The sequence below is a fragment of the Pseudophryne corroboree genome, chromosome 12 (genome assembly GCF_028390025.1).
Source record: "Pseudophryne corroboree isolate aPseCor3 chromosome 12, aPseCor3.hap2, whole genome shotgun sequence".
In the NCBI taxonomy this organism is placed as follows: Eukaryota; Metazoa; Chordata; class Amphibia; order Anura; family Myobatrachidae; genus Pseudophryne; species Pseudophryne corroboree.
In genome coordinates this window covers 80,360,776-80,482,671 of record NC_086455.1, presented here as the reverse complement: position 1 = coordinate 80,482,671, position 121,896 = coordinate 80,360,776, and the positions used below count along the sequence as shown (strand labels likewise).

Below are 121,896 nucleotides of genomic sequence, written 5' to 3'. Positions count from 1 at the left end.
TTACAACCACACTGTTACTTGTTACACAGGATTTGTTGGTGGGGTATTCACATGTAGCTCCATTCGGGCACGATCGGCTGCCGGCATCTACATTTCAGCTCTCACCCACCGGGGGTGGCGAGCTGAAATTTGTGAAAAGTCATCCGTTTGGGCGCCCAAATGGCACTTTTCCCGATTGCGCCTATTAGTGTAGTCATGGGTGGAGTCAGCGTGATAGAGGACATCAATTGTATATCACCCCCTGCGATCTCCCATCACTTTAGACAGGAGATCGGGTGCGATAACAATTGAATTCCCCCCTATATGTCTTGCTTATTACATACACTGTACTTTGTATAATGTACACTAGGGGGTCTATTTATAAAAAAAGAAAAAAGAAAGTTAGCGCTTTTAGTTTTGTAATTATCACCTTGAAATTTTTGCTATATATATATTTATTTTGAAGTTCTGGAATGGCCTTTGTGGTAAAGGGATATCCGTGAAGGAGATTTCAAATATCTTGCACTTCTCTCATCTATATAAATATTGTATTTTTCCTGCATAGTCCTTATTGAATCCAATGGGGACAGCAGGATAAGAGAGTAGAAATGCAAAGGAAGACAAATCTCTGCTTTTCTCTGCACTTTTCAGGTAACCGATTATACGGAACAAAATAGTGTGTGTCTGTCTCTCTTTTCTTTATTTTTTATAAATAGACCCTTATACCGTAAGAGTGCTAATTATTCCCTCTTCGTGGACTGGCCCCACTTGCTCTAAGATCAAGCATTATTTGTAAACCCTTCTAGACATCTTACAGTTGCCACTTCTATGGTACCATGTGAAGACTGAATTAGATATACAGGTTGAGTATCCCATATCCAAATATTCCGAAATACGGAATATTCCGAAATACGGACTTTTTTGAGTGAGAGTGAGATAGTGAAACCTTTGTTTTTTGATGGCTCAATGTACACAAACTTTGTTTAATACACAAAGTCATTAAAAATATTGTATTAAATGACCTTCAGGGTGTGTGTATAAGGTGTATATGAAATATAAATTAATTATGTGAATGTAGATACACTTTGTTCACTGCACAAAGTCACAAAAAATATTGGCTAAAATTACCTTCCGGCTGTGTGTATAAGGTGTATATGTAACATAAATGCATTCTGTGCTTAGATTTAGGTCCCATCACCATGATATCTCATTATGGTATGCAATTATTCCAAAATACGGAAAAATCCGATATCCAAAATACCTCTGGTCCCAAGCATTTTGGATAAGGGATACTCAACCTGTATTTAGTTACTGTGAATTAATCAAATGCCCACTCTCTCATGGGCTGGGAAAACAGACCCCAACTTTGGGAGTCTCCCAGATATTCCACTGGTTAATATGGAACTTGAAATGTCCTTTCCCTTAGAAAGTGCAAAAGTAGGCATGTGACATGTTTATGTGGCATTTGTATTGCAGCTAGGGTTGCCACCTCATCCCTTTAATTCTGGACACATTAATTACACAGGTTCTGTGGCTGGCTGACTTCAAGACTCCATTTTACCTGGTTTAAATCAGCCTCAGAACCTGTGTAATTAATGTGTCCAGAATTAAAGGGATGAGGTGGCAACCCTAATTGCAGCCCCTGTTTTGCATGTTTGTAAATGTCCGCAGAAATGCAGCACAAAGCTCTGTGTAGAACTGTATCTAATGCACAGAGCAATGTAAAGCTGTGCTATAATAACCACCTATGTCACCAAAAATGAACAACCGCTAGATGGCTGAAAGCATAGATGGGATCTAGAAATGAATTTACAATGCATAATCAGACAAAATTGTATACACAAACCAATATCTATATTAAACTAACTAACTGACTATATTGAGTATGTGTATAATTATATACATTGATTTTATATATATATATATATATATATATATTTATATATATATATAATTTAGTTTGAGGACTACAAGTGATTGCACAGTGCTTCTAGGCATGTTTATAAATATAGGCTAATTCTGACACAATGGCTGTGTGACTCACTGAGACACTTTCTGTAGCCAGAGACATTAATGAGCAGCTGTGAGGCTGCACCCAGATAAACTTGGCAAATACTGGGAATATCTTGTGAAAAAAAAAATCTTTCAGGGTGGGAGGGGGAACACCTCCCACGCTTCTCTCCTGATGCCTGCGTGTTATTTCCACTCCCACAACACTGACAGCAGCGTGGCACATGTCCTGCAGTAAGTTAGGATGCTTCAGGGATGCTGCTGCTACTGGCCGCGTCACCGTCACTAGGCAACGCTCCATAACGACGAAGCCTAGCAACCGGGAGTCGCGGCTCCGCCCACTGGACCAATCGGGTGACAGCGAGGAAGCGGTTCGCGGCTGGCTCTCAGGCGGACTCCGGAGCCGCCGAGGTAGACACGTGTGAGTGCTGGGGAGAGAGCGATGAGAAGACGGGTCCTTGAGCTGGATGTAAGGTGAACGCGTTCGACAGGTACTGCGGGAGGAAGCTGGGCTCCGTGTCAGGCTGTTCACCCAGCTGCCCAAGTCTGCTGCAGAACCTCTTGGATGCTCCTTTAGATAGTCTATGCCTGCCAAGAGGATCTGCAGCATCTGAGGGCAGCCCATTCCTACAGGTTATTTTAACCCAATGGAGAAATACTTAATGTGTGTGTGCTATATATAGATAGATAGATAGATAGTAGTATATACTGTGTGTGTGTGTGTGTGTGTGTGTGTGTGTGTGTGTGTGTGTGTGTATATATATATATATATATATATATATATATAAAAAATATATAGTAGTATAATACATAGTATTTATACTGTGTATAAAAAAAGTAGCATATATATTTATATATATATATATATATATATATACACACATACATACATATATATATATATATATATATATATATATATATATATATATATATATATATATGTTAATGTAAGAAAATAAGGATGATAGCAGTGACAGACTTTTATTCCTATGAACTGCAGAGACCTTTCTCCCTACCTGCATTGGCTTGTGTGCACGTCTCTCCATTTCAGCGTGTCCTTTTAATGATACAAGGTCGATCGTGGCACAGAGAAGTTTCTTTGTTTTTGATAATGGTCAGATCATGATAATACGTTTGCCACGTCAGTATCCGTTTTCATAGTGACACCTTGCGCATTGTCAGATTTCCCTTTTATATGAGTTTTTATTGTGTATGACTAGATTAGACTCACAGGTGAAAAAGTGACCGTGGCCGTTTATGTGATGCTAATGTACACTATGCTTTACCTGATATAAACAGCGGGCTCTGCTGTTATTATGGATTATAATCGGTGCGTTCTGATGAAATTACAGCAGCATTTTGCGAAGATACAGTTTTGTGCTGCGGTCAGAGGTGTAAAGTTCCAGCAACGTCCTATCTGCATGTTGCTTGTTGTGTATTTGTGGCTTGCAGAATGTATAGCTCCCAGAAAGAGATGATGATGTTCCTTCACTCAGCTAGAGAGTGTGGTTGGGCCGTACCGGGACCTCATCAGGCTAAATTCTGCAGCCATTCATGTCACTGTAACCAAATGGGGAAAAGGTGAAGAGTTTACTGGGCAGTTATGGACACTTGAATTATAATCTAATCACTTCAGTGGTCATTAGGAAAACCTGTGTATAATATAATACAATGCAGTCCCTACTCTCAGTTATAACAAGTATCAGAGACACCTGGTGATAGATTTACTGTTCTGTGACCGATGGATTTAATTCGGCAACTGTAATAAATGCCAATTCAGGCTGGATTTGCATGTATTGCTGTTGCTGCTCTAAATCCATTGGTGCAAGCCACACTCATCCTCACCTTTGACAAACTGTGGAACAGTAAATCTAGCCCCTGGGATTTCTGTGTCTCGTGCTTTTGTATGGCAACAAAACTCCTCTGAGTCATCTACAGTATGGGGGGTCATTCCGACCTGATCGCACGCTAGCTATTTTTTGCAGCGCTGCGATCAGATCAAAACTACGCATGCGTATGCACCGCAATGCGCAGGCGCGTCGTACGGGTACAAAGCGGATCGGTGCTGGGCGATGAATTTAACGAAAAATCCATTCGCACAGCCGATTGCAAGAAGATTGACAGGGAGAAGCCATTTATGGGTGTCAACTGACCGTTTTCAGGGAGTGGTTAGAAAAACGTAGGCGTGTCCAAGCGTTTGCAGGGCGGGTGTGTGTCGTCAATTCTGGTACCGGACAGGCTGAAGTGATCGCAGCGGCTGAGTAAGTTCAGACCTACTCAGAAACTGCACAAAACTTTTTTGTACCGCTCGGCTGCACAAGCGTTCGCACACTTGCAAAGTGAAAATACACTCCCCCCATAGGCGGCGACTATCTGATCGCAGCGCTGCAAAAAATAGCGAGCGATCAACTCGGAATGGCCCCCTATGTCTGAATCATTTATAGCAGGAGGGCATTCTCCCATATATAAAGCTGATTCTGATTCGGAAGCATGTGATGTCTTCACGCTAGGCTCTCATAGGCGTGCGCAGGGGGGGTTCCTGGTGCGCACAGGCACCCCCTAATGTCTGTCACCAACTCACACACACCTGCTGCTGCTACATTATCGGCGATCGCAGAGTGTGCTCATTTCTGTCCTCCCGCCCATTGCGCCCGCCACCCCCTCCGCTCAGTCTGGCTGTCATTCATTTGTATGGTGCAGCATCACTGACGTAATCTTACTCCCAGTTTCTCTAACCTGTGGGATGTGTTGTGATGATGTCATGCCGCGTGCCCGCTCATGCTCCCACCCACGCGCTCTCTCTCCTCAACATGTGCCAACGCCACAGAATACAGCGTTCCTCTTGGAGGAGGACAATTTCAAATTCAATACCAATATACGGTATATTTCGAGAGATTAGGATATAATCTATGGTAATAAAATATACAAATTTAACATATATTAAACAGATATATATATGTGCATCAATTCTCTATATTATTTAGTTTCATTGAGTGCCAATATGTGGTGGTAGACATGCCTGATAGGTGGTGCTAGACATGCCCATTAGGTGGTGTTAGACATGCCCAATAGGTGGTGCTAAACACGCCCTTCTAATCGTGCACCCCCTAATAAAATGTCCTGCGCACGCCTGTGTAGGCTCTTTTAGCAGAGCGCTCCAGACTGCCCAATTTTTAAAGGACAAAGTGTGCCTTGCCCCTTTAGTGATGCCCTGCTAAAACAGCCTGCGGGCACTGAGTGAATGGGCGCGCACGGCATCTATTCACATTAAACAGAGAGCTTGGGGGTAGCACAGCATCACTGCAGGAGCTGGGCACGCCCCCATTAGTGATGACCCAGAGGGCTGGCTCACCCACAACAGTGATGCCCATCCTGGCTGGCAATGCCTCCTCTTTGGGAGTGCTCGATACATGCCCGGCACCTCGGCGCACTACCATCCACAAATCCAGGGGGGTGCACTACGTGTGGGAATGTGGACAGCCCATGCGGATTTCAGCATACTACGCAAGCGCCAAAGAAAGAGATCTGCGATTGTGCATGTGCAGAATCAGTCTTATGCATGCGAATTGCGTTTGCTGGTGCGGACGGATTTATCTGCCCTTCGACAGACCACACTATCTGTGAAATGATCATTTCTGGACGGTTACTGGGCAATGATCTTGTGAACACATGGATCTGTTCCGTGTAGTAGAAGTGTCATGGAAGTCTAGGCTGACCATTGTGCTCGATCATTGTGTGTGAACAGAGGTGGGTCCCCCGGTGCAGAAGGATCGTTTCCATCCAGCATGGGGTGGGTTCTAGTCCAAATGATAATGACAATGGCTTTGGATGGCGACTGTGGCGTAAGAACAATGGGCAGGATAGGCTTCCACATACAGTCACAAGGATTTTCTGCATACACGGTCGGATGCTCAAATTGGCATAAGCTAGCAAGCAGATTGATGCCGCTGTCCTGGAAAGCATCAGCAGCTGCGTCTTAGTCATCCTCCATTAGTCACTGCACAGAACAAATAGTACATTTTAATTTGTGAAACTTATTTATGTTCTCCGGCATAGAGATGGGTAAGGATGGACATCGGAAGCCAGGCATCAAATGGTTTCTGGGCTTCCGACATCAAATCCAGCAACACAATGACTACTAGCCATCACATCACAACCATTCGATGTTATAAACATTGATGGTTTTACTGTGTGCAGAAACATTCAGAGCTGTGTGCGTGCGGACATTAGCTGAGCTGCGGATACCACTACCTTTGTCAGAGGCTGCGCAGAAGCAGATTCTCATCGGATGGCCATTGGCAATTATCGAACACCTGCAATTCAATGTAAATATACCCTTCCATCCAATCAAGAACATCGATGGTTGCTAACCATCGGCTTCCAATGTCCATCTCTAGAGTTGTATTATTCTATTTAGTTAAAGTTTATAATTATTCTATCATGTATTTGATATACCCTTAAGATTAGGATTATAATACATACAGTTGTTGGGTTGTTTTTTTTTGCTGCATGTTCATGAAGTGTTAAATTGATACTGTACCATTATCCCATTAAATGTGCCTTTGTCACTCCGTTGTATGGGTAGTTTTATCAAGATGCTATCATTTGCACAGCTGTCAGATGATTCCGTTCACACCAGAGTTGCTAATGTGAGTAAATGGATGAACAAAATGGCAGGAAGCCCTTATATGTAATAAACCTTCAGTTAATACAGTTAGTACAGTTATATAAGTACATGCGTGTAATGTGCTGTATGTGGAATGTATGTAAATAAAGGATTGCCTTGTTATTGAATGAAGTCATCCTATATATTTGAATTTATAAAAACTAACATCAATAACAGTTGCTTTATTTTCAGAAACTGGTTTTAGTGTCATTGTAGGACCCTTTCAGGTTTATGGCTTAAAAAAAATATATATATATTTATTGTTTATTTTGTAAATACATAATTCTGCAATTGTTGAAATGTTCCATTGGTACTTGGTTTGTAGGGATCTTCAAAATATTTGTATATTTTACAGATTTGCCAGAGTCTAGATTAATTCCAGTGTAGAATCCGTTGAAAATTTGTTATTTTTTAAATTTATTTTGTAATATGAGACCAGGGAGACGATAATGCCCCGTTCAGGCCGCGTATGGCGGGTCACACCCGGGAGCCTGACACGGGAACTCCCAGGATGCGTCCCACCGTTGGTGACGTCGCCCGTGACACGGCTGGGGCGGCGCTTGGAGATCACATGATCTCCAAGCGCCGTCCGTACACAGAGAGTGAACGGGAAACGGGTCGCATCAACCCAGCTCCCGTTCACACCGCACAGCGAGCTGGGTTGAATACGAGTTCAACCCTGCTCACAACCAGGGTTGAAATACCGTGTCACTCGACCTGGTATTTTAACCCTTGCACCTTTCACACCGCACCTAAACACGGGTTATGCGCGCTCATGTGCCAATAACACGTGTTCATAGATGGCGGTGGGAAAGGGGTATAAGTCTCATATTGTATGAAAATAAGTTTAAGATGTGATGTATCACTACATCTATAATAGCTGTACTGATACATCACGTATAACACTTTGCCCTGAGAAATTAGAATATGCTCTCCTCACTGATTAGGTGGGGAATGGATCATAGGGTCGATGCTCACTAGCTCGTCCCCAAAAGGTCAGTACACAACAGGTCGACATGTGAAAGAGGTCAACATAGTAAAATGATCGACAAGGAAAAGGGCAACACAAGAAAAGCCGACATGAGTTTTTTTTCTTGTTTTGTTTTGGTGTTGTTTACTCTGCAAAGTCACGGGAAACCCTAATTAGTGCACCACGTTTGCACTCTGCACAAGTTAGTATTCCCAATTGTAATCCCCGTGGATGGTAAAGTATGAAAACGTTTAAAATTATTTGTTTTATTAAAACGCACGTCGACCTTTTCCTGCGTCGACCATTGCCATGTTGACCTTTTTACAATGTCGACCTTTTGTCCATGTCGACCAATAGTGGTTGACCTATTGACCTTAGTAGTATCGACCTAGCAACCGAATACCAATTAGGTGCAGGGTGCTAGAATGGACATTAATATTGTTTTCAGAATGGTTATTCACACTGGGTACATGTGAGCGAGCAATCATTAACCAGACTGCTTCACCAGTGGAAATGATGTTCCCAGATCATTACTGCAATTCTCTTGTCACGCGGGGCGGTTGCATCACTATTTTCCTCTCTGCTTTAATAAAGTGTCTACAGTTACCTCATTCTTATTCTCAGCAGGCAAGCTTTTAAAGAAATGCTGACTTGTAGATGCAGATGGCTAAGGAGGAACATTGATGATATGCATGTGCAACGTTGTGCAGACTGAATTGGGACTTCCAGGTGGGTACCATGCTTTACTTACAGTATGTCTATACCGTATTTTACTATTACATTGTAATACGTCAGTCTAGAGCAGGCATGTCAAACTCATGGTCATCCAGCTGTTGTGAAACTACAAGTCCCAGCATGCTTTACCAACTGATCAGTGAAAGGTATGCTGGCAAAGCATGCTGGGACTTGTAGTTTCACAACAGCTGGAGGGCCATGAGTTTGACATGCCTGGTCTAGAGCATATATTTGTATATTGTAGCACTTAAAACTGCAATATATTGAACATCATGCAGTGCAGGATCTGAACTGGTGACTGTTGCAGAGAGCAGTTGGCAGGGTACCGTGGGAGTTGTAGTTCAACGAAAGCTGGAGTGGGAAAATATTGTAACACCAGAAACCTTTATATTTGGTTGGGTTATATTGTTTCTGTGCAGGGTAAATACTGGCTGCCTTATTTTTACACTGCAATTTAGATTTCAGTTTGAACACACCCCACCCAAATCTAACTCTCTCTGCACATGTTACATCTGCCCCACCTGCAGTGCAACATGGTTTGCCCATTTACTAACTTTTTGGTTTGCTTACAACTTTGAATAACCCCCTGTATATTTGTTATAGAAGAATACATCCCAACGCCTGTAAACTTCAACACCATTTTTTTATTTGCATTAACAAGTGTTGCGAATACTAATAGATTGCTAGGTAGACAATCATAAAACACAATATAATATACAGTACACAGCTTCAAACATTTCAATATGCTAGAACACACACTTATATATATTGTGTTAGGGTTATATTTACTAAAATGTGGGTTTATAGATTTGGAGATGTTACCAATAGCAACCAATCCGATACTAGCTATTATCTTCTTGAAGGTGCTAGATAAATGATAAGTAGAATCTGATTGGTTGCTAATGGCAACATATTCACTTCCATAGATCCACACTTTAGTAAATATACCCCTTATACTACTTTCACACCGCCTGAGGCAGGTCGCTCCCTGGAGCCTGACACGGGAGCTCCCGGATGCGACCCGCCTCAGGGGCCCCTTGCACACCCTGACTACAACCCGGCATATTGCCGGGATGGTGATGCGGCGTGGGCGGCGCTGGGAGACCACATGATCTCCAAGCGCCGCCTGTACGTAGAGAGTGAACGGGAGCCGGGTCGCATTGACCCGGCTCCCGTTCACACTGCACTGTGGGCTGGGTTGAACACGAGTTCAACCCTGCTCAAGAGCAGGGTTGAAATACGCAGGGTTGAAATACTGGGTCACTGGACGTGGTATTTCAACCCCGGCACCCTTTCACACCGCACCTGAACACGGGTTATGCGCGTTCATGTGCCAAAAACCCGTGTTCAGAGGTGCTGGTGTGAAAGGGGTATTAGTGTCAATGTAAAAAGTAAGCGGGTATTTTGGCAGCCAACTGAGAGGCTTAAACTGTGCTGAACTCTAACAGTGGTTCCAAAGAGGGACATACAGTACTGCAGGACAATGGAGTTAGCCCAGTTGATAGATATATTATAATTGGTATCCGGATGATAGACAGTGACTAGTTAGACAGTCAGTAGATAGACACCATATGTTAGACAGACATTAGGACGACAGGGTTAAAAGGTCGACATGAAAAAGGTAGACAGCACAAAAGGTCGACAGGGTCAAAATGTCGACATGAAAATGGTCGACACAAAAAAAAAGGTAGGCACAATTTTTTTACATTTTTTTTTACGTTTTTGGACTATTTCATATCTTCTTTAGCCATGTCGGCATAGAGTTGGTTATAAACCTTGTTTTGAGTGCAGCGAGCCACCGAACCCGATGCGTGGTGAGCGTAGCCTTTCTACAATTGGGGATCCCAGATGACAAAGCTATCCACACACACCACAAAAATGCAAAAAAAATATGGTGTCTACCTTTATTGTGTCGATCATTTTCATGTTGACCTTTTGACCCTGTCGACCCTTTGTACGGTCTTCCTTTTTCATGTCGACCTTTTGACCCTGTCGACCTAATGTCTGTGTAACATGTGGTGTCTATCTATTGACTGTCTAACTGGACACTGTCTATCTATCATCCCACACCAGGCTGGTGGCACAGTTTATAATAGTTTGATTTTCCTTAATTCTCTTTAAAAAATATTTTATTATTGCTGAAAACAAAAAAAAGTTTTTAAAAACATGTTTCAAACATGTAAAAAGTAGTTTATGATTAAGTTTGCCCACCCTTTGTTTATTGTTATGGTCTATAAACAATGAATGAAAGTAATGGTATTATAATACACATTTTTTGCAACCCAATCTCTGCTCAGCACTTAAAATTTCACAGATGTAAACAATTTGTCTATCCCTCTCTTTCTGTCCCTTCTTCTGTATCCACTTTTCTTCAATATCTTTGCATGTAAATGTGTGTCTGTCTATCTATCTATCTATATATATATATATATATATATATATATATACACACACACACACGCAGGTTGAGTATCCCTTATCCAAAATGCTTGGGACCAGAAGTATTTTGGATATCGGATATTTCCGTATTTTGGAATAATTGCATACCATAATGAGATATCATGGCGATATGACCCAGGTCTAAGCACAGAATACATTTATGTTTCATAAACACCTTATACACACAGCCTGATGGTAATTTTAGCCAATATTTTTAATAACTGTGCATTAAACAAAGTGTGTGTACATTCACACAATTCATGTATGTTTCATATACACCTTATACACACAGCCGGAAGATCATTTAATACAATATTTTTAATAACTGTGTATTATTCAAAGTGTACATTGAGCCATCAGAAAACAAATGTTTCACTATCTCAGTCTCACTCAAAAAATTCTGTATTTCGGAATATTTGGATATGGGATACTCAACCTGTATATATTTTATACATGCATACACTGTATTTTACTCTGCTATTGTTACCATTTCTCAGCATGACTTCTAAGCTACACCTTTCCCAATTAACCTATTCCCCATACTTCAGCATTGTGCGTTCTGTGTAAATATACTTCTCCAGGGACAGTTACCAAATTCCCTAATTGCCCTGGTTTGCGTTTCCTAGAGGTAGTTATTGTTTGTCTTCTTTTACTCATTTTTCCAATGCACTTTATCTGTGCTGAGTGTCATTCCATATAGATGGTGCAGGACATTAGACTGCCACATTGGGCCAAAATGTGTGTAGCTCCCTCAAATCTTATGGTTTAGTCCTGCATTATACTGATGTCTGAATTGTGCCATTGCCTTCAGTATTATTTGAGCATTAGACAGGTTTCATTGCTGTATCCAAAATGGTACAGATTAAACTCTTCCAGGCTCTAGTTCCATAAATGTCATTAATAACTAGCGTTTGCCAGTGGCTTCGCTCACATGGACGTCTGATATTGCTCATCGGAACTATTGTTACAAAGACAGTAGTGCCATCTAATATTGTGATGTACACTGCTCAAAAAAATAAAGGGAACACTTAAACAACACATCCTAGATCTGAATGAATGAAATATTCTTATTAAATACTTTGTTCTTTACATAGTTGAATGTGCTGACAACAAAATCACACAAAAATTATCAAAGGAAATCAAATTTATTAACCCATGGAGGTCTGAATTTGGAGTCACACTCAAAATTTAAGTGGAAAAACACTACAGGCTGATCCAACTTTAATGCAATGTCCTTAAAACAAGTCAAAATGAGTCTCAGTAGCGTGTGTGGCTTCCACGTGCCTGTATGACCTCCCTACAATGCCTGGGCATGCTCCTGATGAGGTGGCGTATGGTCTCCTGAGGGATCTCCTCCCAGACCTGGACTAAAGCATCCGCCAACTCCTGGACAGTCTGTGGTGCAACGTGGTGTTGGTGGATGGAGCGAGACATGATGTCCCAGATGTGCTCAATTGGATTCAGGTCTGGGGAACGGGCGGGCCAGTCCATAGCATCAATGTCTTCGTCTTGCAGGAACTGCTGACACACTCCAGCCACATGAGGTCTAGCATTGTCTTGCATTAGGAGGAACACAGGGCCAACCGCACCAGCATATGGTCTCACAAGGGGTCTGAGGATCTCATCTCGGTACCTAATGGCAGTCAGGCTACCTCTGGCGAGCACATGGAGGACTGTGCGGCCCCCCCAAAGAAATCCCACCCCACACCATTACTGACCCACTGCCAAACCGGTCATGCTGGAGGATGTTGCAGGCAGCAGAACGTTCTTCTTGGCGTCTCCAGACTCTGTCACGTCTGTCACATGTGCTCAGTGAGAACCTGCTTTCATCTGTGAAGAGCACAGGGCGCCAGTAGTGAATTTGCCAATCTTGGTGTTCTCTGGCAAATGCCAAACGTCCTGCACGGTGTTGGGCTGTAAGCACAACCCCCACCTGTGGACATCGGGCCCTCATACCACCCTCATGGAGTCTGTTTCTGATCGTTTGAGTAGACACATGCACATTTGTGGCTTGCTGGAGGTCATTTTGCAGGGCTCTGGCAGTGCTCCTCCTGTTTCTCCTTGCAAAAAGGCGGAGGTAGCGGTCCTGCTGCTGGGTTGTTGCCCTCCTACGGCCTCCTCCACGTCTCCTGATGTACTGGCCTGTCTCCTGGTAGCGCCTCCATGCTCTGGACACTACGCTGACAGACACAGCAAACCTTCTTGCCACAGCTCGCATTGATGTGCCATCCTGGATGAGCTGCACTACCTGAGCCACTTGTGTGGGTTGTAGACTCCGTCTCATGCTACCACTAGAGTGAAAGCACCGCCAGCTTTCAAAAGTGACCAAAACATCAGCCAGAAAGCATAGGAGCTGAGAAGTGGTCTGTGGTCACCACCTGCAGAACAACTCCTTTATTGGGGGGTGTCTTGCTAATTGCCTATAATTTCCACCTGTTGTCTATTCCATTTGCACAACAGCATGTGAAATTGATTGTCAATCAGTGTTGCTTCCTAAGTGGACAGTTTGATTTCACAGAAGTGTGATTGACTTGGAGTTACATTGTGTTGTTTAAGTGTTCCCTTTATTTTTTTGAGCAGTGTATATTTTATATTGTACACATTGATTACCAGATTTCTTTGTAAACAATATTCACAGTTTTTCCTTCAGGGATTTACACAAAAAGATGCTTGTGACTACTAGCTCGCGAGCAAGCCACGTAACGCTGCCCATGGGAGAAGCAGCTGGTCCTGAGATCTACACCTGCAGCGCTAAGTGTTTGCCCCTGTGACTTGTTGATTGTCATAGCAAAGCAAATGTTTACATGAACTGCAGGCGCTTGAATTGAAAATATAAATTGTTGGGGATAAGGGGGAAGGGAAGGGGGGTGTGTGTGTGTGTGTGTGTGTGTGTGGGGGGGGGGGGGGGCGGGCGGGTGTCACATACCTGCCACAGCTCGATCACATTGCGCTCCTGTCCCCGCCAACCGCACAGACAGCTGAGCGCCGGCTCAGCTCTCCAATCATGTATGAGTGAAGCAGCCTGCCGCTCAGCCATTGGGGCAGACTACTTCAGTCATACATTATTGGACAGCTGAGCCGTCGCTCAGCTGTGCTGTCTGTACGGCTGCAGTGCGGACGAGAGCGCAGCACCACAGATCGGATCGGAAGAGAGATCCGATCTGTGGTGTGACAGGGGGCCCTTTTGGAAAGGGGGGCCCGGGGTACGTATCCCCGGAACCCCCCCTTAATCCGGCTCTGTATACGTGGTATAAACACGTTATCACCTGTGCCACATCCCATTAGAATCTCTGCCTCAATTAGGCTCCTCTACAGAGCAGTTACTTCCCTTATATAACTTGGGTGGAGTCAAGTTCTGCAGAAGCATGATCGGGACACCAGCTTTTAGTGCAATGCTGTGTGCTGGAAGTCCATCTGCACTAAGTGAGTTCAGAAATTCCACATATACAGTCATTTTGGACTTGAGGAGCCTGCACTCTGCACAAGTGTCAATCGTCTGTCTTTTCCTTTATTGCTCCTCTCCCTGATGTCACATAGAGATCATACATACCTCACTTTTTTTTCCAGGTCACTCAGATATACAATAGTGATGCCAGACAGACAGAAATTATTATTATTATTATTTTTTATTATTTTTTTTGTTTGTTGGGGGGGGGGGGGAGACACGGATAGTGTGATGATTAGCATAATTGCCTGACAGCACTGAGGTCATGGGTTCAGTTCCCACCATGGCTCGAACTGTATGGAGTTTGTATATTCTCCCCGTTCTTGCGTGGGTTTCCTCCGGGAACTCTAGTTTCCTCCCACAATCCAGAAATATATTGGTAGGTCAATTGGCTCCCAACAAAATTAACCCAGCGTGAATGTGTGTGTGTGTACATGTGATAGGGAATTAAGGCCCCTATTTATCAAGCCTCCGAGAGTGATAAGTAGCACGGTGATAAAGAACCAACCAATCAGCTCCAAACTGCCATGTTTACATGCTGCGTTTGAAAAATGAAAGGAGCTGATTGGTTGTTACTTTATCACCCTGCAATTTATCACTCACGGCTTGATAAATCTGGGCTATAGATTGTAAGCTGTAGTGGGGCAGGGACTAATGTGAATGGGCAAAGTATTTTCTGTAAAGTGCTGCGGAATATGTGTGCACTATATAAATAACTGGTAATAAATAATAATAATAATAATAGTTCATAAACCGTCCCTATAAGTATATTTCTCCCCAAAAATTGGTATGTACAGATACAACCCTTACAGTTTTATTATATGTATGGATCATTCTTTCAGTGGGATCTCAGGTTGCTGAAGTACGTGGTACTGCCACTGACACCAGCCGGGGGGGGGGATGGTCATGGCATAAGTGGGTGGTGAATTGGTCATGGCGAGCGTTTGCATCATCATTACCGCACCCCCGCCAAATAATGCTACGATTACCACCAATGTAAACAGTGGGTGTGGCTATGGTAATGAGATTGTGAATCACATCTTTAACCACCCGGATCACCCATCCTTCCGGGAGATTTGGCAAGTAATGCTTGTTCTGGATAGCTGGGATGGGGCAGGCCAAGGACACGTAGGTTGAGCACAGTAATTGCACATTAAGGCAGTGGCAGACTCATGTACACTAGTGTATAGATGCATATATTTCTGAAAATAATTATTTGTGGGTTGGCAGGGGTAGTTACAATCAGTGGTGGCGATAATTGCAAGCACTGCTTCCTTCAGTGTTCTGGCGGTGTAGAGTTGGATCTTGATCCGAGGCACCAACAAGCTAAAGCTTTGACTGTTCCCAGGATGCACTGCACCGCCTCCTCTATATCCCTGCCTCCAGGCACTGGAGCTCAGTGTGTAAGTTGGTGCCCGCAGTGCAGGCAGCTAACAGGGAGGGCTGCGCTAGGCAGCCCTAAAAAGAGCTTTTCTGACAAAGAAGACTTCAAGGGCCGCAGCATACTGACACATCGTGCTGCTGCTCTCTCACCTCCCCCAGCGGCGCTGTATACTCCCACACCCTGGTTGCCGGGTACTTACAGCGGAGGCGCACCAGTTTCATCAGGCACATATACCGCCGCTGCTCTCCTGGATCACGTGGCCGCACGATTGGGAGGAGGTAAGAGGGTCCCCCAGGCGGGACCCGCCAAAATCGCGATCCTGTTGCGGTCTCTGGACACGGACCGCGCCGCTGGCGTTGACACTGTGGCCATGCAGGGACCCCACTATATCCACATGGGCAAGGAGCACAGGTCGGATTTACTAAAATCCGTTTAGTACAGGCTCCATAGTACTGGGTGGTGAAGGCCAGCAGAGGGGATAAGGCTCTGACCTGAAGCCCCAGGCGCCATTTACAGCAGATGTTCCCACCCTGGAGCTGCATCTCTCTCTCTCCCTCACTCCCTGTCAGCGTTTGGTCGCCATTACACAGAGCTGCGCTGATTCTGGGACTGCTGGGCACTGTCTGCTCTGTAAAGCCGCCTGCCTCATCAGCGCTGTGCATTTACAGGACACTTAAGTATTCTACATGTCGTTTAGATAGTGTTAGTTAAGAAGAAGTGCATAACTACAGGGATATTTAGTACAAGTATCCTGTAATATACATCCAGTGTTTACTGTGCATTGTTATATCTGTATACATACATAGCTTTACTTAGTATTGCTAGTCCAGTGCAGTTTTATTGTTGTTTGTAATAATTTCTGCATTGTACATGTGACTGTGTGTGCCAATAGCTGCTGTGTGGTTCCTATTCCGTGTATCTCACACGTATTGTTATCCCTATATTTTGTACCCTGATGGGGGCTAAGTGCATCAGGGTCCTATATATATATATATATATATATATAATGTTTCACAGGATATACTGTTTGGTATTTCTCTAACGTCCTAGTGGATGCTGGGGACTCCGTAAGGACCATGGGGAATAGACGGGCTCCGCAGGAGACAGGGCACTTTAAGAAAGAAATTGGATACTGGTGTGCTCTGGCTCCTCCCTCTATGTCCCTCCCCCAGACCTCAGTTTGAATCTGTGCCCGGACGAGCTGGGTGCTACTTAGTGAGCTCTCCTGAGCTTGCTAGAAAGAAAGTATTTTGTTAGGTTTTTTTATTTTCAGAGAGATCTGCTGGCAACAGACTCTGCTACGTGGGACTGAGGGGAGAGAAGCAGCCCTACTCACTGAAGCTAGGTCCTGCTTCTTAGGCTACTGGACACCATTAGCTCCAGAGGGATCGTACACAGGATCGCACCCTTGGTCGTCCGATCCCGGAGCCGCGCCGCCGTCCCCCTCGCAGAGACAGAAGCAAGAAGGAATCGAAATCGGCGGCAGAAGACTCCAGTCTTCATATGAGGTAGCGCACAGCACTGCAGCTGTGCGCCATTGCTCCCACACTAAACCCATACACTCCGGTCACTGTAGGGTGCAGGGCGCAGGGGGGGGCGCCCTGGGCAGCAATTAGAGACCTCTTGGCAAAAGTGGGCATATATACAGTTGGGCACTGTATATATGCATGGGCCCCCGCCATATTTTTTTACACAGAAACGCGGGACAGAAGCCCGCCGCTGAGGGAGCGGGGCTTCTTCCTCAGCACTCACCAGCGCCATTTTCTCTCCACAGCTCCGCTGAGAGGAAGCTCCCCAGGCTCTCCCCTGCAGAATCACGGTAGAAGAGGGTAAAAAGAGAGGGGGGGCACATAAATTTGGCGCAAAAACAATATATACAGCAGCTACTGGTTAAACACTAAGTTACTGTGTGACTCCTGGGACATATAGCGCTGGGGTGTGTGCTGGCATACTCTCTCTCTGTCTCTCCAAAGGGCCTTGTGGGGAACTGTCTTCAAAAAGAGCTTCCCCTGTGTGTGTGGTGTGTCGGTACGTTTGTATCGGCATGTTTGACGAGGAAGGCTATGTGGAAACAGAGTGGGAGCAAATGAATGTGGGGTCGCCGCCGACGGCGTCGACACCCGATTGGATGGATATGTGGAAGGTTTTAAATGATAATGTTACTTCCTTGCATAAAAGGTTGGATAAAGCTGAAGCCTTGGGACAGCCGGGGTCTCAGCCCATGCCTGATCCTATGTCGCAGAGGCCGTCAGGGTCTCAGAAGCGCCCACTATCCCAAATTGTTGACACAGATGTCGACACGGATTCTGACTCCAGTGTCGATGGCAATGAGGCAAAGTTACAGCCTAAAATGGCTAAAGCCATCCGTTACATGATTTTAGAAATGAAGGATGTGTTGCACATCACAGAGGAAACCCCAGTCCCTGACAAGAGGGTTTATATGTATGGGGAAAAAAGGCAAGAGGTGACCTTTCCCCCTTCACATGAGTTAAATGAGTTATGTGAAAAGGCTTGGGATTCTCCAGATAGAAAACTGCAGATTTCCAAACGGATGCTTATGGCGTATCCTTTCCCGCCAACGGACAGGTTACGCTGGGAATCCTCCCCTAGGGTAGACAAAGCTTTAACACGCTTATCCAAGAGGGTAGCCCTGCCGTCACAGGATACGGCCACCCTAAAAGATGCTGCGGTAGTAATGCAGGAGGGTATCCTGAAGTCCATTTATACACATTCAGGTACCTTACTAAGGCCGGCGATTGCGTTGGCCTGGATGTGTAGTGCTGTAGCAGCATGGACAGATACCTTATCTGAGGAAATTGATACCTTGGACAAGGATACTATAGTACTGACCCTGGGGCATATAAAAGACGCTGTCCTATATATGAGAGATGCCCAAAGAGACATTAGCCTACTGGGCTCTAGAATAAATGCAATGTCGATTTCTGCCAGAAGGGTCCTGTGGACTTGGCAACGGACAGGCGATGCCGACTCAAAAAGGCACATGGAGGTTTTACCTTACAAGGGTGAGGACTTGTTTGGGGACGGTCTCTCGGACCTTGTCTCCACAGCTACTGCTGGAAAGTCAAAATGTTTGCCATATATTCCCTCACAGCCTAAGAAAGCCAAATGCAGTCCTTTCGATCACAAAGAGGCAAGAAAGTACGAGGTGCGTCCTTTCTTGCCAGACGCAGGGGTAGAGGAAAAAAGCTGCATAATACAGCTAGTTCCCAGGAACAGAAGTCCTCCCCGGCCTCCACTAAATCCACCGCATGACGCTGGGGCTCCACAGGCGGAGCTAGACCCGGTGGGGGCACGTCTCCGAAATTTCAGCCACAAGTGGGTTCACTTCCAGGTGGATCCCTGGGCTATAGAGATTGTGTCTCAGGGATACAAGCTGGAATTCGAAGAGATGCCCCCTCACCGTTACCTCAAATCGGCCCTGCCAGCTTCCCCCTTAGAGAGGGAAATAGTGTTAGCTGCAATTCACAAATTGTGTCTTCAGCAGGTGGTGGTAAAGGTTCCCCTCCTTCGACCGGTGCTGATTCAGTCAGACAACATCACCGCAGTGGCTCATGTAAACCGCCAAGGCGGCACAAGGAGTAGGGTGGCGATGGCGGAAGCCACCAGAATTCTTCGCTGGGCGGAGAATCACGTAAGCGCACTGTCAGCAGTGTTCATTCCGGGAGTGGACAACTGGGAAGCAGACTTCCTCAGCAGGCACGACCTCCACCCGGGAGAGTGGGGACTTCATCAAGAAGTCTTCACGCAGATTGCAAGTCGGTGGGAGCTGCCACAAGTAGACATGATGGCATCCCGCCTCAAGAAAAGGCTGCAGAGATATTGCGCCAGGTCAAGAGACCCTCAGGCGATAGCTGTAGACGCTCTAGTGACACCGTGGGTGTTCCAGTTGGTCTATGTATTTCCTCCTCTTCCTCTCATACCCAAGGTGCTGAGAATCATAAGAAGAAGAGGAGTGAGAACAATACTCATTGTTCCGGATTGGCCAAGAAGGACTTGGTATCCAGAGTTGCAAGAACTGCTCACAGAGGACCCATGTCCTCTGCCTCTAAGACAGGACTTGTTGCAACAGGGGCCCTGTCTGTTCCAAGACTGACCGCGGATGCGTTTGACGGCATGGCGGTTGAACGCCGGATCCTAGCAGAAAAAGGCATTCCGGATGAGGTCATTCCTACGCTGATAAAGGCTAGGAAGGACGTGACGGCTAAACATTATCACCGTATATGGCGAAAATATGTTGCTTGGTGTGAGGCCAGGAATGCCCCTACGGAGGAATTCCAGCTGGGCCGTTTCCTTCACTTCCTACAGTCGGTAGTGACTTTGGGCCTAAAATTGGGTTCCATTAAGGTCCAGATTTCGGCCCTATCCATTTTCTTTCAAAAAGAACTGGCTTCTCTTCCTGAAGTCCAGACGTTTGTGAAGGGAGTGCTGCATATTCAGCCCCCTTTTATGCCTCCAGTGGCACCTTGGGATCTTAACGTGGTGTTGAGTTTCCTGAAGTCACACTGGTTTGAGCCACTAAAAACCGTGGAGTTAAAATTTCTCACGTGGAAAGTGGTCATGCTATTAGCCTTGGCTTCAGCTAGGCGTGTGTCAGAATTAGCGGCTTTGTCACATAAAAGCCCCTATCTGGTTTTCCATATGGACAGAGCGGAATTACGGACCCATCCGCAATTTCTGCCAAAAGTGGTGTCATCTTTTTATAGGAACCAACCTATCGTGGTGCCTGTGGCTACTCGTGACTTGGAGGATTCCAAGTTACTAGATGTGGTCAGGGCTTTGAAGGTTTATGTAGCCAGAACGGCTAGAGTCAGGAAAACTGAGTCACTGTTTATCCTGTATGCACCCAACAAGCTGGGTGCTCCTGCTTCAAAGCAAACTATTGCTCGCTGGATCTGTAACACGATTCAGCAGGCTCATTCTGCGGCAGGATTGCCGCAGCCAAAATCAGTAAAAGCCCATTCCACAAGGAAGGTGGGCTCTTCTTGGGCGGCTGCCCGAGGGGTCTCGGCATTACAGCTTTGCCGAGCAGCTACTTGGTCGGGTTCAAACACTTTGCAAAGTTCTACAAGTTTGATACCCTGGCTGTGGAGGACCTTGTGTTTGCTCATTCGGTGCTGCAGAGTCATCCGCACTCTCCCGTCCGTTTGGGAGCTTTGGTATAATCCCCATGGTCCTTACGGAGTCCCCAGCATTCACTAGGACGTTAGAGAAAATAGAATTTTACTTACCGGTAAATCTATTTCTCGTAGTCCGTAGTGGATGCTGGGCGCCCGTCCCAAGTGCGGACTTTTTTTCTGCAATGCTTGTATATAGTTATTGCTTACATAAGGGTTATGTTATAGTTGCATCGGGTTGATCTGATGCGCTATTGTTGTTCATACTGTTAACTGGGTAAGTTTAAGTTATCACAAGTTATACGGTGTGATTGGTGTGGCTGGTATGAGTCTTGCCCGGGATTCCAAAATCCTTTCCTTGTACTGTCAGCTCTTCCGGGCACAGTTTCTCTAACTGAGGTCTGGAGGAGGGACATAGAGGGAGGAGCCAGAGCACACCAGTATCCAATTTCTTTCTTAAAGTGCCCTGTCTCCTGCGGAGCCCGTCTATTCCCCATGGTCCTTACGGAGTCCCCAGCATCCACTACGGACTACGAGAAATAGATTTACCGGTAAGTAAAATCCTATTTTTTCTCTGAGTATTTCAGTCACCTTATACCACTTAAATCCTATGTTTGTGATCTGCATTGCAATCACACTCCACAGGGTTTTTTTGTCTGGCTATATTGTACTGTTACGCCCTAGAGCTACATTCTCCAATAATGTCTGCGTCACAGGGCGGGAGATCTGTGGCTGATCCTGCGTCATGCAGTGCTGACACTGCGGATTTATCTGAGGAAAATATTCCAGCTGAGGGTCCAGGTATTGGCGGTTCTGTACCCCACGGTCAGCCTTCAGCACCTGTGGCACACCAAGACCCACCTTGGGCTGCTTTTTCTAATTTACTGACTACACTAGTAACGAGACTTGCACCTCCTGTGGGACCTCCTGTGCCTGTACAATCACATATTGTCCTTGTTGTAAATCCACCATGGGTGGATTCTCTGTTGACTCAGTTACAGCAGTTAAATCAGTCTTTGGTTAAACAAAAGCCTGACCCTCGCCCCCCTAGGACCAAAGGGTCATCTAAGCGGGCCATTTTTTCCTCACAATTCACGCATGTTTCGGATACTTCATCCGATGAAGATGGCGTATATACTGACCCATCAGACACTGATGCAGATGCTTCTGATGGGGAATCTACAACACAATTGGATGTTCCTGACCTCTTGGAGGCTATCAAACTGATTCTTCAGATCGATGATGAAACTGAACCTCCAGATACGTCTAAGAAACCTGATAAATTCAAACGTTAGAATGTTACTAAACTAGTTTTGCCACATTCTGACCATTTAGTTGACATACGTCAGGAATCCTGGGAGTCTCCAGGAAAGAAATTCTCCCTGTCTAAAAAGATGCTAGCTCGTTCTCCCCTCACTGCAGAGTTAAGTAAAAATTGGGAAACACCGTCGCCGGTCGACTCACATGTTGCACGTCTGGTGGTGTCTTCTGCTCTGCCTGTCACTACCATCACCTCTCTGAAGGAACCGACGGCTAAGCGTGTGGAGGGCTGCATGCTATTTACACTCTTGCGAGTGCTGTGCATAGACCTACTATAGTGCCTTCTTGGGCTGCAAAAGCTATTGAAGCCTGGGTTCAAGAAGTTGAAGCGGATCTACCTCCTAATTTTTCTGATAATGCCAGACAGTGTCTTTCATATATTACCACAGCCTCTCATTACATTCAGGAGGCGGCCTCTGATGCCGGTGTGCTGGCAGCCAAAGCGTCTACTATGTTCATTCTGGCTCGCCGGATTCTGTGGTTGCTGTCCTGGTCTGTGGATCACTCTAAAAAGACCTTGGAGGTGATCCCTTTTAAGGGAAGATCTGAACAAGATTGTTGCTGACTTAGCGTCTGCGAAAACTGCATGTCTGCTGAGTACTAATCCTTCGGCTCCTTTCGTACCTTTCGACGTCCAAGTAAAGCAAAGGGTCAGGCGTACCCGAAACAGGCTCGCACTTCCAAAACCTCTAAGCCCAAACCTAAACGATCCTGGCCTGCCCGTCAGCCTGCTTCCAAACCAGACAAGTTTGCTGCATGACGGGGCGGGCCTCCCCCTGGGGGACCCCAGGGTGGGAGGCCGACTTCTGCGGTTCGCCCAGGTATGGTTACAGACCACTTCATACTCACGGATATGCCACTTCTTTCAAGAAACGTCCCCCAACCCAGTTTTGCTCGACAAATATCCCATTGGATCTGTTGAAAACAAAAACTCTATATTTCGTGGTACAATCCCTCCTGGACACAGGAGTGGAAGTGCCGGTGCCTCTGGCTCAGAGAGGCAGGGGGTACTATTCAACGCTGTTCCTAGTTCTGAAACCGAATGGATCCTCACGGCCCGTTCTCAACCTCAAGTCTTTAAACAAATTTGTGAAGATATCCAAATTCCGTATGGAAACTCTTCGCTCTATTTTTCTGGCCTTGGAGCCCAAGGACTGTATGGTATCTTTGAACATACAGGATGCTTACCTACATATACCTATTGCCATGTCGCATCATCAATATCTGTGGTTTGCTATTGGCAACCTACATTATAAATTCCAGGCCTTGCCTTTTGGACTGACCACGGCTCCGCAAATTTTCACCAAGGTCATGGCGGTCATGACGACCCTTCTCCGCCATCAGGGTATCAGGTTCCTGCCGTATCTGGACGACTTGTTGATCCTGGCAAACTCCACAGAGGTTCTCCTCCTTCATCTGGAACCGACGGTCCAATTCCTGCAAGCCCACGGGTGGCTCATCAACTGGAAAAAATCCTCGCTGGTTCCTGCTCAGAGCATGGTACACCTGGGGGCTTTACTGGACACACACAACCAACGGTTGTTCTTGTCTCCGGAGAAGGTCCTGAAACTTCAGGACAGAATACGATGCTTCCTCTCTCGCCCTCGTGTGTTGATACACTCGGCGATGCAAGTACTAGGCCTCATGGTGTCAGCTTTCGACATGGTAGAGTACGCTCAATTTCATTCTCGCCCTCTGCAGCGTTTAATCCTTTCCAAGTGGGACGGCCTGCCTCACCGGATCAGGTCTCACATGATTTCCTTGACTCCGGAAGTTCGTCTGTCTCTGAGCTGGTGGCTCCAGGACCAACGATTGAACAGGGGTCGTCCCTTCTGCATCTCCAACTGGATCCTTCTAACGACAGATGCCAGTCTGCGGGGTTGGGGCGCGGTGTTGGAGCAACACTCTCTTCCGGGTCGGTGAACCAGGGAGGAATCTCTCCTTCCGATAAACATTCTGGAGTTGCGCCCAGTGTTCAATGCTCTGAAACTGGTCCTGCCTCTGGTACAGAACAGGCCTGTTCAAGTACAGTCGGAACAACGCCACCACAGTGGCGTACATAAATCATCAAGGCGGCACTCGAAGCCACATGGCAATGATGGAAGTATCAAAGATTCTTCTATGGGTGGAACGCCATCTGCCAGCCATGTTGGCATTGTTCATTCCGGGGATCCTCAACTGGGAAGTGGACTTCGTCAGTTGTCAGGATGTGCACGCCAGAGAGTGGAGTCTTCATCCAGAAGTCTTTCAACTCCTAGTGGACAAGTGGGGCCTACCAGATGTAGACCTGATGGCGTCTCGACACATGTGTTCTTCGGATCAAGAACAAGGGATCCTCAAGCAGCGTTCGTGGACGCACTGGAAATTCCATGGAACTTTCGGCTGCCCTACGTGTTCCCCCCAGTGTCACTCCTGCCCAGGGTACTACGGAAGTTCAAGCAAGAAGGAGGAATACTACTTCTAGTCGCTCCAGCGTGGCCCAGACGGCATTGGTTCTCAGACCTGCAGGGTCTATCGATAGAGCGTCGTCTTCTACTTCCTCAACGCCCAGACCTCCTTGCTCAGGGCCCTTGTGTCTACCCGGACCTGGCCAGACTGGCTTAGACGACGTGGCTCTTGAAGCTTCACTTCTGAGGGCCAAAGGTTTCTCCGAGGCGGTTATCCAAACTATGTTGAATGACCGCAAACCGGCTTCTGTACGGATTTATTATAGGGTCTGGAATTCTTACTTCACCTGGTGTGCTGCTAAGAATTTATGATGCATACAAGTTTAGTACTTCCAGACTTCTGGCTTTTTTGCATCAAGGCCTGGATTTAGGACTTCATCTGGCCTCCCTCAAAGTTCACATATCTGTCTTGTCGGTGTGGTTTCAGAGAAAAATTGCGTCTATTCTTGACGTTCATACATTAACTCAGGGTGTACTGCGGATTCAGCCTCCCTATGTCCCTCCTGTGGCTCCATGGTATCTGTCTGTTGTCCTGAATGCCCTGCAAGAGTCTCCGTTTGAACCTCTTGAGTCAGTGGATCTTAAATGGCTTACGGCTAAGGTCCTTTTCTTATTGGCTATTGCCTCTGCTAGAAGGGTTTCGGACTTGGGCGCTTTGTCCTGTCGTCCGCCCTTTTTGATATTTAATTGTGAACGCGCAGTTCTCCGAACTCGTCCCGGTTATTTGCCTAAGGTGGTGTCATCTTTTCACCTAAACCAAAAGATTGTGGTTCCGGCCTTCATCTCTTCTGACTTGTCCTCCAAAGAACGGTCTTTGGATGTGGTGAGGGCTCTCCGTGTTTATGTGGAGAGGACTGCCTCTATCAGGAGGTCAGATACACATTTTGTACTTTTTGCTTTCCACAAACGTGGCTGGCCTGTGAATAAGCAAACCTTGGCCAGATGGATTAGAATGATGAGTGCACAAGCTTTTACGCAGGCTGGGCTCCTGGCTCCTGCTGCTATTAAGGCCCATTCTACTCGGTCTGTTGGACCTTCTTGGGCGGCCCGCCGTGGCACGTCCGCAGAACAATTGTGCAAGGCGGCCACGTTTATTAGGTTCTATGCCTTTGATACTTCCGCCGCCCAGGATGCTTCCTTTGGACGCCGGGTTCTCATACCTGCTAAGGTGCTTCTCCTCCCTTGAGGAACTGCTTTAGGACATCCCTGATGTTTTCCCTATGGAACACAGTGTACCCCGCTGCAGAAAAGGAGATTTATGGTAGACTTACCATGATTAAATCTCTTTCTGCGAGGTACACTGAGTTCCACAGGGCGCCCACCGTGACGCACTTAGCTTCTTTGGGTTTGTATGGCATTAGCCGCTAGTCCCTTCTCCTGTCGTGAGAATGTGGTTCTATGTGACTAACATCTGCCTTCTCTTTTACCTGCTTCTGCATTGGACTGGTTGACTAAAACTGAGCTCACAGTGCCTGGAGGCGGGGTTATATAGAGGAGGCCCCGCAATGCATCCTGGGACAGTCTAAAGCTTTAGCCTGTTGGAGCCTCTGGATCAAGATCCATCTCTACACCCCGATGTTTTCCCTGTGGTACCCAGTGTAGCTCACAGAAAGATTTAACCGTGGTAAGTCTACCATAAATCTCCTTTTTGTCCGTATGGTTTAGCTAATCTAATTGGTTTTACCTCCGTACATGAGATGGGCAATTGTTTCTGCGGGATGCAGTTAAATTCCCAACAGTCGGGATCCCGGCAGTGAAGCCTGTGCTGAGGATTGTGCAGGAACACAGTAGCATCCGGCTGTATACTAAAGGGAGTAACCTGATGGCATTTATAGACAACTAGGTGATTCATCGCGACCTACGGGCGCTCTTCACACCTTCTTGAGGGGCTACACCCCCTTAACCCCTGCACGCCCTTGGGGTGTGCAATATTTTTATTATATGGAGTATTACCTCTAATCATAATTGTGTGAGTGGTTGAATATTGCACGGACAAAGGGTGTGCAATGGTTAAGGGGTCGTAGCCCCTTGCAACGGTGTGAACAGCGCACGCAGGGCCTGATGAATCACCTAGTAGGTGCTGTGCTTGGAGAAGTGGCGGGTGCAGGGAGACACGGATGGGGTCAAGGGGTGCCGTGGGTGGGGGAGTGGCAGTTTCGGGGGTGCTATGGGTGGGTGGGGACTGGTTCAGTGGTGCCGTGGGTGGGGGAGGGTGCGTGGGTTCCCCTGGGTGGGGATCTGAAGCCCCTGTGGATGGGGGAGAAGCATTTTTTGGGGGTGCCGCGGGTGGGGGAGGGGCAGGTACGGTGGTGCGGCGGGTGCAGGGATGCTGCGGGTGAAGGAGGGGGTCCGAAGCCACCGCGGGTGGTGGAGGGGGGGTGTGGGGGTGCCACAGAGGTAGTGTGAGTGGGGGAGGGGCGAGTAATGCTTCTCCTCCTGGAAACAGCTAAACTGCTGTCCTCCCTTTGGCAGTGGCTCTCCTGGAGACTCGCACAGCAGCCAAGCAGCCAGTCACTATTGTAAGCGCCGGTGACCTAACGCGCCGCATTACAAGAAAGAAGATGCACTCAATAAACTACAGCTCCCAGCAGCCCTTGGCGCTAAGGGCTGCTGTGAGCTGTAGTTTATTTAGTGTGTCTACTTCCCTATAATGCGGCACATTGAGACACCTGCGCTAACAATAGTGACTGGCTGGCAGAACTGACTGACTCGCTGAATCAATGTAAAAGGTGAGAGTGCTGTGCAGTATCAGTGACACTGCACACCCGCTGCACTGCACAGTCACCTTTTACATTGATTCAGCGTCCAGACATTACCCTCCGCGATATCACCCACTCTATCCGTTACATTAGCCATCTCGGGACTTCCAGGCCGGCAGGCCAGGTGCTGTGTTGTAGAGCCAGGGCCTCTGGGGATCTGTGCGCGGCTGTGGCGGGGAGGCACTTCTGTGACATCATGCACAAAGGAGGCTCCGGGGCTCAGAGAGTATGCGGCGCAGGGAGGGCTATGAAAGCCTTCCGCTCATACTTGCCTACTCTCCCGGAAAGTCCGGGAGGATCCCGAAAATTGGGTGGCACTCCCGACCCCCGGGGAAGTGGGCAAGTGTCCCGCATGGCGCTCACCCCCCGCCACACTCCATCACTTGCCGCATGACGCGGTCACAGCGGCATCCCATCGTAAAGAAGGGAGCGGGGCAATGACGCGATTCGTGTTAAATTGCGATATTGTATCCCCGCCCCCCGCTTTGCAATGGCGGAAATGTGGGCATTGCAAAGCGGAGGGCGGGGCTACAATTACGCAATCATGTCACGACGGCCTGTACAGCCTTCTCCATGCCTCCGTACAGCCTCCTCCACTCCCCCTCCTTGGAGGGAGCAGCCACAACGTAGGCATGCATGCGCTACGGCTAGGGAGTGGGGATTGTTGATGCCGGGGGGGGGGGGGGGGGCAGGTGGACTGGCAGCAGGACATAGGATGCTGCAGTAAAATGATTTCCCCCCCCCTATCTACAGTGCAGAGACTTGCTGCAGATGCAGTGGCATACCCTCCAACTGTACATTTTTGGCAGGTACAGTACCTTTTTTTATATGGCCTGTATCGATTTTTGGCTCCGGTTTTTATGTGTACATTGTTGGAGGGTATGTTGCTGCAGATGCAGTGGGCCTATTTTGGGATGTGGACCTGGAGCTGCAGCTCCATCAGCCCCATTGTTAATCCTGCTCTGGTAACACACAGCATCCAAAGGGCAGAGCCTCCCATTGGATGTAACCTGTGTGGACTGGGTGTGATAGACCTGCTGCTAACCCAATGAGAGCTCCTAGCCCCGCGCAGCGTTATCCACACACAGGCACAGAGTCACAGATCTGGGATTTTATATAGGAGATAGACTTCCAGACATGTGAAAGTGGTCCTTTGCCTGTGGTGTAACACTTTCTGAATTATAGTATCTTTCCCTGATTGGTTTCCGTATACTCCCTGCAGAGGGCAGCATTGTACCACATAAACCTATTACATATCATTATGGAAATCCTGTCTCAATAGGTTTTTTTATGAAAGAGATAGGAAATGATGCTAACCTATTTTAGTTTTGTATTTACTGGACTATCTTTATGACCGGATAATGCCCAGTGTGGGAAATATATCTAGTGTGTTAGTGACCACATGGGTGAAATCACCTGCAGGCTAGTTAATCTCTGTAAAGCACCCCTTGGTTTAATACACATTTTCAACCCTAAACCTCCCTCTAGTGCTTAACCCCCCCCCCCTCCCCGCAGCCTATCTTTAACCGTACCACCTGCAGGTTATTCCTAACCTCCCCCTGCAGCCTAATCCTAACCTCACCCCCCAGCAGTCTAACACCAATCCCCCCCCCCTCCCGCAGCCTAACTCTGACCTTCCCACCTGCAGCCTAACCTCCCCCAGCAGCTTAACCCTTTCCTAACCAGTGGCGCACCCAGGGGGGGTTTCCGAGCACCCAGAAACCCCCCTCCACTAAGAAAAATTTTTTTTTATTTTTTTATTTTTTTTTAGCTGCATTAGTATTATTAATGGCTGTCTAGCGTCCTCTGAAGCCTGCTGTCTTCCTGGTGGCACTTGTAAGTGCAATAAAAGTTTACTTTATTTTAATTATAGTACATATATATCCATGTGCATACATATATACACATGTATATACATACATACATACATATAAACACACACACACATATGATATATATATACATGTGTGTATATATATGTGTACTGTATGTGTGTGTACATATATATATATATATATATATATGCATGTTTAATATGCTATGAATGTGTATGTGTGTGTATATATATATATATATATATATATATGTATATATGTAGATATATATATATATATATATATACATATACAAAATCGGATCGGCACTCACCCTTCCTTGGGTATTAGGGCCCCGGTGCCTTCTGGAAACGATAACACATCCAACGGTTCCTAGCATGCAGCGGCACTCAGGGACTGACTCATGGATAATTTAAAGCAAACAGTGTTTAATCCATGTCAAAAGCAAAACAGTTCCATCCAACGTTTCGGGGCGCGAGCACCCCTTTGTCTCACTTGTTCTCCTTGACAAAGGGGTGCTCGCGCCCCGAAACATTGGATAGAACTGTTTTGCTTTTGACATGGATTAAACACTGTTTGCTTTAAATTATCCATGAGTCAGTCCCTGAGTGCCGCTGCATGCTAGGAACCGTTGTATATATATATATATATATATATGTGTAGCTATAAAATATATATTATATATATATATATATGTGTAGATATATAATATATATACATATACATACATACACACACACACACACACACACACACACAGACACACTAATTTTACGGACCCAGCATATACTGGGTCACCTCAGTCTGCACCCCCGTGATTGGCTCCGCCCAGTTCTGGAAACCCCCCCATGCAAATCCTGCGTTTGCCACTGCTAACCCCCTGCAGCCTAACCTTAACCTCACCCCCTGCAGCCTAACCTTAACCTCACCCCCTGCAACCTAACCCACCCACCTGCAGCCTAACCCTTACCTCCCACCTGCAGCCTAACCCTAATCTCCCACCTGCAGCCTAACCCTAACCTCCAAGCTGCAGCGTAACCCTAACCTCACCTGCGGCCTAACCCTAACCTTCCACCTACAGCCTAACTAACCCTCCTGTCTGCCCTCCCATCTGTAGCCTAACCCTAACCTCCCGCCTGCAGCTTAACTCTCCTGCCTAACCTCCCACCTGCAGCCTAACCCAAACCTCACCCCCCATCCCTGGCAGCCTAACCCTAACCGTCCCCCCTTGCAACCTAACCCTAACCTCACACCTGCAGCCTAACCTCCCACCTGCAGTCTAACTAACCCTCCTCTCTGCCCTCCCGTCTCCACAGCACAGAGGGTGTTTATCAAGGTGATGGCGGAAATGATGATTCTCCTCCGCAAGCAGGGTGTGAACATCATTCCATATCTGGACGATCTGCTGATAAAGGCATTGTCCAAGGAGTGGCTGCTGCAGTCCATTGTTCTCACAACGCGACTGCTCCAGAGTCACGGTTGGTTTCTGAACCTTCCAAAGTCACATTGAAAACCAACCCAGAGGTTGTCATTTCTGGGAATGATCCTGGATACAGAAGTGCAGAAGGTGTTTCTTCCGCAGGAAAAGGCGTTGGTGATACAAACTATGGTCCGGGATGTCCTGAAGCCACCCCGGGTGTCTGTTCATCAATGCATTCGCCTATTGGGAATGATGGTGGCCTCTTACGAGGCTCTCCAGTACGGGAGGTTCCTTGCTCGGACCTTCCAACTGGATCTCCTGGACAAGTGGTCGGGATCTCACCTCCACATGCACCAGGCCAGGTTTTCACTCCTCTGGTGGCTCCAATTGCCTCACCTTCTGGAGGGCCGCAAGTTCGGGATTCAGGACTGGGTCCTTCTAACTACGGATACTAGCCTTCGGGGCTGAGGTGCAGTCACTCAAGGAGTAACCTTCCAAGGACGGTGGTCAAGCCTGGAAGCCGGCCTGCCCATCAACATCCTGGAACTAAGAGCAGTCTACAATGATCTTCTTCAGGCGGCCCCTCTTCTGAGAAATTGGGCCATTCAAGTGCAGTCGGACAACATAACAACAGTGGCTTACATAAACCGACAAGGCGGAACGAAGAGCAGAGCGGCAATGTCAGAGGTGACAAAAATACTCCTCTGGACAGAAAAGCACGCGTTAGCGCTGTCAGCCATCTTCATTCCGGGAGTAGACAACTGGGAAGCAGTCTTTCTCAGCAGACACGATCTCCATCCAGGAGAGTAGGGACTCCATCCGGAGGTTTTATAGTGATGGCCTCTCGTCACAACAAGAAGCTTCGGCGTTATTGTTCCTGGTCGAGGGACCCACAGGCAGTGACAGTGGACGCCCTAGTGTCTCCGTGGGTGTTCCAGTCAGTGTACGTGTTTCCACCACTCCCACTCATTCCAAGAATCCTAAAGCTCATAAGGAGAACAAGGGTTCAAGCAATCATCATTGCCCCAGACTGGCCAAGAAGGGCTTGGTACGCGGACCTTCTGAATCTACTGCAAGAAGAGCCGAGGCCTCTTCCTCTTCGGGAGGACCTGCTGCAGCAGGGGCTGTTCGCCTATCAAGACTTACCACGGCTACGTTTGACGGCATGGAAGTTGAGCGCCTGATTCTTGCTCGGAAGGCCATTCCGAAGAAGGTTATTCCTACCCTCATACAAGCTAGGAAAGGGGTAACATCTAAAAATGACCATCGTATTTGGAAGAAATATGTCTCTTGGTGTGAGTCCAAGAAGTTTCCTACGGTGGAGTTTCAACTGGGACGTTTCCTCCTCTTCCGGCAAGCAGGAGTGGATATGGGTCTGAGGTTGGGATCTGTGAAGGTCCAGATTTCAGCCCTATCCATTTTCTTTCAGAAACAATTGACTGCCCTCCCTGAGGTTCAGACCTTTTTGAAGGGAGTTCTGCATATCCAACCTCCCTTTGTACCGCCTACGGCACCTTGGGACCTTAACGTGGTGTTGCAGTTCCGCCTGTCGGATTGGTTTCTGCCTCTACAGGAGGTAGAGGTCAAATTTCTAACATGGAAGGCGGTCACTTAGCTTCTGCTAGACGTGTGTCAGAGCTGGGGGCTTTGTCCTGTAAAAGCCCTTACTTGATCTTCCATGAAGATCGAGCTGAGCTCCGGACTCGTCAGCAGTTTCTTCCGAAGGTTGTGTCGGCTTTTCATATCAACCAACCTATTGTGGTGCCAGTGGCTACTGACTCCTCAATTACTTAAAAGTCCTTGGATGTCGTAAGGGCTCTGAAGATATATGTGAAGAGAACTTCTCGTGACAGGAAGTCGGACTCTCTGTTCTGTATGATCCCAAGAAAATTGGGTGTCCTGCTTCTAAACAGACTATTTCTTGCTGGATTAGGTTCACTATACAGCATGCTTATTCTACGGCAGGACTGCCGTGTCCAAAAATCTGTTAAGGCCCACTCTACTTGTAAGGTGGGGTCTTCCTGGGCGGCTGCCCGGGGTATCTCGGCAGTGCAACTTTGCCGAGCTGCAACTTGGTCTGGGCCGAACACGTTTGCAAAGTTTTACAAGTTCGATACTTTGGCCTCTGATGATCTGAAGTTCAGTCAATCAGTTCTGCAGGAGCCTCAGCGCTCTCCCTCCCGTTCTGGGAGCTTTGGTACATCCCCATGGTACTAATGTGGACCCCAGCATCCTCTAGGATGTAAGAGAAAATAGGATTTTGGTACCTACCGGTAACTCCTTTTCTTGCAGTCCGTAGAGAATGCTGGGCGCCCGCCCAGCGCTTCGTTTTCCTACAAATGTTATTTGGTTCAGTACCACTTAGTTTAGTTGAGTACTGCATTGTTACTTGGTAAGTAATGTTTCAGCTGTTGCTGAGTAGTTCAGGCTAGTTGGCTTGACGAGCCTTGTATGTGTGATCTGGTATGAATCTCACCACTATCTGTGTATAATCCTTCTCTCGAAGTATGTCGTCTCCTCGGGCACAGTTTCTAGACTGAGTCTGGTAGGAGGAGCATAGAGGGAGGAGCCAGCCCACACTCTCAAACTCTCAAACTAAAGTGCCAATATCTCCTGGTGGACCCATCTATACCCCATGGTACTAATTTGGACCCCAGCATCCTCTACGGACTACGAGAAAAGGATTTACTGGTAGGTACCAAAATCCTATTATTAGGCAGTGATTTTTGCTGACATGTGTAATCCTGTGACAAACTGCAGCCTTGCAGAATATTGGTGAGATCATCTCTTACACACCTTTGACTCCAATTAGCTTTTTTTTCAGTTACTGTGGTTGACAAGTTTGCATATCACTTTAAACTCTTAGGGGGATATCCTATTAGCCCTGATAATTTACCGGGGCTAATTGTCCCGCCGGGGGCAATCTTATTAGCCCCGATAAGCCGGCACGAGACTCAGCGTATCAGGGATTTTGTTACACCTGCGTCAGGCAGGCGTAACCAAATCCCCGGAAACAGTCCTGTTTTCATACGAAAATAGGGCTGTTTCTAGCGAAAACCCTCAGGTTTCACTGAACCTGTGTGTTTTTGAGAGAAAAGGCATTTTTTTTACAGGCGATCAATCTGGATAGCCTGTTAAAAAAAATAATTGGTAAAACATCGGGAAAAATCGCGAAAGATGTATGTTTTTCGGACCCGATGTTTTACCGGGGCTAATAGGATATCCCCCTTAAACGGATCCAAAGGATATTGCCATGGTCATTTTCATGTATATTTTAGCTGTAGCAGCTTTTTAAATGAAACGTTTTTTTGTTTTTGTCTGTAATTTAGTGACCTCTAGTGATGACATTAGAGAACTGTGCCAAGTACAAAATCTCAGCTGGGTGATGTTGCATCACTTGTTTTATAAGCACTCATTTATTATATAGCTCTTACATTGCACAGCACTTTTGCATGGAATATTTGGACATTCACATCTGCTCGATGTCTTTCCTCTGTGCATGGACCCAATGGTCACCACCGATATACACAGATCGGAACTGCACAGAGATCCATGCAGTTCCAACAGGTGATTCTGACGGTGGGGTGGGATTGGTGTTTGGTGTAGGTATGTGAGTCGGGGGCGTGCAGTTTAAAGGACTGCAATGGGATATGCAGTTCCACGGACCCCAACGGACAAATTCTTCATATATTCTGAGCAGCCATAGGGCTGGTCAGAAGCAGTGGTGCAAGTAGAAATATTTTCTTACTGGTACTGAGTGACGAAAAATGGGTGTGGTCAAGGGTTGTGAGGTGGGAGTGCCACAAGTGGGAGTGGCTACATGACACTAATGGCGTGGCCACACTACAAAGACCCTTTTCTTTTAACTCTGGAGGCAAGGTTAGAAATATATACTACTACCTCCAGTATAATAGAAATATATAGTCATACCCTCAATATAATAGAAATATATAGTAATGCCCCCAGTATAATAAATATATATAGTAATGCCCTCAATGTAATAACAATATATAATAATGCCTCTAATATAACAGGAATATATAGTGTAGTAGTGCCCTGGTATAATAGAAATAATAAGATTTTACTTACCGATAAATCTATTTCTCGGAGTCCGTAGTGGATGCTGGGGTTCCTGAAAGGACCATGGGGAATAGCGGCTCCGCAGGAGACAGGGCACAAAAAGTAAAGCTTTTCCAGATCAGGTGGTGTGCACTGGCTCCTCCCCCTATGACCCTCCTCCAGACTCTAGTTAGGTACTGTGCCCGGACGAGCGTACACAATAAGGGAGGATTTTGAATCCCGGGTAAGACTCATACCAGCCACACCAATCACACCGTACAACTTGTGATCTAAACCCAGTTAACAGTATGATAACAGCGGAGCCTCTGAAAGATGGCTTCCTTCAACAATAACCCGAATTAGTTAACAATAACTATGTACAATTATTGCAGATAATCCGCACTTGGGATGGGCGCCCAGCATCCACTACGGACTCCGAGAAATAGATTTATCGGTAAGTAAAATCTTATTTTCTCTATCGTCCTAGTGGATGCTGGGGTTCCTGAAAGGACCATGGGGATTATACCAAAGCTCCCAAACGGGCGGGAGAGTGCGGATGACTCTGCAGCACCGAATGAGAGAACTCCAGGTCCTCCTTAGCCAGAGTATCAAATTTGTAAAATTTTACAAACGTGTTCTCCCCTGACCACGTAGCTGCTCGGCAGAGTTGTAATGCCGAGACCCCTCGGGCAGCCGCCCAAGATGAGCCCACCTTCCTTGTGGAGTGGGCCTTTACAGATTTAGGCTGTGGCAGGCCTGCCACAGAATGTGCAAGTTGGATTGTGCTACAGATCCAACGAGCAATCGTCTGCTTAGACGCAGGAGCACCCATCTTGTTGGGTGCATACAATATAAACAACGAGTCAGATTTTCTGACTCCAGCTGTCCTTGCAATATATATTTTTAATGCTCTGACAACGTCCAGTAACTTGGAGTCCTCCAAGTCACTTGTAGCCGCAGGCACTACAATAGGCTGGTTCAGATGAAATGCTGACACCACCTTAGGGAGAAAATGCGGACGAGTCCGCAGTTCTGCCCTGTCCGAATGGAAAATCAGATATGGGCTTTTGTAAGATAAAGCTGCCAGTTCTGACACTCTCCTGGCCGAAGCCAGGGCTAGAAGCATGGTCACTTTCCATGTGAGATATTTCAAATCCACCTTTTTTAGTGGTTCAAACCAATGAGATTTTAGAAAGTCCAAAACCACATTGAGATCCCACGGTGCCACTGGAGGCACCACAGGAGGCTGTATATGCAGCACTCCCTTAACAAAGGTCTGGACTTCAGGGACTGAAGCCAATTCTTTTTGAAAGAAAATCGACAGGGCCGAAATTTGAACCTTAATAGATCCCAATTTGAGACCCATAGACAATCCTGATTGCAGGAAATGTAGGAATCGACCCAGTTGAAATTCCTCCGTCGGAGCACTCCGATCTTCGCACCACGCAACATATTTTCGCCAAATTCGGTGATAATGTTGCACGGTTACTTCCTTCCTTGCTTTAATCAAAGTAGGAATGACTTCTTCCGGCAGGCCTTTTTCCTTTAGGATCCGGCGTTCAACCGCCATGCCGTCAAACGCAGCCGCGGTAAGTCTTGAAACAGACAGGGACCCTGCTGAAGCAAGTCCCTCCTTAGAGGTAGAGGCCACGGATCTTCCGTGATCATCTCTTGAAGTTCCGGGTACCAAGTCCTTCTTGGCCAATCCGGAACCACTAGTATCGTTCTCACGCCTCTTTGCCGTATAATTCTCAATACTTTTGGTATGAGAGGCAGAGGAGGAAACACATACACCGACTGGTACACCCAAGGCGTTACCAGCGCGTCCACAGCTATTGCCTGCGGATCTCTTGACCTGGCGCAATACCTGTCCAGTTTTTTGTTGAGGCGAGACGCCATCATGTCCACCATTGGTCTTTCCCAACGGGTTACCAGCATGTGGAAAACTTCTGGATGAAGTCCCCACTCTCCCGGGTGAAGATCGTGTCTGCTGAGGAAGTCTGCTTCCCAGTTGTCCACTCCCGGGATGAACACTGCTGACAGTGCTATCACATGATTCTCTGCCCAGCGAAGAATCCTTGCAGCTTCTGCCATTGCACTCCTGCTTCTTGTGCCGCCCTGTCTGTTCACATGGGCGACTGCCGTGATGTTGTCCGACTGGATCAACACCGGTTTTCCTTGAAGCAGAGGTTCTGCCTGGCTTAGAGCATTGTATATTGCTCTTAGTTCCAGAATGTTTATGTGAAGAGACGTTTCCAGGCTCGTCCATACTCCCTGGAAGTTTCTTCCTTGTGTGACTGCTCCCCAGCCTCTCAGGCTGGCGTCCGTGGTCACCAGGATCCAATCCTGTATGCCGAATCTGCGGCCCTCCAATAGATGAGGACTCTGCAACCACCACAGAAGAGACACCCTTGTCCTTGGAGACAGGGTTATCCGTAGGTGCATCTGAAGATGCGACCCTGACCATTTGTCCAACAGATCCCTTTGGAAAATTCTTGCGTGGAATCTGCCGAATGGAATTGCTTCGTAAGAAGCCACCATTTTTCCCAGGACTCTTGTGCATTGATGTACAGACACCTTTCCTGGTTTTAGGAGGTTCCTGACAAGCTCGGATAACTCCTTGGCTTTTTCCTCCGGGAGAAAAACCTTTTTCTGAACCGTGTCCAGAATCATCCCTAGGAACAGCAGACGAGTTGTCGGCATTAACTGGGATTTTGGAATATTCAGAATCCACCCGTGCTGTTTTAGCACTTCTTGAGACAGTGCTAATCCCATCTCTAGCTGTTCTCTGGACCTTGCCCTTATTAGGAGATCGTCCAAGTATGGGATAATTAATACGCCTTTTCTTCGAAGAAGAATCATCATCTCGGCCATTACCTTTGTAAAGACCCGAGGTGCCGTGGACAATCCGAACGGCAGCGTCTGAAACTGATAGTGACAGTTTTGTACAACGAACCTGAGGTACCCCTGGTGTGAGGGGTAAATTGGAACGTGGAGATACGCATCCTTGATGTCCAAGGATACCATAAAGTCCCCCTCTTCCAGGTTCGCTATCACTGCTCTGAGTGACTCCATCTTGAACTTGAACTTCTTTATGTACAGGTTCAAGGACTTCAGATTTAGAATAGGCCTTACCGAGCCATCCGGCTTCGGTACCACAAAAAGAGTGGAATAATACCCCTTCCCTTGTTGCAGAAGAGGTACCTTGACTATCACCTGCTGAGAGTACAGCTTGTGAATGGCTTCCAAAACCGTCTCCCTTTCGGAGGGGGACGTTGGTAAAGCAGACTTCAGGAAACGGCGAGGTGGATCTGTCTCTAATTCCAACCTGTACCCCTGAGATATTATCTGCAGGATCCAGGGATCTACTTGCGAGTGAGCCCACTGCGCGCTGTAATTTTTGAGACGACCCCCCACCGTCCCCGAGTCCGCTTGAGAAGCCCCAGCGTCATGCTGAGGCTTTTGTAGAAGCCGGGGAGGGCTTCTGATCCTGGGAAGGAGCTGCCTGTTGCTGTCTCTTCCCTCGACCTCTGCCTCGTGGCAGATATGAATAGCCCTTTGCTCTCTTATTTTTAAAAGAACGAAAGGGCTGCGGTTGAAAGGTCGGTGCCTTTTTCTGTTGGGGAGTGACTTGAGGTAGAAAGGTGGATTTCTCGGCTGTAGCCGTGGCCACCAAATCTGATAGACCGACTCCAAATAACTCCTCCCCTTTATACTGCAAAACTTCCATATGCCGTTTTGAATCCGCATCGCCTGTCCACTGTCGCGTCCATAAAGCTCTTCTGGCCGAAATGGACATAGCACTTACCCGTGATGCCAGTGTGCAGATATCCCTCTGTGCATCACGCATATAAAGAAATGCATCCTTTATTTGTTCTAACGACAGTAAAATATTGTCCCTGTCCAGGGTATCAATATTTTCAATCAGGGACTCTGACCAAACTACCCCAGCACTGCACATCCAGGCAGTCGCTATAGCTGGTCGTAGTATAACACCTGCATGTGTGTATATACTTTTTTGGATATTTTCCATCCTCCTATCTGATGGATCTTTAAGTGCGGCCGTCTCAGGAGAGGGTAACGCCACTTGTTTAGATAAGCGTGTTAGCGCCTTGTCCACCCTAGGAGGTGTTTCCCAGCGCTCCCTAACCTCTGGCGGGAAAGGGTATAATGCCAGTAATTTCTTTGAAATTATCAGCTTTTTATCAGGGGCAACCCACGCTTCATTACACACGTCATTTAATTCTTCTGATTCAGGAAAAACTATAGGTAGTTTTTTCACACCCCACATAATACCCTGTTTAGTGGTACCTGTAGTATCAGCTAAATGTAACGCCTCCTTCATTGCCAAAATCATATAACGTGTGGCCCTACTGGAAAATACGGTTGATTCGTCACCGTCACCACTGGAGTCATCGCCTGTGTCTGGGTCTGTGTCGACCGACTGAGGCAAAGGGCGTTTCACAGCCCCTGACGGTGTTTGAGTCGCCTGGACAGGCACTAATTGATTGTCCGGCCGTCTCATGTCGTCAAACGACTGCTTTAGCGTGTTGACACTATCCCGTAGTTCCATAAATAAAGGCATCCATTCTGGTGTCGACTCCCTAGGGGGTGACATCCTCATATTTGGCAATTGCTCCGCCTCCACGCCAATATCGTCCTCATACATGTCGACACACACGTACCGACACACAGCAGACACACAGGGAATGCTCCTAACGAAGACAGGACCCACTAGCCCTTTGGGGAGACAGAGGGAGAGTTTGCCAGCACACACCAAAAGCGCTATATATATATATCAGGGATAGCCTTATAATAAGTGCTCCCTTATAGCTGCTTTGTTATATCAAAATATCGCCATAAATTTGCCCCCCCTCTCTGTTTTACCCTGTTTCTGTAGTGCAGTGCAGGGGAGAGACTTGGGAGCCGTCCTGACCAGCGGAGCTGTGAGAGGAAATGGCGCCGTGTGCTGAGGAGATAGGCCCCGCCCCTTTTCTGGCGGGCTCGTCTCCCGCTATTTAGAGAAATCAGGCAGGGGTTAAATATCTCCATATAGCCTCTGGGGGCTATATGTGAGGTATTTTTAGCCTTTATATAGGTTACATTTGCCTCCCAGGGCGCCCCCCTCCCAGCGCCCTGCACCCTCAGTGACTGCCGTGTGAAGTGTGCTGAGAGGAAAATGGCGCACAGCTGCAGTGCTGTGCGCTACCTTTAGAAGACTGCAGGAGTCTTCAGCCGCCGATTCTGGACCTCTTCTGACTTCAGCATCTGCAAGGGGGCCGGCGGCGCGGCTCCGGTGACCATCCAGGCTGTACCTGTGATCGTCCCTCTGGAGCTTGATGTCCAGTAGCCAAGAAGCCAATCCATCCTGCACGCAGGTGAGTTGACTCCTTCTCCCCTCAGTCCCTCGCTGCAGTGATCCTGTTGCCAGCAGGAATCACTGTAAAATAAAAAACCTAGCTAAACTTTTTCTAAGCAGCTCTTTAGGAGAGCCACCTAGATTGCACCCTTCTCGGCCGGGCACAAAAATCTAACTGGAGTCTGGAGGAGGGTCATAGGGGGAGGAGCCAGTGCACACCACCTGATCTGGAAAAGCTTTACTTTTTGTGCCCTGTCTCCTGCGGAGCCGCTATTCCCCATGGTCCTTTCAGGAACCCCAGCATCCACTAGGACGATAGAGAAATATAGTATTGTCCACATTACAATAGAAATATGTGGTAATACCCCCATAATAATAGACATATATAGTAGTGTCCACATTATATTAGAAATGAATGCTCCCAACAAGAGACGCTGCGGGAAAGTGCAATCAAGCTCCTCTCTTCACGCCAGCCGCAGCCGTCAGAGGAGGAAGTGTGATGTGGCGTCATGACATCACCGTTGCGCTCCCAGTAACCCTGACAAACTGGGAGGCGTTGTCATGCTGCCAAGCACCATGGTCTTGTTACTTTGTGGTGCATTATAATTGTGGTAATGGCGGTCACGGGTGCAAAGTGTTTGGCAGGTTATTCTTAAGGGTACTCCGTACCTGCATACTTGCCCCACTGGTCAGAAGTCTGATAGTGCAGCCAATGTCCGCTCGATGGTGTGTGTTTCTACACACCATGGCTGATTACAGCTGCAGCTGGTGGGCGTCTCAATAGCCCATTGGCTGCACCATTAGCATAATTCCTCAGTAGCTACTCTGTTGGGATTTGGTCAATTTCCTAATAATGACGTCATTTTTGAGGTGAGAAAGTGCAACATGATGGAAATTGGGGTACAAGGTATGGGACTAGTATATTGGAGGCTTTATGAGTGGGACAAGTGTTTTTAGGCTTGCAGGTGGGCGTAATCTGTTTTTCTGGATTTTTTTTTTTAAAGTGGCTTAAAATGACCCAAATAAATATTTTTACCCATGTTTATATTCCCCTAATTTAATTTGAGCACTTATTTTGCTGAAACACACTTGCTTTCTATCCATTATTTTCACTTTAAAAAAAAAATGTATATAACACCCATTTGACCCAATTTAAATACACCAAATACTTTTATTATGACCACTAATTACTTCTGTACTGTTATCCTATATTCTTTTGGGTTTTTGGGGGTACAAAAATAAATACAATACAAAAAGCAGCGCTAATATTGAAAAGGTCTAAAAACAGTTGGATGGGATGAAGAGTATGAGATTTAATAAAAACAATTCATATAACAATGGTTAAAAAATCAGTAAAAACACCAAATTCTTGAAGGAATTCCTTGGACCCTGGTGCCAACATCTATTCCAAGGAATTCCTTCAAGGGACTCTGGGGGTCATTCCGACCCGTTCGCATGCAGCGTTTTTTCGCGGAATGCGCATGCGCGGCGGCCGCTGTGCGCGTGTGTGACGTTGCCTGTTACGTCGCTGCTACCGATGGAAGCGATTGCAGCGGCGACCGCTAAGAAGATTGACAGGAAGGAGGCGTGGCAGGGCAGATCGGGACCGTTGGAGACCATTTTCGGGGAATGGTGAGTAAAACGCAGGCGTGTCCAGGACAACGGAAGGCGGAGGAGTGACGTCAAAGCCGGGCCCATCATCGCTGGATCCATCACACAGGGTAAGTATGTCCAGGCCTAGTCTAGTTTTGCTTGAATTTTTTTTAGCTTAGCAGGGCTGCACAAGCGATCGCAGCCCTGCTAAGACAAAATACACTCCCCCATAGGCGTGGACTATTGATCGCAGCAGCAGCTAAAAGTTGCTGGCTTCGATTAACTCGGAATGACCACCTCTGCCTCCAGCGGTGCTTGTGCGGTAATGTTAAGATTGGACTGTGCCATCAGCCCTTATTACAGATTCCTGTATCTGCAGTCCAGTAACTTTACAAAGGAACGGACACACAAAATGAAGCAGCTTATGTCTGTGTTTTTACTGATTTCTCTAACGTCCTAGTGGATGCTGGGGACTCCGTAAGGACCATGGGGAATAGACGGGCTCCACAGGAGACAGGGCACTTTAAGAAAGAATTTGGATACTGGTGTGCTCTGGCTCCTCCCTCTATGTCCCTCCTCCAGACCTCAGTTTGAATCTGTGCCCGGACGAGCTGGGTGCTACTTAGTGAGCTCTCCTGAGCTTGCTAGAAAGAAAGTATTTTGTTAGGTTTTTTTATTTTCAGAGAGATCTGCTGGCAACAGACTCTCTGCTACGTGGGACTGAGGGGAGAGAAGCAGCCCTACTCACCGAAGATAGGTCCTGCTTTTTAGGCTACTGGACACCATTAGCTCCAGAGGGATCGTACACAGGATCGCACCCTTGGTCGTCCGATCCCGGAGCCGCGCCGCCGTCCCCCTCGCAGAGCCAGAAGTCAGAAGCCGGTGTCTGAAGCAAGAAGACGTCAAAATCGGCGGCAGAAGACTCCAGTCTTCATATGAGGTAGCGCACAGCACTGCAGCTGTGCGCCATTGCTCCCACACTAACCCACACACTCCGGTCACTGTAGGGTGCAGGGCGCAGGGGGGGGCGCCCTGGGCAGCAATTAAGAACCTCTTGGCAAAAAAGCAGCATATATACAGTTGGGCACTGTATATATGCATGGGCCCCCGCCATATTTTTACACATAAACGCAGGACAGAAGCCCGCCGCTGAGGGGGCGGGGCTTCTTCCTCAGCACTCACCAGCACCATTTTCTCTCCACAGCTCCGTTGAGAGGAAGCTCCCCAGGCTCTCCCCTGCAGAATCACGGTAGAAGAGGGTAAAAAGAGAGGGGGGGCACATAAATTTGGCGCAAAAACAATATATACAGCAGCTACTGGGTTAACACTAAGTTACTGTGTGTCTCCTGGGACATATAGCGCTGGGGTGTGTGCTGGCATACTCTCTCTCTGTCTCTCCAAAGGGCCTTGTGGGGGAACTGTCTTCAAAAAGAGCATCCCCTGTGTGTGTGGTGTGTCGGTACGCTTGTGTCGGCATGTTTGACGAGGAAGGCTATGTGGAAGCAGAGCGGGAGCAAATGAATGTGGGGTCGCCGCCGACGGCGCCGACACACGATTGGATGGATATGTGGAAGGTTTTAAATGATAATGTTACTTCCTTGCATAAAAGGTTGGATAAAGCAGAAGCCTTGGGACAGCCGGGGTCTCAGCCCATGCCTGATCCTATGTCGCAGAGGCCGTCAGGGTCTCAGAAGCGCCCACTATCCCAAATTGTTGACACAGATGTCGACACGGATTCTGACTCCAGTGTCGATGGCGATGATGCAAAGTTACAGCCTAAAATGGCTAAAGCCATCCGTTACATGATTATAGCAATGAAGGATATGTTGCACATCACAGAGGAAACCCCAGTCCCTGACAAGAGGGTTTATATGTATGGGGAAAAAAGGCAAGAGGTGACCTTTCCCCCTTCACATGAGTTAAATGAGTTATGTGAAAAGGCTTGGGAATCTCCAGATAGAAAACTGCAGATTTCCAAATGGATGCTTATGGCGTATCCTTTCCCGCCAACGGACAGGTTACGCTGGGAATCCTCCCCTAGGGTAGACAAAGCTTTAACACGCTTATCCAAGAGGGTAGCCCTGCCGTCACAGGATACGGCCACCCTAAAAGATGCTGCGTATAGAAAGCAGGAGGGTATCCTGAAGTCCATTTATACACATTCAGGTACCCTACTAAGGCTGGCGATTGCGTCGGCCTGGATGTGTAGTGCGGTAGCAGCATGGACAGATACCTTATCTGAGGAACTTGATACCTTGGACAAGGATACTATAGGCTGACCCTGGGGCATATAAAAGACGCTGTCCTATATATGAGAGATGCCCAAAGAGACATTAGCCTACTGGGCTCTAGAATAAATGCAATGTCGATTTCTGCCAGAAGGGTCCTGTGGACTCGGCAGTGGACAGGCGATGCCGACTCAAAAAGGCACATGGAGGTTTTACCTTACAAGGGTGAGGAATTGTTTGGGGACGGTCTCTCAGATCTGGTCTCCACAGCTACGGCTGGAAAGTCAAATTTTTTGCCATATATTCCCTCACAACCTAAGAAAGCACCGTATTACCAAATGCAGTCCTTTCGATCACAAAGAGGCAAGAAAGTACGAGGTGCGTCCTTTCTTGCCAGAGGCAGGGGTAGAGGAAAGAAGCTGCACAATACAGCTAGTTCCCAGGAACAGAAGTCCTCCCCGGCTTCCACTAAATCCACCGCATGACGCTGGGGCTCCACAGGCGGAGCTAGGCCCGGTGGGGGCGCGTCTCCGAATTTTCAGCCACAAGTGGGTTCACTCCCAGGTGGATCCCTGGGCTATAGAGATTGTGTCTCAGGGATACAAGTTGGAATTCGAAGAGATGCCACCTCACCGTTACCTCAAATCGACCCTGCCAGCTTCCCCCTTAGAGAGGGAAATAGTGTTAGCTGCAATTCACAAATTGTATCTTCAGCAGGTGGTGGTAAAGGTTCCCCTCCTTCAACAGGGAAGGGCTTACTATTCAATCATGTTTGTGGTACCGAAACCGGACGGTTCGGTCAGACCCATATTGAATTTAAAATCCCTGAACATATACCTGAAAAGGTTCAAGTTCAAGATGGAATCGCTCAGAGCGATCATCGCAAGCCTGGAAGGTGGGGATTTTATGGTGTCTCTGGACATAAAGGATGCTTACCTTCATGTCCCCATTTATCCACCTCATCAGGCGTACCTCAGATTTGTGGTACAGGATTGTCATTACCAATTCCAGACGTTGCCGTTTGGTCTCTCCACGGCACCGAGAATATTTACCAAGGTAATGGCGGAGATGATGGTGCTCCTGCGAAAGCAAGGGGTCACAATTATCCCACACTTGGACGATCTCCTCATAAAGGCGAGGTCCAGAGAGCAGTTGCTGATCAGCGTAGCACGCTCTCGGGAAGTGTTACAGCAGCACGGCTGGATTCTAAATATTCCAAAGTCGCAGTTGATTCCTACGACTCGTCTGCCATTCCTGGGCATGATTCTGGACACAGACCAGAAGAGGGTTTATCTCCCGATGGAGAAGGCTCAGGAGCTCATGACACTGGTCAGAGACCTATTAAAACCAAAACAGGTGTCGGTGCATCACTGCACGCGAGTCCTGGGAAAGATGGTGGCATCATACGAGGCCATTCCCTTCGGCAGGTTCCATGCGAGGACCTTTCAGTGGGATCTAAGCCGGCGCTGGCTGTCTTTCCAATAATTAAAACAACTATGGATGATTGAAAAACACTTGTATTTATTAACTGACACTAATTAGTGAATAAAAACATGAATAAAATATAAAATTCACACAATCATATAAAATTAAGGGCATATATGGAGCTGAGAAAAAATTCAAATGTGCTGCTAATGAGTGTCCACTGAGGATCCCGGACTAGAACACTGGACAAAAGTTCCCTGGGGAAGAGAAATGGAATACAGCTGGTTTTACCCGTATATGCGGAGGCTTCCAATTGCTTTTGAAAACAGCAGGCGAGCTGTATCACTTGTATTCAAGCTGGGTCTCTCCGATGAATGCTGTAATTGATATGTCCCACAGAGAACAAATCCAAGGCAGGTGTTCCAAAATAGATTGTCAAAAGTCCATATCTGGATCCTGTGATGAAGTGGAGCACTGGTGATAGTGGTGATGGCAGCTTTTTCACACTTAACGCGTTTCCCTAGGCACGGTCACCTAGCTTCATTCTGATGAAGCTAGGTGACCGTGCCTAGGGAAACGCGTTAAGTGTGAAAAAGCTGCCATCACCACTATCACCAGTGCTCCACTTCATCACAGGATCCAGATATGGACTTTTGACAATCTATTTTGGAACACCTGCCTTGGATTTGTTCTCTGTGGGACATATCAATTACAGCATTCATCGGAGAGACCCAGCTTGAATACAAGTGATACAGCTCGCCTGCTGTTTTCAAAAGCAATTGGAAGCCTCCGCATATACGGGTAAAACCAGCTGTATTCCATTTCTCTTCCCCAGGGAACTTTTGTCCAGTGTTCTAGTCCGGGATCCTCAGTGGACACTCATTAGCAGCACATTTGAATTTTTTCTCAGCTCCATATATGCCCTTAATTTTATATGATTGTGTGAATTTTATATTTTATTCATGTTTTTATTCACTAATTAGTGTCAGTTAATAAATACAAGTGTTTTTTAATCATCCATAGTTGTTTTAATTATTGGAAAGACAGCCAGCGCCGGCTTACTTGCCTTTTGTTGTAAAAACTCTGTATTGGGACTGACAATCCCTTGCTGGCAGCTGTGACAGCGCGTCTGGAATTGTTCTTCTCTTTTTCAGTGGGATCTGTTGGACAAGTGGTCCGGATCACATCTACTGATGCATCGGCTGATCACCCTGTCCCCCAGGGCCAGGGTGTCTCTCCTGTGGTGGCTGCAGAGTGCTCACCTTCTCGAGGGCCGCAGATTCGGCATTCAGGACTGGGTCCTGGTGACCACGGACGCAAGCCTCCGAGGGTGGGGAGCAGTCACACAGGGAAGAAATTTCCAAGGTCTGTGGTCAAGTCAGGAGACTTGTCTTCACATAAACATCCTGGAACTGAGGGCAATATACAACGCCCTACGACAAGCGGAGACCCTGCTTCGCGACCGACCGGTGCTGATTCAGTCAGACAACATCACCGCAGCGGCTCATGTAAACCGCCAAGGCGGCACAAGGAGCAGGGTGGCGATGGCGGAAGCCACCAGAATTCTTCGCTGGGCGGAGAATCACGTAACTGCACTGTCAGCAGTGTTCATTCCGGGAGTGGACAACTGGGAAGCAGACTTCCTCAGCAGGCACGACCTCCACCCGGGAGAGTGGGGACTTCATCAAGAAGTCTTCACGCAGATTGCAAGTCGGTGGGAACTGCCACAAGTAGACATGATGGCATCCCGCCTCAACAAAAAGCTACAGAGGTATTGCGCCAGGTCAAGAGACCCTCAGGCGATAGCTGTAGACGCTCTAGTGACACCGTGGGTGTTCCAGTCGGTCTATGTATTTCCTCCTCTTCCTCTCATACCCAAGGTGCTGAGAATCATAGGAAGAAGAGGAGTGAGAACAATACTCATTGTTCCAGATTGGTCAAGAAGGACTTGGTATCCAGAGCTGCAAGAAATGCTCACAGAGGACCCATGGCCTCTGCCTCTAAGACAGGACTTGTTGCAACAGGGGCCCTGTCTGTTCCAAGACTTACCGCGGCTGCGTTTGACGGCATGGCGGTTGAACGCCGGATCCTAGCAGAAAAAGGCATTCCGGAGGAGGTTATTCCTACGCTGATAAAGGCTAGGAAGGACGTGACGGCTAAACATTATCACCGTATATGGCGAAAATATGTTGCTTGGTGTGAGGCCAGGAATGCCCCTACGGAGGAATTCCAGCTGGGCCGTTTCCTTCACTTCCTACAGTCGGGAGTGACTTTGGGCCTAAAATTGGGTTCCATTAAGGTCCAGATTTCGGCCCTATCCATTTTCTTTCAAAAAGAACTGGCTTCTCTTCCTGAAGTTCAGACGTTTGTGAAGGGAGTGCTGCATATTCAGCCCCCTTTTGTGCCTCCAGTGGCACCTTGGGATCTTAACGTGGTGTTAAGTTTCCTGAAGTCACACTGGTTTGAGCCACTTAAAACCGTGGAGTTAAAATTTCTCACGTAGAAGGTGGTCATGCTATTAGCTTTGGCTTCGGCTAGGCGTGTGTCAGAATTAGCGGCTTTGTCACATAAAAGCCCCTATCTGGTTTTCCATATGGACAGGGCGGAATTGCGGACCCATCCGCAATTTCTGCCAAAAGTGGTGTCATCTTTTCATATGAACCAACCTATTGTGGTGCCTGTGGCTACTCGTGACTTGGAGGATTCCGAGTTACTAGATGTGGTCAGGGCTTTGAAGGTTTATGTAGCCAGAACGGCTAGAGTCAGGAAAACTGAGTCACTGTTTATCCTGTATGCACCCAACAAGCTGGGTGCTCCTGCTTCAAAGCAAACTATTGCTCGCTGGATCTGTAACACGATTCAGCAGGCTCATTCTGCGGCGGGATTGCTGCTGCCAAAATCAGTAAAAGCCCATTCCACAAGGAAGGTGGGCTCTTCTTGGGCGGCTGCCCGAGGGGTCTCGGCATTACAGCTTTGCCGAGCAGCTACTTGGTCGGGTTCAAACACTTTTGCAAAGTTCTACAAGTTTGATACCCTGGCTGAGGAGGACCTTGTGTTTGCTCATTCGGTGCTGCAGAGTCATCCGCACTCTCCCGCCCGTTTGGGAGCTTTGGTATAATCCCCATGGTCCTTACGGAGTCCCCAGCATCCACTAGGACGTTAGAGAAAATAAGATTTTACTTACCGGTAAATCTATTTCTCGTAGTCCGTAGTGGATGCTGGGCGTCCGTCCCAAGTGCGGACTTTTTTCTGCAATGCTTGTATATAGTTATTGCTTAAATAAGGGTTATGTTGGTTGCATCTGGGTTGATCTGTTGCTCCGTTGTTGTTCATACTGTTAACTGGGTAAGTTTATCACAAGTTATACGGTGTGATTGGTGTGACTGGTATGAGTCTTGCCCGGGATTCCAAAATCCTTTCCTTGTACTGTCAGCTCTTCCGGGCACAGTTTCTTTAACTGAGGTCTGGAGGAGGGACATAGAGGGAGGAGGCAGAGCACACCAGTATCCAAATTCTTTCTTAAAGTGCCCTGTCTCCTGCGGAGCCCGTCTATTCCCCATGGTCCTTACGGAGTCCCCAGCATCCACTACGGACTACGAGAAATAGATTTACCGGTAAGTAAAATCTTATTTTTTTAACCATTGTTATATGAATTGTTTTTATTAAATCTCGTACTCTTCATCCCATCCATCTGTTTTTAGACCTTTTCAATTTTAGCGCTGCTTTTTGTATTGTTTTTTTTTTGTGGTTTACAGGACTTACTGATCCTGTTTGTATAGCAGCAGCATTAGAACAGCGACCCAACTGTGCCCGATTTTAACCCTGGTTAACTTTTTTTGGGGGGTACAGGCAGATTTCCACATTTTCATTTACACTTTTCTCTGGTTTTCCCGGCAAGAATTATTGTGCACATCCGATTTTGCACATTTGCAGTTGGATAGGCTGAAAAACAGGATGCTACATACTGGTGGAAAGCGGCACTTTTTTCGTGCGATAGGTGTGAAAAGTTTACTCGCTGTAAATTACCGCGTTTTCACAGCCAATTGAATATACAGCTAAAGCTAGATTTGTTAACCTGTGAGTTGGAACCCAAAGCATCTATGTTGTGTACCCATGTTCCTCTGTATGAAAACTTCTTGTATGTTAATATAATCATATTGTTATGCATCTCCACTTTCACATCGCACACCTTGCACCCATTTTATCAACGCTGCAGAAACCATAGGAAAAAATGTTGCGGCGCCATTTCTCCAGTGTTTTGCGCATGCGCAGTAGGGAAATCACAGGGAAAATGTCTGCCACAGCATTTTCCCAGAGACCTTTGCATGCGCACTAGACTCTGGGACAATGCTAGGGTCTCCTAGTGACTCTAGTGCCAAGAGTCTATTGCTCTGCCTATTACAGAGGAGGGGGCTAACACAGAGACTTTGTTCCAAAACAACCTGTACAAGCGAAAATCATGTATCTTAATAATCTTGAATTCCTACCAATTATACTGTAGTTAGATCACAGGCCTATAAAGAAAATCCTATACTTAATCTGCAGACGGCTTTTTTATTATTATTTTAAATCTTGGAGTTTTATGCAAAATGAAGTCTAATAAATAGTGATTTTTTTTTTTTTTTGAACAGGTACATCATAAGAAAAATAAATCCATCAACAACGTCGAAAGTAGCCTACTTCAAGAGGAAATATGCAGAAGAAGAAAATTTACATCAGGATTACCAGGGGCGTTTTCCAAAAGTACGTTCTCAAGTGGAGAAACAATAGACCCTTTTCTGTGCATTACAGTTACATGCGCTCCATTTTAGGGGAGGGTTCATTGCAAAATGTTGACATTCAGAATGTCAACATGGATGCTATGCCGACATGTGAAATGTGTATATGGACCATATGTCGATATGTCAAATGTCGGCACTGACATAAAGTTGATAATCAGCATGTCGAGGAAGTGTTTTAAGTGGATTTGAGCCCCTAACCATAGTCTACCTTAATTGGACTATCCGCATTGTGCCTGTTAGCATTGTGAGTGTCGACAGTTTGTCCATGTTGATATTCAGATCATGTCGCTGTTCTAATAGTATAATATTACATCATATTAGTGTAAGGAGCCCATACATCTACAACCAGTTGGGGCAAGACCCCGTCCTGACGATTACTTTTTGCTTTTTGTATTATAGCACAAAAATAGGCCTAGGCCTTTGACAGCATAAACTGTGCACAGTATAGAGTATAGTACATACACATATGTCCTCATACATCTTTGCTGCAGTCACGCCAAACAGCCCCTCTTGGCACGTCAGGTCGTGTGAGAATCTTCTGGCTTTTCTTTGCTTCTTTTTGTGCCAAAACAAAATGTGACTAGGACACATAAGGAGAGTGTGCTGATTAATTTGATATATGACCTAGGGTTGATGGCGCCCAGGGCAAATTAATAAAATGGCACCCCTTCTCCCCTAGCTAACCAGTATAGTACCTTCACATGGCCCAGAACAACACACTGGATGCAGTGTGTCCAGTTAGAAGCCCTGACATTCAAAGCAAGGATCATCCAGTCAGGAAGGACAACCCATCCTACAGAGAGTAATGGTACCAGATATGCTGTTGATGGGAACCATCAGAGGGAGCAGGCAAGAAACTGAACAGGCATTCCAGACTTTGAGCAGCATTCTAATCATTTAGGCCAAGGAGATGACAAAAATGTAGGAGCCGAATCAAGTTGTGGGGTCCTAAAAAGACGTTTTGTGCACTGATGACAGGGTGGAAACATTGCCAGAGCTGAGAGAGAGGAAGACATGGGAAGAGATAGAGGGTAGAAATGGGAAGATAGAGAGGGAGACATGGGAAGAGAAAGAGGGAGACATGGGGCAGAGAGAGTGAGACACATGAGCGCGAGACAGACACGGGGAAGAGAAACAGACATGGCAGGGAGAGAGAGTGAGAGAGACATGAAAGAGAGAGAGAGACCAGGGAGAGAAACAGAGACAAGGGAGAGAGAGAGGAGACATGGGGAAATGAGAGAGAATCGTGGGAGAGAGAGAGAGATACTGTACATGCTAAAGAGTGAGATACACATAGAAGAGAGTGACAGACACATGGGAGGGAGAGAGACATGGGGGAGAGAGAGATTTGGAAGAGAGACAGATATGGGAAAGAGAGAGACATAGGTAAAGAAATAGAGACGTGGAAGAGAGACAGAGACATGGAGGAGAGAAAGAGAGATGTGGAAGAGAGACAGAGACATGGGAAAGAGAGACGTGGAAGAGAGACAGAGACATGGGGAAAGAAATTGAGATGTGGAAGAGAGACAGAGACATGGGAAAGAGAGAGACATGGAGTAATGAAATAGAGACATGGGAAAGCGTGAGACAAGGGTGAGATAAATAAACGAGATACAGAGACATGGGGGAGAGAATTAGAGATGTGGAAGAGAGACAGACATAGGGGGAAAGAAATAGAGATGTGGAAGAGAGACAGAGACATGGAGGAGAGAAAGAGAGATGTGGAAGAGAGACAGAGACATGGGGGAGAGAAAGAGATGTGGAAGAGCGACAGAGACATGGGAAAGAGAGAGACATGGAGCAATGAAATAGAGACATGGGAAAGCGTGAGACAAGAGTGAGATAAACAAGATACATGTACGAAATACAGAGACATGGGGGAGAGAATTAGAGATGTGGAAGAGAGACAGAGACATGGGAAAGCAAGATACATGGGGAAGAGAAGTAAAGACATAGAAGAGAGACAGAGAAATGTAGGTGCTGAATCAAGTCGTGGGGTCCTAATGAGATGTTCTGTGCACTGATGACAGGGTGGAAGCCATTGCCAGAGCTGAGAGAGAGGAAGAGATAGAGGGAAAATGGGAAGAGAGGGAGACATGGGAAGAGAAAGAGAGAGACATGGGGGGAGAGAGACATGGGTAAGAGAAACAGACATGAGAGTGAGAGAGACATGAGAGTTAGAGAGAGAGAGACCAGGGAGAGAAACGGAGACATGGGGGAGAGAAATAGAGACATGGAAAAGAGACAGAGACATGGGGAAAGAAACAGAGACATGGGGCAATGAAATAGAGACATGGGAAAGCGTGAGACATGGGTGAGATAAATAAAAACATATAAGAGAGACAGCGATGGAGGAGAGAATTAGAGATGTGGAAGAGAGACAGACATACGGGGAAAGGAATAAGGTCGTGGAAGAGAGACAGAGACATGGGAAAGCGAGAGACATGGGGCAGAGAAATAGAGACATGGGGAAAAGAAGTAGAGACATGGAAGAGAAAGAGAGACATGGTGAAAAGAAGTAGAGACGTGGGGGAGAGAAATCACGACAAAGGAAGGGAGATAGGGACATGCGGGTAGGGGAGAGAGACATGAAGGAGAGAGAGAGACATAGGGGAGAGAGACATGTGGGTAGGGGATAGAGGCATGGAGGAGAGAAAGACACAGACTTTCTCCCCCTATTAAAGAAGCCTTGTAATGCTGCAATCTAGTCAAAGCAACTGTCAAAAGTAAAATTATGGACTTGTCACCTGCCTTAGCTGCTTCTTGTAGTCCAGCCTGACTCCTGTCTGTGGCTTCTTTAATGCAGGGCGCTGTAGCTCCATCCAAATGGTCTTGTGCTCAATCAGTGTACTGTGCAGGAGCTTATTAGAGACTTTTTTTATTTATTGTCTTTTTAAATTAAGCCTTGCTTGAAGGAGCACAATATGAGACTGGCGCAGGGGAGCATATGATTCCTGGTCCAGGCCACCCCTGTTGGTACAGCACCTTATACTAATGTAAATGCACGGGAACTGAAACTGTTATACAATATTCGTACAGGAGTTTGGAGGGGTGGGTCTAGGAGAAAGAAATGCAGCTCATTGGTGGCTGGTCCTAGGGGTTGGACCTTCTACATAAACCCAGCAGAGGCTGAGTGTAGACTGAGACCTCCTGACATAAAAGAGAAGGTATCCGGACTCCAGGTCGACAACAAAAAGGTCGACACACCTTAGGTCTACGCCAGTTGGTCGACACACCTTATGTCGACATGGAAAAAGGTCGACATGAGTTTTTCACAATTTTTTTCTTTTTTGGAACCTTTTCATACTTAATGATCCACGTGGACTATGATTGGAACGGTAATCTGTGCCGAGCGAAGGCACCATGCCCGAAGCATGGCGAGCGAAGCGAGCCATGTGAGGGGATGCGGTGCACTAATTGGGGTTCCCGGTCACTCTACGAAGAAAACGACACCAAAAAAACATAAAAAACTCATGTCGACCTTTTCCATGTCGACCTTGTTCCGGTCGACCTTTTGCCCATGTCGACCTAAGGTGTGTCGACCAATTGGCGTCGACCTAAGGTGTGTCGACCTTTTTGTTGTCGACCTGGAGTCCCAGACCCAAAGAGAAAGTGAAACTGTGAGCATGCTGCACAGCGGGCATTATGTGTGGGAGATAGTGACTGATGTGGTGATAGGGACAGCACAGAAGCAGGCGGCTATCAGCATGCTCAAAAAGCCTTGCCCTCGTGCCCCCACATGCCGGCGCCCAGGGCACATGCCCTGCTTGCCCCACCCTCGTTACACCTCCGTATGACACTTGTATATCTGTATATGAATCTGTATATGAAGTGCTGCAATGTACAATGCCGCGTTTTTTTTCCAATACAAGTTCTTTTCTGCTCCATGGCCCTCATTCCGAGTTGATCGGTCGCAAGGCGAATTTAGCAGAGTTACACACGCTTAGTCTACGCCTACTGGGAGTGTATCTTAGCATCTTAAAAGTGCGAACGAAGTTTACGCAATATTGCGAACAAAAAAAACTTAGCAGTTTTAGAGTAGCTCCAGACTTACTCTGCCTGTGCGATCAGTTCAGTGCTTGTCGTTCCTGGTTTGACGTCACAAACACACCCAGCGTTCGCCCAGACACTCCCCCGTTTCTCCGGCCACTCCTGCGTTTTTTCCGGAAACGGTAGCGTTTTCAGCCACACGCCCATAAAACGCCGTGTTTCCGCCCAGTAACACCCATTTCCTGTCAATCACACTACGTTCGCCGGTGCGAACAAAAAGCCGTGAGTAAAAATCCTTTCTTCATAGCAGAATTACTTCGCGCAGTCGCAGTGCGAACATTGCGCATGCGCTCTAAGCTGATTTTCACTGCGATGCGAAAAAAAAGAACGAGCGAACGACTCGGAATGAGGGCCCATATACAGTACCAAGTCACACCCAATATACAAGTGTCATATACAGGTTGAGTATCTCTTATCCAAAATGCTTGGGACCAGAAGTATTTTGGATATTAGATTTTTCTGTATTTTGGAATAATTGCATATCTTAATGAGATATCATGGTGATGGTACCCAGGTCCAAGCACAGAATAACATTTATGTTTCATATACACCTTATACACACAGCCTGATGGTAATTTTAGCCAATATTTTCAATAACTTTGTGCATTAAACAAAGTGTGTACACATTCATACGATTCATTTATGTTTCATATACACCATATACTCACAGCCGAAAGATCATGTAATACAATATTTTTAATAACTTTGTGTATTAAACAAAGTTTGTGTACATTGATCCATCAGAAAACAAAGGTATCACTATCTCATTCTCACTCAAAAAATTCCGTATTTCGAAATATTTGGATATGGGATACTCAACCTGCATCACATTAATCAGCACAGTCTCCTTGTGCGTTTCAACTAAGACACACACACACACAAAAAAAAAAAGACGCGCAATGTTAGAGTTGCACAGTACATGGCAGTATTGAGACAGTATATTTAATTGACGTCGAAAGCTGCCGTCTGTCGAAAAGACGGCAGTTTTCGACTTTTTTTTTAAGGTTGGAAGGGGTTACAACCTATTCAATATTTTTAATAAGTTGAGGTATTCGACTTGTCGAAAAAGCACGTGGATCGTCGGAATAGCTGCTGATCCACGTGCTTGTGTCGAAAACGGTTTTGGCCCCCTTTTCGACCATCTCAGTCCGACATAAAAAAATGTCGGACTGATATGTTGGACCCTGAGGAGGAGAGGGGGGGTGAGCCTCAGGGAGACGGGGGACAGCCGCGGGCATATAGGGGAGATCAGCGCTACAGCCCAACGCTGCAGCAGGATGTCACACAGCCACGCCGCTCACGGCAGCTTTCACCCGGCTCCAGCAAGTGAGGTCATGCTTGCTGGAGCCGGGTGGACACTGCCGTGAGGTCGGGCGGTTGTGTGACATCCTCCTGCAGCGCTACTGTAGCGCTGATCTCCTCCGTCTGTCGGCAGCTCTCCCCGCAGCCCCCCCCCCTCCCCCATCCTCTCCTCCTCTGGGTCCCTCCTCTCAATTCGACTTGAAAAAGTCGAATTGAGATGAGATTGAATAGGGGTTGTCGGATCTATTCCGACAAATACATGTCGGAATGGATACGACGCTAATTGAATATACCCCTAAATGTATGAGGACGCATCGGTACATAAAAATAAACACGTGTATACAAATTTGCAACGAAGTAGCAACCATATAGAGAGTAGACATTCCAATACTATATGCAGGCCTCTTATAACTGGCTAAATCTAAACGTTTACATTTGTATAAAGTAAAAAAACAACTTGCCTACAAATGTCTGTAGACATATATAAATGCAAACATGTGTACACCAATTTGGAAGTAAGTAAATATATATATATATATATATATATATATATATATACACAAGAATGGTACCAAGTTGCGCTCGGGATATAAAAGCAGCACCTCTAGAAGAATCCCTCGTCAGCAAGGATTCACAAATACTAAATACACACAGAATCTGAGGGCGCTAGTAACTTATTACAGACAATCAATATAATTTAAAAATGTATTCTTAAAACACAATGTTATCTCTATTTCATATTTTCAAATAACATTATTAACATACAGGATGGATACAACATCAAAAAATTTCAATGTACACCAATTAGGTTTTTGCTCAAATACAGAACCCAATTCAGATATATACCAATCAGGTTTAATCAGATGTAGAACCCGACGCGTTTCGTCCCTTAGGACTTCCTCAGGGGTATTAGATCAACATAAGTCTGAGGCTAATAACTCCAGACGATATCCATATTAGTAAGATCAAGATAAGCCTACACCAATAATGGACCTAATGGACTCATAAACTGAAATCAGAGAGACAATTCCTTTGACTATTATTAACAGTCAAAAATTGGTGAAGTAGGTCTATAAACTTAAATCGGACCCATGTACTGTGTGTTTTACGTAACACTGGATAGATTATAATTTTTTTTTTGTTGTTGGCCTCAAATCATGTAGTTTGAGTGCTTCAATGCTGCCACCTCTCACAAAGTCCAGATGCACTGGACTTTGTGAGAGGTGGCAGCATTGAAGCACTCAAACTACATGATTTGAGGCCAACAACAAAATTTTTTTATTATCTATCCAGTGTTACGTAAAACACACAGTACATGGTTCCGATTTAAGTTTATAGAATTACTTCACCAATTTTTGACTGTTAATAATAGTCAAAGGAATTGTCGCTCTGATTTCAGTTTATGAGTCCATTAGGTCCATTATTGGTGTAGGCTTATCTTGATCTTACTAATATGGATATCGTCTGGAGTTATTAGCCTCAGACTTATGTTGATCTAATACCCCTGAGGAAGTCCTAAGGGACGAAACGCGTCGGGTTCTACATCTGATTAAACCTGATTGGTATATATCTGAATTGGGTTCTGTATTTGAGCAAAAACCTAATTGGTGTACATTGAAATTTTTTGATGTTGTATCCATCCTGTATGTTAATAATGTTATTTGAAAATATGAAATAGAGATAACATTGTGTTTTAAGAATAAATTTTTTAATTATATTGATTGTCTGTAATAAGTTACTAGCGCCCTCAGATTCTGTGTGTATATATATATATATATATATTTCTCTAACGTCCTAGTGGATGCTGGGGACTCCGTAAGGACCATGGGGAATAGCGGCTCCGCAGGAGACTGGGCACAGCTAAGAAAGAATTAGGACTACCTGGTGTGCACTGGCTCCTCCCACTATGACCCTCCTCCAGACTTCAGTTAGAATCCTGTGCCCGGCCGAGCTGGATGCACACTAGGGGCTCTCCTGAGCTCCTAGAAAGAAAGTATATGTTAGGTTTTTTATTTTACAGTGAGATCTGCTGGCAACAGACTCACTGCAGCGAGGGACTAAGGGGAGAAGAAGCGAACCTACCTAACTGGTGGTAGCTTGGGCTTCTTAGGCTACTGGACACCATTAGCTCCAGAGGGATCGACCGCATGGAACCGGCCATTGGTGTTCGGTCCCGGAGCCGCGCCGCCGGCCCCCTTACAGAGCCAGAAGCAAGAAGAAATCCGGAAAATCGGCGGCAGAAGACATCAGTCTTCACCAAGGTAGCGCACAGCACTGCAGCTGTGCGCCATTGCTCCTCATACACACTTCACACTCCGGTCACTGAGGGTGCAGGGCGCTGGGGGGGGGGCGCCCTGAGAAGCAATAAATACACCTTGGCTGGCAAATATATCACAATATATAGCCCCAGAGGCTATATATGTGATAAATACCCCTGCCAGAATCCATAAAAAAACGGGAGAAAAGTCAGCGAAAAAGGGGCGGAGCTATCTCCCTCAGCACACTGGCACCATTTTCTCTTCACAGTGCACCTGGAAGACAGCTCCCCAGGCTCTCCCCTGTAGTTTTCAGGCTCAAAGGGTTAAAAAGAGAGGGGGGGGCACAAAATTTAGGTGCAATATTGTTATACAAGCAGCTATTGGGGGAAAAAATCACTCAGTTATAGTGTTAATCCCTGCATTACATAGCGCTCTGGTGTGTGCTGGCATACTCTCTCTCTGTCTCCCCAAAGGACTTTGTGGGGTCCTGTCCTCAGTCAGAGCATTCCCTGTGTGTGTGCTGTGTGTCGGTACGGCTGTGTCGACATGTGGGATGAGGAAGGTTACGTGGAGGTGGAGCAGAGGCCGATAAATGGGATGTCGTCCCCTGTGGGGCCGACACCAGAGTGGATGGATAGGTGGAAGGTATTAAACGACAATGTCAACTCCTTACAAGGCTGGATGACGTAAAACAGCTGTGGGACAGCCGGCTTCTCAGCCCGCGCCTGCCCAGGCGTCTCAAAGGCCATCAGGGGCTCAAAAAAGCGCCCGTTACCTCAGATGGCAGACACAGATGTCGACACGGAGTCTGACTCCAGTGTCGACGAGATTGAGACATATACACAATCCACTAGGAACATCCGTTACATGATCTCGGCAATAAAAAATGTGTTACGCATTTCTGACATGAACCCAAGTACCACATAAAAGGGGTTTTATTTTTGGGGAGAAAAGCAGCCAGTGTTTTGTTCCCCCATCAGATGAATGAATGAAGTGTGTAAAGTAGCGTGGGTTCCCCCAATAAGAAACTGGTAATTTCTAAAAAGTTACTGATGGCGTGCCCTTTCCCGCCAGAGGATAGGTCACGTTGGGAGATATCCCTTATGGTGGATAAGGCGCTCACACGTTTGTCAAAAAAGGTGGCACTGCCGTCTTAGGATACGGCCACCTTGAAGGAGCCTGCTGATAAAAAGCAGGAGACTATCCTGAAGTCTGTATATACACACTCAGGTTATATACTGAGACCTGCAATCGCCTCAGCATAAATAGTGCTGCTGCAGCGTGGTCTGATACCCTGTCAGATAATATTAATACTCTAGGACAGGGAAAATAGTTTGCTAACATAGAGCATATTAAAGACGTTGTCTTATATATAAAGGATGCACAGAGGGATATTTGCCGGCTGGCATCCAGAATTAATGCAATGTCCATTCTGCCAGGAGGGTATTAGAAACCCGGCAGTGGACAGGTGATGCTGCCTATAAAAGGCGCATGGAGATTCTGAAACAAAAGAATGCCTGAGCGCTGACAAACAATAGATTCTGGGATATTAATAGATTAACCAGATCAAGGACTGCTGCTTCACTTAAGAGGTCACTGTTAACCCCCAAAAAGCAAAAAATCCAAAACTCCAAGAAATGAAGTGCTGTCCAGATCAATAAATTTTCAAAACACAAAACATTTATTTTACATTACATAACACACAAACAGCAACAGCTGGGAAGAAAAAAATTTTTTACCTCAGGTTTCCTCACAGCCTAAGAAAGCACCGTATTTTCAGGTACAGTCCTTTCGGCTTCAGAAAAGCAAGCGGGTAAAAGGCGCTTCCTTTCTGCACAGAGACAAGGGAAGAAGGAAAAAGCTGCACCAGCAGCCAGTTCCCAGGATCAAAAATCTTCCCCCGCCTCCTCTGAGTCCACCGCTTGACGTTGGGGCTCCACAGGTGGAGACAGGTGCGGTAGGGGCGCGTCTCGGGAACTTCAGGGACCAGTGGGTTTGCCCACAGGTGGATCCCTAGGTTCTGCAAATAGTATCACAGGGATACAGGCTGGAGTTCGAGGCGACTCCACCTCGCCGTTACCTCACCTCAGCCTTGCCTGCTGCCCTCGGAGAAAGGTAGTACTGGCGGCAATTCACAAGCTGCACTTCCAGCAGGTGAAATCTAGGTACCCCTCCTTCAACAAGGCCGGGGTTACTATTCCAAAATGTTGTGGTACCGAAACCAGACGGTTCGGTGAGACCCATTCTAAAATTGAAAGCCTTGAACACTTATATACGAAGGTTCAAGTTCGAAATGGAATCGCTCAGGGCGATTATTGCAAGCCTGGATGGTATCACTGGACATCAAGGATGCTTACCTGCATGTCCCTATTTACCCTTTTCACCAGGAGTACCTCAAAATTGTGGTACAGGATTGTCATTACCAATTCCAAACGTTGCCGTTGGTCTGTCCCCGGCACCGAGGTATTTACCAAGGTAATGGCCGAAATAATTATCCCGTACTTGGACGATCTCCTTATAAAGGCGAGGTCCAGGGAGCAGTTGTTCGGCGGAGTAGCACTATCTCGGGAAGTGCTACAACAGCACGGCTGAATTCTGAATATTCCAAAGTCGCAGCTGGTTCCTACGACGCGTCTACTGTTCCTGAATATGGTTCTGGACACAGAACAGGATAAAAAGGGTTTCTCCCGGAGGAGAAGTCCAAGGAGTTGTCGTCTCTAGACAGAGACCTCCTAATACGTATACAGGTGTCGGTGCATCAATGCACGCGAGCCCTGGGAAGGATGGTAGCTTCTTACGAAGAAATTCCATTCGCCAGGTCCCATTCAAGGATTTTCCAGTGGGATCTGTTGGACATGTGGTCCGGGTCGCATCTTCAGATGCATCGGCGGATAACCCTGTCTCCAAGGGCCAGGGTGTCGTTGTTGTGGTGGCTGCAGAGTGCTCATCTTCTAGGGGGCCGCAGATTCGGCATACAGGACTGGGTCCTGGTGACCACGGATGCCAGCCTTCGAGTCTGGGGGGCAGTCACACAGGGAAGAAACTTCCAAGGCTATGGACAAGTCAGGAGACTTCCCTACACATAAATATTCTGGAACTAAGGGCCATTTACAATGCCCTAAGTCAGGCTAGACCCCTGCTTCAACACCGGCCGGTGCTGATCCAGTCAGACAACATCACGGCGGTCGCTCATGTACACAACAGGGCGGCACAAGAAGCAGGATGGCGATGGCAGAAGCCACAAGGATTCTCCGATGGGCAGAAAATCATGTGTTAGCACTGTCAGCAGTGTTCATTCCCGGAGTGGACAACTGAGAAGCAGACTTTCTCAGAAGACACGACCTCCACCCGGGAGAGTGGGGACTTCATCCAGAAGTCTTCCAAATGATTGTACACCGTTGGGAAAGGCCACAGGTGGACATGATGGCGTCCCGCCTCAACTAAAAGTTACAAAGATATTGCGCCAGGTCAAGGACCCTCAGGCGATAGCTGTGGACGCTCTGGTAACACCGTGGGTGTACCAGTCGGGTATGTGTTCCCTTCTCTGCCTCTCTTACCCAGGGTAATGAGAATAATAAGAAGGAGAGGAGTAAGAACTATACTCATTGTTCCGGGTTGGCCAAGAAGAGCTTGGTAACCAGAACTCCAAGAAATGATCTCAGAGGACCTATGGCCTCTGCCGCTCAGACAGGACCTGCTGCAGCAGGGGGCCTGTCTGTTTCAAGACGTACCGCGGCTGCGTTGACGGCATGGCGGTTGAACGCCGGATCCTGAAGGAAAAGGGAATTCCGGAGGAAGTTATCCCTACGCTATTTAAAGCTAGGAAAGAAGTGAACGCTAACCATTATCACCGCATAGGGCGGAAATATGTTGCGTACTGTGAGGCCAGGAAGGCCCCAAAGGAGAAATTTCAGCTAGGTCGATTTCTGCACTTCCTACAGTCAGAGGTGACTATGGGCCTACAATTGGGTTTCATTAAGGTCCAGATTTCGGCTCTATCGATTTTCTTCCAAAATGGAACTGGCTTCACTGCCTGAAATTCAGACATTTGTCAAGGGAGTGCTGCATATTCAGCCTCCTTTTGTGCCTCCAGTGGCACCGTGGGACCTCAACGTGGTGTTGGGTTTCCTAAAGTCACTTTGGTTTGAGCCACTCAAACCGTGGATTTAAAATATCTCACGTGGAAAGTGGTCATGCTTTTGGCCTTGGCTTCGGCAAGGCGGGTGGCAGAATTGGCGGCTTTGTCATGCAAAAGCCCCTATTTGATTTTCCATATGGATAGGGCAGAATTGAGGACTAGTCCCCAGTTTCTTCCTAAGGTGGTATCAGCTTTTCACTTGAACCAACCTATCGTGGTGCCTGCGGCTACTAGGGACTTGGAGGACTCCAAGTTACTGGACGTAGTCAGGGCCTTGAAAATTTATGTTTCCAGGACGGCTGGAGTCAGGAAGACTGACTCGCTATTTATCCTGTATGCACCAAACAAGATGGGTGCTCCTGCTTCAAAGCAGACTATTGCTCGCTGGATTTGTAGCACAATTCAGCTTGCGCATTCTGTGGCTGGCCTGCCGCAGCCTAAATCTGTAAAAGCCCATTCCACGAGGAAAGTGGGCTCTTCTTGGGCGGCTGCCCGAGGGGTCTCGGCTTTACAACTTTGTCGAGCTGCTACTTGGTCAGGGGCAAACACATTTGCAAAATTCTACAAATTTGATACCCTGGCTGAGGAGGACCTTGAGTTCTCTCATTCGGTGCTGCAGAGTCATCCGCACTCTCCCGCCCGTTTGGGAGCTTTGGTATAATCCCCATGGTCCTTACGGAGTCCCCAGCATCCACTAGGACGTTAGAGAAAATAAGATTTTACTCACCGGTAAATCTATTTCTCGTAGTCCGTAGTGGATGCTGGGCGCCCGTCCCAAGTGCGGACTGTCTGCAATACTTGTATATAGTTATTGTTAACTAAAAGGGTTATTGTTGAGCCATCTGTTGAGAGGCTCTGTTATGTTCATACTGTTAACTGGGTATAATATCACGAGTTATACGGTGTGATTGGTGTGGCTGGTATGAGTCTTACCCGGGATTCAAAATCCTTTCCTTATTGTGTCAGCTCTTCCGGGCACAGTATCCTTACTGAAGTCTGGAGGAGGGTCATAGTGGGAGGAGCCAGTGCACACCAGGTAGTCCTAATTATTTCTTAGCTGTGCCCAGTCTCCTGCGGAGCCGCTATTCCCCATGGTCCTTACGGAGTCCCCAGCATCCACTACGGACTACGAGAAATAGATTTACCGGTGAGTAAAATCTTATTATATATAGATAGATAGATATAGAACAGACCAAGGCCGAAACTATGATTTTCGGCACCCAGGCAATGGAGTAATTTGTGGAGCATTACTGTGTTCTAGAAACTAAACCATTGAGAAACGCCATCTATGCTTCTCGATTTTCCCTGGAAATGCGTTCCTGCATACTTGGGAGCTGTGTGAGATAGGAATTCTGTAATTCTCTTTCGTTGTCAAAAAAGGCTGGAGTCGGGCGTTCTCCCGTGCCTGCTTTGCAGCATCCGATTCATGCAGCTGGTTGGCAGGAAGTGTCGTCATTGCACAAATTGCCTGCTCCATCTTGGATATTTTTGTCTTCAATACGGGAGCAGTGTAAACTAAACATGGAACATATCCAAATGATTACAAATGAGATAGCAGTGATGCCACTGATAGGTGCTTGAGGTCACCTCCCTCCTGCACACTAGCTTCACACTGTAACACATACGGTTTGAGTTTGGATTTAAGTAGACACGGACTGCCACATACCTCTCAAGTATGGAACTATGCCCCCTGTATTTGCGAACACAATCTTTTGCTGCCGCGGAACCTAGCTTATTCCGGGCCTCGTAAATGCCGGTAAATGCCTAACACCACGTCAGGCCTGACGTGGGACAATGAAATACCAGACTATCTAGTACGAAGGCCAGGCTCCCAAGATCATTGACAAATCATGAAATATGAAGTGCTCAACCTAGATAATGGGAACCTTCTTAAAATTGTTACCACCCAAATGTATTAACTGAATATGCGGAACTCCAAAAACGCTGAAACTAGCTGTACCCATAGCGGTATGAAGGAAGGTCACTGCATACCCTTGGAGCCTAACCACCGCACCATTTCGGCTCTTGCAATCACTGGTGCTCTCCCTGAGTCAATAACATTTGCCGCCCAGAATACACGGGAGTGACCTATAATGCATTGTACGCGGGGATCCCCTTGTACTAAAGAAGGAGAAGGAAAGGCAGTAACATAACATTAATAATGTGTTTGAACATGGGCATTACTAAAATGAGGATCAGCCAAAAGGAAATTGAACTATCTGCTTGCCATCTTGCTAAAGAAGCGTATACAACATGAGACACAGAAGGGAAGGCATGAAGTGGGGTGGGGGGGGGGGGGTGGATGGGTATAGGGTAACACAAGTGAACTCGGCTTGAGGCGAAATGATAAAAACCTGCTGGTGTCGTTATAGGTCCAGCTTGATTGAGTTGGAGTAGCGAATTAGACAAATTGGTCCGTCAGTTCAGGTCAAAATATTGAAGTCACTCAAGCACCCCATTGCCAACAATGGCGGGTTGCTAGGCCCGAGTAGGAAGGACAAGGGGGACCGACAAGACAGGACAAACGTAAACATGTACAAACCCAACAACCATAAACATGACAGTCGCAAATTAAAGCGAAGGTCTAATATGGTCCCACTCAGATAAGTATTGATTACTTACTTATTGTGTATTGATTGTTTTGGCTAGTTGGTTTTTATTCTCTTTATTGTATTTTCGAAAAGGTAATAGGGAGTTGAGTTCTCAAACAATGGGAGGGGCCGTGATTGAGAGTCTCACTCAGTGCGTGTCGTGCAAGATGTATGCGCACCTGGAGCAGCCGACCCAGGGTGAATACATACATATGCACGAGATGTGAGCGAACGGTGGCCCTGGAAGCACAGGTAACTGATCTAGAGCAGACTGTTACACGACTGAGGGATATTCACAATCTCGAGCGAAGTTTAGATAGAACGGTGGAGGAGTTGCAGCAGGGGTCACTGGTAGATGAGAAAAATCAGGTAGGCAGTTGAGTCACTGTTAGAAGGGAGAAAAAGAGGGGGAGGCACGACATCTCGGATCTATCAAACCCCAACAAATTTGCCCGGTTGGATGAAGATTCGGTGGATGATAGCGACAAAATGACGGACCCGGAGGAGAGTGCTCCCTCTAGCAACCGGAGGAGAGGTCCCTCTGGCTCAGATGGGATGAAAGCTAGAAAGGCGCCCAGGCAGATGGTGGTGGTAGGGGACTCTATCATTAGGAAGGCAGATAGGGCAATCTGCTACTGGGACCGTGATCGCCATACGGTCTGTTGTCTCCCGGGTGCTCGGGTACGGCACATCGCGTACCGGGTAGATAGATTGTTGGGAGGGGCTGGGAAAGGCCCGGCGGTCTTGGTACACGTTGGCACCAACGACAAAGTTAGTGGTAGGTGGGATGTCCTTAAGAAAGATTATAGGGACTTAGGCCAGAAACTAAAAAAAAGGACATCTAAGGTAATTTTCTCCGAAATATTACCAGTGCCACGCGCTAGCCCAGGGAGACAGAGGGAGATTAGGGAGGTAAATGTGTGGCTCAGAGACTGGTGTAGGAAAGAGGGGTTTGTGTTCTTGGAACACTGGGCGGACTTCTTAGTCAGGCGGCATCTTTTTTCTCGTGACGGATTGCACCTGAATGAGGAAGGGGCTGCGGTGCTGGGGGGTAGGATGGTTAATAGGTTGGAGGAGCTTTTAAACTAGGAGCCTGGGGGGAGGGTTTAGCTAGAAACTATGGGTCATGCAGCGAGTATAGTAGGGATGGTGGTAGTGAGATAAAAGGGGTTGGAGAAGGGGGGAGGGAAAGTGCAGCCGGTAAGGGTATTTACATGGGTTCTAATAAGGGTGTTAAGAAAGGTATTGCTAAAGCATTAAATAATAACAATTATGTGTCATCATTACAGCCTATAGAAAATGTTGTAAGGGACCTAAGGGAAAATACTTATGTCAGGGCGGTGAATTTAGGCAGGAACATTGGGTTGACCAAAGAGAAAAGTAAGGTGGGCAATACTAAGTACGGTGGGGTTGGAGAGGGAGCGAGAAGGACAGTCTGTATCAGTAACTCTACGGATGCACTAGTTAACCAGGATGGGAAATCTTTAGGAAAACAAACAAAGGAACCGATAAACTAAAATGTATGCTTGCAAACGCAAGAAGTCTAGCAGGTAACATGGGGGAATTGGAATTGTTAGCATCAAAGGCTGAGTATGACATTATAGGTATTACGGAAACATGGTGGGCCGACTCTCACGACTGGGTTGCTAACTTGGAGGGGTATTCTCTTTTCAGGAGGGACAGGGCTAACAAAAGAGGAGGAGGTGTATGTCTTTATGTTAAACCATCACTTAAACCATACCTAAAGGAGGTTATCTATGAGGAGACTGGCGATAATGTGGAGTCACTATGGGTTGAAATCTCAAGTGGGGGAATTGATGCAAAAAAACTAGTCATAGGCACGTGCTACAAACAGCCAGATATTAGCATAAATGAGGAAGAACAACTATTGCAGCAAATCAGAACGGCTGCGGGATTGGGGGTCATCCTTGTGATTGGGGATTTTAATTACCCGGATATAAACTGGAGTAACGATTCATGTGCTAAAGCGAGGGGCAGCAGGTTCTTAACTATGTTTAAGGATCACTACTTGTCTCAATTAGTCGAGGACCCAACTAGGGGTAAAACTACCCTGGATGTAGTAATTACTAATAATGTGGACATCATATCAAACACTAAAGTTGGGGAGACTTTGGGTAACAGTGATCACTATATTATCACATTCGACATCAGTTTCAGGAAACATAGCTACAGGGGTTCCACCAAAACTTTTAACTTTAGGAAGGCTAATTTCAGTATGCTTAGATGTGCACTTAACGACATAGAGTGGGAGGTTCTGTTTAATAACAAGAACACTTCGGAAATGTGGGATGTTTTAAAAGGGTTGCTGGATAGCAATATTCATAACTTTATTCCCATGGGCAGTAAACGCAGGAGTATTAAACTCAAACCGATGTGGCTTAACAAGAAGGTTAAGGGGTATATGCAATTCACGGCGAATCGCGGCAAATTATCGCCGTTTTTTAATTCGACACAATTCGACAGGTGAATTCCGGCAGGTGGCTGCCGGAATTCACCATATTCAATGAAAAACGGATTCGACAGTCCCGCGGGCGAAAAACGCCCGATTTGCCGGATTTTGCCGCGAATTAAAAAAACGGGAAAAACCCGAAAAAAAATGGTGTGGGGTCCCCCCTCCAAAGCATAACCAGCCTCGGGCTCTTCGAGCTGGTCCTGGTTCTAAAAATGCGGGGTAAAAATTGACAGGGGATCCCCCGTATTTTTAAAACCAGCACCGGGCTCTGCACCTGATGCTGGTGCAAAAAATACGGGGGACAAAAAGAGTAGGGGTCCCCCGTATTTTATACACCAGCATCGGGCTCCACTAGCTGGACAGATAATGCCACAGCCGGGGGTCACTTTTATACAGCGCCCTGCGGCCGTGGCATTAAATATCCAACTAGTCACCCCTGGCCGGGGTACCCTGGGGGAGTGGGGACCCCTTCAATCAAGGGCCCCCCCCCAGCCACCCAAGGGCCAGGGGTGAAGCCCGAGGCTGTCCCCCCCATCCAATGGCTGCGGATGGGAGGCTGATAGCCTTGAGTAAAATGACAAGAATATTGTTTTTTCCAGTAGTACTACAAGTCCCAGCAAGCCTCCCCCGCAAGCTGGTACTTGGAGAACCACAAGTACCAGCATGCGGGAGAAAAACGGGCCCGCTGGTACCTGTAGTACTACTGGAAAAAAAATACCCAAATAAAAACAGGACACACACACCTTGAGAGTAAAACTTTATTACACACCTGCCGACACACACATACTTACCTATGTTGACACGCCGACTGCCACAGTCTCCGACGATCCGGGGTACCTGTGAAAAAAATTATACTCACCTCAATCCAGTGTCCGGGAGATAATCCACGTACTTGTTAACAAAAAAAAACGAACACCCGTACCATGCCGGACTGAAAGGGGTCCCATGCTTACACATCAGACCCCATTCTCCGAATGCCGGGACACCACGTGACTCCTGTCACTGAGGTCCCTTCAGCCAATCAGGAAGCGCTAGTTCCGTGGCGCTCACCTGATTGGCTGTGCGCAGTCTGAGCTGTCAGACAGCGCATCGCAAAGCCTCTCCATTACTTGCAATGGTGGGAACTTTGCCGTCTGCGGGGGGTTACCCGCGGTCAGCCGCTGACCGGCGGGTGACCTCACCGCTAGCCGCAAAGTTCCCACCATTGAATATAATGGAGGGCGCTGTGCGATGCGCTGTCTGAGTTCAGACAGCGCACAGTCAATCAGGTGAGCGCAACGAAGTTGCGCTTCCTGATTGGCTTTAGAGACCTTTCTGTGACAGCTGTCACTGAGAGGTCTGTCTGCATTCGGGGATAGGGGTCCCATGTGTCAACATGGGACCCCTTTCAGTCCGTTGGTCGGGTGTCCGGTTTTTTATTTTGCCAAGTACGTGGATTTATCTCTGGACCATGGCTGAGGTGAGTATATTTATCTTTTATTTTCAGGTGCCCCTGGATTCTACTTGGAGAAGAGGACCGATGTCGGCGTGTGAACATAGGTAAGTATGTGTGTGTCGACGTATGAAATAAAGTTTTACTTTCACGGTGTCTGTCTCCTGTTTTTATTTGGGTATTTTTTTCCAGTACTACTACAGGTACCAGCGGGCCCGTTTTTCTCCCGCATGCTGGTACTTGTGGTTCTCCAAGTATCAGCTTGCGGGGGAGGCTTGCTGGGACTTGTAGTACTACTGGAAAAAACAATATTCTTGTCATTTTACTCAAGGCTATCAGCCTCCCATCCACAGCCATTGGATGGGGGGGACAGCCTCGGGCTTCACCCCTGGCCCTTGGGTGGCTGGGGGGGGGACCCCTTGATTGAAGGGGTCCCCACTCCCCCAGGGTACCCCGGCCAGGGGTGACTAGTTGGATATTTAATGCCACGGCCGCAGGGCACTGTATAAAAGTGACCCCCGGCTGTGGCATTATCTGTCCAGCTAGTGGAGCCCGATGCTGGTGTGAAAAATACGGGGGACCTCTACTCTTTTTGTCCCCCGTATTTTTTGCACCAGCATCAGGCGCAGAGCCCGGTGCTGGTTTTAAAAATACGGGGGATCCCCTGTCAAATTTTTCCCCGCATTTTTAGAACCAGGACCAGCTCGAAGAGCCCGAGGCTGGTTATGCTTTGGAGGGGGGACCCCACGCCATTTTTTTCAGGGATTTTACCATTCCATCCAAAAAAAATAAAAAAATAAAAATATTATTTTTAAAAATATATAAATAATACTTGTGCCTCCAAAAAAGACAAACCAAGTACCTAATCCCTTCTAATATAAATAGATATGATATTACCAAGAAAAAAAACCTCAAAAAAAACATGTTTTAATTTTTTTTTATTAGTTTCACCATCCAAAGTGTGGCGGATTGAAAATGACGAATTTACTGTCTAAAAGCACTGTTGTCGAATTTCCAAACTTCCATTGAATAGACTTTGGTCGAATTGCAGCATGTGTATCATTGCAAAAAAGTCGAATTTGTCAAAAGTCGAATTTCAAAAAGTCGAATTTTGAAAGTCCGTTTTTTTGTCGGAAAGTACTGAATTGCATTGTCGAATTTTTTTTTTTTTTTTGGCGAAAAAATCCCGAAATTCGACAATTTCGGGAATTCGACCGCAATTGCATATACCCCTAAGGCAGAAATGGATAAAAAAAGCGGGCTTTCAAAGCATTTAAATCTAATGGAAAGGAGGAGTCTTTCAAGTATTACAAGGAGTGTAATAAGAAAAGAAAAAAAGCAATAAGAGCAGCTAAAATGGAAATTGAAAAGCAAATCGCTATAGAGAGTAAAACCAATCCTAAAAAGTTTTTAAATACATAAACGGTAAAAGGTTAAAAAAGGAGAATATAGGTCCATTAAAAGATGAATTAGGAGAATTGATAAATGATGATGAAATAAAAGCGGAAATACTGAACAAATTCTTTTCATCAGTATTCACCAGTGAAGAACTGATGGTGGGAGTAGAGCATAACAACTGTGACAGTAATGATTCATGGTTAGATACTTGTTTAAACGAAGAAGTAGTCCAGGAGAGACTAAGCAAAATTAAGATTTCGCTTAAAAATTAAGATTAATAAATCACCTGGTCCTGATGGACTTCACCTGAGGGTTCTTATGGAGCTTAGTTCACGACTAGCACGACCCCTATACTTGATTTTCAATAGTTCAATTAGATCAGGCATGGTACCGAAGGATTGGCGTATAGCTGAGGTAGTGCCATTATTTAAAAAGGGATCCAAAATCTTCTGGGAAACTACAGACCAGTTAGTTTAACATCTATAGTGGGGAAAATATTAGAAGGAATTCTAAGGGACGGCATACAGGAGTATCTACAGTCCGCTAGGATTATTAGCAAGAACCAGCATGGTTTTGTGAGGGACAGGTCATGTCAGACTAACTTAATTAGCTTCTATGAGGAAGTGAGCAATAATCTTGATCAAGGAAAGGCTGTGGATGTGGTCTTCCTAGATTTTGCGAAAGCCTTCGATACAGTTCCTCACAGGAGACTGATGATCAAATTAAAGGAGATTGGCCTAGGAAAAACTATTTGCACATGGATAAGCAACTGGTTGGATAGCAGGGTACAGCGAGTAGTGGCCAACGGGAAGTCCTCAACCTGGTCCCCAGTAGTCAGCGGAATACAAGGGTCCGTACTCGGACCACTACTGTTCAACATATTTATCAATGACCTAGAAATAGGCCTGGAAAGCACAGTGTCAATCTTTGCAGATTATACTAAACTGTGTAAGGTAATTAATTCAGAATTGGATGTGGAGTTCTTGCTGAATGATCTATCTAAACTTGAACTCTGGGCGTCTAAATGGAAAATGAGGTTCAATACAGACAAGTGCAAGGTTATGCATTTTGGGACTAAAAACAAACTTGCATCCAACATATTAAATGGGGAACGCCTAGGGGAAACAGAGTTGGAAAAAGATTTGGGGGTATTCATTGATAATAAGCTTAATAACCATACACAATGTATGGGCAATTAGCCTCTATTCAACCTCAAATACTATGTTACTATGTTAATATGGCACTTGCAAGTGGTTGATTTATACCAACCCCAGGCCTTGATCTCCATAGTGGAACAACCTGCCGTAGTTGGCGAAAAGGCCACGCCAGTACTGAATGCATGTGTATCAGAATCCTTAGGTGAAAGGCAGATGCTTGTCATGCACCGCTTATTGACCACCCAAAATGGTATTTCACAAATGGAGCCCCTCTGGGAGTAGTTGCCCATACACGGGCCTCCCGGGGTCCGCAGCAAACGGAGGGGTCCTTGCCACCTTACAGAACCTAGGTAATTATAAAGCTTTTGGTGTGGTCGGGGAGGCCTTGAAGCTTGGTATATGAAGAAATCCCTGCTGAGCAAAGCGCGACGTAGGCGCTGGATCTGTCCGCTATGTACTGACTCGAAATAAAAGAAATCATGGCGCGATGCCAACTCTTAACTGTTTGTCTGTAACCGTGATTATATGCCTCCCACTCCCTGCCATGCCTGGTGAGATTAATGTAATGTTGTGGGTGTTAAACAAATGCTCGGCTAACCCTGCATGCTGGCTCGATTACCTGCCCAACCTAAGGTGAGGGGGGGGGGCTACACGTGCCCACCTGGCCGGAGTGAGGTGACAGGAACAAAAACTGGCCCTCTGGAAGCGAGATAGAGCTTCAACTACTATTATAAACCCCCGGCCCCTGACGTGCTTTAAAGGTAATGTAAAAAACGCAGGCACGTAAAGGCCAGCTGCACTAGCAGATGCAAGGCGAGTAGGGAAACTGCGCGCTGCTGATTGATGGCATGTGCTACCCCCAGGTTGTCGCATCTCTTAAGTATCTTGCGATTGTGCAACCTCCCCTCCCCCCCATACTTATAATAAGACCATGCTAGGGAAACGGTACTACAAGGAGCATACCCTTCGTAAACACCCTTTCTCTGACCAGTTACATTGCCCCACAGTGCCAGTTACATTGCCCCACAGTGCCAGTTACATTGCCCCACAGTGACAGTTACATTGCCCCACTGTGCCAGATACATGCCCCACTGTGCCAGATACATTGCCCCACAGTGCCAGATACATGCCCCACTGTGCCAGATACATTGCCCCACAGTGCCAGATACATGCCCCACAGTGCCAGTTACATTGCCCCACAGTGCCAGTTACATTGCCCCACAGTGCCAGATACATTCCCCCACTGTGCCAGATACATGCCCCACTGTGCCAGATACATGCCCCACTGTGCCAGATCAATGCCCCACTGTGCCAGATCAATGCCCCACTGTGCCAGATCCATGCCCCACTGTGCCAGATGCATGCCCCACTGTGCCAGATCCATGCCCCACTGTGCCCCACTGTGCCAGATACATGCCCCACTGTGCGGTGTGGTGCCCTGCCCCCCCCCCCCCCCTCCCTCCCTGGCACTCACCGCCTGTTGTTGTGTCTGTGAGGGGAGGAGAGCGCAGCGCCTCTCCTTCCCCTCACCGCTCCCGGTCTCCGGCGGCTGTGTGGCGCCGGTTCGCCAGCCAATCCTAGCTCGCGGACCGGCAGCCAATCAGCAGCTGGTCCGCAAGCTCTGATTGGCTAATGCCGGAGACCGGACACACGCAGCGCTGCTGGCAGAGCTGCTAGTACTCTGGTGGCGGTGAGGGGAGGGAGAGACGCTGCGCTCTCCTCCCCTCACATTTCGGCGTAATGGGGGCGAGTGGGGCATGATGCCCTGGCCGCCGCCCCCCTCTCCTGGGCCTGCCAAGGCGCCCAGGGCACGTGCCCCACTCGGCCTACCCTAGATACGCCTCTGGATGGTACGGGTCTTTACCGGCGATCCCGCCTGATAAGGTAGGTGCTGAATGAGATGGTATTTACTGTACCTGGAGTTTATGTTTAGGTCCTGCTCCCCCTGGTGACAACATAATTGAGGAACTGTTGGTCTGCAGAAAAAAAGGGGGGGGGGGGGCAGGCTATCGTGCACCCAGCTTGACTTCTGCTGCAGCTTTGTCTCTCACCACCTGCACAAGTTGCACACGACACCCAGATTCCGGGGCATTGTCCCCATACGAACAGGAGGTTGAAACCTGCGTGCCTTACTTGGAACCTGCTGGCCTGGCTTATGGGTGCTGTGAGAAGCTGTATGCCAAGTACAAGATGAAAGTACCTGATAAACCTCATGTGTTAATATGGGCGCGTCTGGAGATAGCAAGCTGCAAAAATTGCCAGAGCCCTGCCCGCTACTTATCATATGACTTAAATGCTTATACTCCAATGTCCCTCTTTACCCTGGCTTTGAAGGATTTATTATTTATTTTTTGTGTCGTAAATCAACGGGTACGCTATTCGCCTGTATGGATTTTTGTCCGTAAAACCTCCCTACAACACAACATACTGAGGTATTCTCGCAATGCACACCGGCTAACTCAGTGCCATTCTGCTACTGCCTCCTACGCCTACATGCGCGGTGACCCTGACTAGAGCGGTGCATGGCCTCGCGTTTAGCGTACCTGATCGCTCGTTTTCGCTCCTTATCCACACTGTCAGCATGTCACCCCAAATATGACAGAGCAAAAAGGCAAAGAGCAAGTCCCCAAAAGAGACCCACCTGCCGTTTTGGGTGCTTTGGTTGCGGTTGTGAATGCACCCAACCCTCTATCAGCGTCCACGTTCTGCTGACCATGGCTGGAACCTGAAAAAGACTGAAACACATCCTCCTCGACCTCTACGGCCTAGTGTATTAAAGAAGCATTTGCGCAGTCCGCGTGAGATGTAGCCACTGTCGCTATTGTTTGCTGCCTTAAAGCTATAGCGTGACCCTCTAAACAACTGATTGCTGGTCCGCGTCTGGGGCATTACTTCCACTTGATATTAAATATGGTCTATAGTGTAAAATTGTTTTATGTAAAAAAATAATGTGTGTAATAAAGTAAATTAAAGTTCAACTTACTGCTGGTACACTGGTGTCAGTCTATTCAGCGGGCTGTGTCCCTGCGGTGCTTGAACTTGCCTCCACTGCATCATCGATGGATTTGACAGAGTCCTTAATCACATCCAGCTAGTCAGTGTCACTAATTTCTGCAACATTGTTGAAGTTCATCGGTGGCGTCAGTGGGCTGCATTGGCTGTTGTCTGGTGTCATAATATAGCTACAGTACTCCGTTCTTGCAGCGCCACTCTTTCTGCGGTTGTGGTCATGTACCATATGATAATATTTACATAGCGTCTTCACCTTGTTCACAACCTGTTGCTGCGTCCGCTTTACATCCCTAGATGTATCTTAGCTATGTTGGAATACACTGTGGCATTTATCAGCGGATTTGCCTGTGGCATTTGCTTGCCAGTTATGTGCCTGCGGATCTCATCCTACCCCCTAACTGCCAGCAACTCCCGAATCTATTCTTCCAGTGTGCCATGCCGTGTGTGTTTGTGCAGCTCACTAATGACATCACCCGCCAGTACAAGTGCCCCATCTCAGCCAATCGGCATGTTTCAGCACAACGGGTCTCATCTTTCAGACAGCAGGCAACCCAGGTCAGACCCGGGAATAACTTTGGTAGCGACCAGGTTTGAACACCAGCAATTTCAACCCGGGTTGACCCCGTCACACAGAAAAAGGACCCAGGTTGACCTGGCTTGCCCCGGTAATTTGGGGTTTGTTCCTTCCCCCTCCCCTTCCCTCCCAGCACCCCTGCCGCTCCTTAAGGTGCATACACACTAGACGACATCGCTCTATGAGTGACGTCATCTAGTGTTTCCCCTCCCCGGCCGGGCGTCAGCCATACACACTGAGCAATATATGACCATTCATATCACTCAGTGACGTCAAGTTTCAGCTGGCCCGTGCAAGCATCTCCTGGACGACAGTGCCGCGCATCGGTCGTCATCACCGGCATACAAACTTGGCGAGAAAGTGAACGGCGTCGCTCTGAAAGGGTGAAAATGAGCAACGTTGTTCTTTTTATCGGCAAGTGTGTATGTACCTTTAGTGTCTCCCTATTGATTGGGGACATTTCTTTGTTTTATGTAACAGTGAAGTACAAAAATGTTTACATTTTGCTGTACTTAGTGTGTCTATTTAAATTGAAACATTTATATTAATGCAGTGTTGTGTGTTTTACAGCACCTGATATTACCTGAAGACCGGACCTGCATTCTTAAACTGTCACTTGAAAAGCTCCGGTTCCTGGAAGATCCTGAAATTTACCTGCGGAGATCCGTGTTGATCAATAACTTGCTAAAGAAGATCCACCTGGAAGCTGACAATGAAGACTATGAATACTACAAAGGCAGCCCTAGCAGCAGGAATATATATACGGATGCCAGAAAACGGGTGAAGCTCATGGTGAAAGGTTGTTGTTCTCAATCTCTGTATTATGAGCAGCTGCGTACATATCATATTGTGCCTTATGATGCGGAAGAAGTTATTTACCAAATAGGCTATTCTAACAGTCACGTGGCACAAAACTCTCAGCTGCTAATATACCGGATGAAAGACTGACAGCCAATAGTGGCGGCTTTTCCCAGTCAACAATGTGCTGAAGTGGAAAAAACTATAAAATGTGGCACCGCTTGCAAGTAATGCTATTGCAGATCAAAGATGCCGGATGAAATTAGTACATTCAAGCCGTATTTTTGGTCATGCGTGATTGTGCAAAATGGCATTGCTTTTCATGAAATGTATGCATATAATGCAGATGTGTCTATTACTATTGCAATTTCAGACTTTCCCAGGGGGACGCTAGGCATTGTATGAAAGAGTACTGCATTTTTAGCTGTTTTTACCAGTGGGTGTTTGTTTACTGTTAGAGTACACTGTAACCAGTTTTAGCTTTACTTTCCGCAAAGTGAAGATAGTTTTATCACCTGGCAGTGTTCTGAATGCTATGAGTCTGTATAAGCTGTTTACTGAATAAAAACAATTATCAGGTTAATAAGTTTAGATATAAGAATAATCACATTTAACTTGACTATTCTAATATGCCTCTATTTTCTTTTCTTCAAAAGAAAACCAGAAGATATTTTTGTAAAAAAACAAACAATAAAAACAAAAACATATTTCAAGAAATGAAGTGTTTGACCTCCATTGATCTAATGTACACTTAATAGATTTTAGTGCAGGAAACGCAACACGTCTTAATTGACTCTACTATAAAATTGATCTTTTTTTTCTTTTTTTTTATTCTGTTAAAATATTGAATATATTTTTCAACGTCCTTTATGTGACCTAGGTGTATAAAAGAATAATCTAAGAAAGAACTATTAATTGCCAAAGAAGAGATACAAACAAGATACCAAAGACATTTGGGATTTCAGCAACCATGAAAATAAAACCAGGGAATGTTAATAGTAGGGATACACATAAAAACGCATTAAGACACAGCTAGGAAGCATTGTTGTAATTCGTCTTGAAGAGCACTGCCAAACTTATTTGATTGCAGTTTGCATTGTTAGTGAATAAGGAACAAAACACGTGAGGTTTCAACTTGTACCAATGTTCATGTTGTAATGCTAAAATATATATACATTTTTGTTTTCAGGTTCATTTGTTGGCATATTCTTTCTGTACATGCTGACCTGGTGAAACTATTAAAATGATTTATGTCAAAAATTCTTAGTGATAATACTGATTCTAATGCAATATCTATACATATAATAAAACTGTAAGGGTTGTTTCTGTACACAGCAATTTTATTTGAAAATTAAGGCCCTCATTCCGAGTTGTTCGCTCACTAGCTGCTTTTAGCAGCATTGCACACACTAAGCCGCCGCCCTCTGGGAGTGTATCTTAGCTTAGCAGAATTGCGAACGAAAGATTAGCAGAATTGCAAATAGAAAATTCTTAGCAGTTTCTGAGTAGCTCCAGACTTACTCAGCCATTGCGATCAGTTCAGTCAGTTTCGTTCCTGGTTTGACGTCACAAACACACCCAGTGTTCGGCCAGAAACTCCCCCATTTCTCTGACGTCCTAGTGGATGCTGGGTACTCCGTAAGGACCATGGGGTATAGACAGGCTCCGCAGGAGACTGGGCACTCTTAAAAGAAAGATTAGGTACTATATCTGGTGTGCACTGGCTCCTCCCTCTATGCCCCTCCTCCAGACCTCAGTTAGTATCTGTGCCCGGCCAGAGCTGGATGGACCCTAGGGGCTCTCCTGAGCTTCCTAGAAAAGAAAGTATTTGTTAGGTTTTTTATTTTCAGTGAGATCTGCTGGCAACAGACTCACTGCTACATGGGACTGAGGGGAGAGAAGCGAACCTACCTGCTTGCAGCTAGCTTGGGCTTCTAAGGCTACTGGACACCATTAGCTCCAGAGGGATCGAACACAGGCCCAGTCCTCGGTCGTCCGGAGCCGCGCCGCCGTCCCCCTTGCAGAGCCAAAAGAACGAAGAGAAGTTGAAAATCGGCGGCTGAAGACTCCGGTCTTCATTAAGGTAGCGCACAGCACTGCAGCTGTGCACCATTGCTCCCTTAGCACACCACACACTCCGGTCACTGATGGGTGCAGGGCGCTGGGGGGCGCCCTGGGCAGCAATTAGATTACCTTACTTGGCGAAAAGCACATAATACAGTCTGATAAACTGTGTATGTGCATTAACCCCCGCCATTAAAGTACATAAAAGGACAGAAGCCCGCGCTGAGGGGGCCGGGCCTTCTTCCTCAGCACACCGGCGCCATTTTCTCTTCACAGCTCAGCTGGAAGGAAGCTCCCCAGGCTCTCCCCTGCAGTATCCTGGTACACAAAGGGTAAAAAAGAGGGGGGGGGGGGGGGCACATAAATTTAGGCGCAAAACTGTGTATATAAGCTGCTATAGGGGAAAAATCACTCAGTATAGTGTACATCCCTGTATTATATAGCGCTGTGGTGTGTGCTGGCATACTCTCTCTCTGTCTCTCCAAAGGGCCTGGTGGGGGAACTGTCTTCAAATAGAGCATCCCCTGTGTGTGTGGTGTGTCGATACGCGTGTGTTGACATGTCTGAGGTAAAAGGCTCCTCTAAGGAGGTGATAGAGCGGATATGTGTGTGGGAGGGTGTCTCCGTCGACAACGCCGACACCTGTTTGGATATGTGTAAGTGCTGAGGTAAAATTATTGCACAAAAGGTTAGGGAACAGAAAGGAAATCTACCCTGGTCTGTCCCTATGTCACAGAGTCCTTCAGAGTCTCTCTATGTTCACTATCCAAAATAACAAAGTATCGACACGGAGTTTAACTCCACTGTCGACTACGATAATGCAAAGTTACAGCCAAGAGGGCTAAAAGATATTCAATATATGATTATTGGAATAAAAGATGATTTGCATATCACTGATGACTCATCTGTCCCTGACACGAGAGTACACATGTTAAGGGGAAGAATGCTGAGGTAAATTTCCCTCCTCTCATGAGGAAAAAGAGCGGGAATCTCCAGACAAGAGACGGCAGCTTCCCACAAGAGAATTCTCAGGCTGTATCCTTTCCCCACTAGGGCCAGGATGTGTTGAGAATCTTTCCTTGGGTGTCCTGTTTGCACTAGCTATTCTCAGGGATCCTGCAGATAGTGTGCACATTCTAGTATACTACCCAGACCGGCGATTGTGTCGGCATGGGTTTATAGCGCTGTGGCAGCATGGACAGGTACCTTATCAGCAGAGATTGAGACCCTAGTATGCATATAAATATTTTAAGATGCTGTCTTAAGTGATAGATATATAATTATAAAGCATGCCCAAAGGGACATGAGTATACTGGGTCCTAGAGACAAAAGCTATGTTGATTTCTGCTTGACGTGTCCTGTAGAATATACATTGGACAGATGATGCCGACTTAAGAGGCATATGGAAGGCTGAGGATTGTGTGGAGAAAGATTCTCGGGCCTGGTCTCCACAGCTATAGCTGGTAATTCTGATATTTTGCCTTATATTCCTGCACAGCCTAGGAAAGCACGACATTATTAAATGCAGCTTTTCGAAAAAAGAAACAAGAAAGTCTGAGGTGCGTCCTTTCTTGTCAGAGCCGGGGGCAGAGGAAAGAAGCTGTACAACACAGCTAGTCCCCAGGAACAGAAGTCCTCCCCGGCTTCTACAAAAATCCACCGCATGTCGCTGGGGCTCCACAGGCGGAGCTAGGCCCGGTGGGGACACGCCTTCGTAAGTTCAGCCACAAGTGGGTTCACTCCCTGTTAGATCCCTGGGCAATAGAAATTGTATCGCAGGGATACAGGCTGGGCTGTGAGAAGATGCCCCCTCACCGAGGACCCGGCGGGCTTCCCCCCAAGAGAGGGAGCCAGTGTTAACTGCAATTCGTAAATTGTATCTTCAACAAGTGGTGGTCAAGGGTCCCCTCCTTCAACAAGAGGGTGTTATATTCGACCATGTTATAATCCCGAAACCAGACGGTTCGGTTAGACCCATATTGTATTAAAATCCCTGAACATATACCTGAAAAGGTTCAGGTTCAAGATGGAATCGCTAAGAGCGGTCATTGCAAGCCTGAAATGAATCGGGACATAAGGGATGCATACCTTCGTGTCCCCATTTATCCACCTCATCAGGCGTACCTCAGAATTGCGGTACGGGATTGTCATTACCAATTTCACCAAGGTAATGGCGGATATGATGGTGCTCCTGCGGAAGCAAGGTGTCACTATTATCACATACTTGGATGATCTCCTCATAAAAGCGAGATCAAGAGAGCAGTTGCTGGACAGCGTATCACCTTCTCTGGAAGTGAAACGGCAGCACGACTGGATTCTATATATTCCGAAGTCGCAGTTGGTTCCTACAGCTCATCTGCCTCGCATAGGCATGATCCTAGACACAGACCAGAAGAGGGTTTATCTCCCGATAAAGAGAGCTCAGGAGCTCATGACACTGGTCAGGAATCCATTGAAAACCAAAACAGGTGTCAGTGCATCACTGCACTCGAGTCCTGGGAAGGATGATGGCTTCATACGAGGCCATCCCCTTCGGCTGGTTCCATGCAAGGACAATGGAGTTTACTGGAAAAGTGGTCCGGATCACATCTTCAGATGCATCGGTTAATCACCCTATCCCCCAGGGCCTGGGTGTCTCTCCTGTGGTGGCTGCGGAGTGCTCACCTTCTCGAGGGCCGCAGATTCGGCATTCAGGAATGGGTCCTGGTGACCACGGATGCAAGCCTCCGAGGGTGGGGGGCAGTTACACAGGGAAGAAAATTCCAAGGTTTGTGGTCAAGCCAACAGACTTGCCTTCACATCAATATCCTGGAACTAAGGCCCATATACAACGCCCTAAGTCAAGCGGAGTTCCTGCTTCGCGACCAACCGGTTCTGATCCAGTCAGATTGCAAGGGCTCATGTAAACCGCCAGGGCGGCACAAGGAGCAGGGTGGCGAGGGTAGAAGCCACCAGAATTCTTCGCTGGGCGGAGAATCAAGTAAGCGCACTGTCAGCAGTGTTCATTCCGGGAGTTGACACGACCTCCACCCGGGAAAGTGGTGACTTCATCAGGAAGTCTTCACGCAGTTTTGCAAATTGATGGAAACTGCCTCAGGTGGACTACATGGCGTCCCACCTCAATAAAAAGATAAAAAAGGTTTTACGCTGGGTCAAGGGACTCTCAGGCGATAGCTGTGGTCGCACTAGTAACACCGTGGGTGTTCCAGTCGGTCTATATATTCCCTCCTCTTCCTCTCAGACCCAAGGGCTGAGAATTGTAATAAACGGAGGAGTGTGAACAATATTCTTTGCTCCGGATTGGCCAAGAAGGACTCCGTACCCGGAACTGCAAGAAATGCTCTCAGAGGACCCATGGCCTCTGCCTCTCAGTCAGGACATGTTGCAACAGGGACCCTGTCTGATCCAACACTTACCGCGGCTGCGTTGGACGGCATGGCGGTTGAACACCGGATCCTAGCGGAAAAGGGCATTCCGGATGCAGTTATTCCTACGCTGATAAAGGCTAGGAAAGACGTGACATCAAGACTTTTTCACTGTATATGGCGAAAATAGGTTGCTTGGTGTGTGGCCGGGAAGGCCCTACAGAGGAATTCCAGGGGGGTCGATTCCTGCACTTCCTACAGTCAGGAGTGACTATGGGCCTAAAATTAGGATCCATAAAGGCCAAGATTTCGGCCCTATCCCTTTTTCTCTCAAAAAGAACTGGCTTCACTGCCTGAAGTTCGGACGTTGTTACAGGGGTGCTGCATATTCAGCCCCTTTTGTACCTCCAGTGGCACCTTGGCATCTTAACGTGTGTTGGATTCCTAAAATCCCACTGGTTTGAGCCACTTAAGACCGTGGAGCTAAAATATCTCACGTGGAAAGTGGTCATGCTTTTGGCCTTAGCTTGGACTAGGCGTGTGTCAGAATTGGCGGCTTTGTCATGTAAAAGCCCATATCTGATCTTCCATATGGAAAGGGCAGAATGGAGGACTCGTCCCCAATTTCTCCCTAAGGTGGTATCATCGTTTCATTTGAACCAACCTATTGTGGTGCCTGCGGCTACTAGGGACTTGGAGGATTCCAAGTTGCTGGACGTAGTCCGGGCCCTGAAACTTTATGTTTCCAGGACGGCTAGAGTCAGAAAAACTGACTCTCTATTTATCCTGCATGCACCCAACAAGCTGGGTGCTCCTGCTTCAAAGCAGACTATTGCTCGCTGGATCTGTAGCACGATTCAGCTTGCACATTCTGCGGCTGGACTGCCGCATCCTAAATTAGTAAAAGCCCATTCCACGAGGAAGGTGGGCTCTTCTTGGGCGGCTGCCCGTGGGGTCTCGGCTTTACAACTTTGCCGAGCTGCTACTTGGTCGGGTTCAAACACTTTTGCAAAATTCTACAAGTTTGATACCCTGGCTGAGGAGGACCTTGAGTTTGCTCATTCGGTGCTGCAGAGTCATCCGCACTCTCCCGCCCGTTTGGGAGCTTTGGTATAATCCCATGGTCCTTACAGAGTACCCAGCATCCACTAGGACGTCAGAGAAAATAAGAATTTACTCACCGGTAATTCTATTTCTCGTAGTCCGTAGTGGATGCTGGGAGCCCGTCCCAAGTGCGGACTCTCTGCAATACATGTATATAGTTATTGCTTAACTAAAGGGTTATTGTATGAGCCATCTGTTGAAAGAGGCTCAGTTATTGTTCATACTGTTAACTGGGTATAGTTATCACGAGTTGTACGGTGTGATTGGTGTGGCTGGTATGAGTCTTACCCTGGATTCAAAATCCTTTCCTAGTAATGTCAGCTCTTCCGGGCACAGTTTCCCTAACTGAGGTCTGGAGGAGGGGCATAGAGGGAGGAGCCAGTGCACACCAGATATAGTACCTAATCTTTCTTTTAAGAGTGCCCAGTCTCCTGCGGAGCCCGTCTATACCCCATGGTCCTTACGGAGTACCCAGCATCCACTACGGACTACGAGAAATAGAATTACCGGTGAGTAAATTCTTATTTTCTTCAGACACTCCCGCGTTTTTCACAGAAATGCCAGCGTTTTTTCGCACACGCCCAGAAAACGTCCAGTTTCCGCCCAGAAGCACCCACTTCCTGTCAATCACAATACGATCACCAGAACGATGAAAATTCCTCGTTATGCCGTGAGTAAAATACCTTACTTTTGAGTAAAATAACTAAGCGCATGCGCTCTGCGAACCTTGCGCATGCGCAGTAAGCGACTAATCGCAATATGAGCGAACAACTCGGAATGACCCCCTATATTCCTAGGGACTGTTTATGACCTATGGAGACAAAAAAAAAAAAAAACATTTTGGGGGAATTTTTGTCTTTCTGTTCGATCCGGCATCACTCATAAACTACTAGATGAATTTGGATCAGGTTTTCATGATTGTATAGTTTAGTGATCTAGAAGGAAACTAAGATATGTGGGATCTCGATGTGACATCAAGGAGAGCAGCAATAAAGGAAAAAACAGACACTTGACACTGAAAGTTGGTGTTCCAATCAAGCTTCTGCAGTACTTGATTCAGCCCAAGTTATGCAACGGAACCCGACTTAAAGAGACTGCTTTGCAGAGGAACCTAATTGAGGCAGAGATTCTAACGGGATGTGGCACAGGTGAGACTGTGCTTATACCATGTGCAAAAGTTTTAGGCAGGTGTGGAAAAAATGCTGCAAAGTAAGAATGCTTTCAAAAATAGGAGTGTTAATAGTTTATTTTTATCAATTAACAAACTGCAAAGTGAATGAACAGAAGAGGACTCTGAATCAAATCAATATTTGGTGTGACCACCCTTTGCCTTAAAAATTGCATCAACTCTTCTAGATACACTTGCACACAGTTTTTGAAGGAACTTGGCAGGAACGTTCCAAACATCTTGAAGAACTTACCACAGCTTTTCTGTGGGTGTAGGCTTGCTCAAATCCTTCTGTCTCTTCATGTAATCCCAGACAGACATATACCCCTTTTCCACTTACGAGCACGGGTCGCAGCCGGGAGCCTGACACGGGAGCTGCCCCCTGCTGCGACCCGTGCTCGGCCCCTTTCCCATCAGCAGTCACAACCCGGCATATGCCGGGTTGGTGACGCTTCTAGTGACGCGGCAGGGGCGGCGCAGGGAGATCACATGATCTCCCAGCGCCGCCCTTCCATACAGTGTAAACGGGAGCCGTGTCGCATCGACACGGCTCCCGTTTACACTACAACCCTACCCGGATCATTCCCGTGTCCTACCCAGGTAAATAGCCGGGTAGGATTCACGGGTCACTTGATCCGGGTTTACCCTTTTCCACTTGCAGAAAACACGGGTAAATGCGCGCCCCCGTGCATTTACCCTTGTTTTTTGAGCTAGTGGAAAAGGGGTATTAATGATCAGGGCTCTGTGGTGGCCATATCATCACTTCCAGGACTCCTTGTTCTTCTTTATGCTGAAGATAGTTCTTAATGACATTGGCTGTATGTTTGGGGTCGTTGTCTTGCTGCATTATAAATTTGTAGCCAATCAGACGCCTCCCTGATGGTATTGCATGATGGATAAGTACCTGCCTGTACTGTACGAGTTAGTAGCCCAAGCTGTGTGTAGCCAGTGCAAACCCAATTAAAGGGGAAAATTATAATTTTTCTGGTTGCTGTTTTGTTGTGCCTCTAGGAGGTAGTACACAGCAGCCACTGGCAGCTAAGACTGTACCAGTGGCTTAGCAGTGTATGTTAAAAGAGGCTAAGTTTCAATTTGCCACATAGGCTAAAAGAAGTATGAAGGAAATACTCTGGACTATTACAAATGTGGCTGCAGACCAGCAGACCCAAATACAAATGCTGCAGTCCCAGATGCAGACTCAGCTAGAAAGTAACAAGCTGGAGCATACTGAATTGGTCCTGCTAAGGAAAACAGGTCAGGACCCAAAGAAAAGGAAAGTGCGTGATTATGTTGTGGCATATCTGCACACCTTTGAAAGAACTGAGACTTTCCCCAACAAAGGTTCAACAATGGTACATACAACTAAAATTATATCAAGAGGATTGGTAGATAGATAGATAGATAGATAGATAGATAGATAGATAGATAGATAGATAGATAGGTAGGTAGGTAGGTAGATAGGTAGGTAGGTAGATAGGTAGGTAGGTAGATAGAGAGATAGAAATTGGTATCTATTCCAATAGTAAGAAATGTCCTCAATATTAGAGATGTTAGTCCATAAATCTAGGGATAATAAGAATTTACTTACCGATAATTCTATTTCTCGGAGTCCGTAGTGGATGCTGGGGTTCCTGAAAGGACCATGGGGAATAGCGGCTCCGCAGGAGACAGGGCACAAAAGTAAAGCTTTCCGATCAGGTGGTGTGCACTGGCTCCTCCCCCTATGACCCTCCTCCAAGCCAGTTAGGTACTGTGCCCGGACGAGCGTACACAATAAGGGAGGAATTTTGAATCCCGGGTAAGACTCATACCAGCCACACCAATCACACCGTACAACTTGTGATCTAAACCCAGTTAACAGTATGATAACAGCGGAGTCTCTGAAAAGATGGCTCACAACAATAATAACCCGATTTTTGTAACTATGTACAAGTATTGCAGATAATCCGCACTTGGGATGGGCGCCCAGCATCCACTACGGACTCCGAGAAATAGAATTATCGGTAAGTAAATTCTTATTTTCTCTATCGTCCTAGTGGATGCTGGGGTTCCTGAAAGGACCATGGGGATTATACCAAAGCTCCCAAACGGGCGGGAGAGTGCGGATGACTCTGCAGCACCGAATGAGAGAACTCCAGGTCCTCCTTAGCCAGGGTATCAAATTTGTAGAATTTAGCAAACGTGTTTGCCCCTGACCAAGTAGCTGCTCGGCAAAGTTGTAAAGCCGAGACCCCTCGGGCAGCCGCCCAAGATGAGCCCACCTTCCTTGTGGAATGGGCATTTACATATTTTGGCTGTGGCAGGCCTGCCACAGAATGTGCAAGCTGAATTGTATTACACATCCAACTAGCAATAGTCTGCTTAGAAGCAAGAGCACCCAGTTTGTTGGGTGCATACAGGATAACAGCAAGTCAGTTTTCCTGACTCCAGCCGTCCTGGAACATATTTTCAGGGCCCTGACAACATCTAGCAACTTGGAGTCCTCCAAGTCCCTAGTAGGTGCAAGGCACCACAATAAGCTGGTTCAGGTGAAACACTGACACCACCTTAGGGAGAGAACTGGGGACGAGTCCGCAGCTCTGCCCTGTCCGAATGGACAAACAGATATGGGCTTTTTTGAGAAAAAACCACCAATTTGACACTCGCCTGGTCCAGGCCAGGGCCAAGAGCATGGTCACTTTTCATGTGAGATGCTTCAAATCCACAGATTTGACTGGTTTTAAACCAATGTGATTTGAGGAATCCCAGAACTACGTTGAGATCCCACAGTGCCACTGGAGGCACAAAAGGGGGTTGTATATGCAATACTCCCTTGACAAACTTCTGGACTTCAGGAACTGAAGCCAATTCTTTCTGGAAGAAAATCGACAGGGCCGAAATTTGAACCTTAATGGACCCCAATTTGAGGCCCATAGACACTCCTGTTTGCAGGAAATGCAGGAAACGACCGAGTTGAAATTACTTTGTGGGGCCTTCCTGGCCTCACACCACGCAACATATTTTCGCCACATGTGGTGATAATGTTGTGCGGTCACCTCCTTTCTGGCTTTGACCAGGGTAGGAATGACCTCTTCCGGAATGCCTTTTCCCTTAGGATCCGGCTTTCCACCGCCATGCCGACAAACGCAGCTGCGGTAAGTCTTGGAACAGACCTGGTACTTGCTGAAGCAAGTCCCTTCTTAGCGGCAGAGGCCATAAGACCTCTGTAAGCATCTCTTGAAGTTCCGGGTACCAAGTCCTTCTTGGCCAATCCGGAGCCATGAGTATAGTTCTTACTCCTCTACGTCTTATAATTCTCAGCACCTTAGGTATGAGAAGCAGAGGAGGGAACACATACACCGACTGGTACACCCACGGTGTTACCAGAACGTCCACAGCTATTGCCTGAGGGTCTCTTGACCTGGCGCAATACCTGTCCCGTTTTTTGTTCAGACGGGACGCCATCATGTCCACCTTTGGTATTTCCCAACGGTTTACAATCATGTGGAAAAAACTTCCCGATGAAGTTTCCACTCTCCCGGGTGGAGGTCGTGCCTGCTGAGGAAGTCTGCTTCCCAGTTTCCATTCCCGGGATGAAACACTGCTGACAGTGCTATCACATGATTTTCCGCCCAGCGAAAAGTCCTTGCAGTTTTTGCCATTGCCCTCCTGCTTCTTGTGTCGCCCTGTCTGTTTACGTGGGCGACTGCCGTGATGTTTTTCCCACTGGATCAATACCGGCTGACCTTGAAGCAGAGGTCTTGCTAAGCTTAGAGCATTATAAATTTACCCTTAGCTCCAGTATATTTATGTGGAGAAAAGTCTCCAGACTTGATCACACTCCCTGGAAATTTTTTCCTTGTGTGACTGCTCCCCAGCCTCTCGGGCTGGGCTCCGTGGTCACCAGCATCCAATCCTGAATGCCGAATCTGCGGCCCTCTAGAAGATGAGCACTCTATAACCACCACAGGAGAGACACCCTTGTCCTTGGATATAGGGTTATCCGCTGATGCATCTGAAGATGCGATCCGGACCATTTGTCCAGCAGATCCCACTGAAAAGTTCTTGCGTGAAACCTGCCGAATGGAATTGCTTCGTAGGAAGCCACCATTTTTACCAGGACCCTTGTGCAATGATGCACTGTTTTTAGGAGGTTCCTGACTAGCTCGGATAACTCCCTGGCTTTCTCTTCCGGGAGAAACACCTTTTTCTGGACTGTGTCCAGAATCATCCCTAGGCACAGCAGACGTGTCGTCGGGATCAGCTGCGATTTTGGAATATTTAGAATCCACCCGTGCTGTTGTAGCAGTATCCGAGATAGTGCTACTCCGACCTCCAACTGTTCCCTGGACTATGCCCTTATCAGGAGATCGTCCAAGTAAGGGATAATTAAGACGCCTTTTCTTCGAAGAAGAATCATCATTTCGGCCATTACCTTGGTAAAGACCCGGGGTGCCGTGGACAATCCAAACGGCAGCGTCTGAAACTGATAGTGACAGTTCTGCCCCACGAACCTGAGGTACCCTTAGTGAGAAGGGCAAATTTGGGACATAGAAGGTAAGCATCCCTGATGTCCCGGGACACTATATAGTCCCCTTCTTCCTGGTTCGTTATCACTGCTCTGAGTGACTCCATCTTGATTTGAACCTTTGTAAGTGTTCAAAAAAATTTTATTTATTTTTTTTTTTTAGAATAAGTCTCACCTAGCCTTCTGGCTTCAGTACCACAATATAGTGTGGAATAATACCCCTTTTCTTGTAGTAGGAGGGGTAATTTAATTATCACCTGCTGGGAATACAGCTTGTGAATTTTTTCCCATACTGCCTCCTTGTCGGAGGGAGACCTTGGTAAAGCAGACTTCAGGAGCCTGCGAAGGGGAAACGTCTCGACATTCCAATCTGTACCCCTGGGATACTACTTGTAGGATCCAGGGGTCCTGTACGGTCTCAGCGCCATGCTGAGAACTTGTCAGAAGCGGTGGAACGCTTCTGTTCCTGGGAATGGGCTGCCTGCTGCAGTCTTCTTCCCTTTCCTCTATCCCTGGGCAGATATGATCTTATAGGGACGAAAGGACTGAGGCTGAAAAGACGGTGTCTTTTTCTGCAGAGATGTGACTTAGGGTAAAAACGGCGGATTTTCCAGCAGTTGCCGTGGCCACCAGGTCCGATGGACCGACCCCAAATAACTCCTCTTCCTTTATACGGCAATACACCTTTGTGCCGTTTGGAATCTGCATCACCTGACCACTGTCGTGTCCATAACATCTTCTGGCAGATATGGACATCGCATTTACTCTTGATGCCAGAGTGCAAATATCCCTCTGTGCATCTCGCATATATAGAAATGCATCCTTTAAATGCTCTATAGTCAATAAAATACTGTCCCTGTCAAGGGTATCAATATTTTTAGTCAGGGAATCCGACCAAGCCACCCCAGCTCTGCACATCCAGGCTGAGGCGCTCGCTGGTCGCAGTATAACACCAGTATGTGTGTATATACTTTTTATGATATTTTTCCAGCCTCCTGTCAGCTGGTCCTTGAGGACGGCCCTATCTATAGACGGTACCGCCACTTGTTTTGATAAGCGTGTGAGCGCCTTATCCACCCTAAGGGGTGTTTCCCAACGCGCCCTAACTTCTGGCGGGAAAGGGTATACCGCCCATAATTTTCTATCGGGGGGAACCCACGCATCATCACACACTTTATTTAATTTATCTGATTCAGGAAAACTACGGTAGTTTTTTCACATCCCACATAATACCCTCTTTTGTGGTACTTGTAGTATCAGAAATATGTAACACCTCCTTCATTGCCTTTAACGTGTGGCCCTAATAAGGAATACGTTTGTTTATTCACCGTCGACACTGGATTCAGTGTCCCTGTCTGTGTCTGTGTCGACCGACTAAAGTAAACGGGCGTTTTAAAACCCCTGACGGTGTTTTTGAGACGTCTGGACCGGTACTAATTGTTTGTCGGCCGTCTCATGTCGTCAACCGACCTTGCAGCGTGTTGACATTATCACGTAATTTCCTAAATAAGCCATCCATTCCGGTGTCGACTCCCTAGAGAGTGACATCACCATTACAGGCAATTGCTCCGCCTCCTCACCAACATCGTCCTCATACATGTCGACACACACGTACCGACACACAGCACACACACAGGGAATGCTCTGATAGAGGACAGGACCCACTAGCCCTTTGGAGAGACAGAGGGAGAGTTTACCAGCACACACCAAAAACGCTATAATTATATAGGGACAACCTTATATAAGTGTTTTCCCTTATAGCATCTTTTTTATATATTTCTAACGCCAATTTAGTGCCCCCCCTCTCTGTTTTAACCCTGTTTCTGTAGTGCAGTGCAGGGGAGAGCCTGGGAGCCTTCCCTCTAGCCTTTCTGTGAGGGAAAATGGCGCTGTGTGCTGAGGAGATAGGCCCCGCCCCTTTTTCGGCGGCCTCGTCTCCCGCTCTTAACGGATTCTGGCAGGGGTTAAATATCTCCATATAGCCTCCGGAGGCTATATGTGAGGTATTTTTTGCCAAAATAGGTATTCATTTGCATCCCAGGGCGCCCCCCTCCCAGCGCCCTGCACCCTCAGTGACTGCCGTGTGAAGTGTGCTGAGAGGAAAATGGCGCACAGCTGCAGTGCTGTGCGCTACCTTTAGAAGACTGAGGAGTCTTCTGCCGCCGATTCTGGACCTCTTCTTACTTCAGCATCTGCAAGGGGGCCGGCGGCAAGGCTCCGGTGACCATCCAGGCTGTACCTGTGATCGTCCCTCTGGAGCTGATGTCCAGTAGCCAAGAAGCCAATCCATCCTGCACGCAGGTGAGTTCACTTCTTCTCCCCTAAGTCCCTCGTTGCAGTGATCCTGTTGCCAGCAGGACTCACTGTAAAATAAAAAACCTAAGCTAAACTTTTCTAAGCAGCTCTTTAGGAGAGCCACCTAGATTGCACCCTTCTCGGCCGGGCACAAAAATCTAACTGGCTTGGAGGAGGGTCATAGGGGGAGGAGCCAGTGCACACCACCTGATCGGAAAGCTTTACTTTTGTGCCCTGTCTCCTGCGGAGCCGCTATTCCCCATGGTCCTTTCAGGAACCCCAGCATCCACTAGGACGATAGAGAAAGTAGGATATCTCCCCCAAACTGACACCCATTAATTAACCCCCCCCCCCCCCCACACACACACAATTACGCTGTACCCACTTTTCTTTTGTAATGTCCGTCCTTCCTGTAATAAGGTTGGCTCTTATATGTGCAGCATTCCAAATCAGCAGTGGACCCTACATGTAAAGAACCTTCTGACTTTTGGATTTCCTCATCATCATACTTTAGAATATTGACTATCACCAATATATAGGTCGGTGTTCATCAGCAGGGAAGCGCTGTGAATCTCTGGTACAAAGTATACCAGTGGCCGGCTATTGAGGTTTGTGAATAGACAGGTTAATGAACCACGGGGACATAGTGGTGCAGAATAGGATTGTCAGGAGCTTGGAGCATTCAATAATGCATAAGAGTCACAGGATAGCACTCAACACCACTGGAGAATTCTTTAGAAGTTCTATATGAGGTATAGCAGGACTTGGCAGAAACTTGGGGCATTCAGTAAAGCACAGGAAACACAGGAGAGCACTTAGCAATACTTGTTAGGAGAAACACACAGCAGCGTGATGGAACTTACTGGAAAGTGGAGCCACGGCTATTGTATAGCAAACCGAAGACAAATTCCTAGTATACGCAAGTATACCTGGCCAATAAAGCTGATTCTGATACTCTGAGTACTGCAGACTAGAACTAGCAGGCAGGAAACAGCAGAAGTTGTACTGGTAATGAGTAGTGGCCAGGGAGAGACTTATGTAGGGCACCCTGTGCGCATAAGAATCAAATACAGGGGATCTGAGCTGGATTTGGCTGAACAGCAGTTAGCTGATCTCAGACAATATGTGCATGTCCCATTGGTGCAGGCTCCAGATAGCGAAAGTAAACAGACTTCTTAGGAAGGGATCCGGTCAAGATGCCGCCGGACGGAATCCCGGCGGTCGAAATACCGACGCCGGAATCCCGACCGCCGCAATCCCGACATATTCTCCCTCCGTGGGTGTCCACGACACCCATAGAGGGAGAATATAATAGTGTGCCGAGCGTAGCGAGGCACCGTGCCCGCAGCGTGGCGAGCGAAGCGAGCCCGCAAGGGGCCGCGTTCCGCTCGCCACCCCTGTCGGGATTGTGTGGTCGGGATTCCGGTGTCGGTATTTCGACCGCCGGGATTCCGACCACCGGCATTTAGTACTGATCCCCTTAGGAAGGCATGGATCATGTTCTGAGATCTTAGGTGAGTGATGTATAATACTATGAAGCGACAGGGCCTGGTGCAGACACAGACATTACAAGACACCCCTTACTGACAACAGCTTGTATCACAGACATACTCCCCAATAAATGGGTATGTACTCAGTGCTGCACCTATATGTTGTTGGGGGTTGGGTATGAAATCCTGGCATTCACAATCCTGATGGTCAGGATCCCGAGATCAGCTTCCTGATGGTCAAAATCCTGGTAGATCCAAGTAAGTAGATTCCTAACCCTATCTGACCCCTCCTGCAGTCTAACCCTAACTGTCCCCTCCCGCAGCCTAACCCTAATCACCCCCCTGCAGCCTAACCCTAATCACCCCCATGCAGCCTAACCCTAATCACCCCCCTGCAGCCTAACCCTAATCACCCCCCTGCAGTCTAACCCTAATCACCCCCCTGCAGCCTAACCCTAATCACCCCCCTGCAGCCTAACCCTAATCACCCCCCTGCAGTCTAACCATACCCTTAGTTCCTGACCCTAACCCCACTACTTACTTCAGGGATCCATCGGTATTCTGAGCGCCGGGCTCCCGCTGCTGGGCTTCTGATTATCAGGATCCTGCCTGCATCCCGTAGTTGGTGTGTGCTTGAGAGTGTGCTGTGGTGTGAGATAACGTTGGATGTGGATTCAAAACAAATCAGGGGAGTCTGTATTAATGTAAAACTACTATTGTATTACTTACTCTTAGGGTAGGCCCATGCTCCTGGCAAATGCAGTGGTGATGAGTGGTGATATCGGCATACCTCCCAACTGTTCTGCTCAACAGTACAGTCCCATTTTTATGGGACTGTCCTGCTGTCCCAATTGAAGGCTGCAGTGTCCCATGGTGGGGTGGGGGGAGGAGTTGGGGGGGGGGGGGGCATTCACCACTGCTCTGCACAACAGAGCAACGGGCTGTGTCGGACTGGGGCATGAAGGGCCCACCAGAGGAATTCAGGGGCCCATGTCTAGGAGTGTGGCCAGTCTCTAGTTGGGGTTTATGGGCTGGGCCCCTTGATAAATATAGTAATTACTGAAAGTGCATGTATGATAATGTACCAGATTAAGACCAGAAATGCACTGTAGAAAATACACCATACTCCTGTGCAGTATAGTATAACATATGTATAATTAAGTGCACAGCTTTGAACCTGATCCATAGAGAAGGAAGTGGGCCATTAGGTAGCAGGGTCCTCCGGGGGTATCCCCTGTACCTCTGTGGGCCAGTCCAACCCTGGCAACGGGTAAGCAACGAGCGAATAGATGCCCAGTGCACATGCGCACGGCATCTATTCACAGTGTGAGGAGATCCTGGGGACAACCCAACATCTCCGAGAGTGCCGGGCATGCTCTCACAATTATGCAAATGGAGGTGCCATGAGGCTCCGTCCCCTTTCAGAGATCCCAACTCTACATGCACAAAGGTTGGGTGGTATGATATCGGTGTTAATAATGGTGGTGATGGTTGCCTGGGAAGTGAGATGGCTCCTTTAGGCGGGCTCCTTCCGTATTATACATTTTCTATCTACATGCCCCTTAAAACTAGAGATGTGCGGTTCAGTTCTCCAGAAATCCGAATCCACCCAAATTTTGTTAACCAAAAATCCTGATATAGATCTCACAAGGAGATCCGATCCGAACCAAGTCCCGGTTTGGATTTCCCCATGGCTCGGAATTCAAATTTTAAATACAAATTTCGACTTTTGGATTAAAAATTGACATGATTTTAGCTGTTATTAGCAATTTTATCAATGATTGTCTATTTTTTTTTTACAGAACCAATGACCTGATTCAGAGATGGACGCAGAATTAGATTTCGGACGCATGAAACTAAGGTTGACCCCTGGCCGCACAGCCTTGCTGCACTGTCAGGTGGTTGGCCACCATTTTTTTAATCAGATAGGCTGCGTGTGACATCACGCAGCCGCCCCAAAAACGCTGTGGGCATGCCCCCTTTTGCCCTGCCTTCCCCCCAATGCCACCCCACTAATGCCTGCTACTGTCAATCACACTGCAGATGCGGCCACAATATGTAAGGTTGCGCAAGTGCACTGTGGCCAGTGTGCGTGTGAAGACCAAATGGACGCGCGGTTGCATCAACTCTGAATTAGCCCCTAAAACCGAATCTGAACCAAAACACTTGAGGGTGGTTTTGCCAAAACCATACAGATGGAGCCACACTCATTGAGCGTGGCCACATCGCAGGCGGGGGCGAGCGGCGTTCCTGCACCTCAGCCCGCCGCTCCCATTAAAAGAGAATGGGGCGCATGCGCATCCCATTCGTTCCCGGCGGCGCACACCTAGTTGCAGACAGAGCCACGATTAGCATCTGTACCTCTCAACATGACCCTCTCGAGGAGGGACAAAATGCTCTGCTCCTGGACTTTTCACTTTATTTATGATTGCCGGCACCTGTGTTGAACAGGTAAATGGATAAGGAAGGTGTTTCACTACAGGTGGTGCCAATTATAAATTAAGAGAAAAGTCCAGGAGCAGAACATTCTGTCCCTCCTGGAGAGGGTCATGTTGGGAGGTATGCCAAAACACAGGAGTCTGTGCACATACACAGTATCTACTGAAAACACATGTAGTCTGGCAACCATACTGGTGGGTTATCAGGGTGTGGTATGGAAGGTAGATAGTAACTAGGTCGACAGTGCCTAGGTCGACCACTATTGGTCGACAGTAACTAGGTCTACAGGGTCTCTAGGTCGACATGGTCTAGGTAACAGGTCAAAAGGTCGACATGCGTTTTTTATGTTTTTTGTGTTGTTTTCTACGTACAGTGAACGGGAACCCCAATTAGTGCACTGTGTCCCCTCGCATGGCTCGCTTCGCTCACCATGCTTCGGGCAAGGTGCCTCGCTTCGCTCAGCACAGATTACCATTCCAATCATAGTCCACATGGATCGTTAAGTATGAAAAAGTAAAAAAAAATAAAGTGAAAAACTCATGTCGACCTTTTGAGCTGTCGACCTAGAACATGTCGACCTAGAGACCCTGTCAACCTATAAACCCTATCGACCTAGTTACTGTCGACCAATAGTGGTCGACCTAGTTACTGTCGAACTAGAGACCGGATCTCGGGTTATCTCACCTCCCAGGCAATCATCACCACCTTGATTAATACTGACACACATGGCTGTGGCAGAGTGGGTATCTCCCACATTTGAGGAAATGGTTAACCTTATTTCTCATACGTCCTAGAGGATGCTGGGATCTACTTCAGTACCATGGGGTATAGACGGTTCCGCAGGAGCCATGGGCACTTTAAGACTTTTTCAGAGTGTGAACTGGCTCCTCCCTCTATGCCCCTCCTCCAGACCTCAGTTTAGAAAATGTGCCCAGGCAGACTGGTCGCACTCTAGTGGAGCTCTACTGAGTTTCACTAAAATTACTTTATGTTAGGTTTTTATTTTCAGGGAGACTGCTGGCAACAGTCTCCCTGCTTCGTGGGACTTAGGGGGAAGAAGTAGGAACCAACTTCCTGAATAGTTTCATGGCTCTGCTTCTTGCTGACAGGACACCATTAGCTCCTGAAGGGTACTGAACACTAGCTGCGGCTATGTGCTCACTCCCACAGCACGCCGTCACCCCCCTAACAGAGCCAGAAGTCAGAAGACTGGTGAGTAGTGTTACCGGATATCTGCAAGAGGGACCTCCGGTCATCGTGACGGCTCAAGGTACCACACGGCGAGCGGGAACGCTGCGCAGCCATGCTTCCTATAACACAGCGCACAGCAGGGTGCAGTGCGTGGGGGGGGCGTTTGCCCTGGGCAGCATGAAACCTACTATTAGACTGGAAAAAAGTAGCATATGATGCCATGGGCACAGTCCTACACCCCCGCCAGTATAAATAATAGTGCTGAAATCTGAAGGGAAACGTGCCATTACAGGGGGTGGGGCTTTTTTCTCAGTCAGCCAACACACTACTCAGCGCCATTTTCTCCAAGCAGACTGCAGGGAAGAAACGCTGGTCCTCCTCCACTTCTGAAACAAGTATCATGGTGCAAATTATGGGGGGGGGGGGGGGGCAGAGTGTTTTTTTGGTGCTCAATTATACTATTTGGCAAATGTAAAAGCGGTAAGGGTCTCTGTGGGTGTTTTACATGTCACAAGATTTTTAACATTGGCGCTGAGTTGTGAACTGGCAAGTCCCTTCTGTGTCCTTCTGACAGATTTTGCTGTGGGTCTGTCCCCTATAAGCCCCAGAATGTCTGTGATGTGTTTGTGCACGTGTGTGACATGTCTGAGGCAGGGAGCTCTTTCCCTGAGGGAGACATTTTAGGGACACAGAGTTGTAATGTGGTGGCGCTGCTGGCACACCATGGGGTTTATTTACTAAGATTCGTAATTTCCGAAAAAAGGTCAAAGTTCAATCACGAATGACATCGACAGTGTAAAACTGCAACTTTTTGAATGGATTACGACTAATTTACTAAGCTGTCGTATTCGTGTTTTTCTTTGCTTCCGATGTCGATGTCATTCGTGTTTTTTTACCTAATTTAACGGCAGTGATTAGCAAAACACTGCCGTTTTTTTTTACAATCAATCTCGGCCGGATTTGTGTGATCCGTGCTGGGGTTTTTTTTTTTTTTAAAGTAAACAATGTAATTTTAAAAAAAAAAATGCGTGGGGTCCCCCCTCCTAAGCATAACCAGCCTCGGGCTCTTTGAGCCGATCCTGGTTGCAGAAATATGTGGAAAAAAATGACAGGGGTTCCCCCATATTTAAGCAACCAGCATCGGGCTCTGCGCCTGGTCCTGGTCCCAAAAATACGGGGGACAAAAAGAGTAGGGGTCCCCCGTATTTTTAAAACCAGCACCGGGCTCCACTAGCTGGACAGATAATGCCACAGCCGGGGGTCACTTTTATATAGTGCCCTGCGGCCGTGGCATCAAAAATCCAACTAGTCACCCCTGGCCGGGGTACTCTGGGGGAGTGGGGACCCCCTCAATCAAGGGGTCCCCCCCCCAGCCACCCAAGGGCCAGGGGTGAAGCCCGAGGCTGTCCCCCCCCATCCAATGGGCTGCGGATGGGAGGGCTGATAGCCTTTGTTGTAAAATAAAATATATTGTTTTTAGTAGCAGTACTACAAGTCCCAGCAAGCCTCCCCCGCATGCTGGTACTTGGAGAACCACAAGTACCAGCATGCGGCGGAAAAACTGGCCCGCTGGTACCTGTAGTACTATTACTAAAAAAATACCCAAAAAAACACAAGACACACACACCGTGAAAGTATAATTTTATTAAATACATACACACATACATACATACTTACCTTAAGTTCCCACGCAGGTCGGTCCTCTTCTCCAGTAGAATCCAAGGGGTACCTGTTGAAAAAATTATACTCACGAGATCCAGTGGTCCAGGCTCCTCGGCAAATCCAGGGTTAATCCACGTACTTGAATAAAATAAAAAAAACGCTGTCACGACCACGAACTGAAAGGTGACCCATGTTTGCACATGGGTCACCTTGCCCCGAATGCCAGAAACCCACTTTGCCTTCTGGCTAAGTGGGTTTCTTCAGCCAATCAGGGAGTGCCACGTTGTAGCACTCTCCTGATCAGCTGTGTGCTCCTGTCTTCACTGACAGGCAGCACGCGGCAGTGTTACAATGTAGCGCCTATGCGCTACATTGTAACCAATGATGGGAACTTTCTGCCCTGCGGTTGACCTAAAGTGACGTCACCGCTGAGCAGAAAGTTCCCATCATTGGTTACAATGTAGCGCATAGGCGCTACATTGTAACACTGCCGCATGCTGCCTGTCAGTGAAGACAGGAGCACACAGCTGATCAGGAGAGTGCTACAACGTGGCACTCCCTGATTGGCTGAAGAAACCCACTTAGCCAGAAGGCAAAGTGGGTTTCTGGCATTCGGGGCAAGGTGACCCATGTGCAAACATGGGTCACCTTTCAGTTCGTGGTCGTGACAGCGTTTTTTTATTTTATTCAAGTACGTGGATTAACCCTGGATTTGCCGAGGAGCCTGGACCACTGGATCTCGTGAGTATAATTTTTTCAACAGGTACCCCTTGGATTCTACTGGACAAGAGGACCGACCTGCGTGGGAACTTAAGGTAAGTATGTATGTATGTGTGTATGTAATAAAATTATACTTTCACGGTGTGTGTGTCTTGTGTTTTTTTGGGTATTTTTTTAGTAATAGTACTACAGGTACCAGCGGGCCAGTTTTTCCGCCGCATGCTGGTACTTGTGGTTCTCCAAGTACCAGCATGCGGGGGAGCCTTGCTGGGACTTGTAGTACTGCTACTAAAAACAATATCTTTTATTTTTCAACAAAGGCTATCAGCCCTCCCATCCGCAGCCCATTGGATGGGGGGGGACAGCCTCGGGCTTCACCCCTGGCCCTTGGGTGGCTGGGGGGGGGGACCCCTTGATTGAAGGGGTCCTCACTCCCCCAGGGTACCCCGGCCAGGGGTGACTAGTTGGATTTTTGATGCCACGGCCACAGGGCGCAGTATAAAAGTGACCCCCGGCTGTGGCATTATCTGTCCAGCTAGTGGAGCCCGGTGCTGGTTTTAAAAATACGGGGGACCCCTACTCTTTTTGTCCCCCGTATTTTTGGGACCAGGACCAGGCGCAGAGCCCGATGCTGGTTGCTTAAATATGGGGGAACCCCTGTCATTTTTCCCCCCATATTTCTGCAACCAGGATCGGCTCAAAGAGCCCGAGGCTGGTTATGCTTAGGAGGGGGGACCCCACGCAATTTTTTTTAACAACAAAAAACACTTTCCCACCCCTTCCCATTGATATACATGCACGGATCTCATGGATCTCTGCATGCATCTCAAATCACGAATAAAAAAAGCAGGTCTGTTTTTTTTTAGGACTTTTTTGCGAATTGTAATTTTTCACGGCAGTGTTTTGTGTTTTTTTGCTTAGTAAATGACCGAGATTCGTATCTAAACAGGCGTAATTTGACCGATGGTGTATTCATTCGTAATTTTTTACCTGAACTAGCAAAAAATTACGAATGCCCTCATCACTGCCGTGATTAGTGTTTAGTAAATGACCGAGATTGACCGAGATGACACTTTGATGAAAAAACGGCATCTCGGTCAAAATCGGGAGCTTAGTAAATATACCCCCATGAGCCTGAATGGGTGAAAGAATTACGTGATAGTGTGAATCATATCAGTAAGAGATTGGATTAGTCTGAGTCTCATGCAGAAACCTGGAGAAAATCCGTGGAAGATGTGATTTTTAATAGTTCTGCTTTTTGATCCACAGGGGACCGCTCTGGATCACATAAAAGGTCATTTGCACAAATAGTACAAATTGATACCGACACAGACTCTGATTCCTATGTTGACATTAGTGATTCCAGGGGAATAGATCTTAAATTAGTGAAAAACATTCAATACATGATTGTGGCTATAAAGGAGGTCTTTGAAGTTACGGAGCGCCCTCCTTTACCACAGGAAAAGGTTTACTTTTATAAAGAAAAGAAAATTAATGTAACTTTTCCTCCATCTCATGAGCTGAACAGTCTCTTTGAGGGAGTCTGGGCAAACCCTGAAAAGAAATGTCAGATTCCTAAAAGAATTCAGGTAGCTTACCCTTTCCCTGCAGAGGACAGGAAAAGGTGGGAGTCACCCCCCATTTTAGACAGTGCCCTGTCACGGTTAACATAAAAAGGTGATTCTCCCTGCGCCTGGGACGGCTTCACTAAAAGAGCCGGCAGACTGCAAGTTAGAGACTACGTTGAAATCTATTTATGTGGCAAATGGGACACTTCTCAGGCCTATCATTGCCTGTGCGTGGGTGAGTAGTGGTATTGAAAAGTGGTCAGAAAACTTGTCATTAGACATTGACACAATAGATAGAGACGAGATACTCCTAACATTAGGTCATCTCAAAGACGCTGCTGCGTATATGCTAGAAGCCATGAAAGATATTGGTCTCTTGGGATCAAGAGCCGCTACCATGGCAATCTCAGCACGTAGGGCGTTGTGGATTCGCCAATGGAATGCTGACGCAGATTCCAAAAGGAATATGGAGGCTCTCCCGTACAAAGGTGAGGCCTTGTTTGGAGATGGGCTGGATGCTTTAGTTTCTGCGGCTACCGCAGGTAAGTCGACATTCTTGCCTTATGCTCCTGCATCGGCAAAAAAGACACATGACTCTCAGATGCAGTCCTTTCGGCCCAATAAATACAAAAAGGGTAAAGGTTCCCCTTTCTTTGCGGGTAGAGGAAGGGGAAAAAGGAAAAAAGTCCACAGTGTCTCCAGGACCACAGGAGCAGAAATCAACCTCTGCTTCTGCAAAATCTTCAGCATGACGCTGGGGCGTCCGCTCAGGTGGGGGCACGTCTGAAACTCTTCAGTCACTTCTGGGTTCAATCTGGCCTGGACCCGTGGGTCGTAGAAATAGTGTCCCAAGGGTACAAACTGGAGTTTCAAGACATTCCCCCATGCCGATTTTCAAATCGGCCTTACCAACTTCTATCCCGGACAGGGAAGTGGTAACAGCAGAAACAAAAATTGTGTCAGGATCAAGTCATTGTCCTGGTTCCCTTGTTACAACAGGGAGAAGGGTTTTATTCAAGCATATTTGTAGTTCCGAAGCCAGACGGCTCAGTCAGACCGATTCTAAACCTGAAAAATCTGAATCTCTACCTGCAAAGGTTCAAGTTCAAGATGGAATCTCTGAGGGCAGTGATTTCCAGTCTGGAGGAGGGGGAATTCATGGTGTCAGTGGACATAAAAGATGCCTACTTACATGTTCCCATTTATCCTCCGCATCAAGCTTATCTGAGATTTGCAGTACAGGATTGTCATTACCAATTTCAGACGTTGCCGTTCGGGCTCTCCACGGCACCGAGGGTGTTCACCAAGGGGATGGCGGAGATGATGGTCCTCCTTCGACATCAAGGAGTCAATATAATTCCTTACCTGGACGATCTCCTGATAAAGGCAAGGTCAAGGAAAGGTTGGTGCAGAACATTGCTCTCTCCCTGACAGTACTTCAACATCACGGTTGGATCATAAATTTTCCAAAGTCACAATTGGAACCAACGACAAGATTGTCCTTTCTGGGGATGATACTGGACACAGAAGTACAGAGGGTATTTCTTCCAGTAGAAAAGGCTCTGGAAATCCAGAGAATGGTCAAACAAATTCTGAAACCAACAAGATTGTCGATTCATCAATGCATTCAGTTGTTGGGAAAGATGGCTGCGGCCTACGAGGCCATACAGTTTGGCCGATTCCATGCCAGAGTATTCCAATAGGACCTGTTGGACAAGTGGTCCGGATCCCATCTACACATGCATCAGAGGATAATCCTGTCATCCAAAACCAGAATTTCGCTCCTGTGGTGGCTACACATTTCTCACCACCTAAAGGCACGCAGGTTCGGGATTCAGGACTGGGTCCTAGTAACCACGGGTGCAAGTCTCCGAGGCTGGGGAGCAGTCACTCAAGGGGAAAGCTACCAAGGAAGATGGTCAAGTCAAGAAACTTGTCTTCGCATAAACGTTCTGCAGTTGAGAGCCATTTACAACGGCCTTCTACAAGCGGTGCATCTTCTTCAAGATCAATCCGTACAGATCCAGTCGGACAATGCAACAGCAGTCGCGTACATAAACCGTCAGGGTGGAACGAAAAGCAGAGCGGCGATGGCAGAGGTGACAAAGATCCTCCTCTGGGCAGAAAGACATGCAATAGCTCTGTCTGCAATTTTCATTCCGGGAGTGGACAACTGGGAAGCAGACTTCCTCAGCAGACACGATCTCCATCCAGGGGAATGGGGCCTCCACCACGAAGTCTTCGCAGAGGTGACAAGTCTTTGGGGAGTTCCTCAAGTAGACATGATGGCATCTCATCTCAACAAGAAGCTTCAGAGATATTGTTCCAGGTCGAGAGACCCTCAAGCAATAGCAGTGGATGCACTGGTGACCCAGTGGATGTTTCGGTCAGTGAGATGTTTCGGTATGTCTTGCCTCCACTTCCTCTCATACCGAAAGTTCTCAAGATCATAAGAACAAGGGTTTGGGCGATCCTCATTGTCCCAGACTGGCCAAGGAGGGCTTGGTATCCAGATCTTCAGGAGTTGCTCATAGAAGATCCTCGGCCTCTTCCTCTTCGCGAGGACCTGCTGCAGCAGGGGCCGTGCGTGTATCAAGACTTACCATGGCTACGTTTGACGGCATGGCTGTTGAGCGCCGGATCTTAGCCCGTAAGGTTATTCCCAAAGAAGTCATTCCCACTCTTATTCAGGCCAGGAAGGGAGTAACGTCTAAACATTACCACCATATTTGGAGAAAATATGTGTCTTGGTGTGAAACCAAGAAGGCTCCAACGGAAGAGTTTCAGTTAGGACGTTTTCTCCACTTTCTCCAGGCGGGTGTGGATGCGGGCCTACGATTGGGTTCAATCAAGGTCCAGATTTCGGCCTTGTCCGTTTTCTTTCAGAAACAATTGGCTTCCCTTCCAGAAGTTCAGACATTCATGAAAGGGGTTCTGCAAATCCAACCTCCATTTGTGCCTCCTGTGGCACCATGGGTTCTTAATGTGGTGTTGCAGTTCCTTCAGTCGGATTGGTTTGAACCTCTACAGGAGATAGAGTTGAAGTTTCTCACTTGGAAAGTGGTCATGCTGTTGGCCTTGGCATCCGCAAGGCGGGTGTCTGAGTGGGGGGCCTTGTCGCACAAGAGCCCTTACTTGGTTTTCCATGAAGATAGGGCTGAGTTAAGAACTCGTCAGCAATTTCTTCCAAAGGTGGTTTCTTCTTTCCACATAAACCAACCTATTGTGGTACCAGTGGCTACAGACACCTATGCTGCTTCAAAGTCTCTGGATGTGGTCAGGGCTTTGAGAATCTATGTCGCAAGAACAGCTAGGATACGGAAAACAGAGGCTCTTTTATTCCCATTTGATCAACACTCGTGGTTCTGTAGCCATTCTGGTGTTAACAACACTATCACTTATTTGCATTGTCTATATCTTATTCTAACATCTATCTAGAATTCCTGTATACTATGCATTAACATCGTCAGTGGATGCCCCACTTCCGCTTCACGACGTTACATGCCCCACTTCCGGTTTCGTCACTTCCGGTTTACGGGACTTCCGCTGCAGCGGCACCTCCGCGTTTTTGTTACATACACACTTATGCCACATGTTGTCTCTTCTGCACACAGCAATAAGTGCATGCTAATAAGTGTTAGAGTATATAAAAGATTGTGGGCATATATATATATATAAAAAAAACTGCGGGCACCAACTTCCGTTTAGTCACTTCCGGTTATCAAAAACGTCACTTCAGGTCTTTTATACGTCCTGGCACTTAAACACCAACTTTGGAACTTTTAATCACTATCTTAAATATGCTATAGCCAACCTTTTTAAATATGTTAAATCACTTTTTATTTGATTAATGAGCCTAAAAAGTCGTTTATCAGTTACGGACTTGCACTTCCAGTCCCTGTGACCCCTGAACCGGAAGTAGTTTTCTACCATCTTTATAAGCCAATTCAAACAACCAGCAAGATCACCAAGCCCTGAGGAAGAGATTATTCATCTCGAAACGCGCTGGCAACTGGACACCGGCGTTTTGGGACCAGGACTATCGTTGGTACGCTCGGGAACCAGAGCAGGGTGAAGTCCGGACCACCGTGCCACGTCATACTACCTGCGGCTCCTTGGCTACCTATTTAGTATGCTCTTGTTTCCAATTGTTTTGTTACAATTACTCATTGTCTTTTGCATTTGTTATTGTATTAAATCTTTATTTTGATTTTAAATATTTGCTGCTATGACACTGTCATTTGAAAGGTGATTCATATTCACCTGATTTCAAACAATTGTATTTTAATTCCATTGATTTGGTATAAGCCACGGAAAGAGGGCGCCCAGGCTACACCATTTTTCTTGTACCATATATGTCATTTTGGGGTAATTAGGAAAACCCAGAGGTTTATCCAAGGCAGCCCACTTCCTTTCCAGCACCCAACGAGTTCCTCCACCCTCCACTCTTTCTTCTGTTTGTCCTGTATGCTCCCAACAAGATTGGGTGTCCTGCTTCTAAGCAGACTATTGCACGCTGGATCAGAGGTACGATTTAGCACGCTCATTCTACGGCAGGATTGCCGATACCGAATTCGGTGAATGGCCATTCTACTAGGAAGGTGGGCTCATCCTGGGCGGCTGCCCGGGGGGTCTCGGCATTACAGCTTTGCCGAGCAGCTACTTGGTCAGGGGCAAACACGTTTGCTAAGTTTTACAAGTTTGACACCTTGGCCAATGAGGACCTACCGTTTGGTCAATTGGTGCTACAGGGTCATCCGCACTCTCCCGCCCGTACTGGAGCTTTGGTATAACCCCATGGTACTGAAGTGGACTCCAGCATCCTCTAGGACGTATGAGAAAACAGGATTTTAATACCTACCGGTAAATCCTTTTCTCCTAGTCCGTAGAGGATGCTGGGGTCCACTTCAGTACCATGGGGTTATACCAAAGCTCCAGTGCGTACTTTACCTGCAGTTGTTATTTTGTTACAGATGTTTTCAGCACGGTTGCTGTAATGTTCATGCCCGTTGGCATGTATTTTGTTGAATACCATGTGTGCGGCATGGTTGAAGTGTGAGCTGGTATGAATCTCACCATTATCTTAAAAGTAAATCCTTTCCTCGAAATGTCCGTCTCCCTGGGCACAGTTCCTATACTGAGGCCTGGAGGAGTGGCATAGAGGGAGGAGCCAGTTCACACTCTGAAAAAGTCTTAAAGTGCCCATGGCTCCTGCTGAACCATCTATACCCCATGGTACTGAAGTGGACCCCAGCATCCTCTACGGACTAGGAGAAAAGAATTTACCGGTAGGTATTAAAATCCTGTTTCATTTATTAATTTACTTATTAACAGTTTCTTATATAGTGCAGCATATTCCGTTGCGCTTTACAATTAGAACAACAGTAATAGAACAAAACTGGTTAAAACAGGCAGACATAGAGGTAGGAAGGCCCTGCTCGCAAGCTTACACTCTATAGCAGTGGTTCTCAAACTCGGTCCTCAGGACCCCACACAGTGCATGTTTTGTAGGTCTCATAGAATCACCAGTGAAATAATTAGCTCCACCTGTGGACCTTTTACAATGTGTCAGTGAGTAATTAATACACCTGTGCACCTGCTGGGTTACCTGCAAATCATGCACTGTGTGGGGTCCTGAGGACCAAGTTTGAGAACCTGTGCTCTATAGAACCTTATCTGGCTCAGGGAAAAACCCAGAGCCGGCCCTAACCAATATGATGCCCTAGGCAAGATTTTTGCTGGTGCCGCCTAGCACCGCCGCTAGTTCAGCTGGCAGCTCTGCTAACGCCGGGCGCCTTTTGTTTATGAAAATGCATCTTATTTGCATTACTATGTGGCTAGGATGCACAAGCAGCTTCTGCTGATTAAAATGATATGCAGCATGCCTATATTCTGTGTGTGACTGTGGCTGTATCTGCATACGAAATGCTACATTACAGTGATTTGCAGGAATACACAGCAACGTAGCATTTCGTATGCAGATACAGCCGTACACACACACAAAATATAGGCATGCCGCATATCATTTTATTCAGCAGGAGCTGCTTGTGCCCCTAAGCATACCAAATGCCCTTTCCTTAATTAAGAGGAGATCAGCTATATACTGTACACCTGCTTGTGTGAGTAGCCATCTAGGGTGCTGGACACTGCAGACCCTGGTGAACCTGGTTGCTGTGAATGCTGGTCTCTGAAAGCTGAGTTCTCTGTTCCTGTTTGCTGGTAATCAATCATATGTAAGAAGCCATTGCACTGACTTTGAAGCAATTTAGGGGGTAATTCTGAGTTGATCGCAGCAGCAAGTTTGTTAGCAATTGGGCAAAACCATGTGCACTGCAGGGGAGGCAGATATAACATGTGCAGAGAGAGTTAGATTTGGGTGTGGTGTGTTCAATCTGCAATTTAATTTGCAGTGTAAAAATAAAGCAGCCAGTATTTACCCTGCACAGAAATAAAATAACCCACCCAAATCTAACTCTCTCTGCACATGTTATATCTGCCTCCCCTGCAGTGCACATGGTTTTGCCCAACTGCTAAAAAATTTCCTGCTGCGATCAACTTGGAATTACCACCCATGTTCACTGCAGGGGGGCTATATAACATTTGCAGAGAGAGTTTGATTTGAGTTGGTTTTTTCGTTTCTGTGCAGGGTAAATACTGGCTGCTTTATTTTTATACTGCAATTTAGATTTCATTTTGAATACACCACACCCAAATATATATCTGACCCCCCTGCAGTGCACATGGTTTTGCCCAACTGCTAACAAATTTGCTGCTGCGATCAACTCAGAATTAGGTCCTTAGGGGGTCATTCCGAGTTGATTGCTCGCTAGCAGTTTTTAGCAGCCGTGCAAACGCTAAGCCGCCTCCCACTGGGAGTGTATTTTAGCTTAGCAGAAGTGCAAATGAAAGGATCGCAGAGCGGCTCCAAAAAAAATTGTGCAGTTTCAGAGTAGCTCCAGACCTACTCAGCGCTTGCGATCACTTCAGACTGTTCAGTTCCGGATTTGACGTCACAAACACGCCCTGCGTTCTCCCAGCCATGCCTGCGTTTTTCCTGGCACGCCTGCGTTTTTCCAAACACTCCCTGAAAACGGTCAGTTGACACCCAGAAACGCCCACTACATGTCAATCAGTCTGCGGTGGTCTTTGCGAATGAAAAGCCTCGCTAGATCTTGTGTAAAACTACATCGGCTGTTGTGAAAGTACGTCGTGCGTGCGCATTGCGCCGCATACGCATGCGCAGAAGTGCTACTTTTTCACTTAATCGCTGCGCTGCAAACATTTTTATCTAGCGAACAACTCGGAACGACCCCCTTAGTCTCCTATGGTTGTCTGAAATCTGCTCTGAGTTTTCACAGTACAGTGGTTGAGGAATGATCATCCCACCCTGAGTGAATAGAAAGTGAAGAGGAGCTGGAGTCTGTTGCTGGGAAGAAGAGGAATGAGTATCGTTACAATCCCTTTCAGAGGAGACCGCTATGACATCGGATTTCACTGCAGGACAGGTAATTTTACAAGTACATTACAAACATCAGTTAATGCAAAGTGTAGTCTGTGCCTGCACATCATCATACTGTACCACACACTATACGGGATACATACGATTTGCCGGTGGACGGGATGCCAGCTGTCAATATTCTGATGCCAGCAGTGGAGTGAGCGCTAAGAGTCCCCTTGTGGACTTGATGCACTCGCCACAGGATCTATTCCCTCTCTATGGGTGTCGTGGACACCCAAGAGTGGGAAGAGCCCTGTTGCGCCAGTATTCTGCCTGTCTGTATTGTCGGCTGTCGGGATTTCGGCATCTGTATCCTGAATGCTGGGATCCTGACAATCGACATATTAACCACAACCCATTTATTCATTGGTTGAAAAGAAATGTCTCTCACTGGTGCAGCAAGATAGGAAGTCTGTATTCCTTATATATAGACTTACCATTGTATCCCTTTAAATGGGGACAGTCATAAATTACACAGGTTCTGTGGCGGGCTCACTTCAAGTTTGCATTGCACCTGATTCTAATCAGCCACAGACAAGGGCATAGCCAGAACTTAGCGGGCCCCATAGCAACATTTTGAAGGGGCCCCTACCCAAATGTTTCTAGAGAGACACCTCTCCACAGCAGTTGCTAATTTTATGCCCTAGTTAATTTTCTGGACCATAGCAGTGCCTTGGTTTATATTAGTCCCATAGCAGTGATTTAATTAATTTTCTCAACCATAGTAGCGCTCCAATTCACATTATAGGGTTGCCAGTACACATTATGCCACACAGGATCAATTCACATTATGACTTACAATGTCCGCAGTTCATATTATGCCACAATACAGTGCCTTTACTTCATATTGTGCCTAGAGATGAGCGGGTTCGGGTTTTACTGAGGATTCACTCTGTTCTCCAACTGATATCTTATTGGCTATTCAAAACACGAGACATCCATGAGCCTTTGTGCCACATTTCAGGGCCCCAGTTCATATTATGCAACATTATAATTCCGTTCCAGTTCATTTTATACCACATTACAATGAACAGGTCAAGTTGCGTAACTATAAAGACTGTAGGTTCCAAAGCATATATTTGTAAGTGCCCCTATGTACCCCCGAATGATGAAATATGTATATAGGCCCTCATTCCGATTGTTCGCTCGGTATTTTTCATCGCATCGCAGTGAAAATCCGCTTAGTACGCATGCGCAATGTTCGCACTGCGACTGCGCCAAGTAACTTTACTATGATGAAAGTATTTTTACTCACGGCTTTTTCTTCGCTCCGGCGATCGTAATGTGATTGACAGGAAATGGGTGTTACTGGGCGGAAACACGGCGTTTCAGGGGCGTGTGGCTGAAAACGCTACCGTTTCCGGAAAAAACGCAGGAGTGGCCGGGGAAACGGTGGGAGTGCCTGGGCGAACGCTGGGTGTGTTTGTGACGTCAACCAGGAACGACAAGCACTGAAATGATCGCACAGGCAGAGTAAGTCTGGAGCTACTCTGAAACTGCTAAGTAGTTAGTAATCGCAATATTGCGAATACATCGGTCGCAATTTTAAGAAGCTAAGATTCACTCCCAGTAGGCGGCGGCTTAGCGTGTGTAACTCTGCTAAAATCGCCTTGCGACCGATCAACTCGGAATGAGGGCCCTAATGTAACTTTGACAGATAAAAGAGGCCCCTCAACCCTTGGTGCACTGTCTGCACTTATGGTAGCTAGGCCCTTGGTCACAGAATCTTTGTAATTCATGAGTGTGCTGGTTTAAAGGGATATTAGTTCAAGTTATCCAGCCTGCACCAGAGCACATAACACCTTTCCAATTAGTCATTTAATAGAATGGATCCTGTGCAGGCTCCTCTCTGCCCGATTTATAGTATTTGGGGCCTAATTCTGAGTTGATTGCAGCAGCAAATTTGTTAGCAGTTGGGCAAAACCATGTGTACTGCAGCAGGGCCGGCTCCAGGCCTACTAGTACCCTGAGCAAGAACATGTAAAAGCGCCCCCCCCCCCCCGCGCTCCAGGGAAAGTGGGTGTGGCCTCTGGAAAAGTGGGTGTGGCCTCATAACATTATATTATTAGACTATAAATAAATATATTTTCACACCCCCTCTACGCACACAATTAGCAGCCTTACACATAACAGCCACAGTAGTGTTCCTTACACACAATGTCTCCAGTGTAGTGCCAGATACACATAATGTGCAGTGCCAGATAGACATAATATACCCCCAGCAGTGCCAGCTACACATGACATGCCCCCCAGCAGTGCCAGCTACACACAATATACCCCCCAGCAGTGCCAGATAGACATGACATGCCCCCCAGCAGTGCCAGCTACACACAATATGTCCCCCAGCAGTGCCAGCTACACATGATATAGTGTTCACTTTTTAGGGCAGGGTGCTGATCACAGGGAGGGCACATTTTCGGACACGCATGGACAGTGCGCACCGAAGGCGCGCAGCTAAAATTTAGGGGCGTTGCTTCGTGGGAAAGGTGCGTGGCCACATAATAGTGGCAATTAGCATTACACCACACAGTAGTGCAGTTAATACACACTGCACCAGGTAGAACCTCCTAGACACTTTGCGCCAGGCAGAGCACGTTAGACACTTTGCGCCAGGCAGAGCACGTTAGACACTTTGCGCCAGGCAGAGCACGTTAGACACTTTGCGCCAGGCAGAGCACGTTAGACACTTTGCGCCAGGAAGAGCACTGAGACTCATTGCCTAGCCACAGACGCCTAGCGGGAACACTACATGATATGCTCCCCAGCCGTGCCAGTTACACATGACATGCCCCCCAGCAGTGCCAGATACAGAAATGCCCCCACAGTGCCAGATACATAAATGCCCCCACAGTGCCAGATACGTCCCCACAGTTCCAGATAAATGCCCCCACAGTGCAGATATGCCCCCACAGTGCCAGATAAATGCCCCCACAGTGCCAGATAAATGCCCCCACAGTGCTAGATACATAAATGCCCCCACAGTGCCATATATGTCCCCACAGTTCCATATACATAAATGCCCCTACAGTGCCAGATACAGAAATGCCCCCACAGTGCCAGATATGCCCCCACAGTGCCAGATAAATGCCCCCCCAGTGCCAGATAAATGCCCCCACAGTGCCAGATATGCCCCCACAGTGCCATATACATAAATGCCCCCACAGTGCCAGATATGCCCCTACAGTGCCAGAAATGCCCCCACAGTGCCAGATACAGAAATGCCCCCACAGTGCCAGATACAGAAATGCCCCACAGTGCCAGATAAATGCCCCCACAGTGCCAGATAAATGCCCCCACAGTGCCAGAAATTCCCCCACAGTGCCAGATACAGAAATGCCCCCACAGTGCCAGATATGCCCCCACAGTGCCAGATATGCCCCCACAGTGCCAGATACTGTCAAAGTTGAAAAATATTGTAATGCATATACTCTGTACTAACCCCATGCACATGCCCGCTGCTCGTGCACTCAGTCCGCCGCAATTTGCGTAGGATCGCTCCGGCGATCGTGCGCGTGATATGGGTATTTACGGCGGAGTTTGTGAGCGCGTAGAGGGTTATTAGAACATTACATATTTAACCCAAATAGTGCATTTTGTACACCTAGTTCCCCTACACCACATCAGCGAGTATCAATAGTTTAAACAGTTCCAGGACTAAGGGATTCGCCTTTGCATGATAGGAAGGGTCAGATACAGGTTTGAAGGTGATGTCTAGTATCCAGCTGTAGGGTATGTTAAGGGTAACATTCCGGTGTTGGTTAGAGAAAGATCGCATGTTCCAGCGTATAGTTATGTGCAGAAGTAGAATATAGATATTAACTGTATTTACTGTATATTATGTATGCGGCGGGAATCCAGAGGATACCACCCACCAGAGCAGTTGGGGAAAGACATCGCCCACCTATTCAAATCAACCTATGACCTTACCTGTAATGAAAAGACACATCTCTGTGTCCAATGGACAATGAGATTACAGTGACCATTGTATTGCGTATGTAAGTTGTGTATAAAAAGACCGTTGTTGCCTGGCCGGTCAGAAGACTCTGAACGCTTTCTATCTGACTAGCGGAGGACCGGCCGGGTTGCGCTTGCGAACATTCTCACGTATGTACATTCTCTGTAGCCATTATTCTGTTTAGATTTATCTTGTTAGCCTGTAGTGTATGATTTGTACTGTTTTACCTTTTGGAATAATCCACGGTGGCCTTAGAACCCTGTGGTTTCAACGTCAAATCGGTGTTGTGTCTTCACTTTCCTGCAAGGGTCTTAGAGTGTATTTATCTGTATAAGGTGTATAAGTATTGATAAGGTGTACGCACTGCGGGTACTTTATACCGTCAGCGCTACTTAAGGTTTAAGGTATAACATCATTGCAGTACTTTGCTGCTAAGGGTCTAAAGTGTGATCATATCATTGCATTGTATCATTAACAAGGTTTAAAGGTTATCAATTGTGTGTGCGCACGTTGTGTGTACTCTGTACACTCAGCGCGGCATGTGTACGCCAAGTACGTACCACGTGCGGGTCTCTGTACGCAAATAGCGTACAAAGTGCGTAGCACGTGTATTCAGTCTAGCGGCCATAGCGGCTCCACGGTAAAAGTGTATTTAGAGGTATAGCTTTACGGTCTAAGATAATATCGACATTATCAATTGGGAGCTCGTCCGGTTCTTCCTCATACCCGCAGCCTAGCAGGTTTACGCAGACTTTATCTATCAGCAAAGGGCGGAAAGGTATCCCCCATAAGCCTTCTCTTGGTCGGTGGATACACTAGTGCTGATTAGATAAGCGTCTGCCCTGCATGGTTTGAAGGGATGCTGGAGGGATCCGTAAGGTAAGAACGCAAAAGCTATTTTTTAAAATCTGTGAAATTTCTGTTTTGCCGCCAAATGCGCACACAACACACGCATACACCTGTATTTTGTACTTTGCATATCTGCTCGCATTATTGCCATAAGCATTGATTACTAGATTCATTTTGACCTGTACTGAGAAAATTTGTTGCTATTTAGTTAAAATATAGAGTTAATATTTAAGGAAGTAAGTGTAAGACGCACACGCAGCCTGGCCTAGTTGTAAAGGTTTATACAGAAGAAACTGTGTGTTGTGTTAAGTAAGCGATTATAGTTAAATATCGCTTACATTTATAGAAGTGTGGGATTTGTAGTACTGCGGACGTACGGCCTTTGTACAAGTGTCTCGGACAAGAGTACAGGACTGCGTACGCAACGTAAAGGCCTATACACGTGGCGTGTTTACGCAACGTGTGTAAAAGTATGACCACTAAGTACAAATCACACAATAGCATTGTTTTAGTTTAGGCGCAAGACGGTAGCCACGCGATAATAGCACAAATTGATCAGTTTCCAATATTTAGTTTAAAAACCTTTTTTACTGTATTACCTTTGGAACTAAGGCTGTTTTATCTGAATGAAAGTTAATTTTCTGTACAGAAAAACCAAAGTGTATATGAGTGAACGAGCGTGAGTGTGCAAACAATAAAGGTTTTGTGGACCCAGGGAATTCGGGATCCCGTAGGAGACCACACCAGGTGAGTGGACACTTGGTGGCGTGAGAGTGGCTTGCTCACGTTAACATTGATTAAAGTACAAAGGAGCAAAGTAGTAGATTTCGCGGACCAAAGGTCAGCGAAGGTATAGAGTACCGCAGACCAAAGGTCAGCGAGGTTTTTGTGTAGAGAGCGCAGCCCAGGTGGTTGGCATAGAACCCATATAGGCCCGTTCATATACGCTCCGGCTGAGGTTTCGCAGCCTGAAAAACGATTCCATTGGTCGCACGGCGGATAACAGTTACCTATACGCTGGGCGATTGGACCGCGCGTTCGTGGGTGCAAAACTTAGCTCAACGTGATACCCTTTTACGACCTTTGCGTAAAATCGCGGGATCATAAGCGCTAGGTGTAGCACACGCAACGTGATTTGTGTAACAATTTTTTTTGTTTTAAGGGAGTTTTCGCTGGTCACTCAGGAAATCTCCAACGACCAATATTTACTGGGAAGGGTAAGTCACTCCCACACATTTCCAGTAAATAGAGGTTACACAGGGGCCCTAGGTTGGGTACGTACCGGCACTGACGACAGTGTTTAGGTGTATTGGCCAACGTGGGCGTGAGTGGGTGAGAGCACTCGGAGGACTTTCACCGTTGCCTTATAATTGAGTATTTTGTTTTTTTGTAGGAATTAGCTGAGAAGGCAATACCTGCAAAAGATGGGGGCCAGTTGCTCAAGTAAGGGACGATCAACCAGGGTTCAGGTTGATATTCCGCGGCCCAAGGGGTCGGCGAGGTACATAATGTGTGAGAAATATGGATCACACGCAGAGGTTTTATGCAGTGAATGGGAACGTATGACTGCGGAAGATAGGGAACCATTCCCTAAGGTAGGCAGTTTTAATCCAGAGGTGTTGCAGAATTTAAGGATTAGGATATGTCTGTTAAAATCCTGAAAAGAAAGGATCAGACACTCAAACTGTTTACATTTATGGCAACGAGAGAGTGATATGCAAAGGGAACTAGCTCACGCACCGATTCCAACCCTAGCAGGAAACTGATAGCAACTGCACCATCACCACCGTATATTACAGGGGAGAAAGTGGCTACAGATAATGGCATACTAATATATGATAAGAGTGAACTTGATAAATGTATTAATGCTAACCCGTGCAAGTTGTATCCCATCTTAAACTTCCCTCAGGACTGCGACCAGGAAGATGAGCCCAGCACGATATCGGCACTCTCTCTAGCAGCCACCATACAAGACACACAAGTGGGCACGGCCCAACCAGTAAGAACAGTAGCAAAGGCCCCTAGCGGAGGGACAGGTGAGGTCGTGTCCACAGGTAAGTACGGTACAGTACATTATGCAGAGACAATTGCACCTCACATTGTAGAAGCCACCCAGAATGATGTAATTGAACTAAATCCTGTTAGGGTGATCGCGGTCCCCAATGGGAAGACTGACGCTCAGGGAATCACTCCCGTCAGGAACATTGCTATGCATTGTCCTTGGTACCGGACAGAATTGAGAACAATTATGTCTGAATTTCCTGATCCCAGAAAGGATCTAGCCGCATGTCAGAGGTTTATTAGAGAACTAGGTAACGCCACCGAACCCACAAACAAAGATTGGCGGACAGTGCTACGGGCATGTTTGCCCTCCAATATTGACCCTGTGAAATTAATTGCTGATTGTAAATTAGACGCAGAAGTACCTCTCACTGATGAATACACTCAGGAGAATGTACGACAGATCAATCTGTAGTTAGGAGTATATTTCCCTACTGTTGTCAAGTGGAATAAAATCTTTTCCATAAGACAAAAAGAAGGTGAAACTGCTTCTGAATATTTCCATCGAGCACTGCAGGAAATGGCTAGATACACTGGGGTCAAGGACATTAAGGAAAATGTACATCATAGAGAGGTAGCTGTGTCCGTATTAATGGATGGTTTAAAAGAAACGTTGAGAACAAGGGTACAAACCACTCAACCTAACTGGAGAGGTATCTCGGTGGCTGCATTAAGAGAGTCCACTATCGAGCACGATCAGAACATCATTAAGCACAGGGAGTCACAGGGGGATAAGCTGATGACCGTAAGTATTAAAGCCCTGACAACGAAGCCACATCAGCCTAAACCCCAGGCCCCTAATGGTAAGTCGTATGTAGTAAAAAGTTATAATTGGCAGAGCGAAGGACATTACGCACGGAACTGTAATTATAAAAGCACACATAACGTATATCGACCCCCTAGACCAGAACATGACTCAGCATAACACACGTAATTGGGATCAGGGATCGCACAGGAGGAATTATGAGCCACACGCAGGGGAAACAAGGAGGTACCCACCTAGGAGGGACTGGCAGACCTCTGGAAATTCTCAGCTACCCCCCTCACATATTGTAGCTGCCAGCGCGCTGCGGGAGGGTCACAACATACAATAGGGGTTAGGCCACACCTGTAGTTTGCAGCCAGTGAAGTTAATTGCTAGCCTTGGAAATGAACCCGAGGTTACAGTTGATATAGCTGGTAGATCACTACCTTTCCTTGTAGATACAGGGGCGGCCAGGTCAGTGGTAAATTCAACGGTAGGTATGAAAACAACGGGTAAAACAATTTCAGCAATGGGGGTAACAGGAGTAGTGCAACACTACCCTTTAAGTAGACCAGCGGAGATTACGATAGGGCCTTTGCAAACCAAGCATTCCTTTTTGCTGGCTGCATCGGCTCCGACTAATCTACTTGGGAGAGATTTATTGTGTAAAATGAGGTGTGTCATATATTGTACTCCTGAGGGTGTCTTCTTAGATATACCCGAGAATCACGTTCAGGAAGTGCAGGATATGTTAGACACCCCACAAAGGTTAATGTCACACTCTGCTGTTATAGACAGGTGTCCATCCAAGGTAGAGGAAATGATCTCCCAGATACCGGAATCCCTCTGGACCAAAGATGAACAAGACACTGGATTGATGGCAAATGTAGCTCCTGTAGTAGTGCAAGTAAAAGATGGTAGGTTAGCTCCAAAAATCCCACAGTATCCTCTGAAGCCAGAGGTGGAATTAGGAGTGTACCCCGTCATAGAGCGCTTGCTACAACAGGGCATCCTAGTTAGGACGTCCAGCACTGCCAATAGTCCCATCTTCCCTGTGAAAAAGAGTGGGGGGAGGGGTTACAGGCTAGTGCAGGATCTAAGGGGGATAAACAAGATAGTTGAGAGCCAATTCCCCGTAGTGCCAAATCCAGCTGTCATCCTCATGCAAATTCCCCCTACTGCGAAATTTTTCACTGTCATTGACCTCTGTTCTGCTTTCTTTTCGGTCCCTCTGCACCCTGACAGCCAATACTTGTTTGCATTCACATACAGGGGAGTACAGTACACCTGGACTTGTCTACCCCAAGGTTTCATTGACAGCCTGTTAGGATCTCCTGCTCTGTGCTGCCACGTCGCCATGGCAACCGGGAGGCAAGTGTTAGCGAAGTAACCTGAGCGCAGCTGATACTCCGGTCCGGGTTTTTACTGTGTAGTGGTTACAGGCTCTGTGCACGGCAGGGAATCCGGCGCTGGTTTTGTGCTCACAGTCTGTGAGGTCTGAGTGGGGCGTGGACAGCACCTGCTATATAAACCATCCTCTCAGGCTAGGCAAATGCTGCTGAATCTTTGTTTGTTAGTCAGTTCCAGAGAGTTAGCTAGTACTGTGTGACTTTGTATTTACTTGTTGCTTACTGCGAATAGGCCTTGGGATTCGGTACTTCATTCTGCCAATCCGGACCTAGCAGTAAGACTGGAGTCAGTTGCTTGACCTGCTGGGGTTCTTTTGCTATTCTGTGAACCCAGCAGGTTTGCGGCTGTACTCTCAGACCTGCTTGCTTAATCCTCCCTCACTGTGCAGGGCGTCCAGGTGTCAGTTTAGTGGCAGTAAGCTGAACCTGTGCCCTGCAAGTGGGGGTTAGGATTGTGGATACTCTCCTTGTGTCTATATTTCTATCTCTGACCAAGGAGTTTATTCCCACACCCGTTGGTAACCCTTTGGGGTTTTTTCTGTTGCTCTTAGCAACATCATTTCAGGTGCTCCACATGTTAAATCACTACACCTCGCTTCATTGTCCGCTCTATTCCATCTGAGCACTCCTGACACTAGGGAGACACCCAATTCCTGAGCCTTTGGGCTTCTCCGTTCACTTTGTGTTTATTAGTTATTCCTTCACCTCCTGTGTATGTTATGTTATACTGTCTGTGAGTTCGTTTGCTTCGCTTCCCTCTCTGTTCATACACCGGTATACTCCTGTTAGCACTGGTGTGCGTAACACAGCCCAAGTATTTTCTCCCAGGCTTTGCATGACTGTTTACAATCCTTTCAACCTGAGAGCGGATCAGTATTAATACAGTATGTAGATGAATTACTGCTGTGTTCAGATTCACTCGAGTCGTCCTTGAAAGACACGAAACAGCTTCTGTTTCACCTTTCTAATACGGGACACAAGGTTTCAAAGGATAAGTTACAGTTGTGCCAGACCAAGGTAAAATATTTGGGACATTGCTTGACACAAGGACTTAGACACCTCACCGCTGATAGAATACAGGCAATTCGCGACATGACTCTGCCACAAACCCAGCAGCAGATCCGCACTTTCCTTGGAATGTGTGGGTACTGCCGAAACTGGATCCCAGGGTTCTCCATACTGGCTTTACCTTTGCAGGAAATGGTCTCCTCGAACAAACCAGATCGGATCTCTCACACAGATGAGTCCGAACTGGCTTTTGAGAGACTTAAACAATGCCTATCACAGGCACCTGCATTAGGCATGCCAGATTATGGGAAACCTTTTGAGTTGTACGGTACGGAAAGTGCTGGGTGTGCGGCAGGTGTCCTAACCCAGAGACATGGTGATGCCAGCAGGCCGGTAGCTTACTACAGTGCACAATTGGACACCGTAGCATGGTCTCTCCCCACATGCTTGCGGAGTGTTGCAGCGATAGCCTTGCTAGTGAGTAAAAGCGAAGATGTAGTGTTAGGACACAACATGACCATCCATACACCTCATGCAGTATCAGCCTTACTGAACTCTGCCCAAACCAGACATGTCTCATCAGCACGGTTTACAAGGTGGGAATTAGCACTAATGGCCCCTGTAAACATCATCATAAAGAGATGCAGTGCACTAAATCCTGCAACTTATCTCCCAGGTGTGCCTGGACAGGCACAAAGGGTGGAGGATGAGAGTGATGGTGAAGGAGGATTTAGTACAGACACTGACACACATGATTGTATGGAATATCTGAACCAAACTTTCACTGCAAGACCCAACATTAGTGACAACCCACTGGAAGGCGTAGATTTTACTTTTTACACTGACGGTAGTTGCCACAGACAGACGGACTTGGGAGACTTGTGTACTGGATATGCAGTCGTAGATGACAGAGGTATCATAGAAGCTGAACCCCTGGGCCCACCGCACTCAGCACAAGTTGCTGAGCTGGTTGCCCTAACCAGAGCGTGTGAATTGGCTAAGGGTAAGTCAGCCAATATATAGACAGATTCTAGGTATGCCTTTGGAGTAGTGCATGATTTCGGGGCCCTATGGCGCCTCAGAAATTTCATGACGGCAGCTGGCACACCTGTAGCGCATGCATCCCATATAAAAAGGCTTCTAACAGCGATACAGGAACCTGACAGAGTGGCTGTTATCAAGTGCAAAGCCCACACTTACAGTCAAGACCCAGTGTCACTTGGTAACAGCCGGGCAGACGAAGCTACTAAATCAGCAGCCAGCACCCCCATACAGACAGATATCACACAACTGATGGTATTCAATACCGTCAACACACAAAAATTAAGTGAAATGCAAAATTTGTGTTCTCCACAGGAAAATGCAGTCTGGCGGTCAAAAGGATATGGCCAGGAGTCCTCAGGACTCTGGACAGATGGACAAGGTAAGCCAGTAGCCCCCAGAGCATATCTTCCAAGCTTAGCTGAGGCGGCACACGGTCTGACTCATCTGGGTAAAGAGGGTATGTGTAAGCTGGTGAGAGCCTAGGTGTGCGCCAGGGTTCTCTTCTCATGCGGGTAAGAGAGCAATGACATGTCTTATCTAAGTCAATACCAACAGAACCATCCCATATCCCGCCAACAGACGGCCCTTTTCAGGTAATACAAATTGATTTCATACAGTTGCCACCCTGCAGAAATTTAAAATATGTGTTAGTTTGTATTGACGTGTTTTCAAATTGGGTAGAAGCGTTCCCCGCTGCCACAAATACTGCTACGTTCACTGCAAAGAAAATTGTGCAGGAATTTGTGTGCAGATATGGTATCCCTAGGATAATTGAAAGCGATAGGGGTACCCATTTTTCAGGTGAAGTCTTTCAGGTGATGTGCAAACTGATGGGAATTAATAGTAAGCTGCATACTCCGTACCGCCCACAGGCGAGTGCGAAAGTGGAAAGAGTAAACAGCACTATTAAGAACAAGCTGAGCAAAGTGATGGCTGAAACTGGATTGTTATGGCCAGAAGCTTTGCCACTTGTATTGTACAGCATCAGAACCACTCCCAGGTCCCCCCTTAACCAATCACCCTTTGAGATTCTTTTTGGTCGACAACCCCATGTAATGATTGACCCCCAGGATGATTTGAAATGCAATAATGAGGTGACTGTAAAATATATGGTTAAGATGAGCCAGCAGTTGAGGAATCAAAACAGAAATCTAAAGCTGGTGATTCCTGACCTACCAAACAGTAATTGTCATGACATTGAACCTGGGGATTATGTAATGATTCGAAATTTTCTATGCTCAGGTTGCCTCACTGACAGGTGGGAAGGACCGTACCAAGTCTTACTAACTAGCACGACAGCATTAAAGGTTGCAGAGAGAGAGACTTGGGTCCACTCGTCCCACTGTAAGAAGGTCACTGACCCAGAGAGAACCCGTGACAAAGAGCAGAGTGTAGAGGAAATCGTTTCACTGGAGTGCCTGTTCCGGGAAGGTTGAGAGGCAGGACTGTTGTCACGACACCTGAGCACGGAGAACTACAAGACCAGAGGCGGTTGTCGCACCAAATTTCTTTTTCCTTTTTATTATTTTCGCCATCTCCCATTACCCTTCTTTCCCCCCCTTCCTTGCTCCTTTTTCTCTCCCCTTAGCAAGATGGACTTACCCCAAGAGACTGCATTCCGGGTTTTCCTGTTGACCCTGTTGTTGACCAGAGCAGTCTGTTTCGGTGAGAGTACCAGAGAGGTCGAGAAAGGATCTGGAATGGGTTCTGATGGCAAGGACTGATTTGTAGAATTCCAAGAGCAACACATCCATCGAGCAAAGCAAAAATACACCCATCCGGAGAAGACTTCAATCAACACCCAAGAATGATTACGAAAATGTTATGTGAATGTATTGTACATATGTGTCTTATCCTCATCTCTACAACCTTCTGGTAGTGACACACATAGTCGACAGGTGATATCCACATATTAGCATTCACATGTGTTTCCCCTCCATGTATCATCAACTAAATGTGCACCCCATTTGTTGGAACCAGAAGCCGAAAAGAGCTCGGTAGTGTTTGTTGGCCCACTTACAGACCCTTAATACGGGATGAGAAGGATTTAATGTATACTTCGCAATACCTCGAAGCTTATCTAGAACATATACGGCACGATGATACATGCCCCTCAGACATGGATTTCATACATACATGTTTTTACTATCCCACTAGGTCATACATTTCCCGCCTACACCTCTCCTCCTACCATCCAATTATATTATGGATAATGTATTGTATATTTTTATCCAACCATCTGTAGATACTATATTGTATATTTTTCTGTTTAATGTTTAGATAGTGGCAGTTATTGTTGACTGCCAAAGGGTGGACTGTCAAAGTCGAAAAATATTGTAATGCATATACTCTGTACTAACCCCATGCACATGCCCGCTGCTCGTGCACTCAGTCCGCTGTGCGTGCAGATATCCGCAATTTGCGTAGGATCGCTCCGGCGATCATGCGCGTGATATGGGTATTTAAGGCGGAGTTTGTGAGTGCGTAGAGGGTTATTAGAACATTACATATTTAACCCAAATAGTGCATTTTGTACACCTAGTTCCCCTACACCACATCAGCGAGTATCAATAGTTTAAACAGTCTTAGGACTAAGGGATTCGCCTTTGTATGATAGGAAGGGTCAGATACAGGTTGGAAGGTGATGTCTAGTATCCAGCTGTAGGGTATGTTAAGGGTAACATTCCGGTGTTGGTTAGAGAAAGATCGCATGTTCCAGCGTATAGTTATGTGCAGAAGTAGAATATAGATATTAACTGTATTTACTGTATATTATGTATGCGGCGGGAATCCAGAGGATACCACCCACCAGAGCAGTTGGGGAAAGACATCGCCCACCTTTTCAAATCAACCTATGACCTTACCTGTAATGAAAAGACACATCTCTGTGTCCAATGGACAATGAGATTACAGTGACCATTGTATTGCGTATGTAAGTTGTGTATAAAAAGACCGTTGTTGCCTGGCCGGTCAGAAGACTCTGAACGCTTTCTATCTGACTAGCGGAGGACCGGCCGGGTTGCGCTTGCGAACATTCTCACGTATGTACATTCTCTGTAGCCATTATTCTGTTTAGATTTATCTTGTTAGCCTGTAGTGTATGATTTGTACTGTTTTACCTTTTGGAATAATCCACGGTGGCCTTAGAACCCTGTGGTTTCAACTACAAATCGGTGTTGTGTCTCCACTTTCCTGCAAGGGTCTTAGAGTATATTTATCTGTATAAGGTGTATAAGTATTGATAAGGTGTACGCACTGCGGGTACTTTATACCGTCAGCGCTACTTAAGGTTTAAGGTATAACATCATTGCAGTACTTTGCTGCTAAGGGTCTAAAGTGTGATCATATCATTGCATTGTATCATTAACAAGGTTTAAAGGTTATCAATTGTGTGTGCACACGTTGTGTGTACTCTGTACACTCAGCGCGGCGTGTGTACGCCAAGTACGTACCATGTGCGGGACTCTGTACGAAAATAGCGTACAAAGTGCGTAGCACGTGTATTCAGTCTAGCGGCCATAGCGGCTCCACGGTAAAAGTGTATTTAGAGGTATAGCTTTACGGTCTAAGATAATATCGACATTATCAATACATAAATGCCCCCACAGTGCCAGATATGCCCCTACAGTGCCAGAAATGCCCCCACAGTGCCAGATACAGAAATGCCCCCACAGTGCCAGAAATGCCCCCACAGTGCCAGATATGCCCCCACAGTGCCAGATACATAAATGCCCCCACTGTGCCAGATATGTCCCTAAAGTGACAGATATGCCCCTACAGTGCCAGATACAGAAATGCCCCCACAGTGCCAGATATGCCCCCACAGTGCCAGATATGCCCCCACAGTGCCAGGTATGCCCCCACAGTGCCAGATAAATATCTCCACAGTGCTAGATAAATGCCCCCACAGTGCCAGATAAATGCCCCCACAGTGCCACCCATCCATAAATGTGCCTCCCCCCTCCCCCACAAATACCTGCGGCGCTGAGAGGGGGAGGAGTACTACTGTCCGATGGCGGGCGGGCGGATGGCCTGCGAGTGCGGGTCCAGGTGAGGGCGGACGGGAGGGCGGCCTCCAAGGCGCTTGTGTGTGCTATGCGCGCTGCGCCAGTATCTGACGTTAGACACCGGCGCCGCGCAGCGCACATAGCGCACACAAGAGGTCACGGCGGCCGGGCCAACAATGCACAGGGCCGGCTCCAGCCTTAAATATGGCGGCGTCAGCGCGCGGCGCCCATTAAGGGTGGCGCCCTGCGCGGCCGCTCTATCCGAACATGCCTAGAGCCGGCCCTGCACTGCAGGGGGGCAGATATAACATGTGCAGAGAGAGTTAGATTTGGGTGGGGTGTATTCAAACTGAAATCTAAATGGCAGTGTAAACATAAAGCAGCCAGTATTTACCCTGCACAGAAACAAAATAACCCAACCAAATCTAACTCTCTCTGCACATGTTATATCTGCCCCCCGCAGTGCACATGGTTTTGCCCAATTGTTAACAAACTTGCTGCTGCGATCAACTCAGAATTACCCCCTTAGCTCCTTGGATGCAGGTAGCAGCAGTCTGTTCTACACAGAGCTG

The 121,896-nt window shown here is 47.0% G+C and overlaps 1 long non-coding RNA gene across 1 annotated transcript; it reads left to right on the top strand.

Annotated features, from left to right (window-relative positions):
- The first annotated feature begins 2,235 nt into the window (after nucleotides 1-2,235).
- Nucleotides 2,236-76,435, top strand: LOC134980249 (uncharacterized). Its single transcript, XR_010190362.1, has 4 exons — nucleotides 2,236-2,480; nucleotides 8,253-8,357; nucleotides 49,843-49,954; nucleotides 74,948-76,435. It is a non-coding gene; the product is annotated as an uncharacterized LOC134980249 (long non-coding RNA).
- The last annotated feature ends 45,461 nt before the right edge of the window (nucleotides 76,436-121,896 follow it).